This window comes from Stylophora pistillata, chromosome 9, assembly GCF_964205215.1.
Source record: "Stylophora pistillata chromosome 9, jaStyPist1.2, whole genome shotgun sequence".
NCBI classification, from domain to species: domain Eukaryota; kingdom Metazoa; phylum Cnidaria; class Anthozoa; order Scleractinia; family Pocilloporidae; genus Stylophora; species Stylophora pistillata.
Window position 1 is genome coordinate 24,688,603 of NC_142527.1, and position 140,839 is coordinate 24,829,441.

Sequence of the window (140,839 nt, forward strand, 5' to 3'; positions counted from 1 at the left end):
AATGCTTATTGGATGAGATACGCCCAGCTTTAACCCTGTAGACCCAAGGATCGGTATGCATATTCTCTATACTGTTCTCTACACATTTCCAAGTGTGCTGATTAGGAGAGTTGCTTAACAATTGTGAGCTCCTTCAGTTGGTGATAATTTTGTTCATTCTTGTAACCTTCACGTGTAATTTGAGTGTGATATTGTAAGGAGAAATTGCATGTACTTGCTAGTCACTCTTAAGGTTGAAGAGTTAAGAGTCTTTGATTTACATCAATGTTTTTATACATTTTCACCTTTATATACTTCATTTATGTTTTGTTGCATTTGAACAAAAAGATAAACTCTATCTCTGTAACAACAGATGGTTGAAATCTCAAGCCAAGAAAGATGGAGTTGATGTTGAAATTGCCAAATATGATGGTAAGTTGGGGGTTTTTTTTTTTGTGCAAAAAAACTAAAGAACTTGAAATACTGACTGTTGGTAACCTGAGTAAATTATGGGAAAGAAAAAAGCATTGTTTCAATGTCAGTAAGATCCCCAAGGCAACACCCAGCTAGTAAGAGTACTTCATTGTATAGGGGTACTTTGTCTATTAAATCTCTCCAAGAGACTTACTGCTAGAGAAAAAATGTTTTCTGTAATTGTTTACCTCATTTTATTGGGGGTGTTTGATAAACCAAAAAGAGAACACTTAACTGCCCTTAAATGTTCCTATGATATCTAGGGTAGATATTTTGATTTAAAATTTTTGTCAGTCAGTTTTAGAGCTTTTTGTATTGAACAAGAGCCTTTCTCTCATACCCATAATTTTCAGAGAATAGTTTAATGGCAAAGGTTTCTTTTAATTATTTAATGTTATGTTTTCATGTCATTTTTGTATTTCTTGTTTTAATTTTTCTGTCTTGCTCTTAAAAATGGTAGAGATGTTGCTCAGCACTTTGAGGCATGCTCTGTGTGTTTTTGTGATGGGCAAATTCTGTTTTGTGCAATGGCACTGTAGCAGACTTTTACATATAATTTCACTTGCCCAATAGGTGAATGGTCATTTGAGGAGCCTGCCACCAAGTTATTCAGTGGGGATCTGGGACTTGTTCTCAAGGTTTTCTGAATGGCTTTTTTTTTCATAAACTTAAAATAACCTCTCAGTTACCAGCAATCGTGTACTCATTGACCACTTTCATAAATGGCTGCCGAATTAATATTCTTTTGTTTAAATTTAAATTAGCCGAGGCCAGAAAGGCTAATTTAAATTTAAACAAAAGAATATTAATTTGGCAGCCATTTATGAAAGTGGTCTGCACATTGTAGACAAAGTGAAGAAATGTCCTTTACAAACGACTTGCAAATCTGACAGAGAAGATCAATTTGTTAATTTTGCAATATGCCAAGTAAACAGTAACAAAAACTCTTGATATAGATGGATCAAGGGATACTGTAAGTTAGGGTCACTGGTCAACTCTGGACCAAATTGATACATCCTTTGAATTTTACAGATATTAGATCTCTTACTATCTGTAATTTGAACTTTTCTTCAGTCTAAGGCAAGACACCATGCTATTTCAGCCATGCTGAGTAAGCCTTTTGATTTCAAGGACAAGCCATTTGTGGTCCAGTAAGTATCTGGTAGAATAATTTTCTGTTTATCCTGGTTGTCACCTATTATCAAGGGTTAATTCGTAATAGCTTAGTTTCAGTTCCTACTCAAAACTGTCACTGTTACACTCAGAAAACCACAAGTACCTGACACAGGAGTAGGATATTTGTGTTAAGATCAAACCACAAACTGACAAGGTGACTGTTTATAGCTCAGTTTTCTCACCCTCAAAACATGCTAATCCAAGCCCATACTTAAGAAGCCCATGATTGCTAAAGTTTGATTTTGAATGGTTTGCCATAAAAAGAAAAATTGTAACTTTTTTAAATTTTCCTTTAAGGTATGAAGTAAAATTTCAGCAGGCAATGGAATGTGGTGGTGCTTATGTCAAACTTCTTTCTCAACAAGACTCTTTTGACCTGGTAAGGAGGCAGATAACTACTTCTCAGGTTGTGAGAACATCCATCGCTGTCTCACTAAAGCAACAGTCCATTTAATATGACTCTCACCTGCACAATTACACTAAATGATTCACTGTGTGCTCCTTGGTTCAAAGCATTTACTGTGTAACTGTTCAATGCATTTTTTTCAATTTTCACCTGTATTTTAGACATAGTTCATCAAAATCAACTAATTTTAAGAAAGTTTTTGTGAAAAAAGTGTTTTTTTTATCTTTAATTTCTCATACAGTATGTAATTTACAGTTTTTGTTTTTTTTTTTATAGAAAACATTCCATGATAAAAGTCCCTACACCATTATGTTTGGTCCTGATAAATGTGGTGAAGACAAGAAGGTACAGTGCAACATATTATTTTACTTAAATACTTGCAAACCAAGCTTTTATCAATTTATGTCACCTGTCTTGGAATTGATTAAAAAATCTCTTTATCATAGTCAAGTTTGTGGCTAGAAACAAAGGGAATTAAAACAGCTTTGTCAGAAACTTACTGGCAGGATAGGAAATAAAATAAATCAGGGCCAGTGAATGAATGAGTAATGGAGTACATGTTTTCCCCTTCTCCCAGGGTTTTAAGAAGTGATGCTTTTTGACATTGCTGTTCCTAGCTATGTGCAGGACACCTGTTACATAAGATCCTAGTGACAAGATGCAGAAAAAAATGTCATTCTGTCTCCTTTAATTTTATTTCTACACTAAAAATTTATTATCTCTTGATCTTATGTTATCTATGCACATGACCCTTTCCATGTTGATGATCCTAGCAGTGGGCAGGACACCTGGCATTAGGATTTTTTGTGGTTTGGCTACTTTTTAGATCAGCTTTTTTGTTTTTGTGCCAAATAACTTTGATTTGTTTGGTTTTGGTGTTCTTTGTTGTTTGCAAATTTTCCTTTTTTAGCTTTTGGTTTTCAGTTTTGGTCAAAAATACTCGCATGTTTTCAGATTTGGTATCTGATGTGGATTTTGGTTTTTTCCTATTTTGGTTCCAGTTTCTCTTTAATCCGAGCAGCAATTATGTGCCTCCAGGGAAATCAATCTCATGGGGATGCTTCTGGCAAGACAATAAAAATATCTCCTTGACTTCTTTAATTTTTTTTTACCTTCTTTCAGCTACACTTCATCTTTAGACATAAGAATCCAAAGACTGGCGAATATGAAGAAAAACATGCAAAGAAACCTACTGGAAACTTCCAGAATGTTTTTGATGGCAAAAAGACACACTTATTCACCTTGGTAGTGCAACCTGACAATTCATTTGAAGTATTTGTGGACCAAACAAGCGTGAGTTCAGGAAACTTGTTGGAAGATGTGACTCCGCCAGTCAACCCCCCTAAGGAGATCGATGATCCACATGACAAAAAACCAGATGACTGGGATGAGAGAGAAAAAATTCCTGATCCCGATGCTGAGAAGCCCGATGATTGGGATGAAGATGCTCCTGCTAAAATTTCTGATCCTGATGCAAAGGTTTGATTAGTTTTTTTCTTTTGTTTAAATTCTGAGTAGACACTTTCCATAACTCCTTGCTAACGAGAAATTGTTATTAACCTTTTAACTTGGAGAAGTTATTAACAGATAATTGCTCCCTGTAATATTTCTACATTATCCAGCAAACAGGTAGTGAGAATACTCAAACTTATCAGGTTGAAGTGGTCATCTTGATCTAGGAAATTTTTCTGATCCGGTTGGAGCTATTGTTATTTGACATGCTGGGGTTCTCCTGATATTGATTTATGGGTGGAGCCTGGGGTTATGGATCAGTAAAAATAAAAATCTCAGAGGCTGACCTAAAAAGTGTTCCAAGTTAGTTCTAGTAGATGTTTTCATCTTGTCAATAGTTTTGTTTTTTTTTTTGTAATAGCATCTATTATTTGGAATTTTTAGAAACCTGATGATTGGCTGGATGATGAGCCAGAGTATGTCCCTGATCCAAACAGCGTCAAACCTGATGACTGGGATGAAGAGGAGGATGGCGAATGGGAAGCGCCACAGATTGGTAAGACTTTAATCTGTTGTTTCTGTGAAGTGAGTTCTGCTCTCTTAATGCACTTCTTGTGGTCTCTCCGTGTTTCCCAAATTTCAAAAATTGGGGTCACCTGCAAAGTTTCCTTTCAAGAATTGTAAAATGCCCAATGTAGTCTGGTCAAAATTCCCTGCAAAGTGTTATAAAGTGCATCAGAGAATAGTACTGGATATTACCATATATAAAAATGCCACATCATCATCATCATTAAAGTGCCTCTGAGAAAAAAATTGACCATTTTGTTTTGGCCCAAATTGTTTACACAATGTTGAAGTTAAGACCCTTTTTGCCATTAAAAACTCAAACAAACCTGCGATGACCAATTTTTACCGCTTCAAAGTCGTCCAAAAATCGTCTGCCATTGCTGATAACATGTTCCAACCAAGCCCGCAAGAATGTCATCATGACGTCAAAGGCTCAACAAACTTATGCTTTGCTTTGTCACAACTCTCTTTGTTCGCTGCACAGAGAATCACACATATTACTTTTTTAAGAACTGTTTTGTTGTCAGTCGGGAAATGTTGACTTTTTCAGACGATGAATTGTCCCAGAAATCATCTGAAGCTTCTGTGGATAGTTTTGCGCTGACAAACAATGAATTTTTGCCGTGCGAATAACGATTAAACACAGAACGGCACAGACCCCCTATGTGGCTTCTGTGGTGGCATTGCTTGGTATCGCCTTCGAACTGTATTTTTTGCTTGTCATAAGGGATTTTCCTTTTATGTAAGAAATGATCGGGTAATTAGTTAAAATAGTTTTCGGCAATGGCTAATTGTGTATCTGAAGGCAGTTATTGGGAGTTTGTGAAAGCCATTTCTAAGCTATCAATGTGTTTTCCCCAATGCATTTGGTCAATGATCTCATCAACCCTTTCCTACGTGTTTTTTACTATCGGTGCTTTGAGAGGTTTGAAGTGAACTCTGTTGTTGAGTTGCACTTTGGCCTCTTTTGTTTTTTCTGTCTTATTCAGGATGACTATTGTTGTGAGGCTTCGGTGAGGTCTAAAGCAGGGTTTGTTTCAACTCTTTTAGAACTGTGACCTCATTGCATTACAAAGCAGTTTTTGGCTTGGACGCAGTCTGCAAGTAGCGTTATGACAATTTTCCAAGTAGTTCTGAAGGGCAATAGAAGACTGAACCGGTGGCATTCAGTTTGATATGAAACAGAAGTGGTTCTTTGTTTTGTCCCTGAAAGGTGTAACGGAGGCACATTCGTCTTGCGAATAAATTTCGCAAAAGTTGGCCTGATTTTAAATTCGTTTGTCACGGTTGTTGGATTGAATTTGAGATCCTTTCGTAGCACGCTGACTTGGCTGTCAGATGGTTGATAGTTTGACAGGTTTTTAAAGAAATTTTCATTTTCTTGGTTTTTGGCTGCAAGCCTACATTGTGAAGTGTTTTTACACTCTGTGTCTTAAGCTGTTTGTTCTGCTTTCGCTGATATTAAAGCCAGCTTTTTTTAGAATCAGAGCACATAATTATATTTTTCATTTCTTGTATAAAAGTGAGCTCTTTGAGGTCAGAAATCTCAATCCTCAATTTGGCTATTTTATCATTCTTATTTACAATGTTCACCAAGTACTTTCCTTTGTGTAAGGTATTCTGTCAGAGAGTTGTTAAAGGTGGATATTGATCAGCTCATATGTATAGGTGACAAAATCAATGTGGATTCGTAGACTTCGCCTTCTGGCGTCGAGATTGCACTGAGGACGGTTTTCTTGTCCCTTCTCTTCTTGAACGGTAGGCACTGAACCCAAAATAATTCTTAGCCTAGATCCTTCAAAGTACACAGATCTCTCGAAACAGTCCTCCGAGAAGTGTTCGGAGTAGATCACAAATATTTCTGTAGGATTGAAGGTTACTCGCCAAGGTCGCACAAATCGCATCCGTTTTTCCCGCTCTGATCTATTCTAAAGGCTCCGATGCAGAGAAATACCTGCAGCATGGTCTGCACGATTACTTCAGCTTTGAATTACGCATCAATGCCCAGTCATTTTTATTTAGTTTTTGTAAGAATAGAGTAAAGCACTCTGTTATGTTTACTTGACATTTTGCCATGTGAGATTTTTGCATTGAGCCTTTGACGTCACTTCCTCTGAGTCCTGCGATCAACTTCCAGAACATGATCAAATAATGGCAGATGTGAAATTGTGAATTTAACAGCCTTAAAAAAGATATTTCTGGTGCTCGGTCTAAACTGAAATTTGGCAGAGTAGGTGAAGGAGACACACTGAACACAAAAACGAAAAAAAATTATGTACGAAAACTTTGATCTCAAGGGCACTTTAAGTAATTAGGATTGTCTCATTTGTTTGATTGTTTCTCTGTCACAATCTTGGAGGCAAGGATATAGATGAGGTGTTTTTTTGTTTTGTTTTTAAGTTAAATGAACAGATATTAATTGCTTTCTTCTGGCAATACATATGGTAAATTGTATTTTTACATGTAAATGTGCAAACTTCATTGAGTGAGAATTACATTCTGGATGTTGCTGTTGTCTTCAGCAAACCCTAAATGTGAAAAGAGTGGTTGTGGAGAGTGGAAGGCCCCTCTTATAGATAATCCTGCATACAAAGGCAAATGGTCACCACCACTGGTTGATAATGCTGACTACAAAGTAAGTAATGCGTTGGTTGACTCTTAGGTTCTCATTATTGTATCAAAATGGATGGAGTAGATGGGTTGTGCAGGGATTTCATTCATTTCAGAAGTAGGCATATATTAGGACAAAAATAGGCAGAATACGGTTCAGGGGTAATCTAGGCAGATTTGTCAGCAGTCTTTCTCTTCTTTCCATTCAATATGGTGCAGAGTGAACCGGTTATGTTGTTGATTGAAATCCTAGAACCTGTTACAAAAATCACCCAACGACCAAAAAGGAGACAAAGTATCAACAAAAAACACCTTTATTGATGACTGCCCTAAGAATAATGTTGAATGTCTTTTAAAAAACATGCAAAAACCAGGAGGTGGAATGGCCATTGTAGCCAGGTCTGCTGTGGAGATTAGCCACCAGAATTTGCCAGTTGCCAGCTTCTAATGAAATCCCTGGTTGGCAGGCTTCAGTAACTGATACCAATAATATGGTTGTGTTCAAGTAGATGTATAATTTTGTCTCTCAGTTATCATGGTTTTGACAATATCTTGTACATGTGAACATTTTGCAGGGTATTTGGAAGCCAAGAAAAATTGATAATCCTGATTACTTTGAAGATAAGGAACCTTTTAAGATGACTTCCATTGTAAGTGAAATCAACTGAATTTGTTTATTTGGAGATTAACGACTGACTTGAAATGGAAACTTCTTACTTTGTTGACAGAAGTCTTTTTAGATTCTGATGTCTTCTGTGGGATGATTAATTTAGGAAGATGATTGCAGAAACAATTTTATCAATTTTTAAAATCATTTGTTAAATGCACCACCACAATACAAATTATTAAATTTTAATCTGATTTTGTTTTTGGCTTTCCTTGGGGTGATCTTTCATTACATTTTCTTGCAATTTTGATGTATACAGCAGGCATGGTATGACAGCTTTATCCTAAATGTAAAATTCTCTTAAACAGTCAACAAAGAAATGAAAGAGAATTAGCTACCAGAACTTGGGAGTGTGAGGATTACCCTTTAAACCCTAATAGCAACTAGCATCTTATTTCTCCAAGCAATTATCAGGGCTCAACACTAATGGTAGCCAACTAGCCACAGATTTGTAGAAATTCCCTTTAAACTAGTGGTTTTTTATTTCCACTAGCCAGTTTGGCTAGTAAACAAACTGAAATTGTTGTAACATCTAAGTTGTCACTAGCCACTTGGCTAGTAAGTTGAAAAGTTGGTAGCAAGCCCTGAAGAATACTGCTGAATCGTTCATTAAAATCTTGAGAATAAAGGGAAAGATTGCCAACCTAAGAAGGTCTTGATTGTTAAACAAATTCTCTTTGTCATTGCCAAAGGGAATGTAATTTGGTAATATCAACAAAGTTGAAATTGTAAATTGGCCACCATAAAGAGTTAAAAAGCTGACATTTCGAGTGTTAGCCCTTGTCAGAGCAAAGGACGCTCTGACGAATGGCCAACGCTCAAAATGTCAGCTTTTTAACTCTTTGTGGTGGCCAATTTACGATTTCAACTTAGTTGATATTACCAAATTACCTTATTACCCCCACCGACACAGCACCACAGTTTCTTTTTAATTAGGAACTTACCCCCTTTATCCAAAGGGAATGTGTTGAGGAGTAGATGGAGAATTTGGATGTCGATGTTAGGATGCAAAGGATTATTACTACTTGTCAAACAAATCAGTAACTGATGGTTTTGTTTCCTCTACTTCAGGCAGCTGTTGGTTTGGAACTCTGGTCCATGACTCCAGATATACTTTTCGATAACTTCATTATCACCAGTGACAAGTCTGTTGCCGATAAGTGGGCCTCTGACAGGTATGGTGAATCTTGAACTTGCTTAGCCCAGAGACTCCACCCCAGGAGAAAAAAAGGTTATAGTGTGAGGAACAGGAAGGGTAATCTATTTGTGTTTGTAGTAATAAAAAAAAAAAAAAATTCACAGATTTCTTTCTTTTGAAATGAAGAATTCATTTTCTGTTCTAGCTGGGTGAAGAAAAATGTTAAAGAAACATATGGAGGAGATGAAGAGGTAGATCCTGTGTTCCTTACTTTTTCATTTGATTGTGCAGCATTTGTTTTACAATTGGCTCTATTTTTTGCTCTATCTCATTTCACGAGTTACTGTACAAACTTACACCATCAGTTTTTCTCTTCCAGGAAACAATAGTCTTGCTGCATAAATTTGAAGGCTTTGTCTTCTTGTTGTTCTTCAGGGTATTGGTGGTGAACAAATTTTGCTAAAGTGGTCCTTGTTATTAACTCTTTTGTTTGTGTCTTCTTCCAAGGGTGGAGTTGTGAGTAACTTACTGGAGGCAACTAATGAGCGGCCATGGCTTTGGGTGCTCTTTGTCATCGTTGTAATCTTGCCATTTGTGCTTATTGCAGCCTGCTGTTTCCCTGGAAGTAAGGTACAGTGTATATCTCGAGAGACTATTTGTTTCTGAAGGTACCAACTATTTCAGGGAAGAAAAAAAGTTTTTATTTTAAGAGTCAAAATAATCCTACACTTAGAATCCTTATCTCTAATAAGATTCTAGCCACATGAATTGTTTCAAATCCTCTTTTAAGCAGTCTATTCTTGGAAGTTTGTGTTTAAATTTAGCGGTAATTGACTGATGGTTGGTTTCAGGGTGATGCTGCTGCTAAGAAGAAGAAGACGGATGAACCAACTGAAGATGTTCCAGCTGATGAAAACGAGGTGGTGTGTCAAGCAATTTTCTAGAGACAAACACTTCTCAGTCTGAACATTTTGATGTAATTTGAATTTGTAAATCACTAAGATGGTTCTCTATAACATTCTACATACACAGGCAGAGACGAAAGAAGAAGAAGAAGAAGAAGAGGAAACAGCAGCAGGTGATGAGGAGGTGAGGTTTAAAATTAATTTTGCCTTTTGTAAGTCACTGTTTCACTCTCTAGATCTAAACGTCAATTTTCAGCACTGTATGCCATACATTTTGCTTAAGGTCAGCTCCAAGAATTTGACATTTAATCAAACAGAGTCCACCAACTGATGTTTTCCCCTCTTCACCCATTCTCCTTGAAATTGTTTTAATACTGTAAGGTGAACTCCATTTTGTCTTCGCTTGGAGTTTGAGAGTTCTATGTAGAATTTCGTATGCTGGAACAATTAAAAGTCAAACAGAACATTGTATTTTAACCAGCTTTGTGTTTTCTTCTTTCAGGCTGAAGAGAAAAATGAAGAAGAAGAAAAGGTGTGTAAAACTGAACTGTCTCTCTCAATACTGTTTTCTTTTATTCCCTTAAAAAAAGAATTTAAAGTGAACCTCCTGCTGAATTTTAAGAGAACTAAATACACGCGATACTGTGTCTTGGAACATCTCCAACAGACTTTGGGGTGGAAAATGAATTAAATTGGCTTTTTGATCCTCTAGACGGCAGAGGGCAACGAGGAAGAAGAGACAGCTGGCAAGGATGAAGTTGATGAAGAGGAAACTGAAAGGTTAGAAATTGAGAACATGGTACTCTTGTCAATGGAAGCTTTCTTGGAAGGATGACTGTGTAGCTAGACCAACTTTAAACTGCTTTGAAAAATGCCTCAATTTTTTATAAACTCATGCAAGCTCTTCACTTCGTTGGACTAACACTCCCACAGCTAGGGAATTCCTCCATTTCAACCTTTAAGAGTGACTAACATCTGATTTCTCCTTACATTATCTCCCCAGAATCACACATTTAAGGCCAGTGACTAACATCTGATTTCTCCTTAAGTTATCTCCCCAGAATCACACATTTAAGGTCATGAGAATTTTAGAAAATGGTCACCAACTGAATTAAGCCCTCGATTGTTGAACAAATTCTCCTTCTCAGCACCTTAGGAAATGTATAGAGAACAGTATGGAGAGTATGTATTCTGATGTTAGGGTGTAATGAGTTAAAGTGTATATCCATTAATTTTATTCTTGTTTAATTTGTGTCATGTTTTGAATTTCAGGAGGACAAGACGAAGAACAAGGAAGGATAACTAGTATTTGTCACAGTTCCCCTCTGCTCTCTACAGGACTTCTGACATCTCCACTGACAATGCTACAAGGATTATTGTTTGACAAGAGTGTATTTTGATTGCCTTCTTTCTTTTTAGTGTGAAGGGCTTGTCTTACTGCGTGGACCAAAAGGAGCATGACACCTTTGGGAGCCAATCATTTTGGAATTTTGAAAGGCTGTGCAGAACAAATGCCAGTCTTTCATATGGCAGCTACTGCAGCTAAAAATTTTGTTGAGACTATGCTAGGATCGTCAAATAGCTATGCGATTGAGTCAGATGTGTTTAACATGGAACTACTAGGTGTATCATGTTTATGTCACCTGCACTGGAGAAAATGTTCCCTTGTATTTGGTGTTGTTTAAAGTGATCTCAGATCATCACCAGATGTGATTGTAGAGTAGTCAAAAGGGTCTCTTCTAGTTGTAGGTTGAAGATGAGTAAACTATGTGTGATTTTGCAATTTTTTTTTTTGCTGCCATTTTGTTTGTTTGTTTGTAACATTATCCTTTGTTATGGTTAAGACTGTTCGGTTGGCTCATAAGCTAGCTCCCCTGCCTCCATTCAGCAAGAGAGTTAGTTTACAGACTGATGTTTTGAATCTATTAGTAAAGAAATAGAAGTTATAAGTAAAAACCAGTCTTCCTAGACTTAAAAGGGCTAATAAGCATTTAAACAAACACAAGGGTCCAAGAGTAGTTTTTCTATCCAAGCTGGTGGCTTAACCTTCAAACTTGATTCTGTTAACTAATTTACAGAAGGACAGTTTTATTTAATGTAAGTGATAGAACTGTTTGGAAAGTGCAGAAGAGTGTTCTTCACATTATTTTTTTTTCTCTATATATTTATTGGATGAATCATTGTAGCATATTCCCTATAATGCAGGGTTAGACAAGCTCACAAGCTTTGGGCTACTTTGGTTAACTAACCACAGTTTAGCGTAAAATACAATTGATGTGACATGTTTAATTTATGGCATTTTTCATACACTAGGTATGTTTTTATTTTTTGTTTGTTTTTCAGTTAGACCATCCACATTTTTAGTCATCTTTTACATTTAATCTATTTGTGTTAACTCTTTAAGAATTTGCTGCAACAGAATGTTGTCATTTTAATAAAAACTTTTTGATTGTCTCAGTCTGCTTGGTAAGATGTCAGATGATTAGTAGATGTCACATGATAGCCTGCAGAGCAGGCGTAATTTGGGCTAGCAAGTGCTCATTATTTTCTTAGCAAAAAACATGGCCACAATCTTTGATTTTGATGGCAGCAGAAGGCACGGTAGAGAAAGAAATTTGTACTAAGGGGGTGAGTGACAGACTAAAGTAAGGAGAGGGGCTGGGATTGGTGAGTGAATATTTGGACGTCTTCTTGTCCCTTCCTGCCCCCCTCCCCCTACAGTTGACTCTGACACCAAATTAAACATGGCTTGTTAAATAAACTATCGGTTGCTTAACATTAACTCACCCTAATAAGACACTTGCACTGGAGGCTAGTCATGTGATAGTCTTCTTGGCTGCCATTCCTTCAGATGTTAAGCGATTCTCCTTTCCCCTGCATCCCCCCCCCCCCCCAAAAGAAAAAATGGGTTGGCTACTCGTGGAGTAGGTATTGTGAGATATAGATCCCTAAAGCAGGGTTGAAAGGGAACCTACTTCACCCCTAAACCCTATCAGTGACCAACATCTCATTACAGTAATATTGCAGGATCTTTCATTGACACTTTACACCCTAATGTCAGTGTGCATATTCTCCATACTTTTCCCTATATATTTCCTAAGGTGCTAACAAGGGGAATTTGCGTATGATGCACGATCCTCGCAGTAGAGAGCGCTCTCTACTGCGAGGATCGTGCATCATACGTATCTAATACCGCAGTTCAAATTATACGAACTTCATATATTCATTGTAAGGAGAATTTGCTTAGTAACCAAGAGTATCTTTAGTTGGTAATCATTTTCTTCATTCTCGTAACCTCAATATGTGATTCAGGGATAACATTGTAAGGAGTAAGTGGTTAAGGATATGAGAATAAAGAAAATTAATGCCAACTTAAAAATTTTGATTGTTGAACAGATTCTCCTTTCCATACCAAAGGAATGCTACGGTTAAAAAGACAGGCAGGAACGTTAACTTCAAAATGTAATAATATTACATTAATTATTATCCAACTGCACTTCATAGAGTACAAATAACGCCATAGACGAGTACAAATATCACGCGGTATTTGTACTCTAGAGTACCGGTTAAACAGGTTTTCTCGCATTGCGCAAGCAAAGAATTGGATTGTAATTACGAAAAAAACAAATGGCGGACAATTTGAATCATATTTCCGACGACAAAGAGTCAGAATGGGTGGCAAATATACATCCAAGTTTATTAGATAAATCGAACGAAGAAAAACAGCTAGACGACCAGGAAATTTCTTACGATAACGCGCCAATTCCGTTCCACTTCGCATACTTCTGTCACGCACTCCCCGTAAATAAATATCCGCGAAATTCACCCGCACTGAAATAACAGTTTGGCGTGTTGGATAATAACTTATTAGAAGTTTTGTTGTGTAGTATCGCTGAGTAGTTTTACTCGTTATTTGTATTTTGACTCGCCCTACGGGCTCCTCAAAATACGGCACAACTCGTAAAAATACTCAGCGATAACAACAAAACGTCTAATTAACAATTATTTTACGAGCGCGCGTTAGATATGAGATGATAGATAGCCAACGAGGCGGATAGCGCCGAGTTGGCTATAATCATCTCATATCCAACAAGCGTGAGTGGAATAATTGTTTTATTAAAAAAACGACCAAGATATTAGACAAATCTTTTCGACTTTATTTTGTAAGAAGAAACCGGATGTTACAATGTACAGATATTAGATTATGGTATATTTAGTAAATAAACCCCTTCGGGCGTTTGGTATGTCGGCTGATAATGTCCGCGGCTGAGAGATTATCCGAAAAATGAATATTTGGCCGAGAAGCGAAGCTTCGAGGGCAAATATGAAATTTTGAGGACAATCTCTCTGCAATTCAAGAGAACTATACAAACACACAATTGAAGCGTTGGTTAAAGTGTAGAGGTTTGAAATTAAGCGGAAAACGAACAGACCTCATCGCACGTGTTCGTGACTGCCTCAAGTCGGGAAAACATGCACTTGATTTAAGAATAGATGATGGGAAATGGCTTCAGGCGAAGATACTAAAGGAACGTAAAGTCGATCGCGTGAAACTTAAGGATCTAACAGTTCAATGTAAAGAATTTGGCCCTCACGAGTATGTCTGAGCGATCGCCCTCTTTTTTAAGACACGAGTGGCGGATTTTCAGTTTGTGTAGTTCGCTCAGTACTGGTTGTGTTTCTATTAAATTCCAGTGTCTCATGAGAATTTGCTTTAGGTTTGGCACTGATGGTTGGTATTGTTTTATAAAAGGCAAGATTCGTTGGTTCGTCTTCGGTTTCTGTTGAAGAGCTAGTTTCATGTTTTTGAAATTCACCTCTGAGAGGGTTGTGTTAATGAGGCCCTCTGGGTAGCCTCTCTTTAGCAAATGCGCTTTGAAATTTGCAATTTTCTCCTCGAATATTGTTTGAGAGGAGTTTGTTCTGAAAAGTCAAAGGGCCTCTCCTTTCATTAAGCCTTTCTTAACTCCTTGTGGGTGACAGGAACTATAGTGTGTATACTGAAATGTCTCAGTTTGTTTAAAATGAGTACGCACATCAAGAATTGCGTCCTTTTCGAATCGTTCGCCTTTATAGATGTAGGTGTCCAGGAATGTTGTTTCCTTATCGGAAATTTCAGCCGTAAATTTTATTGTTGGATGATGATTGTTTGCTTTTTCAATGAGTGGAATAACTGTTTTATTAAAAACGCTGCATTAAATTATTAAATTTTATTAAATTTTTAGCTCTCTTTTAATTTTAAGCTTACGCGTACGCTTACCATATCGTAGTTTATGGGATATTGGCTCATATACCATAATGGCTAAGCCAATGAAAAGTCTTGAATTGCATTATTCAATGATCCAGTTTTTAATAAAAGTAGATATGTCCTCTTTGGACCCCCCGCTGGTCTAGGACAAACACTCGAGTCTTTACAAGGACTTGTATGCGAAACGTGTCAGAAGCAAGACTATTTTCGCTCAAAGAATGCTCTAACTTTCTAAAATGGTTGCAACTAGGTATTGCTGCTGGGGTACATGTAAAAAAGACTTAAGATATCCAGAAAGATTGCCAGATCAGAAATGCTTACAAACGGTCGGAAAGCCTTGATACCGTTCCCAAAGCCAAAGTATGACTTGGAACTTTGTCAACGCCGGGTAAATGCGTGTTCTAGAAATAATTTCTCAGTTGAGAAACCGCTTGTTTGGAAACGTTATAGACGACATCTTCTCGCTATGGAGTACAAACAAAGCAAGAATACAACGTTTCATTGAAAAAGCAAACAATCATCATCCAACAATAAAATTTACGGCTGAAATTTCCGATAAGGAAACAACATTCCTGGACACCTACATCTATAAAGGCGAACGATTCGAAAAGGACGCAATTCTTGATGTGCGTACTCATTTTAAACAAACTGAGACATTTCAGTATACACACTATAGTTCCTGTCACCCACAAGGAGTTAAGAAAGGCTTAATGAAAGGAGAGGCCCTTTGACTTTTCAGAACAAACTCCTCTCAAACAATATTCGAGGAGAAAATTGCAAATTTCAAAGCGCATTTGCTAAAGAGAGGCTACCCAGAGGGCCTCATTAACACAACCCTCTCAGAGGTGAATTTCAAAAACATGAAACTAGCTCTTCAACAGAAACCGAAGACGAACCAACGAATCTTGCCTTTTATAAAACAATACCAACCATCAGTGCCAAACCTAAAGCAAATTCTCATGAGACACTGGAATTTAATAGAAACACAACCAGTACTGAGCGAACTACACAAACTGAAAATCCGCCACTCGTGTCTTAAAAAAGAGGGCGATCGCTCAGACATACTCGTGAGGGCCAAATTCTTTACATTGAACTGTTAGATCCTTAAGTTTCACGCGATCGACTTTACGTTCCTTTAGTATCTTCGCCTGAAGCCATTTCCCATCATCTATTCTTAAATCAAGTGCATGTTTTCCCGACTTGAGGCAGTCACGAACACGTGCGATGAGGTCTGTTCGTTTTCCGCTTAATTTCAAACCTCTACACTTTAACCAACGCTTCAATTGTGTGTTTGTATAGTTCTCTTGGTCTTGCTCGAACTTTGAGCCAGAAACACCGTCGATTTGATTTAGAATACGAGCTTTAGAGGCGTTTGAACTAGAGATGGGCTCATCATCGCCCATATTCATTTACTCGAGAAGCCTGTTTTGTTTGTCCTAATCGCTCTAGGGGGTCAAAATTTCGTGACGTCACAAACGCGCAGCACCAACGCCATATTTTGATTCGGTGAATGCACCAAGTTTTTAGGGGGGTCAGATTGCGCCGTAACTTACAGTTCAAGGTTAAGGGAGATATTTAATTCATCTCTGGGTTCAATAGCGGGAGAAGGTTTCAGTGAAATGTGGCCCACTAAATTTATCATGGCACATGTACTGACTGAGAGACATGTTATTTATTATTACAAATAATGAAATATTTTGACTAAACCCAGCATAACTTTACGCTGCCTCTGCCTAAACTTCTAGAAATCTACTGAAGTGGCTATATATAAAGTTGGTACAACCACATTTTACCACAACTTAAAAATCTATTAAAAACCCATACTGACTTGACTGACATAAGAAACCTTAATACAGCTTGAGACAATGGAAGAACAAGCTGGGAAGTTGCTTGATATTAAGTTGGAAAAAAGTTGGAACTATTAGGAATCTACTGTTTATTTATAGAATAGTATGTACTTTGTCAGGTATGTACTTTGAAATAGAATAGTATGTATAGAATAGTATGTACTTTGTCAACCCAAAATAACATGTTGCAATGTAAGTTATACATGTACTGAGCATGTTTAAATTTGAAAATATTTTTTTTAATCGAACAGTTCTGTGGAATCAGTTGGCAAAAAGTAACAATTTTCCAATGCACAATATCAAATATTAATATTAAATTTGACAAACTTCTAGTTTCTCGATTAGAGAAGGGTTGCTATATCATTAATAAGCTACAAATCTTCATCTACAATCTGCAAAAAAAATTTCATTTACAATCTAAAAAACATCTTTGACTAGTGGAAATGATTTAAGTCAGACAAAATACAGTAAAACAAACTTCACATGAATGCATGGTAACACAAAAGTGAAAATATGACATTACCACCCTTTAGAGCTTTGTGAAACATGGTACAAAAAAACTGAGAGATGAAAATTGAACAGGGCAAACCCTAACCACAACCTAGCTAACAATAGAAAATCCATTAGTCAAAATCTCGCAGTAATGTTTTTAAAGTCCTTTGCCTACTTTTTTTAGTAGCAAAATTAATAATAAGGAAACAAATTAGTGAATTTATTGATGAAAAGATATTTGCAAAACCCTATCCAATGGCAACAGTACCAAATGCAAAACTTTAATTTTCCAGGGCAGTATGAGATAATTTCCAAGTTTAGACTCTTAGGGATGATTGCTTCAACCACAAAATTTTAGCCAGAGAACTCTTGGATCTCTGATACTTAAAAGCTGGTTTTCACCAATGTGGGAGTCAAAGGCTGAGTCAGAACCAGTAAAATCAGAAGCAAACGACAGATGCTTCACCACACTCAGTTACTTAATATGATCCTGTCAAAACTATGAATAAGCATGATTAGCTCTTATGCATGATCCATCAGAGGACAGCCACATGGATGACATTACCAACAAAACAACAACAATTATTATTTTCTTATTACTCAAGAATCTTACAGTATGTCTCCTGTTCCCTTCCCTGATAAGTGAAAAGACACTCTCAGTCTCTCAATATAAATAATACAACCTAATTACCTTTCAAAACAGGCTTCATTGGTGCACCCATACTTAAAAAAATTTCACATAGCTGTATTAATAACGCAAATGTTTTGCTGAGCCATCTGGCTGCTTTTATGGAAACTTTGAAATTTATTTTGAGTGATAGCTCCCTTTAGATTCTGGGAGTCTCATATTGCTTTCAAAAACCCTCTTTGAAATATAATTTTAAATTTTCAACTAGTAAATTTATGACAAAAATAAAGTGTCATGTACATCCATCCCTACAGATGCATCTTCACCTTTGTCATCTGGCACCTTTTGGAACAATGTGTATCTAAAGAGAAAAAAAGAGTGACCATAATCACCATGAAATTCAATACAATAACATAAGATTATTCTTCTCCACTTCTGTACTCATTATTATCACCAAGGATGTGTGTTTTTTCACCTGTGGGAAGATTTGAGACAAGTTGAGGACAGGGTTTGCAGCTGGTCTGACACTCAACCCCTTGAAGAGTTCTTGCCATCTTACATTGCTCAAGTTCCAAGATGCTTAATACTTCCCCACAGGCAAAAGAAACACTTATGAGATGAGTTGAGGAGAAGTTTGTGGGTGATCTGGCACTCTACCCCCCGCAGGCCTCCTGCTGGCTCATATTGCTCACAATCCTCAAGCTATCATACTTTATCGTAGGCAAAACAAACATATCTACTGAAGCACTAAAAGTGAGGGCCTGCTAGTCAGCCACAGACTACTGCTTGTGTTCCAAATAACCATTATGATACAGTAAACACAATTCACCTCCCCCTGATCTTACTCGCTTTTCTTAAAATCCTTCAAGGGATTTCACATGAAACTGGAATATCTTCCCTTTACAACAAAATGCAAATAACTTAATATTTTTGTATTTAAATGCACAAAACAGTTCTTGCCATTTGCTGCACTTGTATTTCACCTTAATAATTCACTTCTCTGGAGCAATCAAATAATTTCCATTCACTAGTTAAAAGTTTAATATCAGGTCAGACTGAAAGCTCCTTGTTACCTCACTTAACATTATCCAGTTCAAACTGTTATGACCCAATACACGTATTCTCATTTCCACAATCTTTCCAATCTCTTGGGGTACTGTGCCATCTGCGAGACCAGCAAGTGTGAAAGTGCCAACACTTTTGTAACTAGAAAATGGAAACTCGTACTTCAGGAAATTTTTTTTTGCCTCTGGTGAGCCTTCCCTGCCAGGTTCTAGGAATAAATGATTGCTTTTCAATTCTAGTGGTAAAACCACATACTTATAAATATACACCCAATAGCCACTGTAAGTTAGAATAACCCTTCTTGAGGACAATTAATTAAATAATGATTAATTGATATCTTTTTAATATCAATCATCATTAGCTAAAGCCTGTCCTCAAACCAAGTGGCCCATACAGCCAGAGTTTATCCTGGTTTCCATAGCATGAAGAGCAATCAGGAGTATCACTCACTAATCCCCACCCCACCCCCCTTAATGGGATGTGAGTCTCTTGCAAGTAACCCACCAGAATTTCATCAGGCTTCCCTGGCAATTTGGCAGGACCCATTTGTACTCCTGGGTGGAGAGAGAGAGAGAGAGGCACTGTGAGAGTAAAGTGATGACTTGGACTTGATCAAATGTTGCCTTGCCACGGGGCAATGATCTTTCAGTTTTCAGGGAGCCAAGGCATGGAACGAGCTTCCAATATCCATTAGAAATGCTACTTCGTTTTGTGATTTTAAAAAGAATTTAATGAAACTATTTAAGGAAATTTAAGACATATATATATATATATATATATATATATTCATAGGGTCGTAGTAGTAGCAAGTATGATAAAATAATATTGTAAGAAATAGACAACTTTTTTGAGAGACATGTTTCGGCATGCTTATCATCACGCAGCCATCTTCAATCCATGAGTAACAGAACGTGAGTAATTATATAACAGACAAGTAGATGAATAAAATATTTACAGTATGATGTAATACAAAAGCGGGTACTAATTACAACATAAGTGACACCAAACATCAAAGGTGTGAACTAAAATGCTAGAAAAGTGTTATAATGCTGTAATTGTTTGGTAAGTTCAGGTTTGATCTTATTTATATAAAAAGCTTCTTTGAGTTTTAAATCAATTGAGTTGTTAGCAGGATCCAGAATACTAAAGCAAGAAGGGAGTATTTGTTCTTACAAGAAGGAGATGTGTTGAAATGCTTAAAAATATGCGAGTTTTTATCGCTTTCCGTGTGCTCCTTTATCCTAGTAGAGAAGTGGCAACTAGTTTTGCCAATATAATGGGGATTACATCCTGCACAAGAAAATTGTTAAACTACCATTAATTTAAAACATGTTCAGTGTTAAAGATCGTACTCCTGATGCTCTAAAATCCATGGTAGTTTATCAGTTTTCTTGTGCGGGATGTAATTCCCGTTATATTGGCAAAACTAGTCGCCACTTCTCGTTTCTACCACCTTTGACATATGATTGGTCTTTTTCTGGTATTTGTTGACAGGAAATTCTTTATTCAACACAGTTTTTCCATAGATTTCTGCATTATATAACAAGAACACGAGCAGAACATTTGAAGCTTAGTAACCAAGCATTAGATTGGACACGAAAATGAAAAACTGGGCACCGGCAACAATATTCATGACACCTTTTTTCAAATATTCCCACAGATAAGCCCCACCCCCAATTTTTAGCGACAATTTTTGGAAAAAAAGTGCGGCTTATATGCGGGCTTTTACAGTACACCAAAACAAGTGCTCATAGAGTAGATGACACACCTGGCATCTTCTTTGCCTGGGCCAGAGCTGTTACTGGAAGAACTTCCACAGAAGCATTTCTTATGATATCACCAGGATGCTCAAGATTTCCTGACTTGAAACGAAACCTGAGATATACAAATGAAACCATTAAAAAATTTTAAAACACTACTGCCATGGGCAGGAATAAAATTCTTTTGATATCATAAAATTCCACCACAAGATCATTTGATTAGAAAAAAGGTAAAACTTTAAAATATTGGGAAACCAATTGAAAGAACAAAGCTACTTTTGAACATGAAAAGTATATTTGTCAAAATTGAGAACAGTTACTGTACTTTTCTATTGTGATTTCTTGATCAAATTTAAATCTCATCACATCATCAGTGTGGGGCGGATAAGCCCAGAAGAATGTCTGCCCTTTGTATGCACGGTCTAAGGTGTATCCCTGGTACGGTTCCAATGATGAAATTGACACAGCCTTGGGGTTTAAGTGAGCTTGGAACAATGGTGCTTTCTTGAAGTCTTTATCCTAGAGATCAAACAACAATATAATGCAGACACAGTAAGTTACAAAAAATTAGATACAGTATGAGTCATTTTGTTCCTAAAAGCCTTCCTTTTAGGCACCATTAGTTGAAGCAAACTTGTTTTTCTTGATAAGATTTTCCTTAACTTGGAATCAAAAGCAATAGTTTGCAAGAGATACCCAAAACATAACTGAAATTGTCTTTTTAACTATACACCTTGACTTACAATTAAGTTTTGTTTCTTTCCTTTCAGTGATGATTCTTTGCCAACATGTTGAAAGAGAGAAGGTTTGAACCTGATACGTAAGTGTGACTTCTCTCTTGAACAGTGTTGCTGCAAAAAAAAGAAAATTTTAATATTATTTTGGTCAACATCATTACTCAATCTATTTATAGGGTATAAAATAAAATGAGATACCATGCCCACTTAGTTGGTCAAAAACTTTTTGTTCAAAATAGGATAACTATTGGAAAACATTGGCCCTTTAAAGAACAAGTAATTACATGAATAAATGTACTTTTGTTCTGAGCAGTTGATAGTTTACTCAGCTGATACCCAATTTCACCCTTATACCCCTAAGAGCGACTAACATCTAATTTCTCCTGACCCCCTCCCCCATGTTCCTCAACTCCCTGACCCCTGAGAGTGACTAACATTTAATTTCTCCTCACCTCCCCCCCCATGTTCCTCAACTCCCTGACCCCTAAGGGTGACTAACATCTAATTTCTCCTGACCCCTCCCCCCATGTTCCTCAACTCCCTGACCCCTAAGAGTGACTAACATCTAATTTCTCCTGACCCCCTCCCCCCATGTTCCTCAACTCCCTGACCCCTAAGAGTGACTAACATCTAATTTCTCCTGACCACCTCCCCTATGTTCCTCAACTCCTTGATCCCTAAGAGTGACTAACATCTAATTTCTCCTGACCCCTCCCCCCATGTTCCTCAACTCCCTGACCCCTAAGAGTGACTAACATCTAATTTCTCCAGACCCCCTCCCCCCATGTTCCTCAACTCCCTGACCCCTAAGAGTGACTAACATCTAATTTCTCCTTCCAACATCTCCCCTGAGTCACATATTAGGGAGAATTAAGAAAACGAACACCAACTTAAGGAACTCTTGATTGTTAAACAAATTCCCCTTGCCATGTATAGAGAGCAGTATGGAGAATATGCGCACTGATGTCAGGGGGTAAAGGGTGCCTGATAGCACTTGTCTCAGAAGTCTTGGATGCACAGCTTTTAACAGCTTCTACAGAAGCAACGCTTTGCAAACCAGCAGCCAACAACAAATTCTCAGAGATAAAAGTCTAAGAAATGAATAGTACAAAGTGCAGAAAATTACTATTTGAGATTTTGAAGAGTGAAGGGGGGGGGGGGGTAAAATAAGTTGTGCCATAAATTAAAACCCCTTTCAAAATCTTGGGAGTGAAAAGATTAAGGCTTAGCAAACCAAGAGGGTACTTAACAACTTACTTGATCTTTTTCTGGGTTGCAGACTTTGACCCACAAAATATGATCCATCAGCCAGTCAACAGGTTTATCTTTGTGAAACATCAGAAAGAACTCTACCACCATGCTCAAGTCACTTGTACGGAAAAGCTTTCCTGTGATTGTGTCAAAAAATGTAAACAAAATGAGTTTGTTGATCATTCTATAGCTATTACATTTAGAATAGCACAGAGCACTACATAACAAGAAAATGGTAACTTTATCATTGCAGTACTGACAGTGTGGAGTATCCTCCACAAGTTTGTGGAGGATACTTCAGCAAACCCACTGCTTTGCGAATTTTAACTAACAAACCATTGGGAAAAAGGTACAAATTAAATTACTACATACAGAAAACCTTTACCTATAAATCCAAGTGCTGAAAACTCCAAAATAAGCCACTGATTTGTTTCTTGTTGAAGTGCAAATGTTTTGATTGTTGAAGCAAAAGAGGGTGTGGCCACAATATCATCTTCCAGCTTAATACAAAAAAACAATTAAACTTCATCATTAAGATAATTTAATCAATAAAATATATATAAAATAGTAATCACTGCACCTGAACATAAAATCTTGCTTTTTTCTGGCAGTACATCATCAAGTAGCAAAAATCAAGATTCTGTTTTGTTCTCCACCTATATCAAAAATAGTATCCAAACAAGAAACGAACAGTGAAAACATGTATAATCAAAAACAGCAAGGAAAAAAGAATTCCACACCTACAGTATAACACAACAATCAGCTGTGGGAGATGCAGGGACATAACAACTACAACTGAAGTGCGCTGAACTTAAGATCATAAGGTCTGCTTTTGAGAATTGCCAAGGTCTTCATGTTGCGTTTTTGGGCTTGATACTTTCCTCTTACAGTGCCCCCTTAATTCCCTCCCCCCCCCCCCAACCCACTCAGAAATAAATTTAAGGAAACCTAGTAACCAGATGCTGGAATGGAGAGGGAGTGGGACTCATTATGGACTATCACCCTATCCAGGACAAATAGAAATACTCTGACTGCTGGTTGCTTGGTTTTAGCCCTTTACTCCCCCCCCCCAAAGTGGTTAAAATGTCCCTTCTCTCAATAATTTATTATCCATATGTTATCCCGTAAACAGAAAACAAGAATACTCAAACTTATCAGGAAGAGGTTGGACATTATCTTGATCTAACACCAAACTCTTGTAATGAACTTACTAGAAAATAATTTGGATATATCAACAAAGTTCAAATGGTAAATTGGCCACCGTAACGATTACAAAAGCTGACGTTTTGAGCGTTAGCTCTTTGTCGGAGCGAAGCCCTTTGTCATTCACTCCAACGAAGGGCTAACGCTCGAAACGTCAGCTTTTGTAATCATTACGGCGGCCAATTTACCATTTCAACTTTGTTGATATATTCAAATTATTTTTTTACCCCCACCGACGCAGCCCCAAACAGTTTCTTTAGAAGCTATCAGCCTTTACTAGAAAATACAAAGCAGCCAGAGAGGAGAATTAACAATCAGATCTTGGGAGTTGAAAGGTCAAAGAAAAATGATAGTAAAGGATGAGTTCTGACAGTAATGCCTATAGTTTGTGAGCCAAGCCATTTGGCACATTCCCCCTCTCACTTCAGTTGGTCCTTCCTCAACTCCTGCCCGTCTACCTTGTGTATTCTACAAACTTGCACTAGGAGTTTTTCAAGACATGTTCACTTACTTTACTCTTTCTCTTGAATCCCCAAATGTTAGAGGAACAGCATCCAGATCTGGGTAAAAACTTGCTGAAGGTGAGACAACTTCTATCAATCCTGAAGCAACATCTATAGGAAATCTGCAAAACAAGAGATGGGCGCGCACATCTCAGTTCCAACATTAGCTAACTGTCACAGTTTACATGCAGTTTTATACATGTGCGCATGCACATCGGCATCTGGTGTAGAATGGACTGGCTGGAATAAAGGAGTTGTTGTGTTTACTGCATTGAATCTTGCTGAATCTCATCCATCTGGACTCGATACTACAACATATTGTGTAAAGAATGGGATGTCATGAGGCATGAAGGGCTCCTTTGAGTTCATGTTTTAATTATACTGACATGAAGCGCAGGATTTGACCATTTCTTCTATAAGGTCGTAATAGTAGCAAGTATGATAAATATTGTAAGAAATAGACAACTTTTTTGAGAGACATGTTTCGGCATGCTTATCATCACGCAGCCATCTTCAATCAATGAGTAACACAACGTGAGTAATTATATAACAGACAAGTAGAGGAATAAAATATTTACAGTATGATGTAATACAAAAGAGGGTACTAATTACAATGTGACACCAAACACCAAAGGTGTGAACTAAAATGCTAGAAAAGTGTTATAATGCTGTAATTGTTTGGTAAGTTCAGGTTTTATCTTATTTATATAAAAAGCTTCTTTGAGTTTTAAATCAATTGAGTTGTTAGCAGAATCCAGATACTAAAGCAAGAAAGGGAGTATTTGTTCTTACAAGAAGGAGATGTGTTGAAATGCTTAAAAATATGTGAGTTTTTATCGCTTTCCGTGTGCTCCTTTATCCTAGTAGAGAAGTGGCAACTAGTTTCGCCAATATAACAGGAATTACATCCTGCACAAGAAAATTGATAAACTACCATGGATTTTAGAGTATCAGGAGTACGATCTTTAACACTGCATGAACATGTTTTTAATTTTAAAAGAAGTGAAAACTAGTTTAATATTTAGGTCCGATTCGTGTTCCATAGCATTTTTGTTTCATTATTATTTACTTTTTTCTTTCTTTTTTTTTTTTTTATGAGCTCAGAGCTCCTTTTAGAAGGGGGGATGTCATATTAGTTTACATGCAGTTTTATACCTGCACTCGTGCACATTGGTGTCTCATGTAGAACAGACTACTGGCTGGTATAAAGAAGTTGTTGTGTTTATACTGCATTGAATCTTGTTGAATCTCATCCATCTGGACTCAATACTATAACACTAACACAGTGATAAAAACAGACAGTCAAAAACCAAATATTACCTTTGCTTGACACCATTAGCTACATCTTTACTAAATCCTATATCAGTCTGCAAAAAAAAAAAGTTAGTTATCTGAATGCACTCTATAATAAACTTTCACTGGATCTGTATCCAACAAAATGATGTAATCAAAAGTAGTGTTTACCTGTAACAATTCAAATCAAATCTCTTTGGGCCTTCAGAGCTTAACAAATATTGATGAAGTTTGGATCATAAAAACAAAAATATCCAAAGACAAGTAAACATTACATTGTGAGTGCTCAAAAATTGCTAATATTCAACCTTGATATGCTTTTGTTTTTTATGATGAAAATAATTTTTTTTATTTCTAAACAATGATTGTCTAGTAGAGAGATACATGTATTTTCAGCTGACAACATAACATTTCTTTAATTATTTACCTCGCCAATAAAAATGACTATAACACAGTCATCTTTATCTTCTTGAGACATTGCATCCAGTAATGAAACAAGAGTATCCAATAGGTAGGATGTCCTCTCTCGTTTTATCGTAGGAATTCCAAAAACTAGAGACACTGAAAATAATGAAGTATACAAATTGTATATCAGACAAGTAATATGAAACAAAAAACTAATACATTGATGCTCAAATGTACATTGACAGCCCCTCGCAACTCAATCCTTAAAAGTCAGTTGAGGCTCAAGCCAACTTTCAAGACATTCAAGGTAATAGAAAGTCACCAAAAGCAGGTAGCACTACTTCATTAAATTATGTTCTACTTGCTCAAGTTTTACAATCATTTGTCACAGTTGCTTCCTTCAAGCTCTGTGGATGCCCACTTGAAATCCTAATGTGACCCTTTTTATACCCTCATGATCCAATGAGCTATTCTCCTTTGTAACTGTCTTAAATTTTCTGATAAATTAGTTAAGATAACTGGAGTTATAGACAAGATAACACCCTCTTCTACTATAAATGACAAGCATAACTACCCCCTTAATTGTTTGCTGGATAATGAGTTGATGTTTAAACAAGAAGTGAATTAACTAAATTCTACATCACTTCCTACAGCAGAAGGGCTAAATGAACACTTCTCGTTAAATCAACACTTGGTATTTTGTAAGCCCCACATATAGGATACATACAGAAAAGGGGATAAGTTTCTTATAAGAAACTGTACTGTCTGCACAGCATCCTGGGGACTTACTGTTACAAGATAGTTTTGTTTCATCAGTTGAGTTGATACTGTGAATTGGCCACCACAAACCCTTTGACCCATAACAGACGTGGCCCATGACAGGATGGAAAACGCGTGCACTGTAAGTACCTCTCGTTGTCCCATACAAAGCCTCAGAAAACTTTTCTAAGGCTTACCGTGGGACAACAGGAGGTACTTACAGTGCACGCACTTTCCATCCTGTCATGGTTTACACTATCAACTCAGTGGATAAAACCAAATTAACTCATACAGTACATCACCTAACACAGTATCTCCCCACCACATGGTGCTCTTGAAAACAAATTAAAATAAAACATACATACCTCCTTGACGGTCCTTTGATACATGCAAAGCAGGCTTTAAGCTGCCGGGAGAATCCATCAGATGAGGCATAAAATTATAAATACTTGGCAACTGGAGCACATTCTGACCATCAAAAAATATCCTCGATGAATTCCCAAAGCTACTAGGAGTGATAGAGTTGTTACGAGTTCTTTTATTTCTTGCAGCCTCCAATTTAGTAAGCTGTTCCTTTAGTGAAATAAGTTCTTGAGATCTGGCTGAATTCTGAAATTCTGCATCACGTAATCTTTCTCTTAGAGTATGTATTTTTTTTATCAATTCTTCATCTACTTCATTAGTCTCTACTCTTTGGGGTAAGCCTAGAATAAGGGAAAATATTAAAACAGGTTATGGAAATTGTAAAATTAATGATTGTATACTGAGCATACACCATGTCCTATGAAAAAGTATAGATCCACTTAATTACAGAGAAAGTAGAGCAAGTGAGACCACACTTATCATATTTAGCTTATTATGTGTTAATTCGTCATATGGCAACATGCAGCTGTATGGACACAATCCCAAAAAAATCCACTATGAAGGCTGACATTTGTAAGGCTGGACAGGTTGACCTGAGACCGTTTGGAAAAAGCCATCCAGCCCTACACTCACTCAACTTTGTTGCAAAAATGTAAAAGACAAAAAAAAAAAATGAAAAAAGTAGTGTTTATCCGTGAATTCTAAGTTTCTTCTTCTAACTTGAAACAACATGTGTCAGTCTAACTCATTCTCTTACCGTTGAAACAAAATTTTCAAAATGTTCAACACTTAGTGGTCATATGATACAATGCTTATTGTCTGAGCTGGGGGAAAAGTTTTGGCTCTTGGGGTACGTCATGACACACTGACCTCACTGCCCTTGGTCTGTATGTTATGACCTCTAGCCAAATATTTTCTTGAACTGCCCTACCATTCAGTCAATAAGTACATATTATTTTGAAGTGAACCAAAAATCAACTTGTCAGCCAAAATTGCTTGGAAATCGTTACTTAATATCAAATAAAGGGGGTTATTTCTAAAGAAATTGTGGCACTGCCTCAGCAGGGGGAGTATAACCAAATGAATTTGTTTTAATTTATTAAATGACATGATAATATAAATTGGCCTCTGAAAAGAAGTTTCTACAGCTGACACTCTGCTTATTAGCCCTACCTTAGCTTGAAATACTCTGATGAAGGGCTTTTGCTTGAAATGTCAACATTAGAAACTCTTTCTGAATATGGTGGCCAATTTACATATATTAATCAGCTCAGCTGATTAAACCAAATCAAATTATTTCACTTTGCACTAAGCTCACCTCCCATCAGTTGGGATTTTTAATCATGTTACATTTGATTTGCAAGATTTATTTAGAAGAGAACCAAATGTCAACTTCTCAGCCATGCTTGAAAATGGTTAATAAGCTTACAATTGTCTACAGTTAGCTGGGTTGTTAATCATGTTAAGTTTGATTTATGAGTATTTTTTTGAAGCTATTGCAGGAAAATGTTTTTAAAACTGGCAGGAATAACTGATGTAAATCCTAAATAAGAATAGAATCAAATGCTATAAAAGTGTACAAAGGGACATGTTTTAAAATGATGCAATAAATATTCAGAAACAAATTATCAAGAATTATGTTAGAGCACCATAATCTGTTATGTACCAAATTTTGTTATCATATAATCATAAGCTCTACAATTTGCAACCATAATATCAGCTCGTTTCATTTACAGTCTGACTCCTATATAGAATGCCACGTGTCCATACAAACAGGACAAAGAATTCTTAATCTCTGATTTCCATGGCTTGTCAAGCAAATGGTGTATTTCAGAATAAGGTAGACTGTTTTTTTCTCCACATTTTACCTTACATTTTATGCCAAAACTGTTTAATAAATAATTTTTAACTCCTACTCTTTTTAAATATTATCATTGTAGGCTTTACATAATTCTTACTTATCTAAAACACCACAAGTTTTACCAGTAGTTTCTGTGGAAGATATAAATCCTATAGAATGTTCTCAAATGTTAATACCCCCAGTCTTCCCTTAGGGGAAAATATTTCACATGCATGAATTTTCCCTCCATCATTTGTTCATAAAATGATAATTACTAACGACATTCTAAGAAAACATTAACCTGTTGCTAAGGCTATATCAAATAGCAAAAACATTTTATTTAAGTTTACCACATATCCATGAGGACAGGTGAATAAACATTTTTCTGCATAACTGTACAACCAACATTCAAAAAATTGAGTAATTCATTACATGTATCCAAGCAATGCTCTCAAAATAGAGGGTCATAAATCTCTTTCCTGATAAAAGTAATTCACTGACTGTAGATAGCATGGGAAGTCTGAAACACCATGTAAGCCTAGATTTATAATCAAAGAAAATTTATTCTTATCAGCAAATGCTATATAAAAGAGGCTTTTAATCACTTAAATTTAAACAGCTTTTATATAATTAATTCAAAAAGCTTTCATATAATTAATTCAAAAACAATAATTTCTTATTTTAAGAAGTATGTTTAAAACATGTTTTATGAGTCAAAAGTTATGAATGTAAGGGAAGCCATCTCAATTTTCCATAAATAATTTTCATCATTTTAAAATGTGTTTCTGTAAGTAGGTATATTACGTTTAAGGAAATATCTGTCCTTAGCAGGCGAGCTTCCTTGGCTAATTTCATGAATTGAATGAAACTGGAGCAAATCATATCGAAGGTGAGCCAATTAGTGGTTTCCCAGAAGGCTTAAATTTTGAAGATATTAATTCGAAATCTTCCCCCTCCAAAAACCACAGATAGATAGATAGATAGAAACTAAGTCTTTATTAACGTGTCAAAGAACTTTCTTGTTTGGGAGATACCCCATACTAATGTGGGGACACAAAGTGTTTACACTGTAGTTCCCAAAAGTAATTAACGATAGAACTTTCGTCTTGAAAAACGAAGTATTTCAAAGCTTTATTTTTAAACAAACGTGTATGAATATCACGATGTACAGAAATGAGAAGCTCTTTAAAGTTCAAATATCTCCATTCCAAAAAGGAAACATTGTCCATTGAGTTAGGTGATTGTGTAGATGGCATTGTGCTTTAAGTGCAAGTTGTAAATGAAAATATTGATTAACCGGGCGCTTTTTTAGACTACACGAGCTAGAGTTTGATGTTTGGTTTGAAATATTAATGCGTTGCGGTGGGGCGACAATCCAGATGTTCGCCCAGTTTTTCCAACAAGACCGTTTTGTTAAAGAAAAAAATCGAGTCGAACAACAATCGGAATAATAAGCTCTGAGAGGTCATGAAAAACAACTACCGGTGTAAAGAGTTCCCTTGGTACGCAGTCATTCGTCAAGAAATCGTACGAAAAATGAATAATATTTTGATAAAACGATAGGTACCTGTGTTCGGTGAGGAAGAGTTCTTCAATTAACAACAACATTGAGAATAAACCGTTTAGGCACGCAAATTTAGCATAGCTATGGCGTATGTTTAGGGAGAGACTTACTGAATGATATCAAGAAAGGCATAGCGGACACGCAAAATTCAAATTAAATTTGATCCTGAAATTCTGCACATTATATAGTGCAATAAACTCAGGTCGTATCGCTAGCTTGGGCACAGGCCGAGGACACGTCGAAAAAATAGGTATAAACTGTACGTTAGTAACAATACACGTACAGCCAGAAAATCGTTAATAACTCACGTTCTCTCTCCAGAAGAAAATGATACATCAGCGGACAAAAAACGATGATGACTAACACAAGGAGTCTGTTCCTTCTAACAGCGGTCCAAATCATGTCTTCTCCCCGGTCAAACGTAAACAAATACGTTTCGCACTGAGATGAACTGCTGCCATCGAAACAACATGGTTTTCTGTAAACCACAAGCGGCGCACAGAGTACTACAACCGTGAGAGGTCTAGGGTCTAGTTGTCACTGACCCATGTCGCGTGACTTCCTAAGTCACGGAAAATCCACAATAGAAATCTACAAGAAATAGATACGACGAATATTTCCGCTCAGAACGTCATTCGACCAAATTTGATACGTCCAATGAAATAATTTGTCTTTACCAGACATTTGATCAAAAGTGGCAGAAAAATTCAATTATTTCGCAGGTTAATAAAGGCTGATAGTTTCGAAAGAAACTGTTTGGAGCTGCGTCGGTGGGAGTAACGAAATAATTTGGATATATCAACAAAGTTGAAATGGTAAATTGGCCACCGTAATGATCATTACGGTGGCCAATTTACCATTTCAACTTTGTTGATATATCCAAATTATTTCGCAGGTTAGTTACGCGATGGCAGATCACTGGGACAGGTGTTAGTCGGTGGGAAATACAATTATGCATAAGGGAAAAAAAACCGAATGGAGAGGAAGAGGCACATGGGAGTATTTCCGAAGAGACGGTTAATTTTTTTTTATTGTTCACACTTATTTTGTCAAAATCCTCGCCACCAAGAAGTTTCCCGTGACATAATTATTATTAGTAGCTAAGCTAACAGTTATCACCGAACGGATGAGAAAACACTTAAAAGAAAGTAAAACGTGTGATGAGTCAGCCGATAATTAAGTATAGTGGATACAGATGTAACTCTTCCGGTCAGAAAGCGTATCTGTGAACAGAACGGAAGTCGTCTCGCTTATTTCTGGGTACTCGCAAATAAAAACAGCGGCCTACGGGACCACTCCTTGCCTGGCTCTCCAGGATAAATCAGCGGTTATCCCCTCTGAAATACCCTAGTTAGATTGAGATCACACTGTAAAATGCGTTTTTAAAACTTTAGCATGACCTCGTTAATTTTTCGTCCTCTTCCTGTGTGTGGTCTCATGCAGTGAACCTGTTTTAGCCCAAGGGACCCGTTTCTCGAAAGTCCCAGTCACTTACGAGCCCGAAGGCCTATTTGAAGAATATAGAAGCAGGTTCTGGCACCCCAACTGGTCCATTCTGTTTCTTAAGCTGGTAGTCTAATTGGTCCTAATTGTACAATTTTCAAACCTTTTGAAACCCCCACCTTGAATTAAAACAGAATAGCTTTACGGAACGAGAAACGGGCCCCAGGGCACAAAGTGTAGTGACAATCATTAACCGTTTGATTACAATTTCAGTGCAAAGTGGTCGCAGTGTGAAATATCTCAGTAGTATCTGTGGTCAGCCATCCAACACTTTTACGCAACAACTGAAGCTTGTTTTTGTAGTTACCGTAATCAAATTAACAACAACATATTTTCACACGCGCGCGTTCCGCGGAATCCAAATTTTGCAGTTAATGGACTGGGAAGGAAGCAAAATCATATTTTAGAACCCAAGTCCCCGAAGGAGAGCAGCGATCCAAGATGGAGGAGGTAGATAACATTATTATCCACACGCTCAGACAAATCGGCTGGTAAGGTTAAAGTTTTGTTTGTTTTTCAGGTTTTCCCTTTACAGTTTGAAAACTTAGTAATTTAATTTCCTGAATCTTCATTTAAACTTGTCGTGTTTTGAAACTTGCGGTGTGATCTTTAGTGTAATAATTTCCAGTGTGGCTGTATGTGTCCCTCCCATTCTACGAATTGCTTTGCTACCTATCATCCTTAGATAGACAAAAGAGATCATTAGACCACTGTACTGAATAACAAAGGTCATAAGATAGATATTAAGTTCATGTATCTATTAACAAGCTCTGGAAACTTTTCTGTTTTATCAGTCCCAAACAGTGTCCACGTTGATGTCCTGCCCCTCCCCCTGAAAACACTGAGATCGCTCTCATAGTTATTATATCAATCGGAGGGGTGATTGGCAGACATTGTGGTCATTTCATCAAGGTTGAGATGATCAATGGTAAAGCAGAATCCGAAGTATTTTGTAATATATACAACTTGTAGCCCCTTACATGATTTAAGCGCATTCTTCTCTCTAAATAGTGACATGTCTGAGGATGTTTCAAGTCTAAAGGAGTTTACCACAGCCATGATTGTAGCAGCAACATCAAAATGTCTTCATATGATCAAAGAAGATCTTCAGATTCCATCTGTGTTGCCTGCCAGTATGTCATCTAAGTTTCGACTTGGAACAGCTCTTGCCAATGCCTGTCAGGTGTGTTTTTTGTTTTCACAGGTTTAGGGTCTGTGTGTAAACCAACCAGCTCTTTATGTCAAATTTTAAGGCTTTCCCTTTTCTGGTCTACTTAATGTTTTTTTTTCTATATTTTAGCAAAGTTCTATATATCTGGAAAGCATCTTTCTGTGTTTTGCTCCCTTTGTTTGCACTTTACTTTCAATGTATAGCCTGAAGAGAACCTATTAGTATACAATTTGTCACGAATAACCTCAAATACTGAAGAATCATGAGAAACAACCATCGCAATTTTTCTTTGATTTCCTTTGAAGACTGTTGGAGCCCTACCCAAACTCAAATTTTCTGATTGTATATTCCTGAATTTATTTGTTTAGGAAGTTGGATACCGTGGTGAGATTGGTTATCAGACCTTTCTGTATTCCAATGAAGCTGATATCAGGAAATTGTTTATGTTTTTGGTGGAGCATCTTCCAAAAGAGAGTTCAGAGTCAGCTGGTGAACCTTTAGGTATGTCATTCTGCAGAGAAGGTCCATCTTGCCAGACTTCATCATGTTTTCAGTTGCATTAGGTGACTAAGAGACAGTATATGTACCTGATAAATATTTCTTATTAACGAAGCGCGAGGGCCGTACTGGGAGAATATTGGTCCAAGGTCTTGACAGTACGGACCGGGCGCAGCAAGGTCCGTACAAAAAAGACCGAGGGCTGATATTCTTCCAGTCCAGTCCTGAGCAAGCTTGATTCATAAGAGATTTATTATACGACTGAAGTTCAAAGGGACACAAGTGCGTTATCATTCGGGACCATTCGGGACAGTGCCCGGTCCAATACTGAGAGAATATTGACTGGCAATAGAGCATTTTGATTGGTTGATTTTAGTTATTGGCCCTCTGACTGCCCAAGTTGTGTAATAATTTGGTCTTATCAACTGAGTTGATAATACAAATTAGTCATTGTAAAGAGTTTCCAAAGCTGACATTTAGAGAGGGCTATGCTTGAAGGACTACAGGTAATATTAACCCATTAATGGCCACAGCTTTTGTGGAAAACTGTGTTTTGAAGCTAGTCGAGCAGATTTTGGGTCACTGTTGGGGTTTTAAAAGCTCAAACTTACCAAAAACCCCTTGACAGCTCGTACACTCGACGGCCTTTCGATCCAAATGCAAAATGGCGGCCTGAAAATCTCGGGTACGTGCAGAAAGCAAAATTTCAACATAGTTTTTGGGTTGAAAAGTAAGGCCCCACTTACGACTTTTACTTTTCTCTCTTACTCCTGCCCTTTTCTTCCCCTCTCCTTGCCTGAAGTTTCTCCTCACTTGCTGGAAATTTAGTAGGCTTCATTTTGGTGTAGAGATTTTTCAGAAACTACTCATTATTTTCAAACCACATGCTCAGAAAGGTAGGTGGGTAATGGAACAAGATTTTCGTGCAGATTTTCAGGTCAAAGTTACATGGTTTTTTGGCTATTTCTCCAATCTCCTTCACTCAATTGCGCTCATTCTGGTATCGTTTGTAAGATATTTTCAACCTGTTCAAGTTTGTGCTCAAATTCGTGCTCCAGGGTTAAAAGTGATGATGTCACAAGGCGTAGAAAGGGTGTGGGTGTCCATGGGCGCATATGGGCGCACTGGACGTCAATAGGTTAATCCTGGAAACATCATTCAGTTCTTTATAAGAAATTTTTGCAGCGACCAATTTACATTTTTATCAACTCAGGTGATAAATCAAAGTATCTTGTGTCATTATCCAACTGTGGTTTGTAGAGTACAAATAACATGCAAGACAAGTACAAATCACACGATATTTGTACTCAAGAAATATCTGCCAAATTCACCCACTCTGAAATAACAATTGGCATGTTGGATAATAAATCTCTTATTACTTATATTGTTGTGTCGTATCACTGAGTATTTTTGTTCATTATTCGTATTTTGACTCGCCATACAGGCTCTTCAAAATACAGCACAACTTGAAAAAAATACTCCTCCTGCAAATGCAGCACCATAGTTTCTTCAGAAACTTACCCTCTTTAACAGGATTAATCTCCTGCCAGCATTTTATCAACTTTCCCTGACAGTTTACCAGTGTTTGCTGATTTACTGTCTTTATCTACTTTCTCAGGCTCATCTGTGATGCTGCAGAGGCGTATATCAGCAGAGTTGTCCAAGAGACTTAAGAGGCCTTGGACACCTTCATTCTGCAAAAAGGACAGCATCAGTTGGAGTGGAACCAAGCCACAAGTTTGGCACAAAGAGGTACAGTCCAGAGCTGTCAATAAGTTTGAAAGTAGATGGCAAATAAAGAAAAGTAGGTATGATGCATGATCCTATGATCGTATGATCATGCATCATATGTATCTAATACCGCAGTTCAAAATATATGAACTTCATATATTCATTGTATCTAAAGAAAAGTAGAATGGCAGGTTATGGTGTACTACATTTAATTTATGTTGTTTGGTCAGATTCCATGGAAGATTGTGAATTATTAAAATGTCCCACACTTTGAACTGGAATCAATTCACACATCCAGGCCTGTTGCTGGTAAATTTTGCACTTAGTTCCACTTAAACCTTGGAAATGGCTGCTGTAGAAATTCTTTTGATAGGATTCAATAATTTTGCAATTTTTCATCAGTCCTTTTGACAAATTGAGGTGAAAGTAACCATCTAGATATGGCTAACTTACTAGCAGTTTGGTTGGTTATATTATGTTCATTTGGCTTCCTAGACAGAGAATTGTTTGCCTGAATCTCGTTGCTATGGTTTATATTAATTTTGTATTTCAACAGGGAAAATATTCTTGTCATGTTATACTATTCTCCTGCTATTCCATTACCTAATGAGGACCTTTACATAGTTGACACTTTCAATAGAATTTTTGTAGGAAGTAACCAGGGCTACAAACAGGAGCCACCAGCTTGAAAATGGTGATGGCTACAAGTTTGGTTCTCACAGTAACTTTTAATGTGAACTTGAGAAACAGCCAATAAAACAGAAAAATGTACTGGAAATTTTGATAACTAAGAGCATGTATTTCTTTGCAGCATTTGTCTACTTCAAAAAATTTGAGGAGAATCTTCTGTAACTTTTCAGTGAAATTCATTAATTGGTATTAATATTATTATCACAATATTAATTTTATAGGGAGCCAGGTCTGTGCGGAGATTTCATGCTTGCCCTTTGAGAGTACCAGAGGGTCTTGGAGATTTAACCAAGAAAATTCCCAAAGGTTAATATTACTAATAATTGTGAATTGTTATTTGTGGGGGCACCTATTCTGGATCCAGTAGTCTGAAGATAAACAAACTCTGCCTTCATAAGTGATGCTCAAAAAAAGCATCAAGTGACTTCGCAATATTTTGAGTTGATTTTAGCAATTCCTTGAGAATTGCAAATAGGAACCTCCAAAAATAAATTGCTGCTATTGTTAGTAATAACAGTTTGCTTGGCTAGACATACAACAAAGCAATTAAAAAAATAAAATAAAATTAAGCATTAACATGGATGAAGGACTAAACAGGGATGAATAGAATAAGCAAGTAGCTGCTTGATCATGAACTCTCAATCAGATCAATGATTCTCCCGTTGAGGTGCTATGCAATCCCTTATAATCAGTTGAGAGAATTTGGTTTTGTATCGATATGACATCCTCTAGCTGTCTTTTCTCATCACTTTCTTGTTTTTGTATCCCTCTTATGGGTGTAAGGATTAAGTTTCAATAACTGGCAATCTCTTCTCTTTCTATGAATCTTTTCCAGATTTAAAGGCTTACTACAGTAACTCAATGCCACTCATTACAAGCCAGCCATCTTGCCGCCAGGATGTAGCACCATCTGTGCTGGAAGCCAATGCCATATCTGTCACTCTGGATAATGAGTGGGAAAATGAATGGAATCAAAGTGGATTAGCATCACGGCTGTCGAAAGAGGTTTCAATTGTGTCTTTACAGCAAGCCTTTGCTTGATAGGATATCTGTAGTACATTTGATGTCTTTCATCTGCAGTTCTAAAGCAAATATATCCACCCAACCCCCCTGGTAGGGTACATGTTTATGTTGTGGTTCAATTTTATCCTTGGTTTAAATTTTATTTTCCATTGTTTTTGGTTGTGGTAATGTATGATAATAGGGTTGAAACAATGGAAAATAACATTTAAACCAAGGATAAAATTGAGCCACAACATTTACACAAAGCCTACTGTTCTGTTTTGTTGGTGATTAGGTGAGAAAGAATGCCAAGCAAATGCCTTTCTCTACCTTAAGTTGTTGTGGTCTGGTCCTTGCTAGGCCCAGGTCACCCTGACATATTCTTGGCCCTGACAATTTTCTGGCGTCTTTTTGCTTCCTGTAAGAGTTTCTGTTAACCCATTAATGGCCGCAGCTTTTGTGAAAAACTGTGTTTTGAAGTTAGTCGAGCAGATTTCAGGTCACTGTTGTGGTTTTAAAAGCTCAAACTTACCAAAAACCCATTGACAGCTCTTACACTCAATGGCCTTTCACCCTTTTTTTCCCCTCTCCTTGCCTGAAGTTTCTCCTCACTTGCTGGAAATTTAGTAGGCTTCATTTTGGTGTAGAGATTTCTTAGGAAACTACTCATTATTTTCAAACCACCTGCTCAGAAAGGTAGGTGGGTAATGGAACAAGATTTTCATGCAGATTTTCCTTTCAAATTTACGTGGTTTTTTGGCTATTTCTCCAATCTCCTTCACTCAATTGCACTCATTCTGGTATCGTTTGTAAGATATTTTCAACCTGTTCAAGTACGTGCTCAAAGTCGTGCTCCAGGGTTAAAAGTGATGATGTCACAAGGTGTAGAAAGGGTGTGGGTCCACATGGGCGTATACGGGCGCACTGGACGTCAATAGGTTAACCCTAACCCTAAAAGATACCCTAATAAACCCTAACTTTTTCACCTGATTTTACATTAAATAGACCTAATTGATTGCTTAATCCTGAAAAATGGATTTTGCCAAAAAAACTTGGTTCTTTGTTAATGCTTATAGGCAAAACAGTTGAGGAATCCCCCCAAAAGGCTGCTAGTGACATTTAATTTGACCGTGGTATCAAATATTGCAGAGTTGAAATCTTGTCCACAATCATTCCTCCCAAAAATGATTCTCCTCTAACCCTTTGCAAAATACAAATTTTGGTATTTCTAGTTATTCTCTTATTACCTCAGCAAAACTTGTGTGAGTCAATTTGACTACAAGAATGTTACTGTCAATGAAAATACTTATAATAAGCCTTACAATTGAGTAATAACTAGAACTTTTTAATTTAGGAATACCTTGCTCAGAAGAGGGAGCGTTTGGAAAAGAAGATCAAACAGCACGTTAAGAGTGAGCTGCAGAGGGCCAATCAAAAGGCTGCAGCAAATGGTGACCTCAGTGAGATTGTTTCATCCCTCTCAGGTAGTTACACTCTGTACACCTCAACACCAGTGTTGTAACATGTTTTTTGCCTAATATGGTTATTCTCTACAGTAGACTAAACATCCTTTCTTCCCATTGTAATTATAGATAGCTCTCATTTAAAAAAAGAAATAGATTTATTCATAGTGTTTTTGTGAGTACAAAAACATTAAACCATTGTGTTGTGGAATTAAATTCACTCTCTAAAGGAGGATCATCGTGTCCACAAACTTCATCATATTTTGTTGCTAGTACATCACTGCATGAGTTAAATGGTCAGTGTATGTATTTGCTTCATACAGTTCTCTCTAGGTTTTCTACTTGCACTGACAAGGATAATTTAGTTTAAAAATCAAGAAATTTTTTAGTGTGGGATCATTTTGGTAAAAGAAAATATATAATAATTGCTTTACATAAATTTAAAGGAATCAAGATAAGATTTTGGGGAATTAATCACTTCCCAGAAATTGTTCATGAGAATTAAAAGAAATCTGCATCTACAGAACCTTGCATTAAACAATTTGTTGATTTTGATAAATAACATTTATATACCAGCAAAAATACAGTATTGTATTAAACTATGTATCACTTGTACCAGTATCTTATATAACAATGTATCCTCATCGATGTCAGACTTCAAACATACAAGGCTTTATTGAACTCTTGTTTTAAATTTGCAATTTTCATTCCTCACAGACAAAGCTTCAGGAACCTCGGCACCTTCCAAGGGATCAAGATTCACTCACACTGAACAACTTCAGTTTGCACAAGTAAGGTCAAGGCTTTAACTTTATATCCATTGTCAAGAAAGAGGTTGATCTCAGAACTGAGAAGAAAAATATGGTTTTCATTCTTTAGATACCATAATAAGTGGTGCATTTACTGTACTAAGCAAATAAAAGAAATATGGTTTGTTTAAACACATTTCTAGGCACTACAGGAAAATTAAAGGGATAGTAACAAATCATGGGATTTAGCAGTGGATAATCTGGGAGGTGGCTCTTCTTGTACACTGTTTCCAGGTCAAATTGGAATTTGGAATGTTGTTTTTGTGGAGGGAAAATAACTCTCAGAGCAAGGAGGAGAACCAACAACAAACTTAACCCGCATGTGACACCAGGTTCAGGAATCAAACCCCAGCCACAGTGGTGGGAGAAGAGTGCTCTCACCACTGCGCCATCCCTGCTCCCCACAAAATTGCCAGTTAAAAGAATGTAACTGCCAAAGTTAACATGGATCAAATGATTTACACACCCTTTCCCCCAACACGTCATTTACAAATTAAAGCTTTTTCAAGGGTGCGGCCTAGAGCACATGCCGGTTCATGTGGTTTACAGTTCTGTTTGTCTCGAGAGGAAATGCAGAAAAAAATTTTGCAATGCAAGCACTCAGAAGAATGGAACATTTTTGGTATCTTGGGGCAGTAGACCTTAAGCGTGTATTATTTGGATTGCACTCTTGAACCATATTTAAGGATAATTTGTTGCTAGCTTTTTAGTAATTCCCAGCTCTCCAAATAGATTATTGTTCTTGTGTAATTTGCTCATATCTGATTACTTTTTTTTTAAGGATGAACAAAAGGCAGCTGCCATGGCGGGACTCACTGAAGAAGGTCCTCCTAAAGTGGACACAGAAGAGGTGAAACATGGTGCCTGTTGTAACATGGTTACTTTGTTCTCTCCCTTGTTAACCCTCTCACTCCCAAGTCTAAATTGTAAATAATTACTGTCCGATGTACAACTTCTGATGTATGTTCGGAGAATTTGGTATGGGATCAACTAATAATCCCCTATTTGATATTTGTCTTTATTCTCATCTCTTGTCTACTTGATATTTAACAATTATTCGCCGAAGGCGAAGTGAATAGTGAATATTCACCAATATTCACGAGCCTGAGGCGAATAACTGTTTTAGTATAATTACTCAGGTGATTATAGAAATGAGCAAAAGCATGTTAAATTTTATTTGTCATTGTCACGCGTCAGTGAACAACTGAGCGAGAGCCGCTCGCACGGACAACAGACTCTTTCTCTTGTAAAAAGTCCCGTCTTTCCTCCTGACTGAGACGTAAAATTTTGACAAACATTTATTCATCTCGTTGACCTCCATTGCCTCAAAGTCAGTGGTAAATTCGGTTTGTTGTTGAAACCATTCTGTTAAGTAAATAAAGTAATGTAGTTGTTTTGATTTATTCATGCATGTCGACATAAGCAAAATTTTCACGGGAATTTAAATGGTTTCTTTGTTACGTTTAGCACAGTTTTCACACCTTGCCTTTGAAGAGTGTCGTTCCAAACTTTGTGGCGTGTTTGGTATTCCTCGGAATGGCATTTTCTTTCGTTAAATTAATTTCCTCTTCAGACACATCGACAAAGCGCAAGGCGGCGGTGATTATAGCGGAATATGACACCATTCTCGGCCAATAAGAGCGCGAGAATTTCTATAATCACCTGAGTAATAGCCCATTTCCGAATTACCCTTGGCCTCTTTTTCAAAGCGAGGCCTTGTACTCAACCATTCTTGTGAAAATGAGTTTAATTTGCATGTGAATGAAAACTGATTATCACATGAAAGGATGAGCACCAGTACTCGTTTTGAGAATGAGGCCAAGGGTAATTCGGAAATGGGCCATTGTACTCCATATTAACCATGTAAGTGAACAAACTCCAACTTCTTCTTTCAACACACTACTGCGAAAACTTTAAAACTAGTTTCGTCTGCCACCTCGTCAGTTGACAACAAATTTGACAACAGCTCCCCCTCGTTTGTTGTCAACTGACGAGGACGTAGATGAAACTAGTTTTGAAGTTTTCGCAGTAGTGTGTTGAAAGTAGAAGTTAGTTGGAGTTTGTTCACTTACATGGTTAATATAGCGTTAAGTAATACTTTCTTGGCTTCGTTAAGTAGAATTTCACAACGAGGCTATTGTACTAATGTATTGATATTGTAAGGAGAAATTCTGTCTCGGTTACAAGTCGGTATTAAAGTGTTAGGATTTCTTTTGAATTGTCGGGAATCGGTTTTCGTCGACAAAGAAACTCACAATTTCTTGATTTTAACAGTTTTAATGGCCCAGCACTCAGCCTAGCTGTCACAATTCTCCTACTCTCTCACACTCCCACTACTCGTCTCATATATCTAAGGACTCAAAGTTCAAAACGGGCGAATTTGACGTCTAGCTGTCATCACCGGAAAACAGAAACTTGCGTAACGCAACTCGCAGTCACGACAGAATGATTAGCAACGCTCTGCCTAATCTTTGTTGCTCTCTTTATGTTTCTGAAACAGCCTCTTTAGTAAAATGTCAGTGAACACCATCGAGTTTGTATGAACTCCATATATTCATCGTATCTGATTTATCATCACGGGTTTATTACGAATCAACTTAACGGCCTGCTCCCAGTTGGCTTGTTAGCTCAATTGGTAGAGCGCTGCACTAGTATCGCAGAGGTCAGTGGTTCGAATCCCGTACAGGCCTGATTTTTTTCAGGTCTGATTTTCGCTATTGCATAAATAGCGCTCTCTACTGCGAGGATCGTGCATCATACGTACCATCGAGTTTGTCTTCTGCTTTCAAGAGCACACGTTTTTCACTCGTTAGGCACTGAATGTTGTTTAATAGCGCGAGATAACTGACCATCAGATTGATTCGTACACCAAGATCGCATCAATTCAATGCCAGGCTATTCACTGTTCCAGTAAGTAATTTCTATATTTAGTTTCTCTTTTGGTTTTATTTTATTATTATTATTTTTTTTTTGTGAGCAGGAGATGAGGAAGAAAAGAGAAGAAGAACTCGAAGCATTGCAATCGAAACTGGGTGAACTGAATGCTGGCATTGAACGCGATGAACTTGGGATCAAGAAGTCTCTGGCTGGTATACAACAGGTTGGCTTAGTAACGGATCACTAGCATAAACATAAAATCAATTAATTTCGCAGTGATACGGAAGACGGTTTGGCCTTCCGGTCAGTGCGCTGGACTCCAGTTCTAGAGATCTGGGTTCGAGACCTGGGCGGGTCAGCGTTTTTTGTTCTTGGGCAAAATTCTTCACTCTCACAGTGCCTCTCTCTCTCCCCACCCAGGGGTACAAATGGGTGCCGCGGAAAATAACAGGAAAGTCTGATGAAATGCTGAGGGGTAACCTTGCGATGGACTGGTTATCCCTTCCAGGGGGCTGGGGGAGAAGTAATAGCGCTAGTTGCTTCATGCCGTGGAAACAGGGATAGGCTGCCGCTGGATGGGCCGCTTGGCTCGAGTATACACCGAATCGAAACATGGCGTCCAATTTAAATTGCCATTGACTGATCAATACGAAAAAAATTGGGTGTAAATGCAAAGTGGTGACGCAGACGTTTTTTCCCCTTCAGGCAAATGAACAAATCGCTGGTCAGAAGACCAAGAACACTGATCAGGAAGAAGTTTACAAAGTAAAGAAAAGAACAATGGACTTACTGCCTGATGCAGAGAACAACATCGCTAAACTACAGGTGATCAGTTACATTCATGCAAAGAAACTGTTTTTTTTTTTAGGGCGCATACTGTTTTGACTAGTTCTGTTTGTGTACGTCCCCTCCCACTGCATGTTCTTTCTTAGTTTTTTCCACAGTCATTTTATTTTCGTAGTTAGCGAGGAAGCACGAGGCAAGCACGCGAAATTGAGCGACGGGCAATTTAGTTCGAGATACGGGAAATTGACTTATCCATAAATCTACAGACCGTCCATTCTCTCCTTCCTCATCCCCTCCCCCTCCACTTACCTCGCGTTCCTAACTACGCTAGCGGCCCTCATTTTCCTCGCGCACTGGACGATGTAAACGAAAGTCCGTCGTCTCCTCCTCCCTGTTTTTTCCTTCCTTACCCCCCCTTTATTTTCCTTTCTCTTCTCTTCTCTTCCTTTTTGTCTCGTCTCTTTATCCCTCGAGACTCCTTCCTTCCATCTTGTCTCCTTTCCTCTTCCCCCTGAGGTCTCATCACCCCTACCTTCAAGACTTCTTTCCTTCCATCTCGTCTCCTTTCCTCTCCCCTCTGAAGTCTCATCACCCCTACCCTTAAGGCTCCTTCCTTCCATCTCGTATCCTTTCCTCTCCCCCCTTAAGTCTCATCACCCCTACCCTCAAGACTCCTTTCCCCCTGTCCCGTTTTTTTCTCCTCTCCCCCTAAAGTCTCATCACCCCTACCCTCAAGACTCCTTCCTTCCATCTCGTCTCTTTTCCTCTCCCCCTGAAGTCTCATCACCCCTACCCTCAAGACTCCTTCCTCCCATCTCGTCTCCTTTTCTCTCCCCCCTGAAGTCTCATCACCCCTACCCTCAAGACTCCTTCCTTCCATCTCGTATCCTTTCCTCTCCCCCTGAAGTCTCATCAGCCCTACCCTCAAGACTTCTTTCCTTCCATCTCGTCTCCTTTCCTCTCCCCCCTTAAGTCTCATAACCCCCTACCCTCAAGACTCCTTCCTTCCATCTCGTCTCCTTTCCTCTCCCCCTTGAAGTCTCATCACCCCTACCCTCAAGACTCCTTCCTTCCATCTCGTATCCTTTCCTCTCCCCCCTGAAGTCTCATCACCCCTACCCTCAAGACTCCTTCCTTCCATCTCGTATCCTTTCCTCTCCCCCTGAAATCTCATCAGCCCTACCCTCAAGACTTCTTTCCTTCCATCTCGTCTCCTTTCCTCTCCCCCCTTAAGTCTCATAACCCCCTACCCTCAAGACTCCTTCCTTCCATCTCGTCTCCTTTCCTCTCCCCCTTGAAGTCTCATCACCCCTACCCTCAAGACTCCTTCCTTCCATCTCGTATCCTTTCCTCTCCCCCCTGAAGTCTCATCACCCCTACCCTCAAGACTCCTTCCTTTCATCTCGTCTCCTTTCCTCTCCCCCCTGAAGTCTCATCACCCCTACCCTCAAGACTTCTTTCCTTCCATCTTGTCTCCTTTCCTCACCCCCCTTAAGTCTCATCACCCCTACCCTCAAGACTTCTTTTCTTCCATCTCGTCTCCTTTCCTCTCCCCCCTTAAGTCTCATAACCCCTACCCTCAAGACTCCTTCCTTCCATCTCGTCTCCTTTCCTCTCCCCCCTGAAGTCTCATCACCCCTACCCTCAAGACTCCTTCCTTCCATCTCGTATCCTTTCCTCTCCCCCTGAAGTCTCATCACCCCTACCCTCAAGACCTCTTTCCTTCCATCTCGTCTCCTTTTCTCTCCCCCCTTAAGTCTCATAACCCCTACCCTCAAGACTCCTTCCTTCCATCTCGTCTCCTTTCCTCTCCCCCTTGAAGTCTCATCACCCCTACCCTCAAGACTCCTTCCTTCCATCTCGTATCCTTTCCTCTCCCCCCTGAAGTCTCATCACCCCTACCCTCAAGACTCCTTCCTTTCATCTCGTCTCCTTTCCTCTCCCCCCTGAATTCTCATCACCCCTACCCTCAAGACTTCTTTCCTTCCATCTTGTCTCCTTTCCTCACCCCCCTTAAGTCTCATCACCCCTACCCTCAAGACTTCTTTTCTTCCATCTCGTCTCCTTTCCTCTCCCCCCTTAAGTCTCATAACCCCTACCCTCAAGACTCCTTCCTTCCATCTCGTCTCCTTTCCTCTCCCCCCTGAAGTCTCATCACCCCTACCCTCAAGACTCCTTCCCTCCATCTCGTATCCTTTCCTCTCCCCCTGAAGTCTCATCACCCCTACCCTCAAGACTTCTTTCCTTCCATCTCGTCTCCTTTCCTCTCCCCCCTTAAGTCTCATTACCCCTACCCTCAAGACTTCTTTCCTTCCATCTCGTCTCCTTTCTTCTGCCCCCTTAAGTCTCATCACCCTTACCCTCAAGACTCCTTTCCTTCCATCTCGTCTCCTTTCCTCTCCCCCCTGAAGTCTCATCACCCCTACCCTCAAGTCTCCTCTCCTCCTGTCCGGTTTTTTTCTCCTCTCCCCCTCTGCCTCATCACTCCTTTTCTCAAGACTCCTCTCCTCTCATCTCCATCCCTCTGCCTTACCCTCCCGACCCCTGTCATCCTCCCGCTTATTTACACTTTTAAATGCACGATATGACTCTTGTCACTGAAATCTTTGCTTTCAATTCACGTTTCTAGAGTGTTGTAGACTCCAGTGCGCAGCGACTAGTGAACTTGGCTCAGCAGTGGGAAAAACACAGGGCTCCCCTGATTGATCAGTATAGGGAGTTGAAACAGCTCAATGCCAATAGAGTGGTTAGTATTCTCTGTCTTTCTATGCGAATTTTCATTTCCATGGTGTTCATGTGCGACCTAGTTTCCAAATAATGCGAAAATAAAAGAACAGAGAGAGAGCGAACATTTCAGAAGGTCGTGTGCTTGAATCTTTTTAAAGAAGTTAGAAGATTGCTTTGTTTTACGTTTGCCATAAACAGATGTACAAGATGATTGTTTACTTCTTCCTTCAAGAATTGAAAAATTTCACCCACTGATAGGAGCCAATTTTCAGTTGAGAGTCAGAATTAATTCAGAGTTATTTGGTTCTATCAACTCAGTTGATGATATAAATGGCCACCGTAAAGGGTTTTTAAAGCTGAGGTATCGGGCATTAGCCCTTTCGTCTGCTCGAAGGACGAAGGGCTACCGTTAGAAACGTCAGCTTTAAAACCCTTTACATGCAGTGGCCAATATACATTATTAACTCAGTTGATAAAACCAAATTGCCTTGTTACCCCCACCGACGCAGCACCATAGTTTCTTTAGAAACTTACCTCCTTAATTCAGGGTTACATTAATTGGCCTAGAAATCTAGTGCCACCACTCTAACCAATAGATGTAAGAACCAATCGTGTCGTCATCTCGCGCTTTTTCCCGCGCTTGAAGCTGACCACTCGCGTGTCTCAATCCTCGGTGGCTTCTTGCGTGTTAGTTCTCTTTTTTACTCGGCTTGTTCCTCTGTTCTTGTTGGTTTTTCCTACACAGACGTAATTGAAAAAAGTGCTCTATTGCCTTAAAAGCATACACAGATGTCGTTAATTTCATAGACTAACTCCGAAAGCTTAATGCGAAAAGATAAATACACTAATTTAACACTGATTGAAGACTTGGTTTAAGATTTTACTGCTAAATGTGATTGATTTCTCCCTAGAAAATAATTACGGTTCATTGTTTATTTTTTGTTTTTTTTTTTTTTGGTTTCTTGTTTTAGTCTGAGGCTCAGAAAGAATTGGAAGAGATTAGATCTCTTCGAGAGAAAATGAAGGAAGTTGCAGACGAAGCCAGAGGAAAAGAAGAACTTCATAAAGAGCTGGTAATACGGTTTAGTGGATTTTTCCATCTGCCTTTAGTGTTAACAATCGATAATGCTTCGTGCATTCCAGTCAGTAGTTTTCTTCGCTACACCGGCATTCTAATTATGATTAATTCTGAAGCTTTTCAGAAACATTTCTTTCAGTGTCAGTATTTTAAGTACACTTCACATAGTGGTACCTCATAACCAAACAAAGAATAAGGACAGGACAATTTCCTTGTTTCTTTTGAAGATTGCTGAATACGAGACCTTGGGGAAAGATGTCAATAGGTCCGCATACACTCGGCGCATTTTGGAAATTGTTGGAAACATCAAAAAACAGAAAGAAGAAATAAATAAGGTGAAAATATTTTCAGCTAGTCGAATGTAATCTGGGTTTGTTTTGGATTTAATTCACCAAGCTCTTTGATTGCTCTCAAAACCTCGCCTCAGCTAGTGTACCAATCAGATTCAGCGGTTGAAGGCGTAACCAACCGACAGTTGGTCTCTCATGTTTTCCCGCGCTTCAGCCAGGCGTTTGCTTGTGTCTGCCCTGAGTTCGTACTGCGGGCTCAATGTGAAATACAAGACTCTGTGATTGGTTTGAGAACCACGTGCGAGTTGTTTGCCCAATCAGATCCATAGAACACTAAAACCAATCGTGACACAGTCACCCATGTTTTCCCACGTTCAAGTACGCCATATGATATTTTCTTCGTTTTTATTGGCCGTGGTAAATTGCCTCTGGTTTTACTTCACTCTATCGAAAAACACTCCACATAGTGTTCTTCACTCCATTGAAGCGTTTAATTCTTTTTCTCTTCTATTCATTGGCCACGGACTTAATTTTTTCGTTTTCATTGCATAGGTTTAATTGTTTTTCATCCTGTAGATTCTGATTGACACGAAAGATCTTCAAAAAGAAATCAATCAGCTATCTGGGAAGCTGGAAAGAACATTCGCCGTCACGGATGAACTTATTTTTAGGGTTTGTTGTTTGCACTTTTTTTTTTTTTTTTTTCTTTTTGTATGAAGACCATACAGTCAATCAGAAGAATAGTCCTTTTTTACAGTTGTGGGCTTGGTGGCCAAGCCTTTGAACAGGAGTGAGGCTAAGGGTGACCTTGTCATGATAGCGATGTTGCTGCTTTTCAAATGCAAATTTGTTTGTTATCATGCTAACTAGATACAGGTCTCTATCACAACAGGGTCACCCCTAGCCTCACTCCTGTTCAAAGGCTTGGCCACCAAGCCCACAACTGTAAAAAGGACTATTGAGAGAAAGGCAACATCATCTATTGAGAAATTGGAAATGCTTCTATTCATTCTCATTCATTCACAAGACTGTTTACCAGTTGGAGATATTCAGGTGCAACAATGATGTCGATGTTTTAGGTGTTATGCCCGCGGGTAAGATTTAACGAAAACAATACCCGCTTGAAGTAGCTGCATGCTTAGAGCGAATCAGAATTTAGGAAGCGACACAGTTGTCTAATTTGTTGTCAACTCATTCTTCTACAGGATGCCAAAAATGACGAGTCCTGTCGCAAGGCTTATAAATATCTCGCTAGTCTTCACGAGGTAAATTTAAGTAATTCGTTACCTTTTGTTCGTCAAAGTACTTTTATATCGACAACCGCTTTTTAGAGGTAAGATGACTTTTTCCTGTGTTAACATAGCCGCATCCAAACGCTGCAGAGAAGGTGAGGGGGGTGGGGTGGGGGAGAGAAGGGGGGTGGGTGAATTAATTTATGTTATACAAACCCGAGATGCCGTCTAAGGTTAGCATAAGTTCCGAGAATTCTCTCGTAACATGTGACCCGTGTACAACCGCTCCCTGCCCTCCAAAAGAAAATCTAGGGCAGGGGGCGGCTGAATTGAGAAACGGGTTAAAAGAAAAGAGATCAGTGAAGATTCTGCAATACTTGTTTCCGCGTTACTCGAGTAGAATGCACTCAGCAAGAGCGCAAAGAACACGCGCATAAGACAGTCGCGCGCATGACCTCCTTTGTTTGCCGGTAAGTTCAGTATGAAGGACAGTTTTAGTTTTATTTTAGTTTAGTTTTATTTAGCTTCGCCAACCGGCAGGGACACCGCAACAGCTTGCACCAATTACTGCGGGCCCAGTAAACCCACCCATCCCAACCCAGGGGAGGACATCCATCACACAGTAATTTCGTGCGTGGGAAATTAACGTCTCCTACCCCCAACCCTGCAGGAGACGAGACCTCCATTTATTCGTCCCTATCCGAAAAGACTAGAATATCTAACCATTTCTTGATGTTATAGAAAGGTAGCAAATTCTTCTCAATTATTTTAAGACCTTGAGTGTTGGTCCGGCCGGGGCTCGAACCCTCGACCTCCCGCACAACAGTCCAGCGCGCTATCCATTGGGCTAACTGGGCGGCGACAGGAAAGTTGCAAATAGTTGCGGTGTCGACAAACGTTAAAGCCCTTAAGCTCGCGTTTATCACAGAAAGTAAAAACTTTTTTGTAGCGGGGATTATTCAGGCAAGTTGTCTATGGGTGGTTGACAGTGCTCCCGATTAGGAGAGGGTTTCATTCGTGGCTTGGGGAGCTATAGGTCGAGGAGTATTGTGTTGGGTGAGTGTTGACCTTTTTTTCGGTGATCCTCGTGTGTTTCAGAACTGCAAAGAGCTGATTCAATCTGTAGAGGAAACGGGATCGATTGTTAGAGAAATACGAGATTTGGAGGATCAGGTATGGCACGTCACGTAACGTTACGTAACAGTTACCTATTTCATTAGTTTCACACACGAACCGTGAGGCAACTGTGAGCTGCGTGTTCATCACTGGATTGGAAGCTGCTCCATCTCGCAAATATTTCTTGATAGTATGCCTTTTTTTCAGTGTGCGATCCGGTTCACACTGAGTCTTTAAAAAGTCGACAAAAGCAATTGCGCGTCCTCGCGCCTTCTACAGATATTACGGTGCATTTTGTCTGGTTCGGGTGACAGTTCATAGATTTGATATGAAAGATGAAGATGAGCAACGAGTTCAGGTGAAAGGAATCTATCTTGGGCCCACTGCGAATCCCACCCCTCCTATCGCATTCAAGACCCGAATACGCTTTATAGCAACAATGCCACGTCTGCTATTAGCCTGTCCCAAGCGCTCAGTTACCGGTTAAACGGAGCAAAATTGCAAACGGCGAGATAGCAGCCGGAGCAGCCGAGGAGTGAAAAACCGAGAGAGGCTTGGGTCGGGTCGGGTTCACTACGTGACCCGACCCAAACCTTCCTCGTTTTTTCAATCCTCTGCGCTGTTTACTTTTGCGCTTTGTTTTACTGAGTATACGCCTGGATCAGGCTTGACTGCCATGCTAAGCTCCCTTCTGACCCTTGAAACCTAACATCAGTATGCAAGTTCTTCGTACTGTTCTCTACACATTTCCTTTGGTACCTTCAGGGAGAATTTGTCTAACAGTCAAGGGCTTCTTGCACTCGTGATCATTTTCTTTACTGCACTGACCTCATTGGTTGATTCAGGGGTGATACTGTTGGGAGAAACTAGATGCTTATCACTTTCAGGGGTCAGGAAGTTAATTATTTCTTTCATCGTAGATTGAAATGAAAAGTCAGAAAAACACGGCAACAAACCTCGAGCGAATCACGGCAGACTACAAGCAGATGAAAGAAGAGAACAACGCATTGGCGAAGAAACTAAAAGCAGCCAAATAAAAGAACATAAATTAGTTTAATCAAATAGATATTTTTGAAGCAAATTATTCCTGAATGGATGATCAATTTAACTGAATTGAGGCGTTTCTTTAGATCATTGTTTTGGTAATTAAACTTGAACCCAAATTTACTCAGTCCCAATTTTTTGGTACTTGTTCCTAGTCAATGTTTTTCAGTGGAGAGGAGAGAGGAGAGAGTGAAGAGGGGGATGGGAGAGAGGGGAGAGGGAAGAGGGGGAGGGGAAAGAGGGGGAGGGGAGATAAGAGAGGAGACGGAAGGTGAGCGAGACGTTTTTAGCGAACAGAAAATTTGAACTTCCTGCCGTGCGCTCTCAGCCATTGTGCAATAAGACTATAGACCACTTTCATAAATGGCTGCCGGATTAATATTCTCTTGGTACGATGAATATATGAAGTTCATATATTTTGAACTGCGGTTATAGATACGTATGATGCACGATCCTCGCAGTAGAGAGCGCTATTTATGCAATAGCGAAAATCAGGCCTGAAAAAAAAAAAAAAAATCAGGCCTGTACGGGATTCGAACCACTGACCTCTACGATACTAGTGCAGCGCTCTACCAATTGAGCTAACGAGGCAACTGGGCGCAGTCCGTTAAGTTGATTCCTAATAAACCCGCGATGATAAATCAGATACGATGAATATATGAAGTTCATTTATTTTGAACTGCGGTTATAGATACGTATGATGCACGATCCTCGCAGTAGAGAGCGCTATTTATGCAATAGCGAAAATCAGACCTGAAAAAAATTAGGCCTGTACGGGATTCGAACCACTGACCTCTGCGATACTAGTGCAGCGCTCTGCCAGTTGAGCTAACAAGCCAACTGGGAGCAAGCCGTTAAGTTGATTCGTAATAAACCCGTGATGATAAATTATTACGAATCAACTTAACGGACTGCTCCCAGTTGGCTTGTTAGCTCAACTGGTAGAGCGGTGCACTAGTATCGCAGAGGTCAGTGGTTCGAATCCCGTACAGGCCTGATTTTTTCCAAGTCTGATTTTCGCTATTGCATAAATCGCGCTCTCTACTGCGAGAATCGTGCATCATACTTAATATTCATTTGTTTAAATTTAAATTAGCCCTTCTGGCCTCGTTCTCCAGTACGAAATTCAAAAGAATACATTATCTTAAGCGAGGCCAGAAGGGCTAATTTAAATTTAAACAAAAGAATTAATCCGGCAGCCATTTGTAAAAGTGGTCTAGGGTATTTTATTTTCTCTGTACAATAATTCATGGAGGGATTAATTCTTTTGGGTGAAGACAGAGCACGTTGCGAGTTGAACTTTTTTGTCCAACAACGCAACCCCACTTTTTTGGTCAGCACTGCGTCCGCGTTTATTAATGCATATGCGTTTATTTATTTCTTCTTTTGCAAAGTCAGAGTTCCCTTTTGCTGTTTGCCGATGTCATAAACGTCAGTTCTTCGACTCATTATTTTTTATAGCCAGTCACAGTTCTCTATCTTTATTTTTTCCTAAATTCAATTTTTTTTAACATTACGATCGACATCTCCGTTTCCAATCTCACACTGTTTTAAAGTGTGGGCACTTCTTCCACGTATCCCATGAATTGAAGTTATGTGCACCGCTGTTTAAACCTGGGCCAAGAGGTTATTAAGTCATCCCCTCCCCACTCTTGTCGGGCGTGACAGACCACCACCACGTTTTCCTTTCATACACTGCCAAAACTGAAATGGGTGACGATCGACGATTAATCCTCCGTGAGCCATCTATCATGCTTTCCGTAATGCAGAGACAAGAACCCTTAATGTAGGCCATGTCCATACATGCAGTCTTAGCTTCATATCAATACTTACGAAATAATCGAAGTATAACCCGCACAGCTGTTTTTAAGAAGTTAGCCTCCGAATTTGTTACCCATTGACGATTAGGCTCGATTACATGCCGCTGCTCGAGAAATAAGCCTGCGCTCACCTCTGCCCCGTTTCCCCCCCCCCCTCCCCTCCCTTGTCGGGAGGGTCAAAGATCGGACCCGAGTAAACGGTGGAAATCGAGCCTAGACGCCGTTTCGATGACTAGTTTTGTCCATGTTCGTATCGTTCGATGATACGTGCTATGGAAGTGTAAGTGCCAAACACAAGCATTAGTATGCCTGCTACCATGATAACTCCATCCTTTAGAAAGATAGATGTTGGAATTCGTCCGTCGCCCTCTGAAGCTAAAGTCAAGACATGAATAAATATTGGGAAGATAATGGCCAGAGCTGTGCAACCAACGGAGCCGACCAATGCGATGAAATTATCCAGTTGAGGTACGCTGACTGCCATGATGCCTGCAACGAATTGAGACCTGAACCCATTAGCTTGGAAGCCACTCATTATTTATCGCCCAGCGCTTCAGGGTACCAATTATCCATTCAAAAATTATTCCTGAGTTTTCTTTAGCTAATTCTATGTTTACTGACGGTTGCGATTGCGTTGCTGATATTTTCAGACACAACATTAATATTTTATTGCCAATCGACCGACGCTATCACCCATTAGCTCTCATTAAAATTCGATTGCTACTAACATGTTAAAATAACTGTTGCTGCTCTGATACCGTAGTCAGCCCATATTTGATACTCCTCAGGTACATGTCTCAGGATCGGGGGCTGGATAATCAACATCGGAACGTAGAACTGAATAAAATACGTCAGAAATATACAGGTGGAAAACAGTAACTTTACTCCTGTGTATATTCTGTGGAGAAAACAAAAGTAATTTCATTCAAGAGGTCAACTATGTCAAAGGAAGCCCAATGGCGAGAGTGCACGTGAGACGTGCGTGATAGAGCAGGTAAGCGCGAGAACAACGCGACATATACTGGCTCTTTGCCCCTTATGAAAGTTTTCTGTCATCTTTTTCTTCCCCCTTCCTTACTTTGTAAGTAATTCCTCTTGGCTAGGTAACCTACCCTTCATTCGGAAGATTCAGTGTTATGCTGCCTCTACATTCGTCTTGACAAAAGAGGTATCCCAGAATTCCCAGTAGCGAGAACAGCAATGTGACGACTCCCATACCAAAGTTGAGAACCAAACGATAATCCTGAGGGGTTGCCATCTTGTTTTCAATCGGCAGAACCTTAGGTTGGAAGTATCAGAAAATAGCTTTGATGTCAAAAATCAAACCTATTAATATGGGGATTACCAGCTAATATGGGGATTAAGTTCGTCCCCCTATAACCCAATTGTAATGTAATGTAATGTAATGTACTATAATGTGAATTACGATTACGATTACAATAAAGTTGTTATATATTATTATGGTCAACTGGTGTTGACCTTGGCTTCTTGCTGATGAAGAGGCAACTTTTGTTTCGTTTATGTTACCAATCGGACTGTTTTTCGCCAATGACAGGGTCAGAGTCAGAGTCGTTATCAAACGCGATGAGTGGTACGATCTGGTAAAAATCAAACCCAAGGAATCGGAGGGAAAATATCTATGCCGCTTAAGACTTAGTCGCCTACGATCCACGGAAAACTGGACTGTCGCAGTCGTAAGCTATTGAGTGGCTTGAGAACTAACATTTTTATTGGTTGGTTCTTCCGCTTCTGCTTGCGACTACGTCAATCCAGTTTTCACTTGATCATAAACTTCGGACTGTCGGAATCAAAAGCGGAGTCGGAAGTGAAGAAATCGTTTGATTCTTCCGAATCCGATTCCGTCGCGTTTTTGACTTCGCTAACGCGACTCCGAATTTCAATTTTCACTTCGTCGAAGTGCTCTTATGACACTAACTTTGACTTCGATTCAAACCCCATTGCTATTGAAAGTCAAACTTAGTTATGATTTTATCTCGCCTTTCTTCCTCGATCGCATCCTCGGAGACCCAGGGGCTTTGGGTCGATTTCAAGTTAGGGCATGAAGAGCCCCTGGGGACATTGGCTTACAAGACTAGTTCCAAACGGTCCCAGTCGTTCTGCCATCTGATTGGTGCCAGAAAATCTTTGTGTTTTTCTGCCCAATCAGATTGAAGTGTGCATTGGAGTCCTTTCGTGTGTTATAACACGGACAAATTGCTCAGTTGCTCGCTATTTTTGTTTGGGCCGTGCGACGGAGATTTGCTTGAGGTGGAAAGTTTCAGTCTCAGCACACAATGTAAGAGAAATCGATCAGATTGTCCGCAAAAATCTTACCGGAAATTGTACTGAATACTCTCGCAGGTATCACTAGAGAACGTGTTTTAAAGTTCGCGAGGTTTGTATACAACACGATGTTTGCAGTCATTGACATGTCGTTTTAAACGTTAAACGAGATTTAAGCTTAAATCTTCCTAGATTTTTTGCATAATTTGCTGTGACTGAAACTTTGCCAATCCCGTGAAGTTATTTCGTCGCACGGGTCACGCAGGTATGTCGAGCAACTGGCGCTTTTGCCTACGTAGCTTTCTGCTTTCTGTGCGCGCCAAAATCTAATCTTCGCTTTGCAGGAGGGTCTTTCACAATACGGCTTAAGTTCGTGGACGACCTCCAGCAAGCGCTTAGAGAAAGCTTAGCTGTGTTTCCGGTTAACTAATTAAAATCTGAACAAAAACTTATTAACGAGAACATCGTGGGAAGGAGAAATTGTTTCGGGCAGTTGCCGAAGGGGTTTGGAAAGAGTTTAACCTTTCAACTGCTGCCTAGAGTGTTGAAATTCTTGAGCTAGGAAGGCCACGGATTCTCTTCTAGTCCCTTGGTCATTGTGATTTCACCTCTTCTGTCGATTGTTGAAGACCCAAGTTAAATACCTTTGATCATTGGGAATCGATCCGATGTTGCTTTCAAGGGGAAAAACAAAACCAAAGACCAAGAAATATTGGATGGAAAGGGCGGGTTTGCTTTATTGCAAATGTCAGCTTAATAGTACAGGGTCATCTACCCACATCTAATAAGCAAAAGTTTCCACGCTCAGCTTTTCCTTTTTTTTCAAGCGAAGATGAGATTAGATTTTGGCACGCACAGAAAGTTTCGCAAGTACCAGTTCCTCGACATACCTGCGTGGCCCGTGCGACGAAATAACTTCACGGGATTGGCAAAGTTTCAGTCACAGCAAATTATGCAAAAAATCTAGGAAGATTTAAGCTTAAATCTTGTTTAAGGTTTAAATCAATGACTGCAACCATCGTGTTGTATACAAACCTCGCAAACTTTAAAACACGTTCTCTAGTGATACCTGCGAAAGTATTCAGCATAATTTCCGGTAAGATTTTCGCGGACAATCTGATCGATTTCTCTTACATTGTGTGCTGAGACTGAAACTTTTCACCTCAAGCAAATCTCCGTCGCACGGCCCAAACAAAAATAGCCAGCAACTGAGCGATTGGTATTTGTCCCATCCTCGGAGACCCAGGGGCAGTGAGTCGATTTCAAGTTAAGGGCAGAAGAGCCCCTGGGGACATTGTCTTACAAGACTAGTTCCAAACGGTCGCAGTCGTTCTGGCATCTGATTGGTGCCAGAAAATCTTTGTGTTTTTCTGCCCAATCAGAGTGAAGTGTCGTTTGGAGTCCTTTCGTGTGTTTTAACACGCATGTATACAACAAGCTCTGTTGCTCGCTATGTTTGTCTCGGCCGTGCGACGAAGCTTTGCCCGAGGTGAAAAGTTTCAGTCTCAGCACACAATGTAAGAGAAATCGATCAGATTGTCCGCGAAATCTTACCGGAAATTATACTGAATACTTTCGCAGGTATCACAAGAGAACGTGTTCAAAAGTTTGCGAGGTTCGTATAAAACATAATGGTTGCAGGCATTGATATGTCGCTTTAAACGTTAGATGAGATGTAAGCTTAAAGCTTTTAAGATTTTTTGTACAATTTGTTGTGACTGAAACTTTTCCAATCCCGTGAAGCTATTTCGTCGCACGGGCCACGTAGGTATGTCAAGCAACTGGCGCTTATGCTTGCGTAGCTTTCTGTGCGCGCCAAACTCTAATCGTTGCCTTGTAGTAAAGTCTTTACAATATCGCCAAACTTGCAGATAACGTCGGACGACCTTCAGCAAGCGCTTAAAGAAAGCTTAGCTGTGTTTCCGGTTATCTAATTAAAATCTGAACAAAAACTAATCATCGAGAACATCGTGGAAAGGAGATGTTTTCGGACAGTTACCGAAGGGGTTTGGAGAAAGTTTAATCTTTCAACTGCTGCGTTGAGTGTTCAAATTCTTGAGCTCGAAAGGCCACGGATTCTCTTCTAGTCCCTTGGTCATTGTCATTTCACCTCTTTTATCGATTGTTGAAGACCAAGTTCATTACCTTTGATCATTTGGAATCGATGCTGCTTTCATCGGGGAAAACAAAACCAAAGACCAAGAAATATTGGATGGAAAGGGCGGGCTTGCTTTATTGTAAATGTCAGCTTAGTACAGGGTTATCTACCCACATCTAATAAACAAAAGTTTCCACGTTTAGCTTTTATTTTTAATTTTTCAAGCGAAGATTAGATTAGATTTTGGCCGGGCGTGCACAAAAAAATGCGTAAGCGCCAGTTGCTCGACATACCTGCGTGGCCCTTGCGACGAAATGGCTTCACGGGATTGGAAAAGTTTCAGTGACAGCAAATTATACAAAAAATCTTGAAAGTTTAAGCTTACATCTCATCTAACGTTTAAAGCGACATATCAATGCCTGCAACCATTATGTTTTATACGAACCTCGCAAACTTTTGAACACGTTCTCTTGTGATACCTGCGAAAGTATTCGGTATAATTTCCGGTAAGATTTCGCGGACAATCTGATCGATTTCTCTTACATTGTGTGCTGAGACTGAAACTTTTCACCTCGGGCAAAGCTTCGTCGCACGGCCGAGACAAACATAGCGAGCAACAGAGCTTGTTGTAGATGTGCGTGTTAATACACACGAAAGGACTCTAAACGACACTTCACTCTGATTGGGCAGAAAAACACAAAGATATTCTGGCACCAATCAGATGCCAGAACGACTGCGACCGTTTGGAACTAGTCTGGTAAGACAATGTCCCCAGGGGCTCTTCTGCCCTTAACTTGAAATCGACTCACTGCCCCTGGGTCTCCGAGGATGTATTTGTCCGTGTTACAACACACGAAAGGACTCCAAAGCACACTTCAATCTGATTGGGCAGAAAAACACAAAGATTTTTCTGGCACCAATCAGATGGCAGAACGACTGCGACCGTTTGGAACTAGTCTTGTAAGCCAATGTCCCCAGGGGCTCTTCATGCCCTAACTTGAAATCGACTCAGCCCCTGGGTCTCCGAGGATGCCTCGATCGTTATCCCTAACCGACAACCCGAAAAGGGAAAAATCGTTCTAGTGACTTCAAACATACCACGCCGATTCCCTCAAAGGCATACAAAGCGATTCCAAAGAACACAGGAAAGTTCGACCATCCTGCAAAACCTGGAAGTTTCTCCGTATGCTGGATATTTCTGATGAGGTACTGGAATATGATTACTAAAGAAATGCCACAGCAGATGTTAGCGATCATCGAGAGCGGAGCCAGGGTACGAAGATCCCGGATGAAGGACAAGAGGATTACAGGGATAAGCATAATTGCCATCCACGATTGGACGTCAAGAGCGTTGGAGACCTGGGAAGAGGAGAAAATAATGTTTACTTATTGATTGGGTGGGAGGGCCGGATGAGAAAATGTATGGCTTGACTGTCATGACGCATGCACGCACACCAAGAGTAGCGAGTTTTGTGCGTCACGACCATAGCCAAATGTTTTCTCGTCTAGCCTTCCCGCTCAGCCAACAAGTATACATTAGTGTGCGTGGAAGTCCAACAATTCAGATTCTAAATACGGGGAGTTTGCAAAGTATCGACTTAAAAGAAAATGGAGACGTGTGAAAAACATTTGTTTGTCTTACCTGTTGAAGATTATTAGCAATAAACACAAAATACACACTGCAGAAACCCAGCTGTGACATACATAGGAAAAAGTTTACAAGGTGTCTGTTGATCAAAGAAAAGTAATGTTAAAATCATGGCTTGGGGAGGGTTACGTTATAATTTATGAGAGAAGACCAAATAACAAGTTTGCTTTTCCAACGGCCGTTTCATTGCGTCGTATTGGACAAAAATATTGATAACCGTTAAAGAAAAAATACTAGCGTAACATAACATAAGGATAGTTGCAACTGTTTGGGCCGACTAGCGGCCGAATGAACAACTTGCGAACTGGTATTGATTAGGTCACGTGGCTCAGTAGCACATGGTTGTGGTTTAAGAGTAGTTTCGTATCGGGGACCATAAATGCTATGCTTGTTGCAGTTTTGTTTTTTCCCCACCGTTAATTGCACAGAAAATGTAAGTATCAGGTCTATAATTTCCTTCTACCCCGATCAGTTGTTAATTCAAGTTTTTCTTTGGTCCAGTTTTTACCGTAGGCGTAGATAATTCAAGACAACACAAAATGTCACAAATGGTGGAAATGTTTGTACTTGGAGGTTGTCGAGGTTGTCAACAATCATGAGATGATCTTTATTAAAGCGTTTATATTATTAGAAAAAACCAGGAAAGATTTATTACTCGACGTTTCGGGGTCATCGTGACTCCATTATCAAGAGACTAGTTTAAAAACATGCAAATAAGGAAAGGTACAAGAATAGCATAAATTAGACTGAACGGCTTAAACAAACACCTTGGCGCGGATGGAATCCGTTTGCACGTTCAGTGTTGGCTTACGCATGCGAATATACAACATTTCATTAACAAGGCAATCAAATTTGCCGTTACATTTCGTGATGACGTTGAATTGCTCGATCAAGCGTACCTCCGCGCTATTACCGGAGGTACGTCGATGACACCCTGACCGTAATGCCTGATAGGGTGACCGCTGGCCAGTTTCTAGACACCCTTAACTCTACCCATCCCTCCCTCCAGTTTACCATGGAAGTCGAACGGGAAGGAACCCTTCCCTTTCTAGGAATTGAACTGCTTAACCGTGCACCAAAGATTGAGAGTAAGGTCTACATCAAAAGAACCAACACGGGTCTCCTTCTGCATTTCCAGAGTCATGTTGACATTAAGTACAAGCGCAGCCTAGTTAACACCATGGTGGATCGCGCTTATCGATTATCTTCTAACTGGTCTTTCTTCTCCGAGGAATGTGACCGCCTTAGAGGGGTTTTTCATAACTTGAAATACCCAAAGCCACTGGTTGAGACTACAATCAAGCGGTTCGTTGAGAGAAGGATTTCATCTGCAGAACCCTGTCCATCACCAGACGTACCATCGGAGACTGTGAGATTAGTGTTACCCTTCAAGGACCAGTCGTCAGCTAATCATGTTAAACAACAACTGAACAGTCTAAGCTCGAAGTTAAGCGTGACTGTCCAACCAGTGTTCGTTAGCCCTAAGCTCGATCAACAGCTTAAGCAACACGAAATTAAGCCCCCTATTGTTAACCAACAATGTGTCGTTTATGAATTTAAATGTAACCTGTGTGATGCAGGGTATGTGGGCTATACTCGTGGTCACTTACACGAGCGCGTAGAAGGGCACACAAGGAAATCATCTTCTATCTACAAACACTACCACCTCCAGCACAATAGTGAAATGCCTGAACGCTTGATCGAGCAATTCAACGTCATCACGAAATGTAACGGCAAATTTGATTGCCTTGTTAATGAAATGTTGTATATTCGCATGCGTAAGCCAACACTGAACGTGCAAACGGATTCCATCCGCGCCAAGGTGTTTGTTTAAGCCGTTCAGTCTAATTTATGCTATTCTTGTACCTTTCCTTATTTGCATGTTTTTAAACTAGTCTCTTGATAATGGAGTCACGATGACCCCGAAACGTCGAGTAATAAATCTTTCCTGGTTTTTTCTATGCCTTTGCTTTAGCAAATCCCTGCTGATCAAGTGTTTATATTATTCTACAATTACGCGTAAGAAAATCTCTCTGCAAATTGTCCCCAACAGCAACCCAGCGAAATAAAATATAGCACAGTCTGTGCTCTTGTTGTATTATTGATGCACTTTCTTTCTTGTGGGGTATTGCTCACTGTCGTTTGAATCGCGAGGATCCCTTCAGCGTTTGTTTATAGGTTGTTTCAGTCTTTTCATGAGTTGTCCCTTTTAAATATCAACCCGAAAAAACGGCTGAGAAATGCATTTCATTAATAAAAGCCAGAGCCTGTTTAAACAGCGGCCTCGAGAAAACGCCGTGTCAAAACTGCCGATTTTTTGATAAATGCCAGAGGCTTTAATCGAGAATATACGGTACTGGTGGTCATGTGACGACCTGGGAGACGGTCGGTTGTTGGGTAGTCCCCCTCGCAGCCGTTTTTAGTCTCGTCACGCAACGCTCCTCCCCAGTTGCGTGACGAGACTAAAAACGGCTGCGCGGGAGACTAGTTGTTGGGTGACCGAGAGAAACAAGCTTGACTAGCGCGATTATGTTTCGTTACCGAAGTCGCTATTGCGAATAATATATTATTGCTTAAGTAGTGCTCCTCACTGCGAAGATTGTTCTCACATGCGAAGTCGTTATTATTACCTGCCAAGATGAGCTTTCTTTGGAAAATGACGTCTGATGCTTTCCTCCGCAACTTCTCCGTAACCTAACGAAATTACTCCAGTTCTTAAGGAAACAAGAAGTAAAGAGAGGAGAGACATAAGGAACCAAGCATAATTTGTCACGGGGGGAAGTCATATGGTTTACGGGGGGGAACAGAGGATGGATTAGTCGTCGCTAACAGAGTATAAAGGGGGGGGACTATAGCAAAGTGACTGTCAATGGTGGGGGGTTCATCAGAATACTACAGAGCCATAGGGGGGGATCAGCTAAATTTTATTGTAACATAACCAAAATCCTACAACACCCCTGTCCCCCTCCTGATTTAAGTGACCTTCTATGAGAATGCTATGTGTATGGGGTGGTGGATAATATCCTGTTTTCCTATGGCCGAGGGTCTGGAGGTAAAGTAGCTTAGAGTTACCGTTTGAGGTAACATTTAAGAAACACGAATTGAGCTGCAACAGCGCTGCACTTACCTTAGAGACAAAATATTACTACATTTGACCAATAGATGCATACAATGGATTGTAATCCCTGCAACTACCAACAATGCCAATGGACCCATCTGCAAGGAGAAAACGGGAGTGATATAGATCTTATGAATATTATTTGTTTTTTTGTTAGTTTGTTTGTCTGTTTTCATTAAGAAAGAAATTCTTATGGCTTAACAAAAGTCTCCTGTAGAGAACTCTATTTGCCATTATCAGAGTATGGATGGGTCGCTCCTTGAAGAACGTTACCTTCCAACTTTTCTGAATGTTGTGTTAAAACCTACCACAATCCCAGCATGCATCATTGCCTCAGGTAATCCCAGTATACCCGTTCCAACGTTTCCCCTCCAAAGATGCATCAAAGTCTGCATGTTACTGCATATGAAGACAGAATCATATGAAAAAACTGAATGAATGAAATATCAGGGCAATATTTCTAATGCGAAGCTGACAATATGGACATATGAAGGTGTAGTCTGATCGTCCGGGTGAGTGTGGGAACGCGCCCTTTCGACTTGCCGACAGTCTGATCGTCCGGGTGAGTGAGGAACGCGCCCTTTCGACTTGCCGACAAACGATACCGCTTTGGTTACGTTACGTTGACGACACATTCACCGCCGTTCGACACGACGAAATTGACGCATTCCACAACCACCTTAACGAACAAAACACTGACATACAGTTTATCAGAGAAGTCGAAGAAAATGGCAAACTTCCTTTTCTAGACTGCCTGGTAAGCCACAACGACGACTCATTACGAACGACAGTTTACAGGAAACCGACACACACCGACAGATTACTAGACGAGTCATCCTACAACCCTACATCACGCAAAGCCACAACTATCAGAACTCTAACACGACGCGCACAACTAGTATGTGACTCGACAGACAGCTTATCCGACGAGAACAAATACCTTCACCGTGTTTTTACGAAGAACAACTACAACAACGACTTCATCCGACGAAACACTCACCGACCCACTACCACTACCGAAACAAACGACACCGCAACCTCTACGACTACAGCAACCATACCGTACATAAAAGGCATGTCTGAAAACATCTCGCGCATCTTACCACCCTTCAATATCCGCGTCGCCCACAAACCCATCACCACACTACGTCAGTTACTAGCCAACGTTAAAGACAAAGACGAACCGAGGAACAGACAGGGAACGATTTATAAGATCAATTGTTCCGACTGCCAAGCCTCCTACATCGGTGAGACTGGCAGAAACCTCACAACAAGACTGACTGAACACAGACGGGCGACAAGGAAAGGTGATGTCAGCAATCACATTGCTAAAAACCATCGACTTACCAACCACAACATTGACTGGGACTCTGCGCAATGCATAACCTGCAGCACTGACTATTTTCAACGACTGACTCTGGAAAGTTGGTTTACTAACTTAGAACAGACTCCCCTAAACAGATGTCAACAACTACCCGCCCCATACAAACGACTCATTCACGACATAAACATCACAAACGACCGAAAAAGAACGACCTAACTTTACCGACAGATCGAAACAGACCAATCACGACCGACTTACGCTACTTGAGTCTTACAGCCAATGACACACCGCAAAACCAACCGATCATTTCACACGAACTGGAATAAGAACATTCTACTGACAACAATCATTCACTTGACTCTGATGATGACTTCCGCATAGGTTGTCGAAACGTCAGTCACTACCACCGACAACAGTCCTTCTCACGACTACACTCACCCGGACGATCAGACTACACCTTCACATGTTACCCCCGGGTTCAAGCCATTTACTGCAATATGGACATAAATCAGACGTTTTCTCGGTTATTCTTTGATCCAGGAAAATTTTATCCTTCTCGTTAGGTATTTAGTTGTACGAGGAAAGAGGGAGAGGGTCTCTTTAGTGAGCTCTGGGAACATAAGCTCTCTACTTCGCCTTGAGAAAGCAGTCCCTTATTTACCTTTTACCTTTTTTCAAGGAAGACTCACTGGAGTTGTATCATTCTACCCTAGAGATTGACTCTGTATTCCCTAAACTGATCAGTATCCGTATTCCTCATAGTCTCCTCCATAATGTCTCCTTACGTACCAACATGGAAACTTCGTTAGACAATCTAAACTTGTTAGGTTGGGGATCATTTTGATCCTTTATTAATTCTCACGATCTCAATGAATGATTCAGCGGTATCACTCTTAGGCGGTTCACTGGTTAAACGAGTCTTAAGGAACAGTACGTTGACTTTCTGTTAATGTAAATTAAAAGGTAACAATTATTCCGTGTATTTTGTCGCTGGTTACTCTGTTGTACCCTATAAAAAAAATCCCCCACTATTCCCCCTATTACCCTATAAACCAATCTCACCCTTAGCCGCCTCCCTCACCCTCCCCTCCCTCCCCTTAGTGGATAAAATCTGAATACGAGATAGTTGAAGAACAAGATAGCCAAGTTGGCGCTCAAGTCCTTGTTGTATAATTGGAAATTTTTTAGGTATGAGATAGTAGTACTTACGTTGTGGCATCCTCCAGATGTTGCCGTTTCTCTGTTGTAGGTGCAGCTGGGCTGGCGCTTTCACTTGTGTAGTCGTATGAATATTCTTCGTCTTGTCCACCGCCACTGTGTAAATTGTTATCTCCTTGACCGACGTGAGTCGAAGGGTTTGATGTCGTAGTTTGATTGCTTTGGCCATTTTCTAGCTTGTCACTTGATCCCTGGGGCAAAATGAAATTTAGCGAGAGAAGAAGTTGCAAAAATGTGACTCAATGACTCGACGTTAGACCCAACCTGAATTATAAAAGACTGAGAAAGAACTGAGCGCTCTTTGGAGTTTTTTTTTTTTTTTTTTTGTCGAGTGCATGAAGCTTAAAAGTCTACTAAGCCGTAATGAAGCCGGAGTAACCCTGACATGAACAAGCTGTGAAGGAATCAAACGCGAAAATTGCGGTGTATTTTTTTTGTTTTCTTTATTATTTTCCCAAATTGCATGAAATTGAATCAAATGTTGAATGAGGAACTCACCTAGACAGGTGGGAACGAAATCTTATTATTTTTTTGTGCTCTTATTGTAATTCAACGAAACCTTTGTCAAATGCAACGCCATTGTGAAAAAATAAAATCGATTACTATTTTCTAATGAACAGCCAGAGGGTAATTTTAAATGATTCAATTTGAAAACTTTGAAGCTCTCCTAATCTATATGCATGTTCAACTGACTCGATCGAACAAACATACACATAGAGCTTCAAAGTATGATCTTTAAGCTTCTGTCTTCGTCGAAGTAACAATGAAACATTGACTACACAGTAAAAATGCGTCAAATAAAAAGTATTTACGCAATCGGAGTCTGTATCGCTACTGGATTTACTTTGGTGTTCATGTTTCTAAATTAGGATCAGTAGTATTACCTGTGAATGGATAGATTCATGAAAGAAGATTGAATAATTACCTGAACCAGAGGTATTTTCTCTTCGCTCGAGGCCATTGGCATTCAGTCGCTTTTTTTACCTTGTCAGTTCAGTTTGACATCATCTTACGACGAGTTCCTTACAAAAAAGACCTGCCACATACGAAGAGGAAGCGAAAGTGGGAAAGTTACGCGAATAAACTCCGACCCTGATCGAAATTTTATTATTTATGATTTAAAAGAAAGCAAGCTGTGAAGAATAAATTTTTTATCATATCAACCAATAGGAGCTTCCGAGTCAATTGTCCGGGCGAAAGCGATTTAATTATGTCTCGAAAAGCTCTGAAAGCATTTTTATCTTTGAAAACAAGGCAAGACGCTTTTGTTCTCTTTGAAAGCGCGAAGATAACACGTTTTAGCCAAAACGATACTAGGCTGCCCGCGCGGCTTAACGCGTTGACGAAGTTGTCCAGAACAGATTAAAGGTAATTCTTCTAGCGCGCCCTGTTAAAATCAGTCAAATTCTTCTCACGAGTGAATTTTGAAAAAAAGAATCCCGAAAGACTTGAAAGGTATTATTTTACGAGTGTTGCTTTGACAACGCTACAAATTTCGTTATTTCAAACAACTCGAGGTTATCGCTACTAGGGAAATGAAATTAAGATTCTCAAACTGATCAACCATCTTAAACTTCCAACCCTGTGAGTGAATGGTTTTCTAATTTCTCCATACAATATCACCCTTGAATCAAATATAAAGGTCATAGGAATAAAGAAAATAATCAGAATTAAGCTCCTCATTGTCAAACAAATTATCCTTGCGGTACCCTTGGAAACGTAGAGAGAACAGAAAGGTCGCTCAAGTTTTAAAACAGTCAGGTTTGGATCTGGAAAACATTCGATTATGTACTTGGGACCACGTCTATGAGCGAAACTACCTAAGAAAATTAGGGAATCGTCATCTTTAGCTATTTTTAAAAGAAACATTTAGAACAAGGACATAACAATTTTAGAATCGAGTAATATTTTATTCACATTTTACTATATGGTTAAAGTATCTTTACGACACATTTTTATTAGTATTTTTTCAAGCATATATTTTCTGCATTTTTAGAATTGTACTTTAATGTTTATCCTTTCTTTTTGAATTTACTTCTTAATATAGTGTCCCCAATTAGCGTCATTGTGTCGCTATAGCAAGATGTATTTGACACTCAAATAAAGATACTTACTTACTTTACTTACAGAACGTTTTAAGCGAACTTTTATCAACAGATGTCTTTTTAGTTTCATTTAGATCATAACTAGTTTTCTCTTTGGTGATAAATTTTTGTAAACATTGCACGTTAGTTTGCAGGTATATGTTGTTGTTAAATCAATCAATAAATAAAGATTACATACATAATAACGCGGAGAATATGGAAATTAATTTTAGGGTGAAAACAGGTTAACATATCGATCCAAATTTCTTCGGTTACGTCGTGGCGATAGCAAAAATATTCAGCAAAAATGGTCAAGGAAGCGAGTCCTTTCAACAACCGAAAGAAAGAGTTAGAAATTTTCCACGAAAAAGAACGAAACAAATTTTCCCAACAAATTGAAACGGGACAAGCTCCAGTAATGGTTGCACAAACATGTTAGTGGCACTGAAACACTAATAACTCGTGTTGCGGCCTGGGATTTAGTTTAAAAGTGCTTACATCCGGGATTTGCTATCTGAACCCTTATGATTACCCCGCATATACTAACTTGCGAACTCATTTATTTACGTCCGAGATATCGTCTTCACTCTCTCATCTTTTTTTCTTTCAGAATTTAAGTATTCATGCACAAGGAAACGAGGAAATGTACTGATTCCATTTGAATTCGTCTTCGTTTCCGACCATTCTTGTCAGATCTGATCACAAAAAGTTTCCACACTCATGGCAGGCTCTCATTACAAGAGCTTGGGCACGAACGTTTCCTCTCCCGCGGAACCTCCGCGGAGGAGTATGAGGCCTTGAACAACGCGAGCCGGCAAAAGGTCTGCAGTGGGTCTGGCACTGTTAAAAGAAAAAAACTAGTGCCAGCCTCTTGGCAGACTCTCCCACTCGTCTCTAATCTTCCCGCGAGCGGCAGAACACGCGTCCGAAAGCACTAAAAATGAGGGCCTGGGGCCCGTTTCACGAAAGTTCAAGTGACTGGGCGGGTCCCAAGCCACGTTTTAAAATAAACATTTAATGGATAGAAAGGCAAGTTCTGGCGCCGAAACCAGTCTATTTTACTTGTTTAGCTAATAGTTTTATTGTATTTTCTTCAAAATTTTTGAAACCATCTTGATTGAAAACAGAAAAGATTTTCGGTACCGTTAAGTTACCGGGACTTTCAAGAGATGGGCCCCTCGATCTGTTCTCAGGCTACTCTCATGGCAATCACGTGTCGTAGCATAAAGAGGCCAGTTATTTGCCGTCCCTCTTCCGATGAGATAGAAGTGCTATAAGAGGACTACCTAACACATTGTAGTACATAAATTTTGATAGCTTTTAAGAGATTAATTCTTTAACCACCAGATGACCGTATGGGATTAACACGTAACTTCCTCAGATAATATCTACCCATTATCCAGCAAATAGGTAATTAGAATACTCAAAGTTATCAGGTAGAAGTTTTTATCTTGATTCAATGTTACCGGCCGCGGAAGGAGAGGTCGAAGTCATTTACATTGAAAGCAAACATAACCTCGTGCTTTAAATGTATTCTTTTTTGCCATACCAACTCAAGTCAAATACGTTTACATGGGGGGAGGGGTGGTGTTCGTTTTCTTAACTTATCCTTAACATCGACCCAAATTCTCGTAACTAATATACAAGGAAATCTGCAGCAGCTAGAGGGGAGAATTTACAGCCAGATCTTGAAAGCTCAAGGGTTAATTCGTCTCAGTTCTTTACTTCAGAGTCATCAATGTGCAAATTCCAAGTAAATCGTTTGTTCAAGTACAAGATTTGAGAAGTTTGTGACTGTCAACTGTGATTTAGTCATTGTTCCATTTTTACCGATAGCGATCTTTAACCCTACACGCATGCTAATTTGGGCATTAAATATCCTCTAATTCTTCAAAAAATGCCGCCAATTTAAAGGTGGAGAAAAAGAAAAAGTTGTTCATGATGACGTCGTCTGTGCGTCTGTCATTGGTGAGAACCAATCACAATGCGCGTAAAATTCGGCTCATTTGAAAATATATAATTTGGGTATATCAACTGAGTCGATAAATATAAATTGGCTATCGCAAAGAGTTTCTAAGCTGACTTTTCGAGCATTAGCCCTTCGTCTGAGCAAAGGGCTTACGCTCTGACGAAGGGCTAACGCTCGAAACGTCGGCTGATGATGTAAATTGGCCACCATTTTGAGCGTCAGTTAGCAATTCGTCGGAGCGAAGGGCTAATGCTCGAAACGTCAGCTTATAAACTCTTTACGGTGGCCAATTTACTTTATCGACCAGTTGATAAAACCAAGCTATCTTGTTATTTTCCCCCACCTACGCAGCACCACAGTTTTGTAAGAAACTTATCCCCTTTCAGTCATTACATAAATAGACACTGACGCACAACCCACAATCCCACATATCTTTACGACGACCTGCTAAATGCTCGAAGAGGAGGATATTGAGCTCTGGAGACTCTCAACACCGCAACACCGCAAAAATATTAAAAAAAAAAAAAAAAAACCGCATTACCGTGTGCGAAGATTGCGAAACACGGACATATGTGATTCATATACGCGCACAATTGATAACGTCACATGTAAGATGATATTACAGGTACATGCACGTTCTGTGGATAAAATGATATAAAACTGATCTTCTTAGTACACCTGTTTCTCTGGAAACTCAAATCTTCGCTCATGTGCTAAAAGACATCATCCGCTCGCTCTTCAGTTCGACGGAATATTGCTCTAAGGTATTAATGCGTCCCGAATTGCTCTCAGGACAAAAACGTGAAACAACTGACGATGTTTCCTGTCGTACTGTCCTTCAGTTACTGCGTTAAAACATTAATTATTTTTAATCGTTCATGGGAAAGACTTCCCAAAGAAATATATTACTTTATTTTTCCAGACTTTGAAGGCGAATGAAGAATTTCAAAAATATCTCTTAAATTTACTTTCTCTCAACATTTTTTAATCTCACTGGTAGGTATCGTAGGGTCAGACAGATTTAAGTATGGTACAAGAGAATTCTTAAAGCGTAGAGTTTTGCCTTTTTAAAACGCTTTGACTAAAATGATGCAATGTATTTTCAAATTTGGAGAAACGATGCTATACCATGTGTTATTCCGAAGTTTTCGACAAAATTCTGCGGGAATAGGCATCAATCTCCCCAATAAAAACAAAAGAGTCATCTCTGTTAATGAAGTTTCATATCCTGTCTCACGATCGATGTTTTTGCTTCTTGTGTGAACTGCGAAATTCGACCGCAGATTGCTAATCCTCTTCGGACGATAACAACGGCTGTTTGCAAAGCGTAATGCTCCGCTGTGATTGGCTTGTTTTCAACAGCTGTGAAAAGCGTATTTCGTATATTTGTTTCCTCCGCTGTCCGCTGTCACACAGCTCTCCAGTTTTTCTGTTTCTTAATGAAGGGCTTGCATGCTGCTGTAGTAGCTCTATTCCCCTATCAGTGTTAAAACTACTCAGGTGAACCCACTTTTACCCTGCGTGTTACATCGAGAAAACTTTACGCCGTTTCAAAGCGAGTGATGCACGATGGGCATGCCAGGAAACGGCGCTTTTGCGAGTCGGGCGGATGTCTTTGCCATTCTAGGGTCAATTCTGTTAGAGAGCTAGCCCATCAGTAGAACTTTTCAGATTTTGAAAGCAACGAGGGGCTTCATAAAAATGACTTGTTCATCCGGTTGAAACAGTAAAAAAGGTTATCATGAAGTCCCTTGAGGCAAAACCTAAAGTCAGAGTGTTTTTCCTTAATGAATTATGCGCTTGGTAATACTTCGAAAAGAAATAAAAATTTAATCTGGGAAGTCAAAAAATCACCACAGTGTTTAATAGATTGGAGGATGTTTTTTCGTGAATAAAGTCAGAAAAATTATCGGATTTTTCACCTCAGTTTGGCCCGATACTGAGAGGTTAAAGAGAGGAAATTCAGTCTCGACTGAGCGACGACCTAAAGGAAAATGAACGAGTTATATTGAACTTGTTTGAAAAGAAAACGAAAAACAAAGCAACGAAGATTAATGGCAACGAAACAAAAATAAAACAAGTGAACAAACGAAAACTTAACTTTACATCAATTCCTCAGCAGTTAACTTGAAATAAATTTTTCCAAATGAGCTAAATGTATTTCTCCAATTTCCACCTGCTGTGGTATATGAAATTTGAAGTCACAGTGAGATGAGATGCATACACGATCTCAATGAAACTAAGCCAAAAGCTTTTAGTATTTTGAAAGATAAGCCAATGTTAAACCAATTACATCGTTTGCATTCATAAAGAAGCCTCGAGGCCTTTTGGCTATTGTTTCCAACATGACTGTAAAACTTTGTTTGAATTTTATCTTTAATTGGTCGGAGGTAAAATTGTTAACGGGGAGTGACTGCTTGGAAAAATAGCAATTAAAATAAATGGTTCGGTGTTATAAGCTGACAACCGTCCATCCTTCTGCTCTCGATTTTGTCTGCTAATAAATGTACGCCAGTATGCGAAACAGAAACTCAGAAAAAATCTCTAATTAATATGATGTACGTGTGATTCTGTAGTATTTTGTTTCCTGCACTTGCAGAAAGTAATGTTTTGTCCGAGAAAGTTTCGCATGCTATCACGAAACTTTCCGTTCAAAAACCCGTATAGAAAAGGATTGAGCGCGCTATTGAGAAACGTCAGTAGAGTTGTTGGAACTTTGACCGCTTTCGAGAAACTGTGGTTATTTATGGAACCGTAAAATATAAGTAGGAAATATGGGCTCCAGCAGATAAGAAAAACTACTATGATAATCCACAGCATTTTGAAACCACGCACTTTCTTCCTTCGTTTGTTTCGTATCGCTCTCGGGGCATATAGCTTTTTAACACGAGACGTGTTAGTTGCAGATGTGATTTCGTCAGCGATCACCGTGTTTTCAGGCGTGCGGACAAATGTCGTTTCACCGTTAAATTGTGAATTTCCTTGGGTCACATTGCTCATTTCACCGACGTTTATGCCTTTGTGGTGATGAACTCGTCTGAATTGTCTCCTTGCTGTGCATAAGATGGATACGTAAGTGAACGCAATGACCGAAAAGGGCACCGCGAAACAACTTAGAAATAGAAAGAAAGTGTATCCGTTATCGACCGAAGGTTTACCAAATGAAGGTCGACAAATACATTCCACAGCCACAAATCTGTAACCTTCTCCCCAGCCGAACACTGGCATAATAGCGCAAACAGCTGAATGTAACCAAACGTACCCGATCATCACCAAGCAGGTTCTCTGCGTTACGAGTGTACAATATTTCAGAGGACGGCAGATGGCAAAGTAGCGGTCGATAGCGACCAGAGCCAAGGTCAGTATGGACGTTATACAGAAGACGGAAAGGAGAAATCCCGTTAAGACGCACATCACCTCGCCAAAAACCCACATCCCTGTGATAGATGAGACTAGTGCAAATGGCATGCAGAGTACAGACAGGAGCAAGTCTGTAACGGCCAGATTAAATATGAACGAGTTAGTGATAGTTCGCAAAGAGCGATGAGCGAGGATACATCGGCAGATAAAGCTATTGGCGACGGCCCCAACTGACATTACAAGCGCAAGGAAAACACTTTGTGCAACAACCACGGCCGGAGTTCCAGATGACTGCCCTTTCTCCAGAGTGAAATTCCCCGAATTGCTCATAGTTACCTTCGTAGATTTACATCGAACAAAAGCCTCACGTTATACTCACTAGAAGCGCCTTAAAAATTCCCTATCTGTGCGTAGTGCTGCGTTGGCGTCTTAGCGGTGTACTTGTTTGCTGTCCACTATGTTGCATTTATCACTTGGTTTCCGGCAACGGACTTGTGGGGCAATTTACGGGTCGTAAAGGAAGGTGAATTTCCAAGAACTAACCAAAACTCATGAAGTGCTACAAGTTAATTTTCCGGTGAAAAGATACAGTGATCCGCTGTAGATTTCAATGTTCTTGCTGTTTGCTGTGGCTGTTCAAATAATCACTATAGAGAGGATGAATATTTAAACCAAGATGACAAACGCTTCGCCCGCCGACGTGACTTCCTTGAGAACTGACAATTAGAGATGCGAGCAAGTTCATGTCCCTTATTCCAAGGCACCTGTCAATATGCAAATATTCTTCGAAAATAACGATGAAAAAAAAAAAATGAAAATAAATTGACTTTCTTTAAGTTTCTCTCCTCGGCGCCTTTTTTTCTTTTTTTCTTTTTATCATGTATCTTATCTAACAAACCGGCGGGCGATTTGTTTCTAGATTTTTTTTTTCAGCAGAATTAGTTTCAGTAAGATGACGGATCATCGACGATGTTGAATTCAGTCATAAAGTTAAGTCTGTGCCCATTAAGAGAACCTTTCCATTATTCACTTGACATATGAACTAGAACTTTCCTGCTCACTTCAAAATGTCACCTCTTCGCGAAATGATTGTCATACAAAAAGGAAATACCTGGAGGGGAGGAGGATCAAAATGAATGTGAAAATGAGTACGCTTGGAACAAAATATCGTTATTAATAAATCTTGGTTCTCGCCCAACAGATAGATGTATTCAGTTTTTAATTAAAAGAGAAACTTTCTATTTGTCTATCGGATGCTTTGTCAACATTTATACCTACCTCTTTGACAAACAATAGGATTTTTGTCCTGGCGTTAACTGGGTATGATTTAATGAAGCTTTCAGCTAAGAATGGCTCGGTAAACATCACAAGCGAAGACTGTTCAAATATTAATCGCCGCAAACTCGCAAATCACCCCTTTGCATAAAAGGCACTTCTCCAGTTTTCGAAAGTTGTACAACTGACATCGATTTTATGATTCTCTCTCGGCTTCTATATTAATTTCATGGAAGACAAAAAAATGCTTAATTGCGGAGAATGTCAACTCACCGGAATAAGCTATTTTAGCCACGTTTAAGATTTAATCTGATTTTACACCGAATCGTTTCATAGACAGAAGGAAAGGTCATAGTAATGTTCATCAGAACTATTTGCTCTTTCTGTTATGATAATGTGACCAACTTTGTTCTTTTTTTAGCAAAAAAAACTTTTCGGATCATTAGAAACAAAAACGTGATGAAATACAATACTGTTTCAAAAGTTTACTTTCACGAGAAACACTGTCCTTGGCCTTGGTTATGAATTCAACAGCATTAGTGATTCGAAACATGAAAGAAAGCTTTCTTTGTTACTAATCAAACATCATTATGTATGATTTTTAACAGGTGCAACTATACATCGCGAGCGTTTCTTTTCAACGTAAGGGGTTTCGACAAAAGCTAGTGAACAGCGATCAGTGCCGTCACCGACAACTTGAAGATCGACCTCTCACCACGGTCTTGTTTAGCCTGTAAATAGGCGGCTGTCGCGTTTGGGTTTCGCCTCAAGGCCCTTCCTAAGGACAGCCATATCACACCGGTGGCAGCCGCTTATGAAGAAAGTTCTTGAAACCTCTTATTCAACTGACCACATAATAGTTCCTCGTATTCCTGTGAAATCTGTATGTGATCCAAAACTTGTCATTACACCAACATCAGTTAAAATGAGACGTTACCCTGCTTCATCTCCGATGTAATTTTTAAAATGTAGTCGAAGAAAGCAACTCTTCTCCCTACTCCTTTCGGGTTACTTTTTCCATTAGCATCCTTCAAATAATTTTTTTAAAATATTAACTGAGCAAATTCAGGTATTTTAAAATCTTGACCGATCTTGCGCAGTTGAATAATTTAGATAATGAGGTTTCACCGATAATTTTCTTTATCTTGTCAAAACTGAGGAAGGTGGAAAGCCCTCGGGACTGATCTTGTGAAAGAGAACTGAGATCAAAATTTTCTGTGCGATAGTTGCCTAGTTATCAGTTCTGGTTAGCGTTTACGTAAATATAAAGTTTTTTTAAAAAAAAAAAAAAATTTCTCTTAGTGAATCAGACTGTTTCTAAGTATGTATCTACAAACTTACAAGCTCTTCCAGATAAAATTACATGATCTAAAAGAGCTCCCCTTCGCCTTCCCACCCTAGCGCGGAAGACAGACGCAGTACAGTCAGCGTTCATGGCTTAAACTTGAATTCTAGACAGCGAAGATAAAAAAATCCACTCTCCTTGTTGACTCCTTTACATTTCCACGTGTATCATTTTAGAAAGTTTAGAGTTGTATCAAAATAGGAACCTTAGTCTGATAGTTTTCTCAATTCTCATTATGCATTTGCTTGTAAATGTCAAAGATTTATTGATACTGTAAGGAGGGGCTTTTTGACAGTAACTGCTGCCTTGCGCTTCACCAAAGAAAGCAGATGAACTTGTTGTAAAACCGAGTTATACGGCCTTAAATCATCCCATAAATCTCGAAAGACGCAAAGAAACAACACAGAAGCGAGGTGAGTTTGTCTTTCTACAAAATTAGTTCACATTTTCAGGGTTTTTATTTAGCGCTCGCCCACTCGCCAATGCGGGAAGGAGTGAAGCCTGTCGGGCTAGTGCAAATCGTGGATCATTCGCCCGGTTTGGCGACTGGAATTTTCATTCAGTTCATAAAAAAATGAAACTGACTGTTTTTGGAAAAAAAAAAAAAATAAGACCTACCAGTACTTTTCTTATTCTGGAAGCTTAAAAACCTAGTACATACACACGTACACACATTCGCGCTTCGGATATGCATTCAACAATAATTACATGAAGTAGATAATCATAGTCATGTTACTGCTGGTCATAAACAAATCGTTCTGCTAAATCTGAAGGCAACAATGGCGACCCGACTGGCGAACCAAACTATATCTACTCACGGGTTATCGCGAAGTTTACATGCAAAGTAAGAAATTTAGGGTTTATTTTTCGATTAAACTGATTTGAAATTAAAATTAAGTCTTTTTTTTCTTTGAAGCTACATAGTTTTGGAGAGTCCATCAACACAATAATTATAATTATTACACCACTCGGGCAGTCAGAGGGTCAATAACTAAAATCAACCAATCAAAATGCTCTATTGCCGGTCAATATTCTCTCAGTATTGGACCGGGCACTGTCCCGAATGGTCCCGAATGATACCGCACTTGTGTCCCTTTGAGCTTCAGTCGTATAATAAATCTCTTATTAACCAAGCTTGCTCGGGACCGTACTGGAAGAATATCGGCCCTCGGTCTTTTTTGTACGGACCTCGCTGCGCTCGGTCCGTACTGTCAAGACCTCGGGCCGATATTCTCCCAGTACGGCCCTCGCGCTTGGTTAATAAGATATGTATATATGCGATTGACAACACCTCACTTTGTTATTCTCCAAGACGGAACACACTCCTAATCTTTTTTTCGAAAATGTGGAGATATCTTCCCGGAGTATCGATTCCCAACAAAAAGGATGTAAAAGAAACTCCACAAAAGGCACCTTCCAGAGAGTATGAGAAGACGAGATCGATAAACTAATGGATGACAGGTGGAAAAAGGGAAAGAAGACCAATTTTTAGTTTAATTTATTAGATTCGCCGAGAGGCGGGGACACTGCAACAGCTTGCGCCAATTTACTGCGGGCCCATTAAAGCCACCCATCCCACCCCAGGGGGAGGACATCCATCACACAGTAATCTCGTGTGTGGGAAATTAACGTCTCCTACCCCTAACCCTGCAGGAGAAGGGACCTCCATTTATCCGTCCTTATCCGTGAAGACTAGAATATCTAACCATTTCTTGATGTAATAGAAAGGTATCAAATTCTTCTCAATTATTTTAAGACCTTGAGTGTTGGTCCGGCCTGGGCTCGAAACCTCGACCTCCCACACAACAGTCCAGCGCACTATCTATTGGGCTAACTGGCCTTCAATGTAGGCAGTTCAAGAGAGCGAGCCAGATTAGAGTCAAACCTTAACCTTTCAGACCTAGGATCCGTGGAAGTTGTGGAACATACCGCCGCCATTCTCGAACCAGCAGCTCAACAGAACATACCAGTTGACAAGACAAGGAGGTCGAGTAGCGCGGAAGACATCCTCAGTGAAAAGAGGGATGATGATTTTGGAGATGACGACGAAGGAGTGGTGTCTGACTATGAGTCAGACGCCGAGATAACAGAGGAAATTATTTTACAAAAGCTAGATGAGCTGTGGTATGTAGGCTAGCATTAGCAGAGCAGTTTGTTTTCTGTACTTGAAAAGCGCAGAGACTGGTAATCAAAACATTCGGCGGGGAAACAAAATGGAGGCCAAGCGCTTCAAAATAGATCAGGACAATAATGGAAAAGTTCAGCGTGACAGCGAGCGGACTACTGCCACAAAGCTTGCAGAAACACTTATCTATATCGTCCCTAAAAAGATTCCTAAAGCGAGGCTACAAGTTTTAAGCAATCTGGCGCAGAAGAAAGGGTTTCCCCTATCGGAACGTTTCAGGTTTGTTTGCATAGTATAGACCTCAGCTGAGTTACTATAATAACTCCTCGAGGAAGAAAAAGAGAACTGTAGGAGCGATCTAGGCACTTGGTAAGTAATACTGAAAAGCCAGTGTGCAGAGAAATTTATAGATCATACCTACAATATTCAGCGCGACCTGCACAGAATGCCCTCCGCCTCGAATTCCGGGGTAAGCGGCTTATAGTTAACAAATTTTCTTCTTTTGTCCAAGAGTTGAAAACTATCAGATTATCTTGGGAAATTCCTAAGTTTTTACCATGAAATATGTAGAGATCTGTTCATTCAATTAACTGATAAGAAATATATATATATATATATATTTTTTTTTTTTTGCTGTCACTTGAAGTAAATGATGTCTCAAAAATTTTCTTTTCAGCGATTCAGTGACACATATAGTCACTGCGTACGACACTGTGGAAAAAATTCATGCTTTCCTAGAAAGGTACTCAAATGAAGCAATAAGTGGATGAGTTTATTTATGTTCCAAATTTTTTATCTAAACATAAAAGAGTTGGGGAAAAGGGAGAAAGCTATTTAAATCAAAATGCAGTCAAGGGTTTGCGTAACGAGTGTTGAGATAAAGCTTAAACAAAATAATTCTCAGATATATACTCACATCTAAAACATATCACAACCATGTTGACATGCTTTGATCTAAATGTACTAGTTTACTAATGAGAGTATACATAGCATTTTTTCTGTTCATTTTTAAAAGCCCTCTTTGAAGCTGTTGCTGGTGAGTGTGAAACCTCAGATCCTACCCGTGCATCCTCTCCGTACTGGTTAGCTAGTTAGCAGGGGATGTTATTTAATTCCCAGAAGTGATTAACATGTAACTTCTCCTTATAATATCCATACGTTATCCAGTTAAGGTGGCCAAACACAATTTTCGTGCACGCTTTTGCTGATGTAATTCAGCGCACGCACAAGGATTGCAAAAAACAAACATGCCATCAACACTGCACAGTCATTTCAGTTACTCAACACGTACCCGCACTATCTGCGCTATTTTTCTCTCTAGTTGGAGCAGTGTATTGAAGGTTTTAATCTTTTATTATAAATATATGTTAGAAAAGTTAACGGTGCAAAGAAACCAGCAATTCTTAGCTTTTTCGTCGTTACCGAAAGAAACCAGTTAAATGCAGCACATGTGTAGTAAGTCAAAAAATTGAGATTGAATGGAAAATTACAAATATGCCTATTTCTCGAGAACCACTCATTGGGATTTCACAAAATTTGGTACGAAAATACTTTAGGAAATAAGTATTAGCCAATCTAAACATTTTCCTAATACTTATTTATGTCTCAACAACCATAGTAATTATGTATGGGAATCCCAGAGGTATAAAGGGTTAAAAAAAACAGAAAAGCCCTGAATCAGTAATGGTATAATTAACAATTATTCCACGAGCGCGCGTTGGATATGAGATGATAGATAGCCAACTTGGCGCTACGCGCCTCGTTGGCTATAATCATCTCATATCCAACAAACGCGAGTGGAATAATTGTTTTATTAAAAACGCTACATTAAATTATTAAATTTTATTAAATTTTTAGCTCCCTTTCAATTTTAAGCTTATGCATACGCTTACCATATCGTAGTTTATGGTATATTGGCTGATATACCATAATGGCTAAGCCAATGAAAAGTCTTGAATTGCATTATCCAATGATCCAGTTTTTAACAATTATAATTATTATGGATCTTTTTTGTGCAAGAGAAATCAGAAACAAAGAAACATTATTATTAATACCAAATTTTATACTCTTTACTAGAGATTTTTTTTATCTCAGTTTTATGAGCATTGATTACTTCTTTTTTTAGGCAGCCTGCAAGAAATGTAGAAGTAGTGAGTCTTTATTGTAAGTAGAAGTCTATGTATGTACATTATAGGTCAATTATCAAGCTTCTCGCACCAGAGTTTGTTTGGGAAATCAACCTTTTCCCTCAGATTGGCTAATTACTCTTTGAATGCACTGGTACCTTCATTTCTGTGATGTCAATATGACTGGCAAGTTCTTACTCGAAGTATAATGAATCTCTGGTGAATTTATCTGAATGTACAGGGAAAAAAAAAAACCTGTATTCAAGACTTCAGATTTTTCCTGATGGAATCATCTCAGTGCATATAAATCCATCGATCACTTTTGTCTCACTGAGTTATTGCCATTTGATTGATTGTTAATTAGGATATAATAATGTTATTGCTTATATTTTGATCGTCTGACTGTTCACCAGGGCTAACTGACTGCATAACAGAAGGCAAAATAGTTAATGTTACTGACAAAGTTAGGATCAAGTCTGGTGGAGAGTTGACTTCGCAGAAATCTTGTGGGTATGTTTTACTGGCTAACTTTTTTGGAGACAAAGCTAACTAAGGCCAGAGATTTTTGTTCTCGAGAACCTGTATACTAAGGGTGAACCAATCATGCCTGAAAATGTCTAAAAAATTCCACAAGATCTTTGAAATAAAACTTTATCAGGGTGTTTGAATTATTTTCAAACTTTAGGGTATCTTGAACCAAAGGTTTTGGTTATTAACAATGATTTACAGTACTTTCACCTTTTTATTGATGGAGTTTTGAGTTAAAGTTCACCTTTTAAAACCATATTTCTAGGCATGAGATATCTGTTGGCATGCATGAGCTGGTGTAAGATGGAGGTTTTCTTTTTATGACTAAGAGTTGCACCCAAGGCACCCAATAGTATGTGAAAAAGTCATGATCAATACAACAATGAACAAAGATAATATAGAACTTGAATGCCTAAATTATGTTGGTTATAGGTAAAACTTTTAATTTGAAGAATTAAAAGTGGAAGACTGGTTCATGATTACTACTAATTATCCACATGCTGTTTAGTGTGACGCCTTCTTTGACAGGATATAATTATAATACTCTTCACTCTCCAAAGGAGTTAGATCTACTCATCAAGATTTCCTTATCCAGAGCTCTTCACTTCTAGCACAAAAATGTGGTTTTAAATGTGTTTGCAGTGTGGCAGAGGCAGAAAGCAGCAAGTTGGAAGAAACTTCATTCGGTGAATATCAGGTGGCACAATGTTATGATTTTCTTATCCATATTCTAGTCGTGTCTTTGCTATCCAGTAATATATTATTTGATATTCCTATTGAGTTATTTTCAATTTGTAGATTTTGCATTTTTTCCTTGCAGGACACAAAGTTTGTTTGCCAAAGGGCAACGCCTTTGATCCACCATAATACCAAGTTTACTGTAAGTATATAGAGTGAAGGTCGCTATATATGAAAGCTGAGCTAGAAAAACTTTACTTTTGATATGGCCATTCAGACAAGCAATTTTATGGGATTTAGGTAAGGTGTTGGGGGGGGGATGATGTAGTGGTACTATGGTGAGCTTGTAGGACTTTAAAGGTTTAACCCCTTCACACCCATTAGATCTCATTAGTAATTCTCCTTACCATTTGCCATACAATTCTTATGGTGTTAGTTAAGAGAATTTGGTACTGGATCAGCTGATAATCACCTTATTGATATCTCTCTTTATTCTTGTTTCTGGTCTGCTTGATTTTGTTTTGATGTTATGAAGAGAGATTTTGTCTTGGTCACTCATGAGACTGTTAAAGCTCTAAGAGAGGTTCATGTATGAGTCATGTTGCCATCAATTTATTGTGTCCTTGGGTGAGACATTCATGCCTTAATTAAAGTGCCTTTATCTGCCCAAGAGAATGAATGGGTATTAGTGAACTGTCTGGGAAACCTGTCTAAATCCATAAGGGTACCTGCAGTGGATCAGTGTCACAGCTACGGAGAGCAGGTCAGAATACTCGTAGTTGCTCTATGCTGCAGAAAATGGGATGAGCTCTAAGGGTGTAAGGCCATGAAGCTTAGAGGGCACACCCTATCTTTGCCAAGTGGATTTAAAATTGTCAATCCTAAAGTATGATGTGATGAAAAAATTACATGACTGTGTCTCTCTTTATTTCTTTTGTTTAAAGCAAGTTAGACTGAAAATAGGTGCAACTGAGTGAAATTTATGCATTTGTACACTTGCATTTTGACAAGAGAGTAAATGATTCTTTACGTGGCTCCTTTAATTTCTTCAGAATGCATTAGAAATACTTGAACGGCATGCAGTGTATGTGGACAGTAGTCAAAGGGATTCCAGAGCACTTGCTTTCAGACGAGCAGCTTGTGCACTCAAGTCTTATCCAAAGTATGGTACAAAATACTCAAAATGTACTAAAAAAGCATTGTTATAGTCACTTATTCTTTATGATCATTTTCTTGATCCTCTCAGTTCAATCTACTGGTATTTCTTTTTTGATTAAATCAAATGTTCTGTAGACAGATCACTAGAATTGAAGAGGCATCCAAACTGAGCAGTGTTGGAAGTCATAGCAAGAAAGTGATCCAGGCAAGTTTGTCAATATATGGTTAGCTTTAATTACTAAATGAAATCTGGCAATCTTTTTTTATTTTTATAACCTATTTATTCTTGCTGAAACAGGAAATTTTAGAAAATGGCTCATCAGATGAAGTTCAAGACATCTTAAGTAGTGACTTTTTCAAGACCATGGAGGTTTGTGAGTTTCAATTAATAAGTGAGTGAGGAAAGGAGGGAGTGGAAGGAGAGAAGAGAGGAGAGAACAACTTGGTCAGTTAGTTTGTCAGTCAGTCAGTCAGTCAGTCAGTCAGTCAGTCAATCTGTAAAGTCATTCAGCCTGTCAGTTAGTCAATCTGTCAGTCAATTAGTCAGTCTGTCAATTAGTATGTGAGTCTGTCAGTCAGTCAATCTGTCAGTCAGGCAGCCTGTCAGTTAGTCAATCAGTCCATCACTCAATCTGTCAGTCAGTTAATCAGCCAGTCAGTCAGCCAGTCTGTCATTCAGTCAATCTGTCAGTCAGTCAATCTGTTAGTCAGTCAGCCTGTCAGTAAGTCAGTCAGTCATTCAGTCTGTCAGTCAGTTAGTCTGTTAGTTATTCAGTCATTCTGTTTGTCAGTCAATCTGTCAGTCAGTCAATCTGTCGGTTAGTCAGCCTGTCAGTCAGTCAGTCATTCAGTCTGTCAGTCAGTTAGTCAGTTAGTCTGTCAGTCATTCAGTCAGTCAGTTATTCAGTCATTCTGTTTGTCAGTCAGTCAATTTGTTAGTCAGTCAATTTGTCAGTCAGCCAATTTGTCAGTCAGTCAGTCAGTCAGTCTGTCAATCAGTTGTTCAGTCAGTTTGCCAGTCAGTCTAACAGACAGTCAGTCAGTCTATCAGTCAGTTAGTCTTTCGGACTGTCAATTAGTTTTTCAGTTTGTCAGACTGTCAGTCAGTCAATCAGTCTGTCAGTCAGTCAGTTAGTCGGTTAGGTCAGTCAATATGTTGGTCTGTCAGTCAGTCAGTCAGTCCATCCATCTGTCTGTCGGTCAATGAGTCATTGAGTGAGTTAGTTGGTTTAAGCCCTGCCTTCTGTCTGTCTGTCAGTTACTTGGGCACTTAGTAAGGCAGTTAGGAGGGCAATTCAGTAGACTCTTAATATTAAACCTTTTCAACTATGATACATTCACAGTTATTCTCATCTATCTATGGGTGTGGACCTGCGACAGCTCGGAAGTGGTATGAGAAAGGCTACCGCAGCATAGCTGATGTACTTCAGGCAGTGTCAGATGGAATGAAACTCACTGAACAACAGGCTATGGGTAATGGTTTGTAATATATATTAATGAAAAAATCTCAGTCTCTAATTCAAGCATGGAACTTGCAATCAGTTTCAACATGGCTGCTAAGACCATGAAAATATTTAAATACACTTTTACTGGCCATAATGCCATGCCATCTATTATAATTTATATTAATTTATTATAATTTATTATAATTTATATTCTGTGTCTTCACTAGCTTGTGATACCTTGCCTTCAGATGCTCAAATGTTAACAATAATGGAGAAGACATTAATTTTCATGAATCAATATACAGGTTTTAAGTATCACAGTGATCTGGTTAAACCTGTTCCAAAAGAGGAAGCTTTCCACATTAAAGACATAGTTATCAAAGAGGTAGGTTTAGTTAAGGAGGAGTAAGCAGTGAAAAGATGTTTCATTTCTTTTGACTGGATGATTTTTTTGTGCCTGTATAATACAAAGGCCTCAAATTGTACTTAGGGGGATATTTTCATAAAGGATAGTAAGACATGCACATGTACAGGGAAATGTTACTAATCAATAATAATGAACCTACAATTTCCAATTGCAACACTCTTTCCACAGCTATCAAAAGTTCAACCAAATTGTATTGTGGAGTTGGTTGGAGGCTATCGTAGGTGAAAAAATTGTTTCTTTCCTAATCAATTCATTTATTGTTTTTGATCTTTACCTCATAAAAAATACATACAAATCCTCTATTGCTGAAGTCTCAGCTTGAAAATAATTTTGATGCAATGTCTTATTAATTTTTGTCTTTCCATGATGCAGCAGAAAAAGACTTTGATTTGTATGTTTAACTTAGTTTCATTATTACCATTTTAAAACGACAATAATGATGATCATATGCTACTTAATACACTGTTAAACATGCTACATACCATGTGCCTAGCAGTGCTGTGTGGGACCAGTTTATTTTCACAGTTCGGGTCCAAAAACAATATCATTTACTGATGTGAAGGCCAAAGTGGGAGCAAATAGTAAACTGCCACATAAAAACATTAATTTAATTTTTGCCTATATTTTTTTTAGATAATTTTTTTTCAGTTTACCATCTTAAACAAAGTGTTAATCTATATACTTATAAATTTTAATCATGACATTTCTTGAACCCAATCCAACCTCACTACACTAACTGATAAATAAATGAAAAAAAAACCATGCATCTTCTAAGCCATGAATGAATGTCAATCACATCTTACATTTTTTCAAATGTTAATTTTCTGTTATTCAGTGGGGTGAACCAAGACTCCTTCATTGAATTAAGAGATGTACCACCAATAAATTCTGACTATTTACTTCTTTATTTGAGAATTAAAATAAACTTCAAAGGAGCAGAAAAAAATTCTCTTTATTTAATCATGCAGAGGCAAACCTTCTGGACACGATGTGGACATTTTGATCACGCACCAGAATGATAACAAGGTGGAAGGCCTTTTACAAAAATTGGTTGAAAGGCTCGAAAAGTTGGTAAGTTTAAGAAGTGGTGGTGTTATTCCTTTAGGTTACAGCCAACAAACAAATCTAACAATCTCAATGTCATACTGTTTAGGGTCATATTCATCACAAGGATTTGATGGTAGGCCGTAGCCCACACTTTGAAGGAAGTCAAAGGTATGCTAGTTCAATGACATGTTTAAGAGGGTTGCCTTGTAACTATTTAATAATAATTGTTCTGACAAGTATCATATTTGGAGTTTTTTAGGTGAGTAAAAGCATAAAGGAAGGGTCTCATAAAAGTAGCTTCAGAGGAGGCGTAGGGAATAAAATGGTGCTGGTAGTTTTTCTTTCTTTTTGCAATAATTTCTACCTGCATGTGTCTTGCCCCTTGTGCTTTCTTTCTGCTCATCTTGTGCTTGTCCTTCATTGTCAAAAGATTAAAAAAATATCACTTGCTCTGCAAGCTACTGGCTAAGAGACAGTATGTTTCATATAACTGGTGCAGAGAAGTTCATAATTCTCCTGATGATTCAGATTGTTAGATAGCTTTGTTTTGTGCTGTGTTTGTTGTTCCTTGTCTCAGAATGTCTGGTGAAAATTTGCTGATCCCACCATCAGCAATGCTAGGAAATTTGCGGCAGCTTAAAGGAGCTTTGTTTGTTGGTTTTGAAACCCTTTTACACCATTGGAAAATTCCATTTAATAATCCTCGAACTGACCTTTGATCTGTGAAGTAATTCTTCCTGCTAGGTGCTATCTACATTTACCTAATTATGAATTACTTAATATAAAAGTTCAGTGTTGTGTCTGGATAACAACCTGCAGCTGAGGGTACTTTGTCCGTTAGTTCTCATCTCTTCTTGGTGATGTCACACATATCAAATCACTTCTGAGGGTTCAAATGTTTGATAGGAAACTTAGAACTTAATTCATAATTTGCAACTAAACAAATTCAAGGGATAAGAAATTAATAAAAGTAAGAAGGTTAATAAGTAGTTTAAGATCCAGATTGATTCAGATTGGTCCCAGTATTTCATCCGATATCCAGGGTAGAGAAGGACATTAAACCAAGTTCCTGTTAATTACACTATAAATTATAAACAAATTAAAAATAATGAGTGGCATATGTTCTATTTTCACAAGACAGGTGGGCCATATGGACAGTCTTAATCATTGCTTCTGCATGTTCCAAATGAGGAAAATGTTTGGAAATGAGAGGGTAGAATATACAGGTATGCAAACCACTGGTGAAGCTGGCATGACAGGCTCATCCACAGGTGCTTCATCCCCTGAGCAGATGGCGGCTACAGTGAGGAGAGTAGATTTGATTGTGACTCCATATAAACAATTTCCATTTACCCTTTTAGGGTGGACTGGTTCCAAGGTACATGACTTTGTCTTTTAGCAGTGTGAAATAAATTTCAGTCATAAGCTACCCTTTCCCCTTCCCCCTCTGCCTAAGTGATGAGCCGTCTTAGCTACATCCCACACAGGCAGCCCAAGCTCACTACTAGAAAAGCGGACGTGACTCTTACAGTGTTGCGCAACGTTGTATATTTATAAAGGTTTGTATGGGATGTTATCGGTTAATGCCTTATAAGAGAGAAAAATGTCTTGTTTTGTAATAAAATGGACTTACCTTATTGCCTTTTTGTTTTCTTTGTTGATTCACAGCGTCTCAGGCCATTTTGAAGCATTTTCAGTGAGTTAGCACTATTTTGGTGTTCAACTGCTAAAAAATAGTACTAACTCGCCGAAAACACTTAAAAATGGCCTGAGACGCTGGTAATCAACAAAGAAAACGGTAATTGTGAAGAAGAGCTCCCCAAAAAACCTGTCGGCCGACAGTCGGCCGACTGTCGGCCGACAGTTGACCGACAGGCGGCCGACAGTCTACCGACAGGTTAAGAAAAAAGAAAAATTGTGTAAAAAACGAACAGTTAACGTGACATAACAATCCGTAATGGTGATGTATGACTCGACAGACTTCACCTACTTACCGATCGACGGCAAAGTTGGTAGTATGTAAAGAAACGTTTCTTCCAAAATGTTATCAGATGCGTATAGGATATATCACTTGCGTAATTTACAACACACCAGACAATCTAAGAATCGCATAGGAAGATAATTTAATCGAAAACTCGGCCAAAAACTCTGAAAACCATAAGCTACGTATCAATACAAACACTTTCGTTCCAATCGCCCAACAATGCAACGCGGCCTCTTATGGTATGTTAAGTATGTATGTATGTATTTGTTGCTAGCATCGTAATCTATCTTGCAGGTTTGGGATGAATTGCTATTTCCAATTTCAAGTTTAATAAATGATACAACTGTGAATCTTTTTACTCGTTATGTTAAGTAATAAAATACTATACGTAACAATTCGATAATTAGACTTGGATGCGTGATGCGATAATTGATTTAGGAGCGCGCCGCTAATCTAATGTTGAACAATACACATGTTGGTTCTGTCTCTGTCGGTTCAAGACTTTTTTTTATTTGGTGGCTCCTAAAGGAGCCGTTTGTTTGTAAAACTAAGTAAACTTAGTTTGGTGGGCAGAACTCTGCGATGGCTTCGAGCAAGTTGTCAAACGGATCACCAGGGTAGCATTTCCGCCAGTTGAACTCGTCGAGGTAGCAGACACCAGCAGACGGCAGACATACGGGTCAGCACCCACGGCCTGGCCAACATACACGAACGATATGACCAGGTTCTCCAGACAATGAAAGAAAACAAATGCAGCATGGCCTGTGCCTTCCGTCTTGCAGGCTGTCCTCGGAGCACACTACGAGACTTCGTGGCGATAGCAGAATTGAAAAAGGTCGCCTCGAGGGAACTGGACCTCGTCCTCCGCGACCAAGAAGTTCAATCCGTGCGAGATCTGGAGGTTGCCTGTCGCAAAAGACTTCGGCGCTACATCCCGGTCATGAGCAACATGAGGAGAGAGAGGCAGCTGTTGCCAATGAAGTTCGCGGCACGATTTTACGAGTGAAATATCTTGTATATTTCACCACGCACAAAACGGCTCCTTTAGGAGCCACCAAATCTTGAAAGTCAATTGTCAACGTATTAAACATGTTGGATGTTGTATCAAGCGAGGCACGATTCTACGAGTGAAATATCGGATCACTCAACGTTTCTGGTAAACCAGACCAAAAACTCTTGATCTAAAACGACCACGATACCTCGTTTTGCCACTCTGCGACAAACGCAAATTAAAAAATTAATAATTTAAACCCATATGCTTTTGTAACGGCAAACTTAGAATCCCTAACATTGTGTGATCGTTTCACGGACAAGCTACCGACAAGGTACCGACAGGTTACCGACACATTACCGACAGTCGGCCGACTGTCGGCCGACTGGCGGCCGACAGGTAGCCTATATTTCAGGCAAAACCTGTCGGCCGACAGACGACCAACTGTCGGCCGACAGACGACCAACTGTCGGCCGACAGACGACCAACTGTCGGCCGACAGTCGGCCGACAGTCGGCCGACAGTTGGTCGTCTGTCGGCCGACTGTCGGCCGACAGGTTTTTTGGGGAGCTCTTCTTCACAATTACCAAGAAAACAACAAGGCAATAAGGTAAGTCTATTTTATTTCAAAACCAGACATTTTTTTCTCTCTTTTAAGGCAAACTGATAGCATCCCATACAAACCTTTATAAATATAAAACGTTGTGCAATGCTGTAAGAGTAACGTCCGCTTTTCTAGTAGTGAGCTTGGGCTGCCTGTGTAGCCCATAGCATCTATGTGAACATCAACCAAAAGGAGGTTTCTTTCTCAGAATCTCCGCTGACAAGTTCCCCCCCCCCCTCTTATCTGCCTTCTTATTAGAGAACTCAGATAAATCTATCCATTGGTTAAATTGCTAAGTGTTAGTAAAAAGTACTCCTCTATCCACGCAAAGCAGACTTATCATTAGATAGAATTATCCAATCCTTGCCCAATGAGGGCACAAACAGTAACTGATATTTGAGATTCCTTTCTCGTGGTGCATAGCTTTGTGATTAAGTATAGCTACAACAACAACAACAACAAAAACTTTATTTGCACCCTGAATTAAATTAAATTTACATTACAAGAAAGTAATAAAACAAATAAAATAAAGTGCATGGCTGCCAAAAATAACCAGCAGGCTAATAGAATTGAGCAGCCATAGCTCTAAAGATAGACCCTCCTTTGCTGACTAAGTAGGATCATGAATACAATCAGTTGTAAAAATTGCAGTTACTGTACTTTACTTTTCTCTTACTAGCAATTTAATCGTTCACTGAGAGACTATGCATGGAAGGTGTTGAAAATCAAGTTGTCAAACCATGGAATGTGGGATCATAATAACATTGTTAGTACCAAATTGAATGAGAACTTTTTGATTTGTATACAATATTTTACTCTATAGCTCTTTTGAGCACAGTAGCAGGCATGTCTAATGCCTTCACCACATGGCTACTCTGAGATGTAAACAACATCATTTTGTTTATTGTCTTTATTTAACTGACACAAGTGCATTGGTTTTGCTTGCAGCCTGTTCGTCAAATAGAGGCCACATCAGAGCAGGAAATATTTCATGAACTGAAGCTGGAATACAGAGATCCACATGACAGAAATGCATAACTGATGTTATAACATTAATTTTTAAGTGTTGAAAACAAGTTATTAGAGTACACAACTTAACCATTTATTAATACCACACAAGCAATGCAGCTGGACCATTCACTTTGAAGATTACTCTGCTTTGCAATTGTAACCGTTACATCTACAGTCACTGCAAATGCCGCCTTACCCTGCATGCAAAGCAGGAAGATCAAAGGCCATCCTGCTTACAATTTAACCCTTTGACCACGGTCTAATTTCTCCTTATAATATCACCCCTATATCAAACATTAGGGTCATGAGAATAAAGGAAATGATCACCAACCAAACCTCATGATTATTATACAAATTCTCCTTGTCTACAACTAAGGAAATGTATGGCAAATAGTAAGGAGAATATAATAACTTATGTTAGGGTCTAAAGGGTTCAAGTGGACAAACTTTTTGAGTTACAAGGAATATTGCAGGGGGAGGTGAGGGGCCTTATGCTCAGAAATGGGTAAAAGTAAAGAACAGTTCCCAAAAGATACTGTTGGCTGACTGTCAGCCAACAGACGGCCAACTGTTGGTCGACCGTTGGCCGACAGACAGCCAACAGTCAGCCAGTAGTTTTCGTTATGTTGCCGACTAAAGTGTCCGCCGGCCGACAGACAGCCAACTGTCAGCCATGTGTTGGTAACCTGTCGGGGTAAAAGTGAAGAACAGTTCCCAAAAGGTACTGTTGGCTGTCTGTTGGAAATGTGTAGTGACATTTTTCTGACAATGGTATCAAAAAATTTTGAGACCAGTTTCCAATACAATTTATATTTTTATTACCAGTTATCAAACTTTACAGGTTTGGATGAAGCTGAAAAAATAAACTCAAAATTAAAGTATACCTTGTCTATCAATTTTGTGTACTTCTTCCCTGATTAAATAAGTTTTAATCTGTTCAATCTTTTATTCACTCAGTCAAGCAGTATAATCATAAATAAAGTTTAATATAATTTTTGTTAATAAAAGTAATCTTTAATATGGTATACCATGTAATACATAAAGTTTTTATAAATTTAATTAATTTGCAAATTGTTGGGTTTTGCAGGACCAAATTTTTGCAGTTTGAGGTGACTGAAATTTCTTGTGGGAATTACTGCAACTAAATGTTTGTGATTTTCTGTTCAAACAGCAAAACATGAACTCGTTGCGAGAGTCTCTCAATAGAAAATGTCAGATCTTAGGTTAAAGGTTTAACGAATTGTGCACAAGCAAAAATATTTAGTGGATTAAAAAGTAGCATACATCATAATTAATATATTATTCATATTTTTGCAATCAATTATAACTTACAGTACCTTTTTTTGTCAGTTAAAGACATGACCTGCATGGTATGAATTGTATAGTTAATTGGTACCTTCAAGTCAAATATAAATTAAATAGAGGATATTCCATAGCCGTACAGGGACACGAATTTTATCTTCAAGTGCTGTAAGTATCTCGACAGAATCAGAGATACTTTCAGCACGAGAAGATAAAATTTATATCCCCAAGCCGCCATGTAATGTTCTCTTTATTTTATAGATATCCAAAAGCTCTGGAAAGGAGAAGACTGACAGAAATTTTTATAAAAATAACGACACATTTGAAACTAAATTTAAAAGACATGTTGAACGACCCAAACATGTCTTATAAATTTAGTTTCATGTGTGTCGTTATTTTTATAAAAAATTTATAGATACTGATGAAATTTCCACATTATACACAACTTTTTGTTAATTCATTTTGGAAACAGCAAAATAGAGCTATTAAGGTGGTCAGTATTGTATTATAGTGTTATAATTCTTCTGTTCAGTTGTAACAGAAAAGTTACCAAACAAAGGAGCGTTAAGAGTTACACATAGCTAAAACTTATATTTCACAAGCTGAAAAAGATTCCCAAAAACAACACTAGGTAAATACAAAAATTTTAAATAGTTACTGTTGGAATGTACTGTTAATCATGGTACCGAAAAAAAGGACCTGCCACTGAAAAAACACAGTCAAGAACACACAAGCCCTAAAATACTATTGTTCAGGAATGGTTGCAAAATGTAACTCTGAATAAATAAGTTTTGCACACCAATATTAATTTTATTATTAACTAGAACCAACCGGCCTCCACATGAACATGGTGTTTGAATGCAAGCAGAATCTGTACCATAAGTTAGTAATAAAAAAGAAGTATAAAAAAAATTCATTGACATAAAGTTACTAATTTAAAAGAAATATTTATTTAGCAGAAATCATCTGCATCAATTTAATACTTTCATGCCATTGTATAACTTTGCTCTTCCTTGTCCCTAAGTGCATCTTCCACCTGAAAATAGAAACAGAAAATGTCATCAGTTTTTTTGCCAAGGAAGACTGGAGATAGAATTGATGTTAAGTGTTTCATTTTGTCAAGTTTTCCCATTTATTTGGCTGTATTGCATGGCAGAGAGGAACACTGTGGGAGAACTTGGGTGTCTTTAACCATTTAACACCCAGAAGTGATTGACATGTAACTTCTCCCTAAAATACCCTTACATTATCCAACAAACAGGTAATGAGCATATTCAAACTTGTCTGGTAGAAGTTATCTTGATCTGAAACCAAATTCTTATAACTAATTTACAAGGAAATGTGTAGGAGTTAGAGGGGAGAATTCACCATTTGATCTTGGGAGTTAAAGACTTAGTAAAAACAAAATACAGACTGACTAGAGTTCAGTCTGCTACTGCATCTCCTCACCTTAGAGGAAACAAGGGAGAATGTAAAGTCAGCTAGGGAGCTGGTGAAAAGTTATCTAGTAAGCTTTAACAAATCACCAAGGCAGAATATTCACCTCACTAATAATTATAAATTGGGGATTATTAGTTGATCCAATACCAAATTCTTCCAAGTACAGCTGTAACACTGGCAGACAGTAAAGGAGAGTAAATAATAAGACCTGGGAGTGAAAGAGTTACAGATGCGCTATGACTGTGCCAGGCCTGTGTTTACATTGTATTATAGAGTCTACATGTACACCAGTTCAAGTTCAGCATACCTTATTTGATACGATTAGAACAATGCCATTTTTCAAAAACTCCTTCCTTGTTTCAGCAATTCCGTCAGGTGACACTCCACGGCAGCCATCCACTATAACATGAGTTCTAAAGCCTTGCTCCCAAGCATCAATTGCTGAATGTTTCACACAAACATCAAACGCTAAACCACACAAGTACACATCTGTAACACCACGGTTGAGAAGATCAACAAATAATGAAGTCTGGACACAGTCCGCATTATCCCAAAATGCGGAATAGCTGTCGATACGGGGATTGCTACCTTTCTTCACTGTTATATCCTCTTTGCCAGGAGGCTGGCCAAAAAAATAAAAAAAAGGAAACAGCTGGTGTCATTTGGAGGGTAAACAAAAACAAAATTGTGGAAAGATAAAATTTCAAAACTTAATCATTGCTGTTGAAGACCATTCACATTTCTAATACAATACTCCACAGTTATTTCTCACTAGTCTTAGCTAAAGCTCTCAAAACATATCTGGTGCAGCAATAAATACAGGGGATCTCTACTCTAAGAATGAGATAGCACCTACAGTCGTAGTGTAAGAAGGACAAGGCATTAAAAAGAAGGATTCATTCAAATATCACTCATTTTCCAGCCCTGTTGTGGTTTTGCCAGTGGGGACCTTGGGCTTTGGTTCTCTTTATTTTCATACAGCAACCATCTTGGTTTTGTAGTTATGTTTTGAGCTCAAAATAAATTATCTTATTTGATGACTCATTCCTGCTTATTCAACTGTTCTGGTACCAAGTACACAAGGAGCAAGTAATTAAAATCCAATTTGTGTTCTATACCAAAAACACTACATACCTTGATTCCTTTATGCAGCTCAGCTCCCCAGCTGTCGATAACACAGTGTCTTGGCCACAAAATTTGATTGATGAGAGGAAGTTTGTCATAAACAACAACATCAAATAGTTTGGCTTGAGCTGAGCTTACAGGACTAGTGGAGTGCAGTGGATACAAAGACACATTGTCTATGAAGGAACAATGATCTGGTGGATGCCAGTCAAATGTGTAACCAACAACACTAAACAGATTTTTAGACAACAGATCCTCAATCACTGACACTACTTCTTCACCATCTTCACCAGCAGGGCAGTGCTTTAATGCCAGAGACCCACTCATGAAGTCATTTTGGGCGTCAACAATGAGTAATGCTGATAAAGGGTTTGTAGACTGGAAAAAAAAAAATCAAGGATTAATGTGAATTCATAAACTGACAGTTCCGATGAGACTTGATCTTGATAATTTTCAGAGAGTGGAAATTACAGAGATTCTCAAGCTCTGATTGGTTGAGGATTGTGTTGTATATTGCTATAATATCATTGCGTGAGGTGACTAATGCAGGGGCACTAAATTTCAAAATAACTGCCTCCCAAATTTGTCAATGTTACCTTGTGGAAGTGATATAAACACGATACAAGAAAATTAAATTTCAAACATCTCATAGGATACTACATACTAAGCTTAGTGTAGCACTTTTCAAAAGTAAGATAGAAAGTTTTTTGCTGATTAAATTAAATAAACTTGTTAAGTTCTAGAGGAAAGTGGCTGCAACTTGATATGGATAATCAAAATGATTGTAACTTACATTTTTCCAGCTTTCTCTGTTTACAGAACCGTTTCAACAACAGGACAAATTACAACAGAATTCAAAAGCACCTGAGCAGTTATACTAATTAAAAACAATTATTTGCCTCAAGCTCAATGAATAATTGTTAAAAAGTGCAATTATTATTGTAAGACGCATTATTTGACACAGTTTAGTTCACAGTTTAGATATCATTTGGCTGGATACAAAACAAGCATCCTTCCCTGTGTAATGACACGTATCTTTAGTTATTGTAGTAGCTCTTACAGGTTTCCCACAGTATTCCAAGCCTACCAATTGTCATCCTGAGACCTTCAAAATTTTGTGGAAATGGTGAGAGTATAGTTCGCAGATAACTGAACTTTGTGCGTTGAAAGGGCCAGGTTTGCACTTTGGCAGAAGACGCTGTTTAGATTTCTGGGGCAAAACACCTTGTAGTGTCTTGTGATATAAAAAAATCTCTCAAAAACCCTCTCCAAACAGGAGTAAAAATGAGTTCTGATGATTATTTTTAAGGAAGCCTGATAAAGTGCTGTGGGTGCACCAGTGATAGACCAGCTTATTACACGACTCGGGCAGTCAGAGGGCCAATAACTAAAATCAACCAATCAAAATGCTCTTTTGCCAGTCAATATTCTCTAAGTATTGGACCGGGCACTGTCCCGAATGGTCCTGAATGATACCGCACTTGTATCCCTTTGAACTTCAGTCATATAATAAATCTCTTATTAACCAAGCTTGCTCGGGACCATGCTGGAAGAATATCAGCGTTCGGTCCATACTGTCAAGACCTCGGGCCGATATTCTACCAGTACGGCCCTCGCGCTTGGTTAATAAGATATAATTATCCTTTATTCCCATGACCTTGATGTTTGATTCAACAGTTAAACTGTATGGAGAAATGACTTGCACAAGCTAAATGGTTCAACAACTAGTTTTTTCAGTAATCCTTATACTCCCATGACTGACCACTTGAGACAAAATTTTCTTAAGGAAGTGAGATGAAAGAAAAATGTCAATTAGGGGATTATTGGTTGATCAAATTCCAAATTCTCAAAGGTAACATAGGGCAGACAGTAAGGAGATCTTGGGAGCGAAAGGATTAGCTGTGGAACCTCCCCAAGTGGACACAAATGAGTTGAGCCTAGCATAACATAGTTATGATGAGGTACAGGGGTACACTGTACTACTGTGAGTTAGTTCAGGTTGGAAAGCTCTTGACTTCCTAAGCAAAAAAAGGATAAGTAAAAGAAAGCAGGACAGTTCTATATAGTTTGTGGATATCTATTGCCACTCCCAAGAAACACACCTTAATTCAAGGTTGAAAGAAGCACCTTACCGGTCGAAGCCAGTAATTCCACAAGGCTATACAGGACTCTTCGTCAATTCTCTTCTGCAAATAAAATAATTAAAAAATAACATTTGCATTTTGAGGTGTGTGTATAATGTATTATATGCAAATAAACGTGGGAGATCATTCACATGAGTAATAATATCTTTTATTACACGACTCGGGCAGTCAGAGGGCCAATAACTAAAATCAACCAATCAAAATGCTCTATTGCCCGTCCAATATTCTCTAAGTATTGGACCGGGCACTGTCCTGAATGGTCCCGAGTGATACCGCACTTGCGTCCCTTTGAACTTCAGTCGTATAATAAATCTCTTATTAACCGAGCTTGCTCGGGACCATATTGGAAGAATATCAGCCCTCGGTCTTTTTTGTACGGACCTCGCTGCGCTCGGTCCGTACTGTCAAGACCTCGGGTTGATATTCTCCCAGTACGGCCCTTGCACTTGGTTAATAAGATATATAAACATGACATTATAAATAGTACTGGGATCATGTTAATTGTAGGTGCTCTTCTCTGATACATCAGTCAAGGGTCAGTCAATACTTGACCAATATGTCCATCAACATTTGGTTGACACTCGGTCAACACTCGGGCAATGGTTGGGCAATACTCAGATGATAGTTGGGCAATGGTCGGTCAACACCCAGTTGACAGTTGGCCGATACTCGATCAAGACTTGGTTAATAGTCGATGATCAACCGATAAACTATATTGACCAAATATCAACTGAGTCTAGACTGAGTATTGGCCAATTATTGACTGATTATCAAGTATCAGTTCACATATCAGTCGACAACTGATGATAATAATCCCATTACTGTATAGTGATCGTTTTCACTGTTATGCATTGAGAGATCAGAAAGATAAGGTTAAGAAATTGCAATGTTGTAGGAGATACGTTAAGGAAGCACTCCTCCAAGTTTGAGGTCTCTTTATTATCCCAAACCTAAGATATTCGTCGAAATGTTTTGTGCAAATTTACAGAGCCCAGTATGGAGCCCAGTATTTCCTAAAAAGACTAAAAATCACCAGATAAGTCTATTTTTCGACAAACGCGATCGGAGCTGTATGTCACGCAATCATCATAACTCTGAACTTCAAACTAAGCTACTTTGCAAACCAAGCACGCTATATGGCTGAAAATTTGAAAACAGATACAAATTTAGATCCCCTTATGCCTGATCAGGATAAAAATTTTGGTGGCTCTTTAGTTTTGAAGATGTCACGTGATAATCAGCAATTACGTCACAGGAACCCTGTTGACTCTACCTATACGTAATTACTGAAATTATTTTTGTAAACTAACCGCTGCATTATAATTAAAAAACTATCATGGCTCTTTATTTTTGGATTTTCGAATTTGAAGATGTCACGTGAAAATCAACAATTAAATTTGCGTCATAGAAACTTTATTGACAAACTAAATGCTGCATATAATTATGTAAAATCCAAATAGTTTTGGTAACGATGCTGTAAAAAATCTAATCACTATAATCTCACGAGTTTTGCAATGATCGAAGTCAATGCACGTACAGACACGAAACTAAGCAGTACTTACCAAACACTGACAAAGCTGCCTTCGTATTTCATTTCTTTGCTCTTCGTTCAAGCGATCTTTCCCCAGTAAGGAGTCCAACCAGCTATTGATTTCGTCTTCTGGTACATCACAGTATTTCGAGTACTTTCCTGAGTATATATTTAAAACTACTTAAGGAACTATTTATCTTCTCGAAGAGTGCAATTTAAAGTTGCAATGGATATTGCGCTGAGTTTGTACAGGCGACTGGTTTCTTACAAAGCAAGGCTATAATAAGTAATTACCTAGAGAGGAACTCTTGATTGAGTTCAGTATGTTCTCTCGGACTAATTTCAAAGCACTTTCGCCCTCTTTTCCATTTTTTCGGTAACCATCAAAGAAGCAGCTCACAGTTTCCAACGACATGCTCTTTAGTATTTCTTGCCGTTACAACAACACGTAGTGGAATAACTATGCAGCCAGGCCTGGACTCTTTTCACCCAAGGCGGACAAGCTCATTTGCTCACGAGATCTTGTGTTACACTAATGCTAATTATAGGAGTTTGTGTGAGAACTTAAAGGACCTTTCTTATTCTATTTACAAAACATGACGCTATCGACATTGCCGATCCTAGCAGTATACAGGACGCGTGTCATAACGAACTTCATAATGGGCCTTGCTCGGGCGACCCCAAAAGCTGATCCTAAAATTGGGAACGGCGGAAAATGACCTCAAATCCTAAAACACGGAAAGGCGTGAGAAGACAAAAGAAAGTTAACAGAAGGAAGCCGTCAAGAGGAATTTGAAGAATTTCTTCGCGAGCAGGTGTCCAAAACACGACCATCCTACTATGCCGTGAGAAATTCCCACGCGCATGACCCTGATGCAAACCTCTTTGCTCTCGCGCTAGTCTAAGTTTGGTCACGCGCGTTATCGTCGTGGGAATGAATGAGCCAAGCGCTTGACTGTCTTTGTACAAAATTTATGCAACATGCCCTGTCATCCGTTCCGTGTTTTAGGATTTGGGGTCATTTTCCGCCGTTCCGTGTTTTAGGATTTGGGGTCATTTTCCGCCGTTCCTGGTTATAGGATTTGAGATCATTTTCCGCCGTTTCGTGTTTTAGGATTTGGGGTCATTTTCCGCCCTTCCTGGTTTTAGGATTTGAGATCGTTTTCCGCCGTTTCGTGTTTTAGGATTTGGGGTCACTTTCCGCCGTTCCGTGTTTTAGCATTTGGGGTCATTTTCCGCCGTTCCGTGTTTTAGGATTTGGGGTCATTTTCCGCCGTTCCTGGTTTTAGGATTTGGGGTCATTTTCCGCCGTTCCTGGTTTTAGGATTTGGGGTCATTTTCCTTCGTTTCGGGTTTTAACTTTGGGTCATTTTCCGCCGTTCCAGATTTTAGGATTTGGGATCATTTTCCGCCATTCCACCATTCTATTGTTCCAGCTTTTAGGGTCGCCTCCTTGCTCGCCTTAGAGTCCATAGAGTCGTTTTGGCTCAGTAGTAGAGCATCGGAGCTCGGAATCCGAAAGTTTGAGGTTCAAATCCATATGACTCAGAATTTTTTCTTTGTCCCACACTTGTGATAAGACGAAAAATTCTCTATCATAAGAATTGTAGAGCAGATATTAGGGAGAATTACTTTTCAGATCTTGAGCAATATATGAACTGACCCAGTGTCAGCTGATAAGTAAGCAATTCATAAGAATTTTGCTTTCGGTAATTGCAAGAAAAGTTTAAGACGAAACGCATTCCCTGCCAGGGTGCCTCAGATATTCTGCGATAAGAGATACAACCTTTTATTTTAAGAACATAAAATTCCCACTCAGACAACTTTCACGCAAATCTTTAATATCACATCTTGCCAATTTATCGATGATACCAGTATCCTTCAGTTATCAATAAAGCCATCTAGTCGTCCATGATCCATTAACTAAACAAGTAATAAATAACTTTTATAATTGCTTTTAAATTCCTTTTTGGTTGCGTTAATTCAGTATCCTGTAATAGTCCTGAAAATAGACTCTGTTGTTTTGTTGTTGTTGTTGCAACAATGTTGGCGCGGTTAATCAGGATCAACGCGTTCGTGGGAGAGGTCACGCACGCAAGAGCCGCTGGCTTTCTTCCTGTTGCACGTGATTCGCGTATTCTTACTTCCTGTTGCACGTGATTCGCGTATTCTTACTTCCTGTTGCACGTGATTCGCGTATTCTTACCGAGGGCCTATTACACGTACAGGTCATACAGCTGAGAATTGAAATGCAGATAATGCCTGTTTTTATCTCAGTTGTTCACCTTTAGGTTAAACATCTATTACTTTCCCTCCAAATATTCCTTCTGTCTTTAATTCCTGACAGTTGGATGGAGGAAGGGAATATTTCCCAGCGAAAAAAGTGAGAGTATTAGGGATTGATGAGCCGAGTCATTTTTGGTGGGACGGTAATCGATATTGCTTCGAAATTTTTCTGCAAACGTCTCCGACTTGTAGGATTTCATGTAGAAATATTATAGGGGGGAGGAAACTGACAGGAGCATGAAGGAATTATCACAGTAATTTTCTTTAAACTAAGTATTTATTTGAAGTTCTAACGATGCTCCGAGGATTGAATTTCTGCCGAGTAAGAAGAAATCCGAATACTCCCATCCATTTCTACCAGGGGACTACGGTTCTTCGTGTTTAAAGAACTCACATGTCCCAGTCCGTTCGACTGCGTGTCAGGGTCCACACGCCTAGCCCTCCCAAAAAATTGACAAAGCGTTCGGCGGAAGTCGGGAAACCTACAGCTGTAGATAATCAGATTCACAAACGAATTGCTGTAATGTAGAAGCTTGATCGCGTGAATGAAATTTGTCTCTGCTTTCTGTCTGCATTGAACGCAGAAGAAAAAGGCAATGTTTAACAAATGAAATGGTAGCCATGTGACGAGGAAGAATCCAGTGACAATTGCCAGGGTCAGAATCAGCCTGCGCTCTCGTTCAATAGACAGTCTGCTGTTCCTTCGACGATCGCTTAGCTCGAGCTGACGAGCTCGGACCTTATACCAGACCGCGGTGTACGTGACAAGCACGACAACGAGGACAAAGGACAGTGCAAACATCATATTGTAAAAGAAGACGGTGAACTCAACGATCTTGCGTTCGTTCAAAATGTGAAGTAAAACTTGAAGCAAGGAAATTAGCCAACAAACCGTAACAGCCGCATAATAAGGCATTTTGCTTGTCGCTCGATGCCTATGCGGGGAGAAAACAGAAAACATGCGCTCTAGACCGATCACAGATAAGCTGAATATAGACGCAAAGCCGGTCAGCAGATCAATGGCCTCATAAGAGGAGACAAAAGTAGCGTTTCTCGCTATGGCGCTTTCTGGCCACTGGAAGACCATATACATTGGAACGGCAACAGAGCCCACGAGCAGGTCAGCGATCGCTAAGTTAATCAGTAGCAGGCTTGTGCGCATGCGACGAAGTCTTGAATTGTTGAGGAACACCGCTATAGAGAGGAAATTTCCTACAATAGTAAAAAATGCAAGACTGCTGAACAAAACCGTCCAGCTTACTCTCACTGAGGCCGTCGAGGTGTTCATGTTTACCTCACACCACAAACAGCTGGTGGTAAATTACAATCTGAAAATTTAAAAATGAAAATAATAAGAGTTTGATAGAGGAAATTTCTATTAAAATTTTGGGTTATAATCTCCACACCCTGTACCCATCCCTTTGTAGGCCCGTCAGGCTGTGAGAAAACAAATTATCAAACAAAGCGAAAAAAAGCTCTTTACCCGGCCCACTAGAATATGGCCAGTCCCACTTCCTCACCCCTCATGATCTTCATTATAAATCAAAATGCGACAAGATTAACAAGGTCAAAAATTCAGATGTTCTGGTGCAGTGGTAGAACTGAAACGATAATCATGCAAATAAAATGATAATATTGATTACAATTATGATAACAGCAACTTACAGTAAAAATGAAAGTGACAAAAGGAGAAATTTCTTCATTCATTTAAGTAGATCTCGTGATGTTTTAGCAAGCATTTTCGCCAATTTAAGTTTAGGTTTTGTTGATAACCTCCTGTGATCCTCACAAGTTCAGCTCTCGTGATCCCTAATTTCATCGAGTCGTTCTTATTGAATCGAGAGCCTCTACTAATGCAGTTAACCATAAGCGCTTTCTGCTATTGATGGGTGTTCTACCAGCAATCGAAACGTTTTATTGATCGGAAAAGCTCCTCTGTACGTTTAAAAGCCAATCTCAGCTACTTTAAATTCCTTGAAAAGTTTTCATAAACCGTACCATGGATTAGTACAACTAAGATTTAACCATGTTAGCTGTAAAGTGTTTCCGTCGACGTAAATCAAAAGGTACTCTGACAGTACCTTTCGAAATCCTGCCTAAGATTGCCGAAAGGGGCAAATATTGAATTCGCAGTAACGATTAATCCACTTAACCGAGGATATGGCAAGTTGTCGAGAAAAAAACTTGATGTAGACCTATACAACTAAAAAAAAAGTGATGCTAAAGGAAATCTAGAGAAAGTCATTTTTTACTCTACTGAGTTTGATCAGATGATTGAAGAATAGTTTCCGGGTCTACTCGGAGGAAAATTTTTCTAAAATCGAATCAAATTTGATTCTGAAAGCATTCAATTTCTTAGATGCATTACGATGAGTGACGAGAAAAAAATCAACCGGGCCTCTCTCTAAAAGTAAAAAATGTAATGTTACCAAACGAATAGGCCAGGGCTTGCCCGGTGAAAAATCTCACCAAAGTTTTCGCCAAAGGATGCTTTCAGCCAACAGAAATAACTTGAACAAGCACAGGTTTTTCATCTGTTGTTGTTGTTGTCGTTGTTGTTCATTAAAGAGACTGAAATCTTTCGTTGAGAAGGCTGATGCGCCAGGCCAAAACAGCACTCTCTATATTCGGTCGCTAAATTGTCAGTGTTGTTCAAATGTGTGAGTCACGTCATGTTGCGTGCATGTAGCTTTAGACATAATGATAGATTTACAGTAAACAGACAAAGATTGATACGGTTATCAGCTGTAGACTGAAAGCAATTCCTAAAGTGTAGTTTCAATTTAAGATCATTTGTTTGAAATTAGTTAGATAAGAAAGGTAAACATCACAAGCAAGCTTTGATGTAAACTCACGTTTATAAAAGCCGTGAGGAAGTTTTATTAAATTGAATTTTAACCCTTGGAATTGATCTGAAATCGTCCACTTCGCTGTTTGAGACGATCATCATGTCAAATGTTGGTTATTGAAGAACTAAAAGCATAAGTGAGTGCGCGCCATTAGGTCAGTCAAAGCCAAACATTTTGCGCAACAAAGAAGAGGGAAAGACTGAAGGTCCCTAATAGTTTACCTAAAGCTATTTTAAGACTCGGAGACGGAACTTTTAAGCTTTTTGCGTGCGGCTCATTAAACCACGAATACTTAGGCGTTATCGTTGAGTGCTATTTGTTCAAATTGAAACTATAAACGCTGTTTACTGATGATCGATGCATTTGATAGCCATTTCAGAGAATTTGGTGTTACATCAAGACTTCAACTCTTGTTTGGTAATTTTCCAAATTCTCATTACTTTTCTCTCTGCAGTGTATTTCACGTGTAAGGAGAATTCATATGTTAATCGCCCAAAGAGTCAAACGTTTCTCCTTCAGAGATCTTAGAGCCTCAAGGTCAACGGAGATTACATCGAGATAGCAATATAGCTCTCGGTAAACACACCTTTGGTATTGAAATACAGTTCGGAGATGGCTTTTTTTATCTGCGCTGTATCGACGTCAATTAAATAAAATTGCCAACGGCAAATGATGATCTGTGCTTTAACCTTTTTCTTTCTTTCTTTTTTTCGGATATTTGTCGTTTTTCGGAGTTTGTCAGAGGTATTTCTGTAGACAAACTGCATGCGTATGAATATCACTTTATAATTCATCGTGTTGTGCGGGGCCAGTTTAGGCTGTTGTTTATCCCGGGCCAGTTGTAATTGAATCAAAGAGGTAAAATAATTGACTCAAACCATACAAACAATGACTAGAATGCTAAATCAAAGCCCTAGTCTTCCCCCCCTTGTCAAGTTTTACCTGAGTTTAGGAGTTTAGGAGAGACTTCTCTTTTACCGTGTAAGGAAAATTTCCTTTTATCACCTCTGACAAACTTCGTCCTTCGCAGTGTGTTTTTGGAATCAGCCCTCGTTCACTTTTATTCCCCCGAGATCCTATCAGACGCTAGTTATTGTTTTTTTGAAACATCATCAATTGAAAGGTTTGACAGATTGGTCTTTAGCTTCCGTAAGCTGGAGGTTGTGGCCAAACAAGAGATGAAAAATTGGAGTTCCCTTAGAATTCTGAAAAAAGCACAGCTTGGTCCCAACTCAGTGAGGTTGAGAAGGACACAGGTTAATTTAGATTTCAAGCATCGTCAACGTTTGCTCGCAATTTATAATGAATTTAAAAAGAAGCATAAAATATAGATTATATGCTTCTGGCTCTGACCACAATTAGACAAAACTATAGGGTTAAATATTAATCAAATTTAGGGGCGAGGTGTCATGTTACAAATTTAAGGTTGCCATCTCTTTGTTGCTTTTGTTACGTATCTCGACAGCAGTATATTTACTGCCAAATTCCTAGTAACTCTTGGCACCTGAAATTAGCCTTATAGTCTAATAAATCTCATTTCAAGGAAATCTCAGGGGTTTTTTTTCTGTATCCTTTTGAAAGAGCGAGTCTCATTCCTTTCCTGGGCAAAAAACGTTGAAATGTCATCATATGAAAATTAAAATATTCTCTTGTCTGAAGACAGAAAATGTTTGAACAGTGACTTTTTTGGGTACAAAAAGCTTAAGATAAACTAAGCGAAGAAAATTTAAGGCCTTTAGCAACATATTTCGAGTAACGGCGATCGCGATAAAAAAAAAGTGCATTCTTAGAAAGGAACATCCATTTTTCTTTTGAGCGAAATAATTGTTGTGAGAACATGCCGATTTATGACGAATATTTCCATCGAACTCGCTATGACAGTTTGACGCTATTTTTCAAAACTTTATTATTATTGAGATCTTCCAAGCTTGTCTTTTGCTTTTGTCACCTCGGTAGTCAAACGTCAAGAGGGATAGACGTCCGCCGCGAAAACACGTTTCGTTTTAATTAATATCCAATTTTTGTTTTTAGTCTTTATGGCAAAAGATGAAAGGAAATGAAATCAACCGATTTTGAAAATATTGAAATAGTATGTGTAAAAGAGATATTCTTTTTTTTTAACATGTAGTCTTCAAAAAAAATTCAATAAAGTACGGAAAATAAATGAGCGAAACCTTAGAAGCAAAAAGCAAACAACTTATGGAAAACTTTTGATATGGCAAAAAAAAAAAAGAAAAACTTCACAACACAAAGCCAGTTTCTTGGCTAAGTACGGAAAGGATTTTTCCACTCTTTCTTTAAAATAGAGCCCTTTTAAAATCTGGTGGATGAAGAAATTTTGACACAAAGCTAGCCCGTTGCTATTCCTGTTGTTAAGTAAATTTTGGACCAATGATGAAGACAGCACCAAACGTCATAGAAATTTTTAAATTCGAATATAACACACGCTTTTTCTTTTCTAAGTGAAAGTACCTAATATCATATTTGTTAAACTTATAATTTTTTTTTAAATACTAAGAGAGCGAAGGAAGTACCGAAAAATTCTCAAATGATCTTAAATTTATGCTGCCGATACCCAACAAAAGTGCAAATGTTTATCTGTGATATCAGTTCGGCTGCAAAAACTTGAAAAGAGGAAATGTCGCAATTATGTTTAGACCAATATTGTTTTTGATTTTTTATTGAAGCCTTTTAATTGTTTTGCTCAAGTTCTCCGACGACCTTTAAATTGTGTCTTGTTTCCCACATCCTCTTCCTTTTGAGTTAGCTCTCGGCAATGAAGACGAATATAATTGCGGAGAGAGGACCTACCCTCAAATTTACCCTCGCGCTTTCTTCCCGAATCTCGAGGCTTAAAACTTATTGGATCTACAAATAAAAATCTTAACCGTTGATTATTCGCAAGCTCTATACTGAATTATCTACGAACTTATCTTCTCCGTGATCAGCTTATGCCAAATCGACAGCCATTTTTCAATTTCCACTTATGCTGGAGTGAAAATATAAATATTGCGCCGGGTTGAAAGCCAATTTGTACGTTTTCAGGTCTTTAAATAGACAATCCGCTAAAGGTTTTAAATCAATATTCAATGTCCGAGATAAGGAAAACCCCCTTGTTTTGGGAAATAGTAACATTACAGCATCATCAATTTCCTATTTTGGTTTCCTTCCGATTTTCAAGTAGGGTATGACGTTACAGCTCATTGATAAGAAGAAGTTCCCCTAGTGCTTCGTACAGATGAGTGATTGCAGACTAAAACACTTGCTGTAAATATAATTTCTGAATCAAAATTAGATTTAGATTCCTTGCACGTCATGTGCCTCTTAGAAATGTTTTATGATTTAACATATCTTGAAATTGCTGACACATATTAAATTTGGTATCGCCAGCAGTTAATTCAAACTATTTTTTAACGATGGAGCGATAAAAATATCGAAGTAACTTTTTTCGATTCTTTTTAATTTGTGCTAAATTATTTTTATTTAGGTTTTAATGAGTCTTTGTCCTTTCCCAGGCTGTTTTAATTTGTACACGAACGGCGCAAAAACAAAAAAAACAAAAACAAAAAAAACAAAAAAACTGAACGCAGTGGGTCTCTCAGTCATCACTGAAAGTCGATATTCGAGAAGCGTTTTCACGAATATGTAGCCAGTTCGCTCGTACTGATCATTCCTAAGATTTAAAAGACAAAACGATTGAAAACTGTACTCACCGATTTTGCATATAACAGCGTCTGTCTCATTTTCAGGCAAAGAACAGGCAAGTCATTTGCGAATATAAAACTCATGTACGCCTCCATATGTGGGGTTATGACACAGGTGTTTTAGGCGGTGCAGAACTATCACCAATTAAGTGTAAACGTTTCTATTTATAGTTTTGTCTGGTAATTGATTACTCAAGTCAGCTCAGCCATCTCCACTCACCTCTAAATTACTTGCCAATCTGTTTTACCCTCGCAAACTAGGAGGGTGAGCTGGGGAAGAAACGGGGAATGAACGCTCAACGGTTTATCTCACGAAACACCTCATTAAACTGGAATTAAAAGCTCGTGATGTATTAGTAGAATTCCTCTTTTACTCACATACATGAAATCCAACATTATTTTTAAAGCGAAGAAGATTATATCTGCATTCAAGAACAATGTATTTTCTCCCACTTTACGATATCCTCGATTCACAAAACTGACGTCACACGAGGGCAATTCTGGATATGCACGTCAATTTGCATTTCCGCTTCGACGAGTGGCTTTGGGGAGTGCGAGCTTAATGAGCTTCTTATGCCAATTCCCTTTCAATTTTATTTTCGTGCCTCAGTTCAAAGTGTAACGCACCCTCAAACTTGAATTTATTCATTTTACGCCTCTGCCATAAAACACAGAAGCGCAAAACAAAGCGAGAGCAAACAAAATGAAAAAATATAGCACGTCATAATTCACAAACGTGATGTTTTTAACCCTCTCGAGGACAGCACCTGATGGACGCATTAAACTTGATCGTTTCACGTGTTAATTATAAAAGAAAAGATTGTCTCCCATGGGATCAAAAGCGTGCGCGACGATGCCGAAAGGCTAAGTGCAATGTTTGTTTACATTGATCGATCAGTTTTAACTTGGAATTACAACTAAGAATACACATAGTTATGTTATCCACCCCCATTACGACAGAAGTAGATTTGAAAATATCTTAAATTTACACAACAAAATGTTAAAAATGTGAGGGCCACAAGTTTATTAGCTATGCTATTATGTGTTACCCTCGTAAAATAAAGTCTTTATTATTATTATTATTAAATAGCAATTTACATTTGGTACTCGATTGACAGCATTAACTATGCAGAAACAGATACTTAGCGATTGGAAATACAAATACCTTATTTTAAATAACTGCAGCAAGCGCAGGCAATCCCAAACTGTGTGCCAGAGATCACATGCAAAAATCGAAAAAAACTTCTGACTTGGAGGAAATGTAACAAGCTATGAAAACAATGAGAAGCCGTTGTTCTTTCATCGAAAAAAAAAAAAAAAAAAAAAAAACACTTGACGTACCCCGTCGACCTCCTTGGCCATTGATGATACTTTTATGATACGAGTTTAGAAAGTCATAACCACTTCTGAAGTTCTTCCAGTGTCATAAAAAAGAAACTAAGCAGCAAATAAACAATGCCTAAAGATAAAAAAAAAAATTAATGTCGACGTAATTGTGGACAAATGAGAACTCAGAAAACACGTGTAATCTGACGCCAGGCGAAGGAAAATGTGTGCTTCCTGTACATCTGATTAGTTCAGTCTGCGGCCCAGATTTTCCTTGACCAATCACAATGCGTGAAAAAATGCAAACCAGAAAATTTAAGAGAGAGAAGTGAAAACCATTCGCGCTGAGTTAGAAACACCTACTTAGTTAAGAGTGTTTAATAATTATTACTCAACCGGATTGCTTAGACGGCAGTTGAGAGTAATCTTCAATTGAGCGTTGAAAGAAACTCGAGATTGCATTGTTTTTTGTTTTGTGATTTTTCCAAAAACTCGTGCCACTCTCTCGACCAATCATGTTGGTACTGTAGTACTGTGTTTATTTATCTCAAACGAACGCCGAAAACTCGAGCTCATACATTGGCCGCACGGCCTCGGTCAATGAAGGTGAAAGTGAAAGGTTTTCTGAAAATAACAAAGAAGGCATCAAACTCCAAATACCTGCCTGAACGAAAAAAAAAAAACAAATATTAACTCACCGAACCGTTCGCTTAAGCCAACTAAAGACACAATAACGCCCTTTTTCAAAACTCTCTTCAATGGATAAAAAAACTAAACAAAACATCAGCAAACCCGAGCACAAGGCGATTCCAGCCAAAAGTCATGTGACCGGCAAAACCTCGGACTCCCAAGGGAGTCGGGAGTGACAAATCAGATGCAAAACTAACACCATTCAAGACTTGGTTGCCCGCGCTATCCCGCGTTTTGGTCAAATTGTTTGTTTTAACTTTGAGTTCTTTAAAATGGCTCTTCAGGTCATTTTTCTTTCCTCTGATTGGCCGTTGCAATTTCTTTGGTCTTGATTTTACGACACTCATCGAAAAGCACTCGATTAGAAGAATTACTGACATCCTTTATCGTTTGTACCGGGGCCACTAAGACAAAAGACCTGTTTTAATTAATGGCTTTTCTAAATTACAAACTCTGCGCTCACTTTGCAGATATAACCTGACCAAATGACACTGTTTCACTAAGCTTTTGTTTCCTTTTATTCGAAAAATCACTCTATGGATCATTAGTAACTGAATGCAATTCATATCCCACCAACACAAAAGCATGCGAAAAGTACACTAACACCCACGGTTTGAACTTGACATTGACCGAAACCGTAGTCGCGCAAACATCACCATTCAATAAACAACTTGAAGTTTAATTTTTTTTCTTTCCGAAATTCGTTTAGTTGGATTTGAAAATGTCGAAATCTATCTTTTACGTTCTGCTCTGTAAATGGTTACCAATACGTGAATAGCGAAAGTCTCAGCATATTCACTGAAACAGACTTCCTCGAATAAACACCTACGTTCTTCTAAGAGCCCTCTCCCGAATAAGCCCCTACCTCTTAGCCACAATATACTGTCAAACAAGTGCACACTCAATTGAGAGTTTCTCCCCCCCGCCTCCTACCTAACTTTCTTAATTAGTAGGGATACAAGGAAAAAATAAACATATTGTCACTTTATTTACAACTTTTGAAGCTTAACTACAACAGAATCAGTAGAGATTACTTTCTTTTCTGTTAAGTCACTTACAGTTATTTCTATCTTCATGTTCTTGCAGAGTTCCTGTGCATTATCTGTTCTCTTAATTTTTTTTCCTATTGCTGTGCTAACTTGATAGGCGCCCACCTTCTTCCACTGGGCGCCTCTTCTTTTAGCTGAAATTTTAAATAAGCGCCCAGGTGCTTATTCGACGAAACACGTAAAGCCAATTTTTTTTTAATTGGTAAGTCTGCTACCAAAAAAGTAGCTTTTGACTTCAGCCCCATCGTACTGTACAGTTGTTTTACAATGTTCCTAACGCTCAACTTCTATTTAGTGAGCGGGAGTGTAGTTTGACAAAACCTATTTGTTAAACACTTTTTACGACATACAATGTCTCTAAGGTTTCCTTTTTTAAACAATTTCTACAGTTATTTGATGAAATAGGTGGTTTGCACGATACGTCATTGCCGCCATGTTGGTGGACGTAAACAATAGATATCTCATTAGCTCCTTTTGTTCGTCCACCAGCATTTGTTCCTTTCACTATTGTTACCTGTGTCTCTAGAGATTGGTTGCAAACCACCTATATAAATATCTTACTATAGGTACATGAAACTGTATTAAGGGAAAACTTGTTCCGTTAAAACACAAGGTAACATATCTTTGTCTTCCCTGGAAAAAAAAATTAAAAAAAAAAAAAACAGAAAGAAAAAATCAAGAATTCAATATGTTTCTGATAAATTTCTCAATTCCTCTAGCTACTGTAGTGACACTGCATATACATGTTGCTGTTTATTTCTATCATTTATACCAAGCTATAGAAAAACAGCCAATCAGAATAAGGAGGGTCATCGTATATTGGACATTATTAAATACAATTTTCCCCTTGAGTGCTGTGTTCCAATTCATGGGTAATAAACATGAGTTTCATTTTGTGTTTAATTTTATTTTACTGCTGCAAAATTATAAAAGAGTTTAAAAGACATCATGGATACAATGATTATTACAAGACAATTAGGACCTAATCCAAAGCCATTCAAAGTGGTATACCTCTTAAAAGCGTTGCATAACTAGCCAGCAATAGACCATACTAATTGATCTTTCAACAGACCAACAACAGTTATTGGAGAAATATGGGTTGAAACTGTTTAAGATTTTGCACCAAACCAGTGGCTGTCCTTTTTCTTTTTTGTTTTTTCAGTTGCACCAAATGCTTTACCAGTACCCATTTCTACTCATGCACAGAGAAAGACATAATGGGAGTGTAGTCTCTTTCAAATATAACTCTTCCACAAATATTTTGTATGATAATCTCACTAGATATAATTGTTGAAGAAATTTTAAGTATGGTTACAGAAAAAAAAATAAACATTAGTCCTTTCACTCCCAGGTACATGTGATTCTCCTAACTGTCTGCCATACAATTCTTATGATGTTAGTTTGGAGAATTTGGTATTGAATCAACCAAGTAGAATTCTGTCTTCATCGCTCATGGGAGATAAAGGGTTAATTTACACAGATAATCAGTTTGTGAAGATTGACACCTACCCAAGATCTTTCAACAGTTCCTCTAAGTTTGAAAATCTTTTTGAACTCTTGTTAAGGTACACACAGCCATCTTCTGAGAAAGTAATCTGAAAGTTGCAATGAGTACAATGTTTATGTACTTATCTTTAAATCCAGGTCTACAGGTATGAGGTGAGAAAATGAAAGGACAGAGCACGACAGAGAGGCTTCTGGTCCACGCCTAGAAGTATATCAATTCAAATTCTTTATCCACAGGAAGGTACAAGGCCTGTAATCATGTGAGTTGGCAAGAGGTCTGGAAGGGGATCTAGCAGTGGTTTAATGCCAGACCACCCACAAACCTCTCCCCACCTCATCTCAAATCTTGTGATGGGCGGGGAAACACACATCCTGCCGCACAAATGATGACGACCTGCACATAGGCTAAAGCTAAAGTTACAGTCTAACCAATAACACAGCCATATAACTACAATTGGTGTCAAATTTATTGACACATTGATGTTTTCAACCTCCTATTACTTCAACTTTATCTCTTTTGCTCTTGTTAAGTTAACTTATTTTCCCCTGTCCACCTCCCCTCCAAATAAAATACTGTATCATGATTCCATGAACTGTTAGCTAACACTAAAAGGGGGGGGAGGGGGCCTGGGTAATGATTTAGAACAGTAGAAACAGGGATGTTATTCTACACAGATAGAACCCTTCAACTGTGATGTGTCAGCTAATTTTAATGCTGATCGGTAGGTTAATGATCATTGTGGTTTTAAACAATTACTTTAAATTCCTAATTTACAGCATATCATTGTGCTATTCAAGATGTGAATAGTACCTTAAAGTGATAAAGTTCTTTATCTGAGTCACTTTTCCAACAGTACAAAGTTAAAACCTGCAACCAGAGTAAAAATTACACCTGTTGAGTACTGCACTAGCCACTGAGTATAGTTTAGTCTCAGTTTGAGTATGCAGGAAAATTATATATGCCACTAATACAAGGAAATACAAAATGGAGATTTCTATTCATCATTAATCATATCTTTACAGGTTGATGGAGTGTTTGTGATTTACTTCTGAATTTCATTTATCAAAATTGCCTGAGGCCTGTTTCTCAAAAGCTCTCACTGGTAACTTCATGGGCCCAAAGCCAAATCTAAAGTTAAAAATTTATCAAAATTGCCTGGGGCCTGTTTCTCAAAAGCTCTCACTGGTAACTTCATGGGCCCAAAGCTAAATCTAAAATTAAAAATTTATCAAAATTGCTTGGGGCCTGTTTCTCAAAAGCTCTCACTGGTAACTTCATGGGTCCAAAGCCAAATCTAAAATTAAAAATTTATCAAAATTGCCTGAGGCCTGTTTCTCAAAAGCTCTCACTGGTAACTTCATGGGCCCAAAGCCAAATCTAAAATTAAAAATTTATCAAAATTGCCTGGGGTCTGTTTCTCAAAAGCTCTCACTGGTAACTTCATGGGTCCAAAGCCAAATCTAAAATTAAAAATTTATCAAAATTGCTTGGGGCCTGTTTCTCAAAAGCTCTCACTGGTAACTTCATGGGTCCAAAGCCAAATCTAAAATTAAAAATTTATCAAAATTGCCTGAGGCCTGTTTCTCAAAAGCTCTCACTGGTAACTTCATGGGCCCAAAGCCAAATCTAAAATTAAAAATTTATCAAAATTGCCTGGGGTCTGTTTCTCAAAAGCTCTCACTGGTAACTTCATGGGTCCAAAGCCAAATCTAAAATTAAAAATTTAAAGTATAGAGAACTAGATTCTGGCACCCTAACTATTCTATTTAGTTTCTTCTGCTAATAGTTTCATGGGATAATTTTCAAAAATTTTAAAACCCCTATCTTACATGGAAACAAGACAGCTTTACGAGCCCATTAAGTTGCAGAGGCCTTCAAGAAACAGGCCCCTGGTCGTTCCTTGATATTTTAGGGGGTTCTTCTAAAGGGAACACTGAAAATCAAATAGGCTTAAATTCATACCTTTAATCCCGTTGAGGAGGTTGAATCTCGAATCAGAAAAACACCATTTCTTTTATCAGCTGGTAATGCCCTGACTTTGCCCAGAAGAAACTCCTCAAAATACTGTCATTGTGATTAATGGAGAAAATGAACTCTGATTTTAAATAAATTTAGATTATGAATGTCATGTGCTGATGTGTCATTAAACATGATTTTGCTAATCCATTGAAGGAAATGTAAGGCTGTGCTCTAAGAAAAAGTGAAGGGAGTCCACTGCTCTGAAACTTTGAAATACAGGGTGTCCAGCATATACTTTTATATGAAAAAAATAAAATTCCTGAGTCACCCAAGAGCAAAAGTAGGGTGCCAGGGGCCACCAGGGACTGCTAGACCACAGGCCTGAAATGTTACAATATTATTACTGTAACAATACTATGGGAGAATGCAATTTTAGTTCTTTTGAGCAGAAGCAGTGAAGCATTTTGAAGTATGGAGGAAAAAGGCTTACCATACATCAAGCTAAGCTTGTATATAAAGTGAAAGATCTTGACATCTATGTTTCTGTAAGCCAGATTTACAGACTTAATGAAATTAACAGCCTAATTGATAACAAAATTTTTATATATTAATTATTGTACTTACAGATCTTGATTTCATGGGGCTTGGCTCCTCTTCTTTTGGTGTTACAGAATATTGATCAAACTCATGTGAACCACTTGCTGCTAAGTCTGAAATCTCATTTATAGGTTCATTAACTTGTTCAGGTGGAGTGGGAGGAAGAATTGTCACATATTTATCTGAAGAAAAATCATCCACAACTTCGTCATCAGTTGCCTTTTCATCTTGCATCAAACCTGGTTTCTGTTCACCAAGAGATTCTGGACCCTCATTCTGATCTGGAACCTCTGGGGATGGTTCTAAAACAGCATACACTGGTGAGCCCCCTTCAACAGCCCCATGGTCTTTAGGACTTATTTCGTAGACGACCTCATTCGATGGAGATTGAAAGGCACTACTGGACTCAATGCCTTCGACTTCAGAATATACATGATCCTCAGTTTCTGGAGTGATAGCTTCATTGGACAACTGCCTGGGAGGTTTTTTAGGTGGCTGTTTATCATTTCTAACTTTAGGTTGGTCTCGGAGCCGTGGCAAGTTTGTTACAACATCCACAGATTCATAAAATTGTCCTGGCTGGTCAACAAACCTATCCTGGCTGTCTGATGAGAGGCGTGACGATCTTCTTAGATTGGCTGACCCTCCTATCAAGTTCTTAGTGCCATCTCTTGTACTTTCTGAGTTAGATGAGTGGCGAGATCTACTGGCTGCAGCACTGCGTTGATTCAAAGAAACATCATCATAGGCCGGGACCATGCTCGCACGACTAGATGCCACACTTGTGGTGTCTTGCTGCTGGTTCTGTTTATCAACCAGACTAGCAGTAGATACAGAGTCATGGCTTGGAGCTGAAAATGACAATTAAAGTTCCGACTGAAAACTTTTTTTCAGTAGAATCAAAATCCAATAGCTTTCACTCTTTGATCCCTAAGAGTGACTGGTATTTAATTCCTCCCGATAGTCCCGCCCCTCACCAGAATCACGCATTAGGGTTATGAGAATAAAGAGAAAAGATCATCAACTAAAGAAGATCTTGAACATTAAAGAAATTCTCCAAGTCAGCATCTTAGGAAATATATAATTTATTAATTAAAAGAACAGTATGAAGAATATCCATACTGCTGTTTAGGGTGTAAAGGGTTAATAAATGGCTGCACAGTGAAATTAGCTGAGTCAAGACAAATCTTTTCCAGAATTTTCTCTTCCTTATGAAATCTTATCAAAACACACTGAGGATATGCTATAGGACTGAGAAATTGACTGAAATGGCTTAAAAATTCCAATTTGAGAGAAATTTTCTTTATAAATTCACTAAGATAACTGGCCAGTTCTGACAGATATTACCCTGTGTCACCATTCTGGTCCTACAGATTTGGTCTCCCAAAATAAAACGCCACTCACACCTTGAGACAATAAAATTTGTCTGGTTTCCAAAGACATCCTTTTTATTGTGCTACCACACCTACCTTGCAATTGAGCAGTTTCCATGAAACTATAACATTGCAAAAAGATAAAACTTACATCTGATCACACACTCATCAGCACTATCAGTGGCTCCATAAGAAGGAGGTGCACTTCCTTCACTAGTGATGGGCTGAACAAAAAAACAACAAGACGTGACTGTCAGATCAAACAGGGTCAGCCTGTTTGGGCTGGCTGACTGCTCATATTATACTAAAAAAATCGTACTGAGAATAAACCAAATCTATACCAAATACTTTATTTTAAGATTCTGTGTTGTGCTTATTTCAGTTTTTCATCAGCCACTGTCATAATTTTTTTTTTGTCACTTTAACACGCACCTGTTCATTTCTACTTTTCTTATTTCACTTTTCAAAAGTTTTTAGTTTCATTGTTTTTGCTTTACCACTGGCCCTACCCTGTCCAAGATTGAAAATTCGTCAGAAAACATCATGCTCAAGGTAATCTTTCATGGCTCATTGATCGTAATATTCCACTTGTCTTTAAGTACAATTCAATTAATGTAACGGCAAGAGTACCATATAACCCCATACATTAATTATGCATTCAGTTTTTCTGACCGGAAAGTTTCTTGCTCTTATAAATAGTTTCTTGCTCTTATAACTAGTTTCTTGCTCTTATAAATAGTTTCTTGTTCTTACAAGTGCTGAGAAGTCGCTAAAAACGTGCCTTTCTTCAAGTCCTGGCAAGACAGTTGTAGTCCATAATCGGCTCAAATTTAAAATTGATCAACAACTTAACAAAAAATGATCGACGATGAGATTCGAAATGTCCCCAAATTCAAATCACGGTGTCATTGACGTAAATTTCATCGTTTCTTATCTGAAAACCAACTATACCTGATATGGATAGGGACTTGATCGCTCATTCAATCGTCGAATGCTTTGTCTATCCCGTATCTTCTTCTGCAGGTAGCAAATGAAAGCTATAAATGGGATTCCAACAATAATAAAGGCCACGATTGCAATGATAGCGTACGCCCAGTTGTTGTAAGTACACCCATCATCTTGGTCTGTCGGTTTAGTTAAAAGCGGACATTTTACGGTGGTGTTCCCACGACCATCGTCCGCATACCCAAGTAGTATTCTCATGGTAGTTCCTGGTTCCTGCAAGTACAAACATATGAGCATATATGAAACTAGTTTTGTTTAGCGAAATACCGCTACCCAGATTTACTTAAAGGCTCAGGTTAGGCTATTTTCTTAAGAAGTGTTTTATTGGCTGATGTCTAACAGCCAATAGAAATTATCTTTATATTGTGCACGCTTCTCGTTGACCTGTGAAACATTTCATTTCACAAGGAGCTTCTGGTTGTGGTTGTGAAACTGAAAATTTTTGCGATGTTCAAAAAGAAAATTCGAGGTGGTAAAGCGTTGCAAAGTGGAAGAAAAGTAGGCTTAGAAGTCGGAGGACCGAGAAATTCTAAAAGATCACAAGATCTGCGATCCACTCTTTCTAAAAAAAAGGCGAAAAAAGCTCAAGGGTTTCGCGATCCTACCATTACAACAAACACAAGGAATCTTGTCGACGCGAGGCAAACTATTTCTTCGAAGAAGAAACGGACTCAACCAGTCATTCGTTCCATAGCATTGCTAGAGGAACAGAGAAAAGAAAAAAGGCAAAATGTATTTCAGAAAAATAGGTCTTTGACACTGTCGACTGGTGGCCACATTCAAATTACTACGAAGCAAGATGTCCCTCCAGACAGGTCAGCTACAGTTATGGGAGATTCGATCCGCATTACTGCTAAAGTAGAGCGTAGTAAAGAAGATTTGGAGCGAGAGGCAAACATCATTGCAGGGTATCTTACAATAACAGCCAAGAATGAGGAGGCAAAAAGAAAAGAGAAGGAACAAGCCATAAGAAAGCGAGAGAGACAAAACGAAGCAAAAAGGAGAGAACGAGAGAGGAAGGCTCTTAGAAGGGAAAAGGAGAGAAGAGAGCATACACTTTACGGTCAGACTACTGAAGAAAACAGCACCTACGCTTCAAACAAATCCGAGCCTCACCTAGCCGGTAGATTTAGAGATAGTGTGTTGGGAGACAGACTGGATCACGGAATAAGCAGTACCGCAGGACAGACTCAAAGGGGCCCTGAGGCTTCTAAACAAGACCTACCAACTTCTGGTTGTAGGATCAATGTCTCCAATTTACACCCGCTTGTCACTCAACAAGACGTTGAAGAACTCTTTGGCGTAGTGGGTGAATTACGCAGTTGTAAAATGCTTGGAAGAGGATCAGCGGAAGTTGTGTATGTGAATAAAGAAGATGCACAATTTGCAATTGGTAGATACAATAATCGGAAACTTGATGGGCAGCCGATGCTGTGTAAGCTCAACATGCTACCATCAGCATCACTCTACTCACCTCCACCTGCCAGATTAGCACCTCTTCCTCCTCTACGTGCTGCCCCTGCACCAGTGGCAAAGCCTCTCCCAAGGAGTGTTCCTGCAAGGAATGATGGAGTAGCCACTGAGGCATTACGACCAGTGGTCTTCAAAGTCAGAATATAAGATAGTTCAAACTCTCATTGATTTAAACTTTGTACTTGAACAGGTTTTGTCACAATTAGTTTTGTGCATCTTAAAAATGAGTTAGAACATTTCAAGGTCATTATTTTGAGCCCCCAGTTACAATGTAAATGCTACCTTAACTTTAAAGTTTATTATTACCCCTTCTGCTTTTGTCTATCCTTGGTAAATCTGCCACTGTTGGAGAAATTAGCCCATGCCCCCACCCCCACCCTCTCAGGTAGGAGAAAGGACCACATTTAGAAGACGGGTGGAAATTAATCAGGAAATTGTGGAAAACTGTTATGTGTGCTTTTAACTGTTTCATCATATTATGGTATTTCTGGCTGCTTAAATATCACTTCATTTCAAGAAGCGCAAAGGTATTGTTATTGTTACTTATTCCTGCGATTTCCTGAGAATTCAAACTGTAACTGTGGGCATCTATAGTTTTCGAAGTCCAGGATCTCCATTATTTTGTAGGCTTAATTAAGACGTGTTTGATTTGGTAAATACAGGTGTAATCTTGGGAGTGGAAAGGTTTATGATGTAAGTCTAACAACCAGTGAAATGATTCTGAAAAATCTAGAACTTGCTTGTATGACATACTGATGTGATAGTCAGATGAAACTGTTCTCAGGTCAAACATTGAAATGCTGGGGCATTTCGTTAAATTTGGGACACAAGGATGTGGTGGTAATGATGAGGCAATTGTGAGGAGGGTGTCAGCGTAAGTGGATAGAATTCAACTGGGCTCCCTTGAATGCTCTCTTTCTCAAGCTAAAACTAGGTTTTTCAGTCAATTACTTGTTAAAAATCAGTCACTCACAGCCCATTTTAATGCTTTGTAAGATGACAAGTAACCATTTAAACTTACCAGAGGAAAAAGTTTTGGTAAGTAAAGAAGGTTAACAAAGGTACCACAATGTTTGTACAGTAGGTGAGAAGTAAATTGTTTTTCATTCAGCGTTATTTATAACAAATTTGTCATGTCATTTTAGGCTGACCTTTATAAGCTTCGTAAAGTAGATGCGTAAACAGAAAGTGACTATCTTGGGATCACCAAAATTATGTATGCCTAAATGTGACTGAGACAGTTGAAAAAATAGACTATAACTGGGTAGAGAGAGAGAGAGACCAGTGGCACAAACCCAGCAAAGAAAAAGACCCCAGAACTATAATGTTGTCTTTTTCTGTCTTTGATGTATGACCCAATCAAGTAAAGTCAACCAGAAACATTGTACTTTGAATTCACAAAACCAACATGCTGTATGTACAATACAAAAAAGTATCCATGGTGTGTACTCAAAAATGTTTTATTTTTTGAAATACTTCATAAAATAATACAGCCTGATTATGTCAATTTTAAAAAAAAAATTGAACAAGTTTAACTTAATATCTTTTTACAAAACAGCAACTATTGAAACAAATATCAGCTGTCCTCTAAAGGTGTATAATAAAATGGAAGTGCTCCCTTGCTAAGATTGTGAAAACTTTAAAGAATTTTCCACAGAATTACTAATTAGACAAGCTCTTTGTTTCTCTAATGTATGGCATACATCAGTGAAGAGTAATCGTCAAGATAAGAACCAACACTACACAGGCAGATTACTCTTTTTTTTTTTTTTAAGCAATGACTTTATCTCTGTCTTTCACTAGTTGAAATCTGCTATTAACTACTTTAATATGCAAGGCTGAAGTTAGGAGAGGCAAATTAAATAGTACGTTATCCCTCAAGATGAAGCAGTTTGAGGAGGTGGTGGTGCCATTGGAGGAGCTAGTTTTTCAATGAAGGTAGTGAACTTGAACACAAATGTCCGCAAGAATGCTGGGCAGCGGGGATGACCTGCAAGCTGCTCAACTGATCGTCGAAGCTCACCAAAGAGAAGTCTAAAAGAAATGAGAGAAATAACCAGTCAGTTTGAAATAAATTTCAACAGCAAAGGATGCTTTCTGCAGCTTTGATAAAACTACACAGATAAACCTATTCAATAGGAGAAAGATTTTGCATCACTTACCCTTCACCAGACATCACAAAACATTTTTCAAGTTTGATAAAGGTTTGTTCTAACATTCTACTTTGCATGTAAAGAAGGCAGCACTATCTACTTTGCGGTTAGTCATGTTGAAAAAAAAAAAATTTAAATAATGTATTTATAGTGGGGGAATGCACTTGTAAGCTACAGGCATCCCATGCAAACAACATCCAAATAAACTCAACAAGATTAAAAGAAACTCAACTAGAAAGAGGCAAAACAGTTGGCTCTATGAATCCTTTGACCTCTAAGAACAAACGGCATCTAATTTCTCCTTAAATAATCACCCCTGAATCAAACCGTGAGGTCAGGAGAATAAAGGAAATGATAATAATAATAACACCTTTATTTAGACAAGGTAATGTTTAAAGCTGAACAGCTTGTGGGGTCGTGTGTAAATTCAAATGATGATGGTTTTTGAGGAGAGGGGAAAACTGGAGTACCCGGAGAAAAACCTCTCGGAGTAGAGTAGAGAACCAACAAACTCAATCCACTTATGATGCCGGGTCCAGGAATCAAACCTGGGACACATTGGTGGAAGGTGAGCGCTCTCACCACTACGCCAACCCTGCTCCCCTCATCACAGACTAAAGAGGCTCTAGATTGTTAAACAAATTCTTCTTGTCAGTGCCTTAGGTAATGTATATTAGAGTGCAATAAAGAGAATAATTCATGCATGTATTGATTTCAAGGTGTTGTGGGTTGAAGCATGAAGCTGAACTCAAGATTATTGAGAAACAATTCTACTGGCGGACAGAGAAGGACTTGAATCTAGAATCAACAGAATGCAAGTCCCATCACTTGACTTTGTTACCTGCAACATAACTCTGTAACTTTTGTGCTCAAATTGTCTCTGAAATATTGTTACAAAAATCTATTCCCATTCCCTTCACCAACAAAAAGAAAAAAAAAAGAAAACGACGTGTTTAATACATGTTTTTAACAACACAACTCTGCAACTTTTGTTCTCAAATTATCCTTAAATAAAAATCACATTTAAATATTAGTGTAAAAACTTAATTCTCATGCTCTTCACCAACAAAAAGAAGAAAAAAAAGGAAACAATGTGTTTAATATTTAAAATTTTGTCACTAACCTACAGTATGGGTTCCGCCTGGAGGCATATCTAAATCCCACAAATCGATAATAGACAAAAGGAATAACAATGCCTGCTTGACCACTGAAATTGAAAAGTCATTTACAGCAGTGATTTCAATTACATTTTGCTAATCAAAATTGTCCATAAATCTTCTTCTGGGGAAGGTTAGGGTAGAATGTTCTGTTTCGGAGTTAATCGTTCTTTTTTTTTTTTTTGTTTGGTCAAACTTTGTTAAACAATGACAACTTAGGAGACAGAGAAAAGAAGCCTTGGTAAAGAAGCAACTGCTAAGGACAGGTTACAAGTTGGGGTGCCAAAGAAATTTACTGGTGCCCCTAGAAAAAATCTGACTGTAACCTAAAAAAAGATAAAAACAGGAATATATAAAGCTAAAAAATAATTCCCCGAGGTAAACTGCAATTTTGGCAATTGATGAAATGAGGGCTGAGACATTTAGGTTTTGACAGATTTGAATTGGTGCCTCCAGGTCACTAGTTGAGTACAACTATTGACTGAGCTTCAGCTATAGAGCCACACATTGAGAGAGAGAGGCAAATTTACGGGGTTCTTCCTTCCCATAAGGAATTTGATAACAAATTGTAATGAAATCAATTTCAGTTGACCTGCAGATGAAAATCAAGCAGTGAAATTACCCTCATAGGTAGTCTGCAATTTAGCAGTTGCTGAAAAGCTTTGCGGCTCAGTAAACTCATCATAACTGCTGCTAAATAGAAAAAAAGGTATAATTAACCTTCACTTGCAGTTTGGGAAACATAACTGTATACAAACCTGAGTGCCATTAAAATAACAGCTGGCATCAGCATGATCTCTGTGCAAGCAATGAACCTCATCAGTCCTTGCTGGTGAAGCTCCACTTTCTCAATGGCTTTACGAGCTGACCTTAAGAAAGAATCCCATAAAACTCACATGAATAAAAAAAATAACATACAGTCAGTTTTTTTGATCTAGCATTCTGACAAAATTCAAAATTGTACAAGTTTTCACAGTCAGTTTATCTGATGACTTCAATTCAAAAGTTTGGAAGTACGTAGGAAATTCTCTTCACTTGCATTTTAAAAAAACCAATTGCATAAAAAGATAGAAAAGAAAGATAGAAACTTCAAAGTGTAGTGTATTGGTTTAATATTTTAATGTGAAATTTTCTAAGGGTTTATGGGTGCAATAAACTATTGGTTTTTGACTAATCAGGGCCCTTGTAGTTTCTTGGTTATTTAATAATACCTTATAAGAGACATGCTAAAAATTCCACCGCTTCCAAGGATCTGCAAACAGTTACACAGAATCAACATGAGTTACGATCAACCTTATGTTAAATATAAGTGATAATATTATGTGGAGAGTTGGCAAAGAAAAGCAAATTCAATAACAAGACACTGGAACATTTTATACTCACATCTAGTAACTTTTTCGTAAATGACACAGTGTGAAGAAGGGCAAATAATACAACAGGAATCAAGATAACTTGTAAGAAAATTTGTAGTCAAGGAAAGTGTCATAATTTAAAGTCATTTCTTTCAAAGATGGACAGTGCAAGAACTGGACAAAAGAAGTGTCTATCTCTTAAGAATTACAGTCAAACTTCCAATGAAAAGTCCAAAGGGTAAATGCATTCGCTACAGAAAACTGGAGAAGCAGATTGCTTGAAAAAGGGGATTCTGAAAATGTAAACTGTAGGGACATGGGTTGAATGCAGTTGTCCTCTGTAGGGAAGCTGACCATAAGCAGTCCCTACTTAGCTTGTTGTGCAAGTAAAAAATTTCAGCAAACAATAAACACACTCTAGGGCTGCATAGAACTCTGAGAGTGAGGCAGTTGATTTGCATAATAGACTGCATAAGAAGTTCAAAGAGGGTCCATTACCCCTCTACCACCTAAAGGGTATACTTGCATTCATTTGCTGTCCTCCTGACACTTAAGCCGGAGTTTATAGAGTCAGATTTGAAATTATCCAAACTAAAACACAATCACTTATTACAATTTTCAGTTGAGTCAGGCACAACAGAAGTTTTTGACAACCACATTTTGACATTAACATTAGCTCGCCACAGCTCTTGAGATTCAGTTACCACTAGTAATGAGGAAAGTTGCCTGAGACAACTCTGTTATTCTATGGTCGAAGCCTCGTCACCACACTATTTCCAAAGCTCACTCAACTGATAACTGTAGTATCTCCAAGGTGAACCATAAAATTAAACTAAGAGCTCACTTCTAAACCAAAATAGCCAGTATTAAAATTAACAATCACAAAGTCCCTTTTTTTTCATTTCAAGTTCTCATTTTTAAAATCAAAAGATACTTGTGACTGTTTGAGAATTAACAAACATGATGCTGTAAAGTAGATAATGGCAACTGTCTTCGGTAAGCAGCAGTCCAAAGAATTCTCTTGAAAATTGGAATCTCTGTGAAATTGAAAAAAAAAAAAGTCATCCATTATAAATCTTATATCTTTCAAACATTGCATCATGTCTTTTGTTACTTGCGCATAGCTTTACTCTTGAAGGGCACCACATTGGTGCACATGCTATTGAGAAATTCAATAGCATGTGCAGAATATATGGCGCACAGAATAAAGCTCAATTGGTTAGTGCGCCGGATTGTGTTGTGCGGGAGGTCAAGGGTTCAAGCACCAGCCAGACCAATACTCATGGTCTTAAAATAACTGAGGAGAATTTGCTACCTTTCTATAACAAGAAATGGATAAATTATATATTCTAGTCTTCACGGATAAGGACGAATAAACCGTAGGCCCCGTCTCCTGCAGGGTTAGGGGTAGGAGACGTTAATTTCCCATGCACGAGACTACTGTGTGGTGGATGTCCTCCCCTGGGGTGGGATGTGTGGGTGTTGGCCCTGAAAAGCCCCTATGGGGAGTGGTCAATTAACCTATGTATGTAACTATGTATTGTATGTATGTATGTATGTAAATTCGGCTGCAATTGACTACTAGAAATAGATCATGTCTTCTAGATTATAAACATTCAATGCATATTATCCTTTTTACAACTGAAGACAGTTTAGTTGAACACCAAGTTCACGCAGAAAATAAGGTATTTTTGGACATACATGCAAAGTTTGATAAGCCTCTCAAAGAATTTCTAAGTTCAATTTGACTGTGTTATTCTAGTGTACTTGGAAGTCTTTGAATTAAATACTGAGGAAGTCTTTACACATTGATAGAACGTATTTGAATATGAATGAAATAACACAACTGTACATACTGGAAGCCGTTGATGAAGCCGTAAGGCTGATGTGGCTGCTGAACTGATCAGCACTCTTTTGTAACAGTTATAGGTGAACATAGGACTGTGATTTAATCAAATAGAACAAGCCATGTTACTGTTAGTACACATAATCAAAAGACCATTTCTATGAACCTTTGCGTATGTACACTCTGAGCTTCTAACAGTTTTTGTGTCACAAACCACCTCTGGGCAAAGCTATTCCTTCTGGACCAAATGCTTTTATATTGCCTACAAAGCCCCTCAGCAACATTTTGTCAGAATTGAATATATCAACAAAGTTGAAATGGTAAATTGGCCACTGTTACAGTTCTAAAAGCTGACGTTTCAAGCATTAGCCCTCCGAGCGAAGCTCCAACGAAGGGCTAACGCTCAAAACATCAGCTTTTATAACCATAATGGTGGCCAATTTACCATTTCAACTTTGTTGATATATTCAAATTATTTTGTTACCCCCACCGACACAGCGCCAAATAGTTTCTTTCGAAACTATCAGCCTTTATTCTTTTGTCAGAATTCCCTGACAGTGGGAACATTCACACTCCTAAATGGAGTCATGCACTGTGAGAATTGTCTGTCTGACCCAAGAACACACCAAAAAACCTTGTTCAAAGCTCACACATGGACTTTCTGATCCTGAATATTTACATGACATTAACCATTAGCTCTTCACTACCAAGATCACCATATATATTGCTTACCATAATTTTGGCTTTAACCCTTCAACTCCAACAAGTGACCAACATGTAACTTCTCCCTATAATAGCCATACACTATCCAGCAAACAGGTAATGAGAATACTCAAACTTATCAGGTTCAAGTTGTTACCATGATTGAACACCAAATTCTCATAACCAATTTACAAGGAAATGTGTAGCAGCTTGAGGGGAGAATTCACAATCAGATCTTGAGAGTTTAAGGATTAAGAATTTAGTATCAAATCAAAAACAATGTTCCCAAATTTATGTTTTCTTTCTTCTTATAACCTTTTCATTTTTAAAAGCACATTCATATTGTAGGAAGAAATTTCTTTTTAGTCTCTCCTGGGAGTGAATGGGTCAAGCTGTCACATACCCTATTTACTCAGCTGCATAAATTACACTCCTCAATGATCCTATTATTCTTATTTTAAAATGTAAATGATCTAACAACAGCAAAAGGCCTTTTTTTTTTTTTTTTTTTAATTTGGTTATAATAGAAAAAAAGGAAGATTTCTGAGCTTTGAAAAAAAATTAAACACTCTTTTGAATAAACTGGGACCAGAACTTAAGGAATATCAGCCAGAAGCACTTGCTGCAATATTTTCTAGTTTGGCCATTAGTAGCCCTTTTTACTTTGTCTTTGAAACTCTTCAAATAAGCACTCCATCCTCCACTAATTGTCCATGGTATTTAAGATAATTAAAAGCTTTTTAATCAATTAAATTCAAAATTGTTTCTATATATGAAATAAGCCATCATTGTCAAGAAATGTTAGATAGGTCTTTGAACTGCTGGTCATTCCTTAAATTAATTTCATTTGCACAAACTACAAACCTTTTATTAGCACAAACCTTTACATGAAAATTAATTCTCTGCCTAAATTTAAAAATGCATCAGCTATTTTTTAATCCCCCTTTCAGAGTATTCAATGTTACATTACTTTTTCCTGCTATTACAATTTTCATCAAAAACCTTGTGACATTGACTGAGAAAAAAGGATTGAGAAAACTCACTCTATGCTTACCTAAAAAATGGGAGCAAGTAAAGAATTGAAGTGACGATTGTGAATACTCTCGTAAGCCACAATGCTGAATCAATTTTGTTATCCAATAGATATCGCTGCAAGTAAGAATATCATTATACATTTCATTAGTCATACTTTTCCTTCGTAAAGCACAGCTGATGGCAAACTTCAAAGCTAGAACATTACTGAAATAGATAAAAACTTTCTAAAATATCTAAAGAAATAAGTTGCGAAATATTTTGACGACATTATATTTTTGACACTACAAGTCAAAAGTAAAACTAACAAGTCAGTAAATATATCATGTAATAAAAACAATAGAGAGGAACAAATCCATTGATTGCCTTTAAAAGTCCAAAGAAATGTACGTCAGCAAGCTTGACTGTTTGATGTAATAAATACTTTTTATTTAGAACATGAACCTTTGACGAACACACAGACTGACTCCATCTGTGCCAAACTTTTTACCTGACACTTATTTCACCTTAAGGAATTTTACCCCTAAGGACAAAAATGTTGTCTCTAATTTCTCTTGTCCTTCTCACTTTTGACTTGACAATGATGTGAAGTAAAATCAAAACATTGTCAAATTATTTTACAAAAAGTGTGTAGGAGTTAATGTATTTTATTAATGTTCTAGCATTGAACTTTGCAGTGAAATATTTCTCAAAGTATAGTTTAAAATTATTGTGTTTCAACTTGGATAAAATTGATAACTTATTCTAACTGTTGAATATTGTTGTTGTGAAGATTACAAGAAAGTTGAAGAGGGAAGAAAAGTTAAAACCCTAAAACTCCCCTTCCAAATCCTTTAACATCACAATAATGCAAGAGATGAGAAAAGAAGCTGCAATGCAAATACCAGCATATTATATTTCTAGCCATCCTTAGGTATTTATGTCATTTTAGGCAATGATTCTATGAGTTTGAAATTTAAGACCCAAAACAACGCCTGGTCAAATTTTCTCATCCACACACTTCTAAGAGGATGAGCTTACAAAAATATTTGTTTCTCCTCACACCTCCCCATAACTGTGAATCTGGAACAATGCCTTCCCTCAACAACAGGAAGCTTAGATTGTTAAAGATAACTGTGACAAACAATGAACATGATAAAATACTTGCAGTTGTACCATAAAACATTCTCGCTTCTGTGCAACATAATGATAGGGATGTATTGAGTTTAAAAGCTGAGTTCTACTTCAACATCAAGTGAAACTGATAAATAAATCATTAACTAGAGAAAATTTGGAAATTAACGAACTACATTTTCTATTAAAGGGAATAAATAAGCTCGATGCTTCAAGATCACACCGTCCACAAAGCAAGTAGTAATTGTGCCAAGGAACAAAATCAGGATCTCTTAAAGTGAAAAATTTCGTTCCAATTAAGACTACTGACATTTTGTTTAAAAACACTAAATAATTCACACTTGATGAAAAAGTTAGAAACACAAATTCAAACGCATTTGCGACGAGGATTTCAAACCAGTTAAAATCTACGAATGATGAACGTAAATTATTTTTATTACTTTCATTCGACGTCTAGCAGGCCTCTTCTGGCAAAATCTCCATTCAGTGTGAGCCCAAAAGGTGAAAATGGCTTCCATCTTGACAGAAGTGAGAAAAAAAAACAAGACATACACAGTAAATTTAAATACTTTTAGGCTTCCTTACCCTAAGTGCAGCCCAGTTAGGACTGGTCGACGAATCAGCCGTACTGCCTTCAGGCGGATGACTCGAAGCGTTCGGATTTCCTTCGTTTTCTTGCGGTGGCATAATTTCAAAGAAACAGATCACTAGCTAGACGTTTTCACTAACGGATTTAGGGACCAAGAAAGGCGATAAACGCTAACAATGATCAGTCAAGTCGCGATAACAGACACGTTGAAATCAACAAATTCGTACGCCGGTTCAACTGATGCTTGCATCAACCATCTGCCTCTTAGGGGAGCAGCCGCTGGTCTTTTTTTACCAGGTCCCGCTCCGTAATACTAAGTGTAAAGCGCAGACTGCGCGTTGCAGACTATCATGACCGGGGGGTAAACTGCAGACTGACGGTAAAATACAGACTCAAGACTACATACCGGGGCTAAAATGCAGACTCGATTAAAAAAGAGTCAAGTTGAAGTGGTAAATTGGCCTCTGTAACGATTACAAAAGCTGACGTTTCGAGCGTTAGCCCTTCGTCGGAGCGATAACGAAGGGCTAACGCTCGAAACGTCAGCTTTTGTAATCGTTACGGTGGCCAATTTACCACTTCAACTTTGTTGATATATCCAAATTACTTCGTTACTCCCACCGACGCAGCCCCAAACAGTTTCTTTCGAAACTATCAGCCTTTATTTAAAAAAGAATCAACTGTTTATGACGATTGAACAAAGGGAGTAAGTTTCAAAAGAAACTCTGGTGCTGCGTGCCTGCGTCGGTGGGGGTAACAAGGTAATTTGGTTATTGATTGTAGATTGGCCACCTTAAAGGGTTAAAAAGCTGACATTTTGAGCGTTAGCCCTTCGTCAGAGCGAATGACGATGGTTGTTACGACTTTAGGGCCATGTGGGCTCACCTGGGGTCACCTAGGGTCACTTGGGACTAACACCTCCACTCAGGTCAATCGACTCAGGATGTCAGAAAGCTAGGACGATGTTATGGTAAGGAGGTTGAGCTTCATTTTTGAGGGAAATTTAGTTTTACTTGCATCACAATGACTTATTGTTTACCTACACTGTTATTGTCTATGTTAAGGAGATCGACGAAATACAGACAAGAAACGTATTATTTAAAGTAATATTCACTCTTCTGTAAGTTGAAAACCCCATGAAACGACAGAATGACATACGCCGTTTGACAGCTCGTACCCTATCTCGCACCCACAAATCTGCATAGATTTAAAGAATTTGCGCGCCTAACTCCGCAGTGAAATCAAAGGTACAAGGAAGAGGTTTTTATTGTCAAAGTAATTGATATTGCCGACGTGTGATGAATGTCTATCCCTACTACTTTCAAGGCCGAACAAAGTATAAATGAGCTACAAGTATGTTGAAGCTACCCAACGTTGCTCAGCAGAATTGTTTATTCCATCACAAGGGAAATGCATTTAGCTGCCTGTTAACTGCATATTAAAATACCTACGTTTCTAATCGTTTATTACCTTTTAAAAAACAACACATCAACGCCAAAACCATCTGAGGAAGTGAAGTTCGCAACATCAATCGCCATTATGATTATCATCCTCTGACGACTTTCGTGGCCTCGATCCAAGCTCACTCTTGAAGTTTTTCCGGGAGGCGGGTTGTTTTAGAACCGAGTCTATATTTTACCCCAGGTCTGCAGTCTTCAGTCTGCATTATACCCTCAGTCCGCATTTTAGCAGCGGTCTGCAGTCTGCGTTTTACACTGACCGACATTTTTTTCCAACAAATCACACTTCCGGCGCGAAGGAACCCACAAAGAAAATATGGCAGTGTCAAGCTAAGAACAAACACTGGGAGAGAAAAGAGTGGGAAAGACTACATTTTAGAAGAGAACACGGTGATGTACCTAGCTGCGCAGTTTTTTAAACGAAGTTAGTTAAAAATCTTTAAACGGCTACCCTAAAAGGCGCATAGTTTTAGCTCCGCGTGATTATGGTAGGAGAAATTTGCTTTCCGTATTTCCAGTCCTACATTAGGAACCTTAAGAGGTCAGGGCGCCAACGCCAAGGAAGACTTCGATTAAAAAATGAATTTCTACTCTTAGTTAGAATTTAAAAATGGCTGCATGAGCTTACTACTCATACGGCGCCACAGCTCAACTTCAGCATGACGTATAGAAGTAGCGTTGAGTTCCAAATGGAAATTAGATTAATTTGTCGTCGCGGTTTCGGTTCGCAAACGAAGCAAATTTTGGCGATTTCACGTTGTTATTTTGCATAGGACGGCTAAGAAATGAACAAAGTTTCAAAACGCACGTGCTGAGCTATTGTTCTACCAATAAGATCTCTTGTTTTTCCACGTCCTCGTTGCCGTCGCCGTCGTGGTTGCTTAAGGTCCCTATTTAAGTAGCTCCAACGTGAATTCTCAGCTCGTAGAAATAAGATTTATCCAACACAGTAGCTGACAGAACATTGCAAAGAAGAGGAATCTTACAGAAGTAAAGTTGCTAGTAATGTAACGTTCTTTATATTTGTGTATTGTCTCGTTTATTTGTTCGTGTTTTCAACCATATGCACCAGTAATGTAACTTCGTATCGTGCAATTTTGGTCTGAAATCGCACTTGTGAATCCAAAATCACTCGTGCTACGCGCTCTTTTAATTTTGAAATCATGCGTATGATTTCAAACCTAATAAGATACACGAAAAAATTACTTAGTTCTGATTGAGTAAGATAAATCATAGTTAATAGAGGGTCCCCTCTATTAACTATGGATAAATGCAGTTTTCAGGTAATTAAGTGCAGCAGTGAGTTAATTCAGTGCAGAAGAGGGTTAATTCAGTGCAAAGGAAGTGACAAACCAGACATTCTGCTTGGCCAACAATCAAAGAAACTCACCGAACAATTCCTTGAACTGTTTGGGCGGACTTTGAACTAATTTGCGCCTTAAAGATATGATAATTTCATTTTATCGTATTGTTTCGATCGTACGCGGTTGTTTTGACCGAACGCACAATGTCACTTGCAGGGTCTGAATAAATCATTTTTGCAATTGATGCACGCGCTTCTCTTCTGCATAATTATGCACTCGAAATCATGTGATTACCTATACAAATTGCATTCCACTCAGTTCAATTACTATTATTATTATACATTGTAGTCACCATCTGTCATCTCATTGGCTAAACGCCCACAGTTAATTCTGGGAAACAGCGCAACCTACAGAGTTATTCACTAATCTGTACCTCCAGATTAGTGAATAATTTGTAGGTTGCGCGCGCAATGCATGATTTCCGGTGGAGCAATGTCAAGTTTACGGACAGCGAAGTAAGAATGGCTTCTCGATTCGCTTCATCGACTCAGTGAGAAATTGAGAAATTACTTGAAGGTAAAGATTCGGAAAATACAAAAAGATCGACAGTTTTCTTCGATGACACTTTCTTTGGAAATGAATTTTACTTTTCTGCACTTGATTGTTTTATAAAAACGGTGAAAATTTGTTTACCACACAGTTGTACATTTTTAAGTGTTCGAAAATAAACTGTGTTCGCTGCGATAATGCGTTTGGCGTTATTTTCTTTAAAACAAAGTATAATAAAACAATTATTGAATTCCGTTTTTGTGATATCCGGAGGGATCATGATCAAGGTCTCGGTTAGTGTTATCATCCTCGTTTTTTTCCTCGTTCGATTTCACGCTAAGGCAATAGATCGAAGCGACAACAACAAAAAAAAACTCAGTTTGTAACTTATGAGCCAACGAGAATTTTGTTCAAAGATTAATCTTTGGAGAGCCAGCGACGGAGTTGATACTTCAAGATATACTTGGTGTCATGAACGAAAAAAAACCAATGCGGTCATATGGTCTCTGAACTCTTGTTCTCTTGACGGTCAGTATGATTTCTACGAATCTTCTAGCCATTCTCACACGAGCCTGGTGATTCCGATGTTTTCCTTCCGACCCAGACCCCTCGATCTACTGCGCTGTCTCTTGCTTGTATCGTGTCCTCTATATCAACAAATCGTATCTTGGTCTAATGAACTTTCAGTTAATTGCAAAGTTAAAGGCCAGAACGTTATTAAAATTGATAAAAAAAAAATTCTTAGAATTTTTTTAAGCTTTTCGAAAAATATTTTTGACGACCTGTTGAAGTTGCTTCACGGCCTGATTAAGTAAAAAGGAAAAATGATAAAAAGTTATGAAAACGATAGAGAGAACATTTTCTTCAGTTATTTCACCCTTGAACTTTGCAAGAGATATATAGATATTTAGTCGAGCGACCGACTATAGGTTTACCCTCGGGTTTCTCCACAAAGCTCAGTCACGTGCAATGGGGAATACCGCAGACACGTAATAAGGGCGCAATCTTCTTTCCACGATTTCAAAGATAGCGGATATGGGCAGAGCTGAATAATGAAATGCTACGTCAATGGGTTGCGGTCAACAACGCGGGCTCAAGTGTCCGTGGTCTAAAATTTAGCGAAATTAGCAGAAAATAAGCCATAGGGCTGACTTTTAAAACCGAGGAACTCTGTTTTCGTCGAAGGCATTTTCCTATTTCCAGAGGTTTTAAGGAGAAAATCAATTTTTCAAAATTTTTAGGTGTACCAAGTTTTTGGAGGTTGTTCTGTAAAAGAAAAGCGGCAAGGAAAACGACGCCTCGAAGCAACAGAATAGAAAATCGTTCATGCGAACGACTCAAAATCCGTTTCCGCGGCAATCTAGCGCATGCGTGTACGTTATTCAGCTCTGTCGCAGACATGTCGAATATGTTAACAAATAGTGTCATCTTTTTTATGCTCAAGCATACAGACCCACACACCGTTCGCAGTAGACCCACACTAAAAGGTGGCGTGTGCAATGAGCGTATATTTCGAAACAGGTCGTTCTGCGAACTTAAAATAGCAAAAGAATCAAATGATCTAGCGAAGGTCTCACTAGAATCAAACCAGAAATAAAATGAGTTATCAGTGAACAAAAAATGTGGACAGAGTGACAGAAGAACATTTGCTGATAAAGACAAGGTGCCTCGTGATCAAACTCTACGAAACGACAACAAAGATGCTATGTTGGGCTTTCATCAGAGTGAAGATAAACGTAACCGTTACATTTATGTGCCTTCTATCGTGATTATTAAGCTTACATTTGTTATGTTTTTGCTCAAACAATGTACATTACCAGCTGTTATTTTTCTGTTTGTTCCATTAGTCTTGTCGCTTTTGTGCGTGTTAGATATGGGTTATTAACCAATCGTGAGGTCAAGATGGCTGCATATTGGCCGAGTCCTATTTTTGGATTTTTATGTAAAAATGAAAAAATAACGAGCCTAATGTCCAGCAATCTTGACCGAACAAGCTTGGTTAGTAAAGAATTTATCATATCACAAAAAGATTTTGCTTTAATAAGAACTAGGAATGACTTATTTACTTCGAGAGCCTGAAAGAAAGCAAACTGTGTTTGTAGCACAACAAAGTCATGAAAGTCATTCTGTTTTCTTCGTTTTGATTATCTTCTGCCACTTTTCGTGTTTCCATCGCCGAAATTTTCCAAGAATTATGAAAGTAGTTCTAATTCTATTTTTTTTTTTTTTCATGTGCAGGATCAATGCGGGCAATCCCGAGTGGGCAGAGTGGGCCCATCTTGTCCACTTGGGTAGCCAATCAGAACACGGAATTCGCTTCATCTTGCCCATGGACACTGCAAGTGATGTAATAAATTCACATATTGTTGTGCAGGAATGTTTGTTTGGTATCAAATAATGTGGTGTCAAATGATGCGTTGGACAAAGTAGCGCCATGTATACAACAAAAGCGTGACGCATCTGCATTGTTTGTACAACAAAACGATGTTGCAAAAGAAATGAAATGCGCCAAAGAATTCAGGTCTCGTTATGTGATGTTTGTTAATCGTTGTAATATTAACGATGGAGAGTATCATCTATGAAGACAATTCGATCGTGAGCCCAGCAGAATACCTGTTAAAAAAAAAACTAGAAAAGCTCTCACTTAAAAACAAAAAAATAAAAAATTGGTGTGCATTCGAATTATTTAAACATTCCCGTCTAGTCAAAAATGCAATGCTACATCAAATGTAGACTTAGAACAAGGAGCAATGATGATAGTATCAAGTTTGTACAAAAGATGAGAAAGAAATGGTATTCTACATGGTCAACACTGAATCGAAAATCTTTGAGTTGTAGAGAGTCTTTGGGCAAATATCCATCTCTGTATAGATTCACCCAATGAGAGTGTTTACAGAGGATAAAATAATTGATCATTCGACTCGTGTTTCACAACAGATCGTAAACGATCGAAGATGTCACATTGCACAAAAATTAAGCTTATTCTTTCCCAAACCTCAATTTTCGAATAAGTATAATGGAATAATCGATAATCGAATAAATCAAATAAATGGAATAAATATAATCGAATAAATATCACTCATTCCAAAAATGGATTTTTAACTATTAATTTGTGGAAAAGGCGCTAATGTAAGGTTCAGTCTGCCGTCATATGCACCAGTATTCTTCTCTCTCCCGTGAAGGCCATTCGTCCATGCTGAACAGTCAGATTATCAAGCGCTATTAAATCACCCTTCTTCCACCGAAATCCAACTGCGCATGACCATGAAACTGCTCTGATGTGTTGCAACACTTCCGGTTCGATGTCACTTTCGTCTCCATAATAGGTGTGACAGGGATATTTATAATCCGGGAGATCAGAACCTTTGTACTGTGGCAGTGCTTTCGTGTAAGTACAATGGTGAGCTCCTGCTTGGTTGAACCAGATTTTTTCTCCTGTCACTGGGTGAGAAAGGAAGGCCGGCGCGCTGTAAGTCAGGTACATATCACCGCTATCGTCCCATCTTACAGCGTAGCCTCGCTGCTGTGCTCTTATTTCTGCTTCCTAAAAGATTAAATGAGAGTAACCTTGCTTCTGTGCTCTATTTCTGCTTCCTAAAAGATTAAATGAGGTCAATAATGTAAATTCAATTCAAGAGTTTGAGATTAAAAATTACCATTTTAGTTTTAAATCTTTACATTTTTTTTTCTGTCTTCAAACGACAATCAAAACTCCAACATGGGATACCTGATGTGAACCAAGTTGTATTACCTTTCTGTCGTCAGTGTAGAACTGATGCTGCCACGGTATGTATTCTGATCGTGATTTGTCCGGCAGATGTCGTGCATACATGACCCCTTTTTCTTCGAACTTTTTCACAACTTCGGGATCAAGTTTGGATACAATGTCGCTACATTTTGCCAGCGGTGTCTCGCCACCACAACCCTCGCCAGGCTCTTTTAGGCAGAAAAAGAATACCTATGCATGGAAAAACATAGATTAAAGAATAAAAGAATGGGAGAATCAACAAATGAACGGAAAAATCCACGCATAAAAACCACTAAACCATGAGCAACGAATGAACGAATGAACGAATAGTTTGGTGGTTTTGGAGCGCCCAGATAATACCATGGCACCTCAGCATTATTTGTCGTGTTTTAGTCTCAAAATACCTTCCTGGGGAAATTCTTTAGATATGACATTTCATTGTGTAACTCGATTGTGTACGGTCCAGGTTCAGCACTGGCAAAGTAGATGTCAGAATTTTCTATTTCCTTGGGTCTCGGCGAAGTACCACCCTCATAGTTCAGAGGCTTGCCTTGCATTCCCTGTGTTAAAGCCAAGAAGTCTTCCGCTGTTTCAACTGGAAGTCCACGGAACAGTATCGCCTGGCTATCAGTAAGGTTCTTCTTTATGTATTCCATGCAATTTGCACCCAGTTCTGAGAGAGACCACTGGTCTCCAGTATTGACTCGCACTCCGTGCGGGAAAGAGTCACTTGGCTCTGCCAAGAACTCCGGGAATCCTCCACCCGTTGAGCCTGGGAGAAACTCCCTGCCTTGTAGCCTTGGTTTGGATTTCGGTGCCAGCTCCTCTTTAGAAATTCGCTCAAAAATGCTGCCTGTCTCTGGACTTGTTTTTGTAGACAGGAAATAAGTAGCGGCCAGTTTGGTTGGACTGAGATGGCACAGACGAGATGACTGCCTCCAGGCCGACGTAAAGACAAACGTCGACATGGTCTGTGTGATGAAAATGATATTCAATGGTTGAAAAATTCCAGTTGGACTTCAAAATGCATCGTTGTTTTTTCCAAGTCGTTTGTTCCTAGATTTATTCCTTAATCAATCGATGACATCACTGAGACACTACGAGTTCCCTGATTGGTCAAAAACCCATAATTTATTAAATCAGTAAAGCACACTTTCTTTTAACACTTTCACTCCCAACTGATCTATTCAAAATTCTCCCTACTGTCTGCCATACAATTCTTGTGATGTTAGTTTAGAGAAAATCAACCAACCTCCCGGTTAGCTCAATTGGTTAGAGCGCCGGGTTGTGTTGTGCGGGAGGTCGAGGGTTCGAGCCCCGGCCGGACCAATACTCATGGTCTTAAATTAACTGAGGAGAATTTGCTACCTTTCTATAATATCAAGAAATGGATAGATATTCTAGTCTTCTCGGATAAGGACGAATAAACCGTAGGCCCCGTCTCCTACAGGGTTAGGGGTAGGAGACGTTAATTTCCTACGGAAGAGATTACTGTGTGGTGGATGTCCTCCCCTGGGGTGGGATGGGCGGGAAGGTGAGATCGTTACATGGACTGAAGCGGCTGCCAGAGGCGCCTGATAATGCTGACGTCCGATCTCAACCTTATTATTGTAACTGAACACGTCTGTTGTTTAGAGTGCTTAAAACTTTCTCGATTTTCTCTAATCTCCCAACTGATATATTTTATTCTCGTCACCTGTATGCTTGATATTGTATTGATGCAGCTAGTTAGCTGTGAATATTATAAATTGACAGAAAGAGCTTGGAAAATATTTTTGGTCACGTTCGAAAAGGTGTTACCGCCAACACCTAAATGGTACAAATCTTGCGAAATACGTTACTTGTAAGCCATGGGTAGATTCAATTTAATTTGCATATTCATAGTGAGTACAAGTTCGCATTGATCTCCACGTGGTCAAACTCAAAGAGGGCCCTAATGGCCTTTAAAATCCCTCTTATTCAGCCTAAATCGCTTTAGAAAGGTTACTTCGAGGGCCTGCCCAGTTTTGAGTTGAGTGACGTAAAAGATAAGGACGAGATTTGCACCATTTAGGTGTTGGCGGTAACACCTTTTCTAACGTGTCCAAAAATATTTTCCAAGCGCTTTCTGTCAATTTATAATATTCACGGCTAACTAGCTAAAGAAAACAACATCAGAACGAGGTTGATATTTTGCTTGCAGACAATAACAGTGCTACCCAAGTAAGACAATTTTTATACATGTATCTATTTTTATGTCTTTTTATTTCATATATATTCTACACTCCGCATTTTTCACACTCGAAAAACGTGAAAAAATGCTATGCTTAAACTACAACATACTGAGAGTAATGCTTCACTCGTTTGATTCTTTTGTTTACCTTTTACCTTTTATTACTAAATAAACCATTGTCATATGTAGTTCTATCAAGGATTACGATACCGTTCCCTTTGTCGGGTTTGTTTTTAACGTTAAAACCGTGAAGCCCCAAAAGCACATTCTAGCACAGGATTTTAATCATATCCTGTGGTTATTCTTGTGGGTGTTTTGTTGTTCACAACCAAACTAGGAACGTGACATGTTCTGACAAGGTCTAATATAAAATAAGTTCTATGATGATTAATAAACTCAATACTACAAGACACTCCGCATTTTCCACACTCCGCATTTTCCACACTCCTCATTTTCCACACTCCTCATTTTCCACACTCTGCATTTTCCACACTCTGCATTTTCCACACTCCGCACTCCGCATTTTCCACACTCCACGTTTCCCACACTCCACATTTTCCACACTCTACATTTTCCACACTCCTCATTTTCCACACTCCTCATTTTCCACACTCCGCACTCCACACTTTCTACACTCCTAATTTTCCACCTAACCGTAAATTAGCCTGTTTCGCAAGAAAATCAAGACAATCCACTACCGAAGAATACTCGCAAATTGTATAACTGATGATAATTGTGTTTGCTGTGCTTATTCGATCTGAAATCAAAATATACAGTACAATCTACTTAACTAAATCAATTGATAAGAATAAAGATCGAAACAATTCAACCAAGCGAAGCGGAAAAACTGATATAAGGTTGTAACAGTTATCGTGCCATGTGATCGATTCCTCAGTGTCCTCATTGTTCAAAAGCTTATAGGTTCTGGATAATGTGACCAAACGGACGTAAAGACAAATGAATAAAGGCTAATAGTTTCGAAAGAAACTGTTTGGGGCTGCGTCGGTGGGAGTAACGAAATAATTTGGATATATCAACAAAGTTGAAGTGGTAAATTGGCCACCGTAACGATTACAAAAGCTGACGTTTCGAGCGTTCGCCCTTCGTCGGACGTAAAGGCAGCAGAGTGACAATAACTCTCAATATAGAAACATACTAACTATGATAGAAACGACAACTTTAAATTTACAAGACATGTTTCGACATTCTCGTGTCATCTTCAGTTGCATATGAGCTTTTAACGGTTGTACATTTGAATTTATATTAAGGTACGTTAAGCCCTTACACGTAATTTATAAATGTACAACCGTTAAAAGCTCTTATTACACGACTCGGGCAGTCAGAGGGCCAATAACTAAAATCAGCCAATCAAAATGCTCTATTGCCGGTCAATATTCTCTCAGTATTGGACCGGGCACAGTCCCGAATGGTCCCGAATGATACCGCACTTATGTCCCTTTGAACTTCAGTCGTATAATAAATCTCTTATGTATGATGCACGATCCTTCGCAGTAGATAGCGCTATTTATGCAATAGCGAAAATCAGACCTGAAAAAAATCAGGCCTGTACGGGATTCGAACCACTGACCTCTGCGATACTAGTGCAGCGCTCTACCAATTGAGCTAACAAGCCAATTGGTAGAGCGCTGCATAAATAGCGCTATCTACTGCGAAGGATCGTGCATCATACGTATTTAATACCGCAATTCAAAATATATGAACTTCATATATTCATTGTCTCTGATTTATCATCACGGGTTTATTAAGAATCAACTTAACGGCCTGCTCCCAGTCGGCTTGTTAGCTCAATTGGTAGAGCGCTGCACTAGTATCGCAGAGGTCAGTGGTTCGAATCCCGTACAGGCCTGATTTTTTTTTTTTTTTTCAGGTCTGATTTTCGCTATTGCATAAATAGCGCTATCTACTGCGAAGGATCGTGCATCATACGTATTTAATACCGCAGTTGAAAATATATGAACTTCATATGTTCATTGTATCTAATAAATCTCTTGTTAACCAAGCTTGCTCGGGACCGTACTGGAAGAAAATCGGCCCTGGGTCTTTTTTGTATGGACCTCGCTGCACTCAGTCCGTACTGTCAAGACCTCGGGCCGATATTCTCCCAGTGCGGCCCTCGCGCTTGGTTAATAAGATGTTTATATGCAACTGAAGATGACACGAGAATGTCGAAATATGTCTTGTAAATTTAAATTTAAAGTCGTCGTTTCTATATTGTGACTTATAAGTTCTATACTAACAAACTGAAATCATTGACAACACAAGTAAGAACAACGTTCACAAACTTACTTCTATGGCGAGCTTTCTTGACCTTCCTTGATCGAGCTAATCATAAAACTGAGTTGCAGGTAAGCAGTCAAATTATTACAGTGAACGTGTCCAATACAGATCTCGGGTTAAAACTAAACTACTGAATCTAGGCTAAACATAATAGTTTACGCTTCCTGTTTGGGCGTGTAAGAAACTACCGCAAGTTTCGTAAACAAAAATTCTTATCATAGTTCACTGACCACGTTAACATCGTCAAAGCTGACGTTACGAGTGTTAGTCCTCCGTCAGAGCGAATGGAGGAATTGTGGGTAGTGTGTGTGTTGGTGACGAGAAAAACTGGAATAAAAGCCGCCGTCCATACCATGGAGATTATGAGTACCGATTTGAAAGATAAATTTTTGTTCTAGAGTTTGCAGCTTTCCGAACTGCCTAGATGTAAGGAAAATCCACAGAACGGCCATGGCGACACTTCCTGGTTCCATTTAGATTGGTTCCAAGAACAACTAAAGGTCATTTAGATATTGACGGTTTGTAGCTCAAGTGAAGAACATTATTATGCATTATTATCCAACTACACCTAGACGAGTACAAATAACGCCTTAGACGATTACAAATATCACGCGGTAAACAGGTTTTCTCGCATCGCGCAAGCGAAGAATTTGATTGTAGTTACGAAAAAGAAAAAAGTGGCGGACAATTTGAATCATATTTCCGACGACGAAGAGTCAGAGTGGCAGGCAAATATAGCTCCAAGTTCATTAGATGAATCGATCGAAGAAAAACAGCTTGACGACCAGAAAATTGATTCATTTAATGAAGAAAATAGAAACAGCGACACAACAACGCGCCAATTCCGTTCCGCTTCACATACTTCTGTCACGCACTCCCCGTAAGTAAATATCCGCGAAATTCGCCCGCACTGAAATAACAGTTTGGCGTGTTCGATAATAAATAAATTATTAGACGTTTTGTTGTGTAGTATCGCTGAGTATTTTTACTCGTTATTTGTATTTTAACTCGCCCTACGGGCTCGTCAAAATACGGCACAACTCGTAAAAATACTCAGCGATACTACACAACAAAACGTCTAATAAGATATATTAATTATATTCGGACCCCTAAGCAACGGAAAGTTTATTCCTCACGCTACAATCGGTGACTATTGTGTCCTTACGCTGTAGCTGTTGACTGAATTCGTTTCCTGCGCAAGCTGGGAGTCGTTTCTCGAAGTTTCTGATAACTTAACGAGCCCAGAGCAATGTTTTAAGATTAAAATTTTAAGACAAAAGAAATAGGCTCTGGCGCTCTAACAAATCCATTTTGTTTCTTTAACTGATAATTTCTATTGCAGAATATTCAAACCTTCGATACTCCCATTCTGAGGGAAAACAGAACAGCTTTACGGGTCCGTTAAGTAACCGGGGCTTTCTGGAAACAAGCGCCTCCAGGACCAACTACGACCGAGTTCGCCAAGAATCTTAATGAGAACTGTTGTATGCCCCCGATTTAGCTTCAAAAGAACTATTGTATCACCTCGATTAAGCGTTTGAGCATAATCGCCCTTGCGATTCGGGTTAAGTTGGGTCCCGGCCACAAGGTTTCACACCATGGAAGAAGCCTAAGTTTCATGTAAATGTTCAAAAACATTTGACCTTTTGCAGATAAATATTCTGGTGAAAAGGACACCTGCGGTAGTATAGGGCCACTAAAGTCGTTCTCAAAAAAGGGACATAATTTGGATATATCAACAAAGTTGAAATGGTAAATTGGCCACCGTAACGATTACAAAAGCTGACGTTTCGAGCGTTAGCCCTTCATCGCCCTTCGCTCCGACGAAGGGCTAACGCTCGAAACGTCAGCTTTTGTAATCGTTACGGTGGCCAATTTACCATTTCAACTTTGTTGATATATCCAAATTATTTCGTTACCCCCACCGACGCAGCCCCAAACAGTTTCTTTAGAAACTATCAGCCTTCATTCAGAAAAGGGACAGTTCTGTTAATAATTCATGGTCATTATGTTCATTCTGAAATTTGTTACTATTGTGTGACCAAGAAGAGCGCTCTCCACTCCACTTGTGATTTTATTTGCTTTCGTTAAGAATCCACCAACGAACTTTTAAGACTTTTCTTTTGAAATCAAACGGCGTTTAAGAATACACGGAGCGCGACTTTATTGCGCGAAAAGATCCTGCCCGTGGATATCAGTGCAGCTTCGCTAAAATAACAATGTATAGTTATTTTCAATCAGGATTAAGTTCGACGATTGTGAAACTACTGCTTGCTCGCTTTGAGGCTACTTAAACTGCCTTTTAAATCCACATTCGCGTTTGATAGCCAAACTGGGTACTGGTAATTTGACGGTTACAGTATTAGAAGCTAAGGAAGGAGCCAAATCGTGTGAAAGGGCTTTTGATGCAAAGCTACATCTCTCGATCTGCAAGGAAATTATTCACTCACACCGCGTCCGCCCTTCCACAAGATTACAATATTTCCTTGAGTTCATATTCAATGTATTACAAGGTACTAAGGTAAATAAAAAAAGGTCCTCAACCAACCTGCTCAATAACAGCCCTCCTTTCCTCTCCACCTGCCGCAAGCCTCAAGTCTAATGTTTTCCCCTCCAACTTTGATTAAAAAATAGAGAGAATTACTGTAGACATCACGTGACAGTGAGACTGATTCACACGTACTGGTGCGACACAAATGCAAATACCACTCAAGTGCACTCGCTGTTCACAAGTCGTGGAAAGTAAGATACGCAGACAGTGGAAGTATTTTGCATGACAGCGGGTAAGACTGGTCGCAAGGTTGCGTTGCGAGAATAAATGTATTAAAAGACAGGCCAGTAAGGACTCCTGACGTGGCTTTTGTGGTCGCGTCGCATTATCGTTAGTTTGTGGGGGAGTTTTCGCTTGCGTGACGACGCCGGAAAGGGCTTCAAGGGAGACTACATTATCGTCTTCAAATTATATTTCTGCTCTCACAAGCGTCAACATCAACCTACGGTAGGTCACGGGCGTTGGTGTTGCGTCACGGAAACTTTGGAACTTACCGGCCGGCCTGGAGTTGACATCAGATGTTGACTTGGGCTTTACTACATCGCGTGCGTGGGAAGAAAAGTGGTCTGAGATATGACTTGTCAATGGTGAATTATCTTCAATCTGTCATGCAGAGGCAAATCATTTGTAGCTGAGGCAAATAATATCGTCATAAAGCCCGAGATTTTGCCAATATACCTCGCTTAATAAAAAGTTAAGCAATTCTCCAAAAGTTTTCACCGCACAATATTGTTTTACAGCTGTAATAAACAACGGATGCAGCAGGGAAGGCATTAGGAAGAATGATGAATTTAGGTTTTGTGACTTGCTGCGTGGCGAAAAAAATATTTTAGGCTTCCCATAAGGGAGGAGATCACGACGCAAACAAAGTCCTTCAAATCCTCTTCCCCCTCCTCCCCCCCCCCCCTCTCCCCCGCTTAGGCGATAAGTCATGACCGGTCTTTTAGAGCAGTTCACACGTGCATTTCATTGCGTTTGTTTTTGCGTTTCTGTTTGCATTTGCGTCGTACGTGTGAACCAGGCACATTAAGCTTGATTCACTCGTGCGACACAAATGTAAACGCAAGTACAAGTGAAAATGCCAACAACGTTCACTCGCCAAACGCAAACGCAAGGAAAGTAAAATATGCAGGCCGTGATGACTTGAAATGTGTTTTTTTTTTTCTTTTTCACCTCGCGTTTGCATTTGCGTTTGTGTTGTTCCAGTTCACATGAGTGGAAAGCGAACGCACTTACGAACGCGACCGCAAATGGAAGTGCTAGAAAATAAACATTAATTCATTTCTTGCGTAGCGCCGTTTGTGATTGCATTTATGATAGAGTAGTTCACAAGTCTAATTCCTTGTGTTACATTTACCTTTTTACATTTGCATCGCACTAGAAAACTTGGGTCAGATA

General features: G+C 38.7%; 12 protein-coding genes and 1 long non-coding RNA gene across 15 annotated transcripts in view; 4 read left to right on the forward strand and 9 right to left on the reverse strand.

Annotated features, from left to right (window-relative positions):
* LOC111336414 (calnexin) overlaps window positions 1-11,157 on the forward strand; it is a 13,595-nt gene extending 2,438 nt beyond the window's left edge. Inside the window, exons 3-19 of the mRNA XM_022942520.2 lie at window positions 353-411; window positions 1,027-1,091; window positions 1,528-1,604; window positions 1,927-2,008; window positions 2,312-2,380; window positions 3,158-3,514; window positions 3,932-4,043; window positions 6,577-6,689; window positions 7,240-7,314; window positions 8,403-8,506; window positions 8,675-8,720; window positions 8,977-9,099; window positions 9,321-9,389; window positions 9,502-9,558; window positions 9,877-9,906; window positions 10,087-10,154; window positions 10,647-11,157. Of these exons, the coding sequence (XP_022798255.2) occupies window positions 353-411; window positions 1,027-1,091; window positions 1,528-1,604; window positions 1,927-2,008; window positions 2,312-2,380; window positions 3,158-3,514; window positions 3,932-4,043; window positions 6,577-6,689; window positions 7,240-7,314; window positions 8,403-8,506; window positions 8,675-8,720; window positions 8,977-9,099; window positions 9,321-9,389; window positions 9,502-9,558; window positions 9,877-9,906; window positions 10,087-10,154; window positions 10,647-10,680 (1,540 nt within the window). The 3' untranslated portion in view covers window positions 10,681-11,157. The remainder of the gene's footprint in view (window positions 1-352; window positions 412-1,026; window positions 1,092-1,527; window positions 1,605-1,926; window positions 2,009-2,311; window positions 2,381-3,157; window positions 3,515-3,931; window positions 4,044-6,576; window positions 6,690-7,239; window positions 7,315-8,402; window positions 8,507-8,674; window positions 8,721-8,976; window positions 9,100-9,320; window positions 9,390-9,501; window positions 9,559-9,876; window positions 9,907-10,086; window positions 10,155-10,646) is intronic.
* Window positions 11,158-17,535: 6,378 nt separating this feature from the next.
* Window positions 17,536-30,848, reverse strand: LOC111336424 (alpha-1,3-mannosyl-glycoprotein 4-beta-N-acetylglucosaminyltransferase A). The gene is made up of 13 exons (XM_088734324.1): window positions 30,641-30,848; window positions 26,931-27,269; window positions 25,829-25,962; window positions 25,429-25,475; window positions 24,117-24,230; window positions 22,983-23,058; window positions 22,788-22,902; window positions 22,409-22,539; window positions 21,158-21,265; window positions 20,740-20,933; window positions 20,423-20,529; window positions 18,663-18,862; window positions 17,536-17,950 (listed from the first exon to the last, which is right to left on the reverse strand). The coding sequence occupies exons 1-13, from the start codon at window positions 30,732-30,734 to the stop codon at window positions 17,921-17,923; spliced, it is 1,689 nt and encodes a 562-aa protein (XP_088590450.1). The 5' UTR covers window positions 30,735-30,848; the 3' UTR covers window positions 17,536-17,920.
* A 1,360-nt stretch (window positions 30,849-32,208) lies between these two features.
* On the forward strand, window positions 32,209-50,472 carry LOC111336437 (coiled-coil domain-containing protein 22 homolog). The gene is made up of 18 exons (XM_088734323.1): window positions 32,209-32,326; window positions 32,847-33,018; window positions 33,375-33,507; window positions 35,123-35,256; window positions 36,147-36,231; window positions 36,761-36,930; window positions 38,282-38,411; window positions 39,108-39,181; window positions 39,981-40,049; window positions 42,180-42,299; window positions 42,782-42,901; window positions 45,492-45,608; window positions 46,561-46,662; window positions 46,895-47,002; window positions 47,534-47,629; window positions 48,163-48,222; window positions 49,288-49,362; window positions 50,226-50,472. Exons 1-18 carry the CDS (start codon window positions 32,277-32,279, stop codon window positions 50,340-50,342), a joined length of 1,932 nt encoding a protein of 643 aa, XP_088590449.1. The 5' UTR covers window positions 32,209-32,276; the 3' UTR covers window positions 50,343-50,472.
* Window positions 40,352-40,799, reverse strand: LOC148724006 (uncharacterized). Its single transcript, XR_015992037.1, has 2 exons — window positions 40,681-40,799; window positions 40,352-40,564 (listed from the first exon to the last, which is right to left on the reverse strand). It is a non-coding gene; the product is annotated as an uncharacterized LOC148724006 (long non-coding RNA).
* Window positions 50,473-51,814: 1,342 nt separating the features above from the next.
* Window positions 51,815-64,984, reverse strand: LOC111336415 (proton-coupled amino acid transporter 1). The gene is made up of 10 exons (XM_022942521.2): window positions 64,784-64,984; window positions 63,850-64,049; window positions 61,625-61,715; window positions 61,326-61,414; window positions 60,829-60,912; window positions 58,193-58,277; window positions 57,649-57,909; window positions 53,282-53,448; window positions 52,898-53,067; window positions 51,815-52,658 (listed from the first exon to the last, which is right to left on the reverse strand). The coding sequence occupies exons 1-10, from the start codon at window positions 64,823-64,825 to the stop codon at window positions 52,402-52,404; spliced, it is 1,446 nt and encodes a 481-aa protein (XP_022798256.2). The 5' UTR covers window positions 64,826-64,984; the 3' UTR covers window positions 51,815-52,401.
* A 3,890-nt stretch (window positions 64,985-68,874) lies between these two features.
* Window positions 68,875-74,051, reverse strand: LOC111336438 (alpha-1A adrenergic receptor). The gene has a single exon (XM_022942551.2). The coding sequence runs from the start codon at window positions 71,599-71,601 to the stop codon at window positions 70,456-70,458; it is 1,146 nt and encodes a 381-aa protein (XP_022798286.1). The 5' UTR covers window positions 71,602-74,051; the 3' UTR covers window positions 68,875-70,455.
* Window positions 74,052-76,055: 2,004 nt separating this feature from the next.
* LOC111336409 (DNA-directed DNA/RNA polymerase mu) lies at window positions 76,056-88,896 on the forward strand. Of its 2 annotated transcripts, XM_088732769.1 has the most exons (17): window positions 76,058-76,295; window positions 76,693-76,758; window positions 78,142-78,179; window positions 78,556-78,652; window positions 79,313-79,367; window positions 79,491-79,550; window positions 80,401-80,510; window positions 80,642-80,711; window positions 80,805-80,876; window positions 81,850-81,979; window positions 82,257-82,336; window positions 82,547-82,599; window positions 83,347-83,449; window positions 83,532-83,593; window positions 84,563-84,803; window positions 87,684-87,770; window positions 87,953-88,896. In XM_088732769.1, the coding sequence occupies exons 1-17, from the start codon at window positions 76,105-76,107 to the stop codon at window positions 88,040-88,042; spliced, it is 1,605 nt and encodes a 534-aa protein (XP_088588895.1). In that variant the 5' UTR covers window positions 76,058-76,104; the 3' UTR covers window positions 88,043-88,896. The 2 variants fall into 2 exon arrangements, with proteins under 2 accessions (XP_022798248.2, XP_088588895.1); XM_022942513.2 differs by having other exon boundaries at window positions 76,056-76,295; window positions 79,313-79,550.
* LOC111336408 (uncharacterized) lies at window positions 88,810-96,017 on the reverse strand. The gene is made up of 6 exons (XM_022942508.2): window positions 95,852-96,017; window positions 95,589-95,716; window positions 94,015-94,068; window positions 91,892-92,260; window positions 91,065-91,379; window positions 88,810-90,353 (listed from the first exon to the last, which is right to left on the reverse strand). Exons 1-6 carry the CDS (start codon window positions 95,970-95,972, stop codon window positions 90,303-90,305), a joined length of 1,038 nt encoding a protein of 345 aa, XP_022798243.1. The 5' UTR covers window positions 95,973-96,017; the 3' UTR covers window positions 88,810-90,302.
* A 2,084-nt stretch (window positions 96,018-98,101) lies between these two features.
* LOC111336427 (adenosine receptor A2a-like) lies at window positions 98,102-100,428 on the reverse strand. Its single transcript, XM_088733348.1, has 2 exons — window positions 100,313-100,428; window positions 98,102-99,171 (listed from the first exon to the last, which is right to left on the reverse strand). The coding sequence occupies exon 2, from the start codon at window positions 99,129-99,131 to the stop codon at window positions 98,133-98,135; it is 999 nt and encodes a 332-aa protein (XP_088589474.1). The 5' UTR covers window positions 99,132-99,171; window positions 100,313-100,428; the 3' UTR covers window positions 98,102-98,132.
* A 7,413-nt stretch (window positions 100,429-107,841) lies between these two features.
* On the reverse strand, window positions 107,842-114,125 carry LOC111336426 (uncharacterized). The gene is made up of 7 exons (XM_022942534.2): window positions 113,849-114,125; window positions 113,049-113,121; window positions 111,552-112,375; window positions 110,931-111,032; window positions 109,779-109,835; window positions 108,971-109,056; window positions 107,842-108,094 (listed from the first exon to the last, which is right to left on the reverse strand). Exons 1-7 carry the CDS (start codon window positions 114,098-114,100, stop codon window positions 108,043-108,045), a joined length of 1,446 nt encoding a protein of 481 aa, XP_022798269.2. The 5' UTR covers window positions 114,101-114,125; the 3' UTR covers window positions 107,842-108,042.
* Window positions 114,126-114,265: 140 nt separating this feature from the next.
* LOC111336411 (uncharacterized) lies at window positions 114,266-117,143 on the forward strand. The gene has a single exon (XM_022942515.2). The coding sequence runs from the start codon at window positions 114,350-114,352 to the stop codon at window positions 115,520-115,522; it is 1,173 nt and encodes a 390-aa protein (XP_022798250.2). The 5' UTR covers window positions 114,266-114,349; the 3' UTR covers window positions 115,523-117,143.
* Window positions 116,820-125,593, reverse strand: LOC111336412 (transmembrane protein 33). 2 transcript variants are annotated; one of them, XM_088733201.1, is made up of 10 exons: window positions 125,316-125,593; window positions 123,640-123,734; window positions 121,894-121,978; window positions 120,972-121,074; window positions 120,069-120,136; window positions 119,897-119,937; window positions 119,444-119,554; window positions 119,308-119,375; window positions 118,652-118,735; window positions 116,820-117,409 (listed from the first exon to the last, which is right to left on the reverse strand). In XM_088733201.1, exons 1-10 carry the CDS (start codon window positions 125,415-125,417, stop codon window positions 117,297-117,299), a joined length of 870 nt encoding a protein of 289 aa, XP_088589327.1. In that variant the 5' UTR covers window positions 125,418-125,593; the 3' UTR covers window positions 116,820-117,296. The 2 variants fall into 2 exon arrangements, with proteins under 2 accessions (XP_088589327.1, XP_022798253.2); XM_022942518.2 differs by lacking the exon at window positions 119,308-119,375 and having other exon boundaries at window positions 125,316-125,592.
* A 4,671-nt stretch (window positions 125,594-130,264) lies between these two features.
* Window positions 130,265-139,610, reverse strand: LOC148724007 (uncharacterized). Its single transcript, XM_088733482.1, has 4 exons — window positions 139,439-139,610; window positions 132,785-133,351; window positions 132,384-132,590; window positions 130,265-132,176 (listed from the first exon to the last, which is right to left on the reverse strand). Exons 2-4 carry the CDS (start codon window positions 133,346-133,348, stop codon window positions 131,769-131,771), a joined length of 1,179 nt encoding a protein of 392 aa, XP_088589608.1. The 5' UTR covers window positions 133,349-133,351; window positions 139,439-139,610; the 3' UTR covers window positions 130,265-131,768.
* Window positions 139,611-140,839: the final 1,229 nt, after the last annotated feature.

Excerpts from the sequence above, each read along its gene's own strand:
- LOC111336415 (XM_022942521.2), bottom strand. The coding sequence starts at position 64,825 with ATGCCAATGGCCTCGAGCGAAGAGAAAATACCTCTGGTTCAG. Across the intron at positions 60,913-61,325 it reads AGTAATATTTTGTCTCTAAG|AACTGGAGTAATTTCGTTAG; the intron begins GTAAGTGCAGCG and ends TGTTTCCTTAAG. Across the intron at positions 53,449-57,648 it reads CCTTTGAGGGAATCGGCGTG|GTTCTGCCGATTGAAAACAA; the intron begins GTATGTTTGAAG and ends TTCCAACCTAAG.
- LOC111336411 (XM_022942515.2), top strand. The coding sequence starts at position 114,350 with ATGTTCAAAAAGAAAATTCGAGGTGGTAAAGCGTTGCAAAGTGGAAGA.
- LOC111336409 (XM_022942513.2), top strand. The coding sequence starts at position 76,105 with ATGGAGGCCAAGCGCTTCAAAATAGATCAGGACAATAATGGAAAAGTT. Across the intron at positions 76,296-76,692 it reads CCCCTATCGGAACGTTTCAG|CGATTCAGTGACACATATAG; the intron begins GTTTGTTTGCAT and ends TTTTCTTTTCAG. Across the intron at positions 83,450-83,531 it reads TTGAAAGGCTCGAAAAGTTG|GGTCATATTCATCACAAGGA; the intron begins GTAAGTTTAAGA and ends CATACTGTTTAG.
- LOC111336437 (XM_088734323.1), top strand. The coding sequence starts at position 32,277 with ATGGAGGAGGTAGATAACATTATTATCCACACGCTCAGACAAATCGGC. Across the intron at positions 45,609-46,560 it reads AGCTCAATGCCAATAGAGTG|TCTGAGGCTCAGAAAGAATT; the intron begins GTTAGTATTCTC and ends TTCTTGTTTTAG. Across the intron at positions 47,630-48,162 it reads CGGATGAACTTATTTTTAGG|GATGCCAAAAATGACGAGTC; the intron begins GTTTGTTGTTTG and ends ATTCTTCTACAG.
- LOC111336427 (XM_088733348.1), bottom strand. The coding sequence starts at position 99,131 with ATGAACACCTCGACGGCCTCAGTGAGAGTAAGCTGGACGGTTTTGTTC.
- LOC111336426 (XM_022942534.2), bottom strand. The coding sequence starts at position 114,100 with ATGAGAATACTACTTGGGTATGCGGACGATGGTCGTGGGAACACCACC. Across the intron at positions 109,836-110,930 it reads CCTCCTCAACGGGATTAAAG|GTTTTAACTTTGTACTGTTG; the intron begins GTATGAATTTAA and ends CTCTGGTTGCAG. Across the intron at positions 108,095-108,970 it reads GAACTGTTGAAAGATCTTGG|GGAAGACAAAGATATGTTAC; the intron begins GTAGGTGTCAAT and ends TTTTTTTTCCAG.
- LOC111336408 (XM_022942508.2), bottom strand. The coding sequence starts at position 95,972 with ATGTCGTTGGAAACTGTGAGCTGCTTCTTTGATGGTTACCGAAAAAAT. Across the intron at positions 94,069-95,588 it reads GGCAGCTTTGTCAGTGTTTG|AAGAGAATTGACGAAGAGTC; the intron begins GTAAGTACTGCT and ends TTTTATTTGCAG. Across the intron at positions 91,380-91,891 it reads AGCTGCATAAAGGAATCAAG|CCTCCTGGCAAAGAGGATAT; the intron begins GTATGTAGTGTT and ends TTTTTTGGCCAG.
- LOC148724007 (XM_088733482.1), bottom strand. The coding sequence starts at position 133,348 with ATGTCGACGTTTGTCTTTACGTCGGCCTGGAGGCAGTCATCTCGTCTG. Across the intron at positions 132,591-132,784 it reads TAAAGAATTTCCCCAGGAAG|GTATTCTTTTTCTGCCTAAA; the intron begins GTATTTTGAGAC and ends TTCCATGCATAG. Across the intron at positions 132,177-132,383 it reads TCTACACTGACGACAGAAAG|GAAGCAGAAATAAGAGCACA; the intron begins GTAATACAACTT and ends TTAATCTTTTAG.
- LOC111336412 (XM_088733201.1), bottom strand. The coding sequence starts at position 125,417 with ATGCCACCGCAAGAAAACGAAGGAAATCCGAACGCTTCGAGTCATCCG. Across the intron at positions 121,075-121,893 it reads GGCTTCATCAACGGCTTCCA|AGATTCCAATTTTCAAGAGA; the intron begins GTATGTACAGTT and ends TCAATTTCACAG. Across the intron at positions 119,938-120,068 it reads TTACGAAAAAGTTACTAGAT|ATCCTTGGAAGCGGTGGAAT; the intron begins GTGAGTATAAAA and ends AACTGTTTGCAG.
- LOC111336438 (XM_022942551.2), bottom strand. The coding sequence starts at position 71,601 with ATGAGCAATTCGGGGAATTTCACTCTGGAGAAAGGGCAGTCATCTGGA.
- LOC111336424 (XM_088734324.1), bottom strand. The coding sequence starts at position 30,734 with ATGATTTGGACCGCTGTTAGAAGGAACAGACTCCTTGTGTTAGTCATC. Across the intron at positions 23,059-24,116 it reads GATTCAAGAGAAAGAGTAAA|GTGGAGAACAAAACAGAATC; the intron begins GTAAGTGAACAT and ends TTTTTGATATAG. Across the intron at positions 20,530-20,739 it reads CAAGAAATCACAATAGAAAA|GTTTCGTTTCAAGTCAGGAA; the intron begins GTACAGTAACTG and ends TGTATATCTCAG.